Below are 101368 nucleotides of genomic sequence, written 5' to 3'. Positions count from 1 at the left end.
CTTCTTAAATTTTCTAACCTACCTGCCCAGTTAAGGGATCTGACATTCCACGCTCCGATCCATTGAACGCCAGTTTCCTGTATCTTGATATCGAAGTCCTCCTGAGTAGTCCCCGCTCGGAGATCCGAAGGGGGGACTATTATACCTCCGGAATATTTTACCCAAGAGGATGCCATCATCATTTAACCATACAGTAAAGCTGGATGTCGTCGAGAAACATTACAGCTGTAGTTTCCTCTTGTTTTCAGCCGTTCGCAGTACCAGCACAGCAATGCCGTTTTGGTTAGTGTTACAAGGCCAGACCAGTCAGTCATCCAGACTGTGGCTTCTGCAACTACTGAAAAGGCTGCTGCCCCTCTTCAGGGACTGCACGTTTGTCTGGCCTCTCAACAGATAGCCCTCCGTTGTGGTTGCACGTACAGTACGGCTCTCTATGTCGCTGAGGCACGCAAGCCTGCCCACCAACGGCAAGGTCCATGGTTCATGCGTGGACCATTTCTTATAATTGTTAAATTTACGTCACCATGAACTGTTGGCACACATAAATATTTTAAGTACAAAATGTCATCAGAAAATTATTTAACGTAATAAAAAAGTTACATAGTACTTCACACACATTACTCACATAGAATGCAAAGAACTTGAACCTCCAGTACAGCGCACTTTACATATACGGAAAATATAGTGTCAATAAGAGAACATTATAATGCAAAATATTACAAAAATTTAGATCGACCATAAACAAATAGTGTTATAGTAATTTTCAAACTTCACAGAATTTGTTCTGAAAATCTCCCAGAACAAGCACCCCTTGAAGAAAGGATATTTCGCAGACATGGCGTTGCCACTTCCCGGGGGATGTTTCCCGAAAGAAATTTTCACTCTGCACCGGACTGTGCGCTGATATGAAACTTCCTGGCAAATCAAAACTGTGTGTAAGATCTTTACCTTTCGGAGGCGAGTGCTATACCAACTGAGCACCACCTACGACCCGTCCTCAGAGATTCACTTCCTCAAGTACCTCGCCCCCTAGCTTCCAAACGTCACAGAGCACTTGCCCGCTACAGGAAAAAGTCTCGAGTTCGAGTTTCCGTCCGGCACACAGTTTTAATCTGCCAGGAAGATTCACAGTTTTTTGTTACTCCACTTCGTGTTGGGTGCCACGAAACTCGTTCGCATCTCTCCCACAGGCTCAGCTCGCGACGCCGACCTCCCGGCGTTCACATGGTCGGGGTTGCCGGTCGAGGGAGACCTCTTTCTCAGTACGTGGCCAACCAGAGAGTGGAAATTGTGGGCTGAGCAAACATCGCCACGCTCCGTCGGTTACTGGCTTCCGATCAGTGGGACGCGGGGCTCTGCTGCACTCCCGTCCTACCGTCGGGGTCTCTGATCGTAGCGGCCACCTTCCGAGCAAATGCTCGATTCTCCAGGTGTTCCGATTCGACCCCTTTAGCAGGAATAGAAATCTGTCTGATGTCTCTGATTATCATTTCCGAAAACGTTACTCTTCCACCTGCTGACGCACTGATCCACTCCCGACGTGCTGCAAACTACACTCCTGGAAATGGAAAAAAGAACACATTGACACCGGTGTGTCAGACCCACCATACTTGCTCCGGACACTGCGAGAGGGCTGTACAAGCAATGATCACACGCACGGCACAGCGGACACACCAGGAACCGCGGTGTTGGCCGTCGAATGGCGCTAGCTGCGCAGCATTTGTGCACCGCCGCCGTCAGTGTCAGCCAGTTTGCCGTGGCATACGTAGCTCCATCGCAGTCTTTAACACTGGTAGCATGCCGCGACAGCGTGGACGTGAACCGTATGTGCAGTTGACGGACTTTGAGCGAGGGCGTATAGTGGGCATGCGGGAGGCCGGGTGGACGTACCGCCGAATTGCTCAACACGTGGGGCGTGAGGTCTCCACAGTACATCGATGTTGTCGCCAGTGGTCGGCGAAAGGTGCACGTTCCCGTCGACCTGGGACCGGACCGCAGCGACGCACGGATGCACGCCAAGACCGTAGGATCCTACGCAGTGCCGTAGGGGCCCGCACCGCCACTTCCCAGCAAATTAGGGACACTGTTGCTCCTGGGGTATCGGCGAGGACCATTCGCAACCGTCTCCATGAAGCTGGGCTACGGTCCCGCACACCGTTAGGCCGTCTTCCGCTCACGTCCCAACATCGTGCAGCCCGCCTCCAGTGGTGTCGCGACAGGCGTGAATGGAGGGACGAATGGAGACGTGTCGTCTTCAGCGATGAGAGTCGCTTCTGCCTTGGTGCCAATGATGGTCGTATGCGTGTTTGGCGCCGTGCAGGTGAGCGCCACAATCAGGACTGCGTACTACCGAGGCACACAGGGCCAACACCCGGCATCATGGTGTGGGGAGCGATCTCCTACACTGGCCGTACACCTCTGGTGATCGTCGAGGGGACACTGAATACTGCACGGTACATCCAAACCGTCATCGAACCCATCGTTCTACCATTCCTAGACCGGCAAGGGAACTTGCTGTTCCAACAGGACAATGCACGTCCGCATGTATCCCGTGCCACCCAACGTGCTCTACAAGGTGTAAGTCAACTACTCTCGCCAGCAAGATCTCCGGATCTGTCCCCCATTGAGCATGTTTGGGACTGCATGAGGCGTCGTCTCACGCGGTCTGCACATCCAGCACGAACGCTGGTCCAACTGAGGCGCCAGGTGGAAATGGCATGGCAAGCCGTTCCACAGGACTACATCCAGCATCTCTACGATCGTCTCCATTGGAGAATAGCAGCGTGCATTGCTGCGAAAGGTGCATATACACTGTACTAGTGCCGACATTGTGCATGCTCTGTTGCCTGTGTCTATGTGCCTGTGGTTCTGTCAGTGTGATCATGTGATGTATCTGACCCCAGGAATGTGTCAATAAAGTTTCCCCTTCCTGGGGCAATGAATTCACGGTGTTCTTATTTTAATTTCCAGTAGTGTATCCTTGGCAGGTTAAGTCACTGAAACCTGGGGCGTGTGTAAAGAGTACGCTTTGTACTGGTGCAGGGTAAAAATATGGAAACACGAAAAACACTTTACCACGTGTAAAGGAAACCGAGTGACGTTCAAAAGAGCTTCCAGTCGGCTCGGAATGAATGAATACAGTTCCTGAACCGTTTTCATGGGAATCGTGTACTGTTACTTCTGAAATATAGTGCCAAAAGGCCACAAAGGCTGAGTAATATTGAAGAATGGTAGGCGGGGTACTCACGGGGGATGTGACAATTCACCGTCGTACTCACAAAATCACGGTGAGAGTCGTGTGAACTACGGGCGTTTCGTCTTCGAACGGAGCATCACTGTCGGGGAGCTAATATTCTGCCATGCTATCGACCTGACCGTCACATTGTCCTTGGCAGCAATGCAAACTTGCAGAGTGACCGTGGGGCCCGAGGAGTACCACGATGTGGCTGCCCAAATCATCAGTGAAACCCTGCCATTTTTCACTCTAGGGTTAAAGGTCAGCCAGAAGCCGCAAACCATTTCCGACCAAATGACTCTTTTATGTTGCTCTGTAATGACTTCGGTACGATGTTTCCTACTTACGACCTTTTGCAGCACCGATGAGTGGTCTTGGAATTCCAGCATGCACTGCGGTTCCCTGCTTACAGAGCTTCCGTCGCGTTATTTCGGTGCTGTTGTCGTTATTAGTTCTGCAGTGACCTTCGTAGCCGTCGTCCTCTTATTTTTCGTCACAGCTCTCTTCAACGATCATCCGTCACGATCAATTAAAACACACCTTCACCCTGTTGTAGCTTAGTGGATGACGTTTTTCCGCTTTCCCAATATGCGGTAATAACCTTCGATACATTGTCTCATGAAACATCAGACATTCTACAGTCTTCACAACGGAAGTACCCTCCGTACGAACACCAACAATTTATCCACTTGCGAATGGACTTAGCTCTGACGCAATGCACTAAGAACTGCACAGAACACTGTGTCCCGACCACGACTTCCACTTACAACGTACTGAGCACAGTGCACAGTACACAACAAAGCAACCTGCAGGCTTGGCTAGGATCCGTATTTGCACTACTGGTCCTTAAAATTGCTACACCACGAAGATGACGTGCCGCAGACGCGAAATTTAACCGACAGGAAGAAGATGCTGTGGTATGCAAATGATTAGCATTTCAGAGGATTCACACAAGGTTGGCACCGGTGGCGACACCTACAACGCGCTCACACGAGGAAAGTTTCCAACCGATTTCTCAAACAAAATGGCTCTGAGCACTATGGGACTTAACATCTATGGTCATCAGTCCCCTAGAACTTAGAACTACTTAAACCTAACTAACCTAACGACATCACACAACACCCAGCCATCACGAGGCAGAGAAAATCCCTGACCCCGCCGGGAATCGAACCCGGGAACCCGGGCGTGGGAAGCGAGAACGCTACCTCACGACCACGAGTTGCGGGCCGATTTCTCATACACAAACAGCAGTTGACCGGCGTTGCCTGGTGAAACGTTGTTCTGATGCCTCGTGTTACGAGGATAAATGCGTGCCATCACGTTTCCAACTTCGTTAAAGGCCGGAGCTTAGCCTATCGCGATTGCGGTTTATCGTATCGTGTCATTGCTGCTCTCGGTGGGCAAGATCCAATGACTGTTAGCGGAATATGGACTCGGTGGGTTCATGAGGGTAATACGGAACGCCGTGCTGGATCCCAACGGCCTCGTATCACTAGAGCCAAGATGACAGGCATCTTATCCGCATGGCTGTAACTGATCGTACAGCTACGTTTCGATCCCTGAGTCAACAGATGGGGACGTTTGCAATACAACAACCATCTGCACCTACAGTTCGACGACGTTTGCAGCAGCATGGACCATTAGCTCGGAGACCATGGCTGCAGTTACCCCTGACGATGCATCACAGACAGGAGCGCCTGCGATTGTGTACTCAACGATGAACCTGGGTGCACGAATGCCCAAACGTCATTTTTTCGGATGAATCCAGGTTCTGTTTACATCGTCATGATGGTCGCATCCATGTTTGGCGACATAGCCGTGAATGTACATTGGAAGCGTGTATCCATCATCGCCATACTGGCGTGTCACCCAGCGTGATGGTATGGGGTGCCATTGGTTACACTTCTCGGTAACCTCTGGTTCGCATTGACGGCACTTTGAACAGTGGAAGTTACATTTCAGACGTGTTCCGCCCCGTGACTCTACCCTTCATTCGATCCCTGAGAAACCCTACATTTCAGAAGAATACTGAACGACCGCATGTTCTGTACGAGCCTTCCTGGATACAGAAAATTTTCGGCTGCTCCCCTGGCCAGCACATTCTACACATCTCTCACCAATTGAAAACAGCTGATCAATTTTGGCCGAGCAACTGCCTCGTCGCAATACGCCACTCACTACTCTTGACGAATTGTGGTATCGTGTTGAAGCTGCATGGGCAGCTGTACCTGTATACATGATCCAAGTTCTGTTCGACTGAATGCCCAGGCGTGTTAAGGTTGTTATTACGGACGGAGGTGGTTATTCTGGGTACTGATTTCTCAGGATCTATTCACCCAAATTGCGTGAAAATGTCAGTTCTAGTATAATATATTGCTCCAATGAATACCCGTTTATCATCTGGTGTAGCAATTTTAATAGGCCGTAGTGTACGTTTGATCAAGCATTTCTGGAAATAGTTCCACATTATTCGAATCACTATCCGTATTTTGTAATGGAATGGCATTTTTATATTTTTTTTTATAAACATTACTTCCTTCTGAAATTTTCGCATGTTTTCTGTGATGCGTTTCTAATTTGTTTGAGGTACAGCATGCTTGAAGTAATCTCTTTTCACATTTCTCTGAGAAGCATTGTTAACAGTAATTTTGTTATACTTAGTGGAAAAGCAGGTGATGCACTATGACGGTTTAAGGGACTACGGCCTTAACGTAACATTAGGCATGTTTGTAAACAGTAAATTCAATTATTGAATGATGTGTGCATGTTTTATACTCTGCTATATAGTAAAAACGTTTATGAAAGAATGATAAATGGCATGTAACAGTTTAAGCATCCGCATAAATTAACTCCTTCGTTCACAGTTATGGGAAGAGAGTCTTAAATTATTTTCCGTGTTAAGGTCTAAACAATTCCTACAATCAAATCTTTATCTAATTAGCAGTATATTAGCGCTCTGCCTGCATACTTCAACACAACATCACTTCTAGGATGCATATTAAGTTATGAAATGCATTCGCAACTGGTGAAAACGGTACCACAACAGCTACACAGTTTCAGGAATCTTACGGAAACTTCTACCGCACGAGTACTTGAACCAGGATTTCCCACTTGTCTCCAATGGTCACCTTAAAAACTCCGGTTATCTGAGCACACTTCTATAACCGACCAAAATCTCCATATGTACTAGTGTCTGCATTCCATATTACTTGCACTATTATGTGATTTCTGCACAAAGCAAGAATTATGTACTCTTCCAGTCAGGCTGCAATGGCTTTGCCATGAAACATGTTACTACAGTATCTGTATTTGACAGTGCCCTTGTATTTCGGTGTAATTTACCTTCGGACATGTAGCCTTGTATGAAGCAGACACTGCTGACGATCAGAATTCATGAAATGTATTCCCATGCATGCATGTCCGAAGGAACATTTCGTCGACTTATACATACTGTTTCAAATATTGACACTGCCCTAATGTATTTCATGCAGAGGCCAAGGCAGCCTGACGAGAAACATAAATAACACCCTCCCTGTGCGAGTATCGCATGATTTTAGGAGCGCTATGGAAGCAGACACAGTGATTTCAAATGGATTCCGTTTTTTTAGATTTCCAAAACACTTTTGACACAGTAAAAAACAAGAGACTTGTTATGCTTGCATGTTTACGGAATTTCATCCCAGTTATGCGACTGGATACGTGATTTCCTGTCAGAGAGATCATAGTTCGTAGTAATTAACAGAAAGTCATCGAGTAAAACAGCAGTGATTTCTGGAGTTCCGCGAGGTAGTGTTATAAGCCCTTCGCTGTTCCCAATGTATATAAACGATTTAGGTGGCAATCTGAGAAGCGGTCTTAGGTTGTTTGGAGATGTTGCTGTCGTTTATTGTCTAATAAAGTCATCAGACGATCAAAACAAATTACAGAACGATTTAGAAAATATATTTGAATGATGCAAAAACTGGCAATTGATACTAAATAATGAAAAGTGTTAGTCATCCACGTGGGTGCCAAAAAGTAATCCGTTAAATTTCGCTTGCACGATAAATCAATCAAATATAGAGGCCATAAATTAAACTAAATACCTAAGAATTGCAATTAGGAACAACTTAAATTGGAAATAACACATAGAAAATGTAATGTGGAAGGCAAACCTAAACCAGTGTTTTATGTAGCAGATCTACTAAAGAGACTGCTTACTCTACGTTTGTATGTCCTCTTTTGGAGTACTGCTGAGCGATGTGGGATCCCTACTAGACAGCATTAAAAGAGTATACAGAGAAAGTTCAAAGAAGGGCAGCACGTTTTGTATTATCGCAGAATACATCTACATCTACATCTACATCTACATGACTACTCTGCAATTCACATTTAAGTGCTTGGCAGAGGGTTCATCGAACCACAATCATACTATCTCTCTACTATTCCACTCCCGAACAGCGAGCGGGAAAAACGAACACCTAAACCTTTCTGTTCGAGCTCTGATTTCTCTTATTTTATTTTGATGATCATTCCTACCTATGTAGGTTGGGCTCAACAAAATATTTTCGCATTCGGAAGAGAAAGTTGGTGACTGAAATTTCGTAAAAAGGTCTCGCCGCGACGAAAAACGTCTATGCTGTAATGACTTCCATCCCAACTCGTGTATCATATCTGCCACACTCTCTCCCCTATAACGCGATAATACAAAACGAGCTGCCCTTCTTTGCACCCTCTCGATGTCCTCCGTCAATCCCACCTGCTAAGGATCCCACACCGCGCAGCAATATTCTAACAGAGGACGAACGAGTGTAGTGTAAGCTGTCTCTTTAGTGGACTTGTTGCATCTTCTAAGTGTCCTGCCAATGAAACGCAACCTTTGGCTCGCCTTCCCGACAATATAATCTATGTGGTCCTTCCAACTGAATTTGTTTGTAATTTTAACACCCAGGTACTTAGTTGAATTGACAGCCTTGAGAATTGTACTATTTATCGAGTAATCGAATTCCAACGGATTTCTTTTGGAACTCATGAGGATCATCTCACACTTTTCGTTATTTAGCGTCAACTGCCACCTGACACACCATACAGCAATCTTTTCTAAATCGCTTTGCAGCTGATACTGGTCTTCGGATGACCTTACTAGACGGTAAATTACAGCATCATCTGCGAACAACCTAAGAGAACTGCTCAGATTGTCACCCAGGTCAGTTATATAGATCAGGAACAGTAGAGGTCCCAGGACGCTTCCCTGGGGAACACCTGATATCACTTCAGTTTTACTCGATGATTTGCCGTCTATTACTACGAACTGCGACCATCCTGACAGGAAATCACGAATCCAGTCGCACAACTGAGACGATACCTCATAGCTCCGCAGCTTGATTAGAAGTCGCTTGTGAGGAACGGTGTCAAAAGCTTTCCGGAAATCTAGAAATACGGAATCAACTTGAGATCCCCTGTCGATAGCGGCCATTACTTCGTGCGAATAAAGAGCTAGCTGCGTTGCACAAGAGCGATGTTTTCTGAAGCCATGCTGATTACATGTCAATAGAACGTTCCCTTCGAGGTGATTCATAATGTTTGAATACAGTATATGATCCAAAACCCTACTGCAAACCGACGTCAATGATATAGGTCTGTAGTTAAATGGATTACTCCTACTACCCTTCTTGAACACTGGTGCGACCTGCGCAATTTTCCAATCTGTAGGTACAGATCTATCGGTGAGCGAGCGGTTGTATATGAGTGCTAAGTAGGGAGCTATAGTATCAGCGTAATCTGAAAGGAACCTAATCGGTATACAATCTGGACCTGAAGACTTGCCCATATCAAGCAATTTGAGTTGCTTCGCAACCCCTAAGGTATCTACTTCTAAGAAACTCATGCTAGCAGATGTTCGTGTTTCAAATTCTGGAATATTCCATTCGTCTTCCCTGGTGAAGGAATTTCGGAAAACTGCGTTCAATAACTCCGCTTTAGCGGCGCAGTCGTCGATAACAGTACCATCGGCACTGCGCAGCGAAGGTATTGACTGCGTCTTGCCGCTTGTGTACTTTACATACGACCAGAATTTCTTCGGATTTTCTACCAAATTTCGAGACAATGTTTCGTTGTGGAACCTATTAAAGGCATCTCGCATCGAAGTAAGTGCCAAATTTCGCGCGTCTGTAAATTTTAGCCCATCTTCAGGATTTCTCGTTCTTCTGAACTTCGCATGCTTTTTCCGTTGCCTCTGCAACAGCGTTCGGACTTTTTGTGTACCACGGGGGATCCGTTCCTTCTCTTACCAATTTATGAGGTATGAATATCTCAATTGCTTTGAATTTGAGCCACATCTCGTCTACATTCGCATAGTCAGTTCGGAAGGAATGGAGATTGTCTCTTAGGAGGGCTTCTGGTGACCTTTATCCGTTTTTTTTTTTAAATAAAATTATTTTGCGTTTGTTTCTGATGAATTTGGAAGAAATGGTATTGAGCCTAGCTACAATGACCTTGTGATCACTAATCCCTGTATCAGTCATGATGCTCTCTATCAGCTCTGGATTGTTTGTGGTCAAGAGGTCAAGTGTGTTTTCGCAACCGTTTACAATTCGAGTGGGTTCGTGGACTAACTGCTCTAAATAATTTTCGGAGAATGAATTTAGGACAATCTCGGAAGACGTTTTGTGCCTACCACCGGTTTTGAACAAGTATTTTTGCCAACATACCGAGGGTAGGTTGAAGTCCCCACCAACTATAACCGTATGAGTGGGGTATTTATTTGTTACGAGACTCAAACTTTCTCTGAACTGTTCCGCAACTGTATCATCGGAGTCTGGGGGTCGGTAGAAGGAGCCAATTATTAACTTAATTCGGCTGTTAAGTATAACCTCCACCCACACCAATTCGCACAGAGTATCTACTTCGACTTCACTACAAGATAAACCACTACTGACAGACACCAACACTCCACCACCAATTCTGCCTAATCTATCTTTCCTGAACACCGTCTGAGACTTCGTAAAAATTTCTACAGAACTTATTTCAGCCTTTAGGCAGCTTTCTGTACCTATAACGATATCAGCTTCTGTGCTTTCTATTAGCGCTTGAAGCTCAGGGACTTTTCCAGCGCAACTACAACAGTTTACAACTATAATTCCGACTGTTCCTTGATCCAAGCACGTCCTGTAATTGCCAAGCACCCTTTGACATTGCAGCCCATCCCGCACTTTCCCGAGGCCTTCTAACCTAAAAAACCGCCCAGTCCACGCCACACAGCCTCCGCTACCCGTGTAGCCGCCAGCTGAGTGTAGTGAACTCCTGACCTATTCAGCGGAACCCGAAACCCCACCACCCTATGGCGCAAGTCAAGGAATCTGCAGCCAATACGGTCGCAAAACCGTCTGAGCCTCTGATTCAGACCCTCCACCCGGCTCTGCACCAAAGGTCCGCAGTCGGTTCTGTCAACGATGCTGCAGATGGTGAGCTCTACCTTCATCTCGTAAGCAAGACCGGCAGCCTTCACCAAATCAGATAGCCGCTGGAATCCAGAGAGAATTTCCTCAGATCCAAAGCGACACACGTCATTAGTGCCGACATGTGCCACCACCTGCAGCTGGCTGCACCCTGTGCTCTTCATGGCATCCAGAAGGACCCTTTCCACATCAGGAATGACTCCTCCCGGAATGCACACGGAGTGCACAATGGATTTCTTCCCCTCCTTAGCCGCCGTATCCCTAAGGGGCCCCATTACGCGCCTAACATTGGAGCTCCCAACTACCAGTAAGCCCACCCTCTGCGAATGCCCGGACCTTGAAGGCTGGGAATGATCCTCTGAAACAGGGCAGGCAGCTGCATCTGGCTCAGCCAGAGACAGTGCCTGAAACCGGTTTGTCAGACGCACCGGGGAGGCTTTCTGGTCAGCTTCCGGGGACGCCTTTCGCTGCCTGCCACGCCTTGGAACGACCTCCCAATTAACCACAGGCGAGGGCTCAGCCCCACTGCGGGCAGCAACCGGGGCAACCACAGCGGCAGACCGATCTGGGGACAGACGGGATGAGGTTGACATCCCCGTGATACCCGAGTCCGGCTCCCCACAGTGGTGCCCATTGGCAACAGCCTCAAGCTGCGCGACCGAAGTCAGTGCCGATTGCAGCTGTGAGCGAAGGGATGCCAAGTCAGCCCTCATCCGAACACAGCAATCGCAGTCCCTGTCCATTCTAATCGATGTTTAACAACAGTTACTGAAACACGAGTCGGTGCCTAGATAACGCAAGCGGAACACGCAAAGAATGTATCAACTAACCTGTACAAATGCCTAACGACTGCGCTACAATCTGCTGAATTTACGATTACAGTAACTAAAACTCGAAATTGCACCTCCTATACGAAACTCACACGCAATTTAAATAAGAATCTACGAAGTAAACACTAAAGCGCGATGCTACAACTGTCAAATACTATAATACGCCCGAAATATATGAATTAAACAATGCAAGTACCCAAAAACACGCAAAGAAATTAATTAAACTATGGGAGAGACTGTCTATGAAATGTTACAGGATTTGGGGGGGGGGGGGGGGGACATCCACTAAAACAAAGCCGTTTTTCATTTCGGCGGAAACTTCACCCGAAATTTCAATCACCAACTTTCTTCTCCGAATGCGAAAATATTTAGTTGACGTTGAACTACACTGGGAGAAACGATCACCATAATAAAATAATGGAAGTCAGAATTCGCATGGAAAGATATAGGTATTCGTTCTTTCCACGCGCTGTACCAGACTGGAATATAGAGAACTGTGAAGGTGGTTCGATGAGCCCTCAGCCAGATACTTACGTGTGAATTGCAGATTATCCATGTAGGAGTAGATGTGGTACACCTTAAGATTTGGGTCTGTCCTTGAAGCGTGCGCATATAGCTGAAGTGATGAAGGGGACTACGCGAGACGAGAGGGAAGTGAGGGTTCCAGAGTAGGTGTATCTCAATTTTTTCTTTTTTACGTTCCCAGTAAATTGTATAGCTGTCGTGATACTGGATTTGCTATTTGAAAATACATTTCACAGATTGCAGTTATTGTTTAATACAGAATCTGGGACCCCAGACGAAAGTTACTGTGTGCTTTCCTAATAAGACAGTTATCACTTCTGATATTTCGTTATTGCCTATTGAATATGTAAAGAAGCGAATTGAGCAAAAGTATTTTTAGCTTCCGCATCAGATTCAGGGTCTATATACGAAACAATGGCGCTGATCATTAACAATCGAGGATTATTAAAGAACATATGGATTATGTAACTCACAAGCTAGTGCATATTGGTGTGTCGCACCCAGTGTGTGCTTTGATTAAGATACCTGTAGCCGCCAGTACCTTGTCAGTTATTTCTGTTATAGTTATGTTAATCAAATTGATAGAGAATGCAGTTTGTAATTCAATCCAAAAGAATTTAAATAAATGAAATGACACAATATCTACATCTACATCTACATAGATACTTAACACTGTGGAAAGCGACCGCCTTGTCAGTACCGGGCAGCTGGCCTGCCGTAACAGGGTAAGCCAGCCGACCGTGTGGAACATTCTCCATGACAATTCTTACTGCCCTCATCGCTTACAGCCCGTGAAAGGCTTACTAATGACAAAATTTTCACATCGGGAGCAGTTTTGTCAGCCCGAAATGTGTGTCCCGGGATAATTGGTGACAGAAATGTCTTCCTTCCTCGTCACCTAACAGTTCCGAAACATCACTGTTTCTTGCGCGTGAATCTGCCTCCCCTGATGGAGTGAGTGCCATTAATGATTCGAAGGGTTATGTGGTTGCTACACGATGGTGCTCCAGTTCACTTCGCCATTAACGTCTGGAAGCATCTCTGTCGCGTCGTCGCTGGGCTATCGATCGGACGAGGGGATTCAGTTGGATGGCTTGATCGTTCACCGGATCTCAATCCGTGCGATTTCTCGTCCTTGGGCCATGTCAAAGTATCATGTATGCAGAGTCCATTCATGAGGTGGAATCACTGGAGTAGCGTATTCATACTGCCTTTGACACAGTTCGAATGCAGTATGGTCAATGTTAACGTGCGAGACTTAACATAGAACGGAGGGTACACGCATGCATTGAGACACATCGAAACCATTTTCAACACATACTGTATTTGTGGCGCGTATCAGACCGCTGTCTCCGTAACAACGTATGATTCAGTATATTGACTGTAGCATGTAAAACGTGCAGTCCCGGACGTGAATTAAATATATTTTCACGTTTCGTATCCTCTCATTCATCAATCGCTGGAGGTTGTACATGGCGGAAACAACCATCCTTCGTACACAAAATACTGAAATATCATTTAACTGCATTTTATTTGCTCGATTAGAGCAGGGTGCTGTATTTCTTAATATTTTTGGTCAATTACTACTTTGTATGTTGAATGAACCTTTGTTCGAAACCTGTTGTTGCCGAGAATGCTTGAGCTGTTTTGTTGCACAGGAGAAGAAGTTTTGTTTGGATGCCTTTACTCCATTAGACACATTCAGACTTAAAATCCCGTAAAAGAAGTAGCATTCGCCGAACTTCTGAAAGCAACGAACGCTGAGGAGACGGAAGTCATGGGATAGATATATACTCATACAGTATACGGATGGTGGTAATGTCGGGTACACAAGATATAAGAGGTCAGTGAATTGGTGTAGCTATTTATACTCAGGTGATTCTTGTGAAAATGTTTCCGACGCAATTATGACCGAAGGACGGATATTAACAAACTCGGAGCAGTCAATGTTATTTGGACATTCCATTTTATTTAAAATCTTTAGAGAATTCGGTATTCCGAAATCCGCAGTGTCTAGAGTGTGCAGTGAATACCAAATTTCAGGCATTACCTCTCAGCACGGACAACGCAGCGGTCGTCGCTCATCAGCTAAGGACCGAGTGCATCTGCGTCTGCGAAGGGCTGTCAGTGCTAACAGACAAGCAGCACTACGTGTAATAACCGTATCTGTTATGACACTGTGCAAAAAATATAGCGTTAATGGGTTAGGGGCTTTGCTAAAGGTAGGACATCACACGCAGGACCTCTCCTGGACTTCGGACCGTATAGGTTGCATCCTAGAGGACTGGAAAACCGTGGTGTAGTCAGACGAGCCCCGATTTCTGTTGGTAAAAGTTGAGGGTAGGGTTTGATGGTGGCACAGACGCCACCAAGCCATGGACCCCAGTTAGCGACAAGGCACTGAACATGTACTCGTATGTGATGGCTCCATATTGATGTGACCTTTGTTTATTTGGAATGAACTGTCCAGCTAGTTAGAGACCATTTGCCGCCATTCATGTATTTCATATTCCCACACGTACACCCAGTTTTTAAGGATCTCAATGCACCATATCACTGGTCCACAATTGGTAGAGATTGGCTTGAAGAAGATTTAGGACAGTTAGAGCGATTGACTTGGTCTCCAAGATCACACGAAACGAAGCCCGTCGACGTATACGGAACATAATCGAGAGGTCAGTTCTTGCACAAAATCTAGCGCTGACAACAGTTTCACTGTTATGGACTGCTATAGAGGCAACACGGCTCAATATACAATATTTCACAGTCTTGTTCGTCGTATGCGACATCGAGTTTCTGCACTACACAGGGAAAAAGGAGTTCCGACATTATATTAGGAGGTATCCTTTGACTTTGGTCACCTCATTGTTGTCAATGGTAGCATTATACGTGTCGTTATGTGAGAGGACTGAGGTTTATCTTCATTTACTATCAGCACTGTTAGAATTTAGTCTATTGTCATACTGGGCGTCGTGTGACTACAAGCACCTTATGTATGCCTGCAATTTATGCAGTAGAAGAGTGTCACAGCTCCCTTGCACTGAACTGTTCCCGTAGGAAAGATAACCACATGTCGTTTTGGCATCTAAGGCCTTTAACATTGTTTTGTGTGTTGTACGTCTTGGTGTTTAAATATTAAGGACCTTTTACTGCATTAAGAATAGTTTCATAGAAACAAATATAACTGCGATAAGGAATTTAATGAGTCATAATTACGTTTTTACTCGGTAGTAAACCACTGAATATCATATTACTCTGCCAAAGAACTTTGAAAATACTCGTGAACAAATGTCTAAATCTAGTCAGAGGGAGTCTGGTTCAACTTGTATGTACTGGTGTTGGGAAGTAAGACAAGTTTCAGATAAATACGTTGGAAATTGTCATAAAACTTTTATTTTCATAACGTACATCGCATAATTGTTAGTGTAGGCAGAAAAGAAGACATTGTATTTGTATGGAATTACCAGATACATTATAGTTACGTGGTTGGTGTTGTAAGTGGGAGTTAGGGGTCAGAAAAGTGATGTTGGAAGCGATGTTTAGTTGAGAATATGAGCGACAGTGTGGTTGAGGGTAGGACTGAGATCTTGTCGTTGCATTGCATCTATTGAATAAATGCCCACTGGAGTAATGTGTGTCAAGGAAATACGATTGACTTGCCGGCCATCTGTATTATGCTGTACGTGTGAGATGACTGCCTATTCTCCATTCCGTGTACGATTGCTGCAGAGAGGAGGGAAGATGGCAAGTCGTCTCAATACGGCTGCCAACTATTTCGTATTTGCTTAACACTTGCTACTCCAGCGCTCACGAATCCCCCACATGCATTGCAACAGTAGGGCCTCCGTCACACTCCCAGATACACCCTTTCTCAGATTCTCACCTAAACATCACTTCCAACTTCAAGCTTCCTCAATCTTAACTCTCACATTGATTAACAGCTTCATCACCACCTTCAACGAACGTCCTCCAGGCTGACGACATAGATAGGGCTAGTACCGTCATCTGCCTCTGTGGTAGTTTCTTTGTCGGCAACTGTAGGATTACCAGTCGTAGGAGTATCAGCTGCAGGAGTACCAGCTGCAGGAGTACCAGCTGAAGGAGTACCAGCATCAGGAGTACCATTACCAGGTTTACGATTCTCAGAATTACCTTTTTGAAGAGCACTTTGAGCTCTATAAGGTTCCACGTCTAATCCAATGACGGTATTTCTGTCCTTTTCATTGCACGGACCCGTGTGCAAGATGAAGAGATTCACTGCAAGTAATATTGCGAGTTAATAGTGTATTATACTGGTGTCTGATTGATGTGGATGCAATTAATATTTCATACACCCAGATATGAAAATTTATGTAACAAATTTGAGTTATAAATTCAGATTTTCAATTTAAGAACGTTCTTTTACTAAGACGAACACTATCATGCAAGATCTTGCAACACTGAGAAAGACAAATGTGAATGATATGAATTTTTCGTAGTCCAATCAGTTTCGTGTAACAGTACCCAATCTAGAAGGAAGCCTGCGACGTGGGAGCGCTGGGAGAGGGGGAAGCAGTGCCTCCCTTCCCCAGTCTTCCCATCGCCCCACGGCTGTCAGCAGTGATCGGTGGTAATGGCCTTCCAGATGATGTGAGCCCAGTAGTAGATTTAGTTGCCAGTTTTGTCGTGTGGTGTTTCGCTGTTTGCATTCAGTTAGTGTATGAATAAAATGGCAGTGGATAGTGCACACGTATCAGCAGGAATACATCATTTGTAGTGATAACTAGTAATGTAGTATATTAGTAACCATACATGTCGTATCTTATTCACTTAAACCTCCTTAGTTTCTCGATTATGAGGAAATGTGTTCCCAGCTTCTTTATTTCACAGGTCTTCATGCACTTTTTCCATTTATAGCATTAGTCATCCGATCCCTACAGTATTTTTTTTAACCTTGACAATACGATTTGTTTTCTCCGAATAAAGACGCATATCACGTAACCAGAATTAATAACCTACTTTCCGAACAGCTAGCAATTTCATGGCAACACAAAAGAAGAATATAAGACATATGATACTGGAAACATTAATGTTTTCAAAATGAGTGATTTTTTAACCTATGTATTCTGCGCGTATGTAGACATTGACGGTAGAGTTTTTAGCTTGGAACACACCAATGTGATCTAGACCACAACGCTCAACTGACTAGTTGGCGCAGTCCCATCACCCACCTTCTCACAATCAGCGGCAAGCGGCAGGCAGTATGGGAAACTGCACAAAACTAAACGATCACTCAATCTGAGGAGTCAGAATCGAATGTAGCAGTACAGTAATTTATACATTATAATAGTTGCTGCAACGAAAAAGTTGCTGACCATATAGATCGCACTCGTCTTCTATGCCCTAGATATCAGTCCAAGGAACAAGACAGCGATTAACGTTATTGACTTCAACGTATGGATCTCCCAGAAGAATGTGGTCTTTGCAGTTATAAAGTGCGTCCATGTCCTAAGGCCTCAGAGTTTCTCCCTCAGGAGTGGGAGCAGGTAGAGCCCGCATTTTGGCTACGATCAGGGCAGCAGTATGCGGGCAACAAAACACTAGCAGCGGAGGTGAGAGTTAAGAGCGTCTTTGATAACGGATGTGCTGACATATTAATTACAACAACAGCGATTAAGCAATCGATTTGTCTACTTGCGGGATGTGACACTATTTGAAAATTATCAGCATCGTAACAAGATTTGTGCGAAAGGTGTCGTGAATGTTAAGAAAGTGCATTCGGGGGTCCGAGATTTCAACGAAGTGCGATCCTCTTTTAACAACTACCCAAAACAAAAATGGCCACGCACCGGCCGGACCGACAGAACGGTCACACAAGTCGACACACATGTCTGGGGGGATCTCTGACTGAATGTGGAAGACATCGTCGCAGTAGCGTCCACCCACACAGTCCTAGCTGATGACCTGGCAACGCAGCAAGTGTTCACTGCTGGGGTGGCGGAAGCCTGACAGACGACCTCAACGCCGTACACGTGGCAGCTTCTTACATGATGTTGGCGCTTTGTCCGTCTTTGCTAGCCAATCGTTAACAAAATTTTACTAGCTTTGGCACTCAGGCAGTTCAAATCCGTTGGCTGCATTCGTTTCTTAATGGCAACGACTGTGATCTTCAACCAAAAAACGTCAGTTAAAGTATTTACCACTAGTGTGTTCCACTACAGATCGGGAAAATATTGAAGAATAACAGTCCAACCAACACCAGTCAAGTAGATAGGTAGCGGGTGAGTGGGTGATGTTAGTTCGTTGATGACGTCATCGATGACATCAAGACATTCTCCCTCATCTCTCTTACAATGGTCAATTGCCCTATGTATAAAACTGCGGGCTATTGAAATTTTTTCGGGAAACTCAAAAATTGGTGGTGTTTACTCCTACTCCTTTGTTCGTGGGATTGCTGTGCTAAGAATAAATTGGCAAAAATTCAAGCTGGATATTGAACAAGGCGACCACGCCATACTTGCTTTGTGATGTCAGAAAGCAAGAACTAGAACACTGGACCTGTCTCTAAGGCAACATAATGTGAGACATAGTATACTGGTGCAGACTTAGTGAGAATGCAAGACGGATGCCATGGAATACAAGATGACGACCAGTGTGTACTGTTACTGCTCTATGAAATCAGAAACCAAGATAAGATATCTAGGATAACGGTGCAACCTTAAGTGTGAAATCAGAATCAATGCCCTTGCATACTGGCGCAGGTGTACTATGATGTCAAACTGTGACTTGCCTGTGAGATCTGTGGGGTATGTATAGCAGACAGGTCACTGTGTAATTCCATCCTTCCTGACTTAAGTCAATCACATTCCCCTTGCTTTGAACATTTGTTTGTCTTTGGTAATCTCTTAATGTCATCCATCATCGTAAGCCTAAACTGTATATTTTGTACTGTATAGTAGGAACAATTGTATCTCTATTTAACAACACGTCAGAGGACGGAAAGAGTCTTCTGACACGAGACCGGTCTGGAAGCTGTCTGCATACACAGTCCACCGCAGAAAAATGGGGTCGGCTACCAAACAGCCACCGTACCACGTCATGTAGAAAGAGACTTCTGTGATGTACGTAAGACGTATTGGCAAACCACGCCACTTTATGACCCTGCAGCTTGGCTGGTGGTGTACCACAAGCCACACGCATCACACGCGAGGTGCATACGTAAAGTGGAGTAGCGAAGTTCCAGTTTTCAGTGCCAGTATGCTGTTGAGACAGCACTATAGTCACACCCCATGTGACTCAAGTTAAAATGGCAGGAAACTAGAAAAGTGTAGGAAGCTCACGTATACTGTAACGCAAGTGACAGGGAGTCACCTAGGTTGAACAGAACCTGTAAGTCTCACATATAGGTTCTGCTGGAAATTTAAAAGTCAAAAGAGCAAATTCGTTCTCCTGATAGTGGACACTTGTGCATTGATTCTGAACTCAAGATAAAAATAGGTTCACGTACTAAACTTGTAAAATTCACTACAAAAATCTGTGTATAGAATGGATGGTAGTTATTCAACGGGCGCTAATATAACCAGCAACTCCAAAACTATTTTCAACTCATCGTTCTTACATGCAGCAGACATGTAGCATCAACATTTGAGAATTTAACCACTTAAATTTATTTACAAGTCGAATCACAGATTTGAAAAAAAAAAAACGTGACACATAGATATCGTGTAGTATTACTAGTAGTGGAAATAGTAGTAGAAGGTTCAAATCATAGGTGTCATTGCAATTTCTGATTGCATTAGGTTTCCAAGTAGTTGTAGTAGTGGATTCATAACCAAGGATTCTCAGCCAGCTGTACCACAGCGACCCTCACATTCTTTTAATTGCTGACTGTATAATTTTTTAAAAAACTAAGGCTGATTTTCGCTGTATGCACATCTTCGTGTGATAGAAATTTTATATTCACGTAGGTTAAATGTTCCTATACGTGTCACCAGTGCATTTTTCATCACCCAAATTATCAGTATTATACAGTAAAGTGCCAAAGAAACGGGTATAGATATGGGCGTACAAATACAGACCTGTCAGCACCGACATTGGACTTTTGGTGATTGGCAACATGTTGCGTGGTCGGGCGAGTGTCAATTCATGGACCCTACGTTTTAGCAGGGGGCTGTTCAAGCTGGCGGAGGCTTTGTAGTGGTGTGGGGCGTGTGCAATTGGACTGACTCCAGATGCGTCTAGGTAAGACTGTGACAAGCGACACGTAAGCATCCTGTCTGATCACCTGAGTCCATTCATGTCCACTGCGCATTCCCACTGACTTGGGCAGTTCAAGCAGGACCATGCGATAGTCTGTTGTTGCTGTTGTTGTTGTCTTCAGTCTACAGACTGGTCTGATGCAGTTCTCCATGCTACTCTATCCTGCGCAAGCTTCTTCAGCTATAAGTAACTGTTGCAACCTACATCCATCTGAATGTGCTTAGTGTATTCATATCTTTGTCTCCATCTACAATATTACCCTCCACTGTGGGCACCATTGTTATATTAGTGATTCCTCAGGGTATGTACTACCAACCGATCCATTCTTCTAGATATGTTGTGCCACAAATTCCTCTTCTCCCCAATTCTGTTCATTACCTCATCACTAGTTACGTGTTCTACCCATCTAATCTTCAGAATTCTTCTGCAGAGCCACATTTCTAATGCTTACATTCTCTTCTTGTATGAACTATTTATCGTCCATGTTTCACTTCCATACATGGCTACACTCGAATAAAACTTTCTCGGTTTTCCAGCCGCGTCAATTCGAATAAAATCCTCGAGTTTTCGATGGCCATCTCCGCCATCGTCGTCAGGAGTTAACTGATTACCGGGGCTGCTACGGTTTCTCGCTTATGTAGGCATGATGACATCATCAGCAGCCAATCAGATCGACCCAAAGTGGCGCGCGCGCCTAAGTCGACCCGGGCAGCGAGCGGAGCTATTTCCCGTGGCAGCACCGGTGACGTCACGTGGCGCCAGGGTCAGGCGCCACGTCTGAAACCGCCGCTCCCGCGTCGCGAATCTGTCGTTGCTTTCTTTCGATGTCCAACGCCGGCCCCCATGCTGACTGTGTATCCCTGTTCTCTGTTGAAATTGTTGTTGTTTAAGTGAATCTTCGCCGCTTCCTTTATAACCGACTCCAAATATGTAGAAGCATCAGCCAACACTTCTGTATTTTTCGAACTGTATTTTATGTCCGTTTCCTAGGCAATTCTCCGCTATGGCCGACTTGTTAAGCTCCCTTTGCTTTATATGGTGCTTGTGCTCAGTACAACGCTTCGCAACCGTGCCAACTGTTTGTCCGATATACATGCTGCCACATTCACAGGGTACACCATACACACCGGACACTCGAAGAGCAATGTCGTCTTTAACAGGGCAGAACATACACTCCTGGAAATGGAAAAAAGAACACATTGACACCGGTGTGTCAGACCCACCATACTTGCTCCGGACACTGCGAGAGGGCTGTACAAGCAATGATCACACGCACGGCACAGCGGACACACCAGGAACCGCGGTGTTGGCCGTCGAATGGCGCTAGCTGCGCAGCATTTGTGCACCGCCGCCGTCAGTGTCAGCCAGTTTGCCGTGGCATACGGAGCTCCATCGCAGTCTTTAACACTGGTAGCATGCCGCGACAGCGTGGACGTGAACCGTATGTGCAGTTGACGGACTTTGAGCGAGGGCGTATAGTGGGCATGCGGGAGGCCGGGTGGACGTACCGCCGAATTGCTCAACACGTGGGGCGTGAGGTCTCCATAGTATATCGATGTTGTCGCCAGTGGTCGGCGGAAGGTACACGTGCCCGTCGACCTGGGATCGGACCGCAGCGACGCACGGATGCACGCCAAGACCGTAGGATCCTACGCAGTGCCGTAGGGGACCGCACCGCCACTTCCCAGCAAATTAGGGACACGGTTGCTCCTGGGGTATCAGCGAGGACATCTACATCTACATCTACATCTACATGACTACTCTGCAATTCACATTTAAGTGCTTGGCAGAGGGTTCATCTAACCACAATCATACTATCTCTCTACTATTCCACACCCGAACAGCGAGCGGGAAAAACGAACACCTAAACCTTTCTGTTCGAGCTCTGATTTCTCTTATTTTATTTTGATGATCATTCCTACCTATGTAGGTTGGGCTCAACATAATATTTTCGCATTCGGAAGAGAAAGTTGGTGACTGAAATTTCGTAAAAAGGTCTCGCCGCGACGAAAAACGTCTATGCTGTAATGACTTCCATCCCACCTCGTGTATCATATCTGCCACACTCTCTCCCCTATAACGCGATAATACAAAACGAGCTGCCCTTCTTTGCACCCTCTCGATGTCCTCCGTCAATCCCACCTGGTAAGGATCCCACACCGCGCAGCAATATTCTAACAGAGGACGAACGAGTGTAGTGTAAGCTGTCTCTTTAATGGACTTGTTTCATCTTCTAAGTGTCCTGCCAATGAAACGCAACCTTTGGCTCGCCTTCCCGACAATATTATCTATGTGGTCCTTCCAACTGAAGTTGTTCGTAATTTTAACACCCAGGTACTTAGTTGAATTGACAGCCTTGAGAATTGTACTATTTATCGAGTAATCGAATTCCAACGGATTTCTTTTGGAACTCATGTGGATCATCTCACACTTTTCGTTATTTAGCGTCAACTGCCACCTGACACACCATACAGCAATCTTTTCTAAGTCGCTTTGCAACTGATACTGGTCTTCGGATGACCTTACTAGACGGTAAATTACAGCATCATCTGCGAACAGTCTAAGAGAACTGCTAAGATTGTCACCCAGGTCATTTATATAGATCAGGAACAGTAGAGGTCCCAGGACGCTTCCCTGGGGAACACCTGATATCGCCTTTCGCAACCGTCTCCATGAAGCTGGGCTACGGTCCCACACACCGTTAGGCAGTCTTCCGCTCACGCCCCAACATCGTGCAGCCCGCCTCCAGTGGTGTCGCGACAGGCGTGAATGGAGGGACGAATGGAGACGTGTCGTCTTCAGCGATGAGAGTCGCTTCTGCCTTGGTGCCAATGATGGTCGTATGCGTGTTTGGCGCCGTGCAGGTGAGCGCCACAATCAGGACTGCATACGACCGAGGCAGACAGGGCCAACACCCGGCATCATGGTGTGGGGAGCGATCTCCTACACTGGCCGTACACCTCTGGTGATCGTCGAGGGGACACTGAATAGTGCACGGTACATCCAAACCGTCATCGAACCCATCGTTCTACCATTCCTAGACCGGCAAGGGAACTTGCTGTTCCAACAGGACAATGCACGTCCGCGTGTATCTCGTGCCACCCAACGTGCTCTAGAAGGTGTAAGTCAACTACCCTGGCCAGCAAGATCTCCTAATCTGTCCCCCATTGAGCATGTTTGGGACTGGATGAAGCGTCGTCTCACGCGGTCTGCACGTCCAGCACGAACGCTGGTCCAACTGAGGCGCCAGGTGGAAATGGCATGGCAAGCCGTTCCACAGGACTACATCCAGCATCTCTACGATCGTCTCCATGGGAGAATAGCAGCCTGCATTGCTGCGAAAGGTGGATATACACTGTACTAGTGCCGACATTGTGCATGCTCTGTTGCCTGTGTCTATGTGCCTGTGGTTCTGTCAGTGTGATCATGTGATGTATCTGACCCCAGGAATGTGTCAATAAAGTTTCCCCTTCCTGGGACAATGAATTCACGGTGTTCTTATTTCAATTTCCAGGAGTGTATTTAGTATCTTGGGGGCGGGCCAGAACACTGGTCTTAGCCCATGTTTCTGCAGCAGACGTCCTAACTTACTGCTAGTTGCTCCACAGTAAGGCAGGAATACAGTCCGTTTGGCATCCTCTACTGAGTCACCAGGTGTCCTTCGTCGGGGGCCCTTGAAAGTGTTTGCGATGTCTCTTTTGCTGTATCCATTTTCCCCGAAAACACGTTTCAGGTTCCGCAATTCAGACTGTAGTTGGTCGTCGTCAGAGATAATCTTCGCACTATGAACCAGCGTGTTCATGACAGCTTTCTTGTGTACAGGGTGGTGGAAACTATTGGCGTTCAAGTAACGATCAGTGTGTGTAGATTTCCGGTACACTGAATGACCAAGCTGGCCTCCTGCCTTGGGATCACCAATGTCTCCAGCAGTCGCAAATTTCTTCATGGAGGACTTTGAGGAGCAGGCTGTGCAAACTCCAACACTACGGCCACCTTAATTTCTATGATAAGTTTGTGACACCTTCCTGATATGGCCTCATGGGGATGATACACAACAGCAGTTCGTCGATCATGTGAATGGCGTCCATCCCAACATTAAATTTACTGTCGAGATGGGGTAACAGTATTCCTATGATGTCGGTGGGGTGACCATATTTCTATGATGTCCCCCTATGGGTACTAAGGTGCACGGTTAAAACCATTATGTCTTCGATGAAGTCAGAATCCGGTGTGGTTGATATGATGATATGGTCACAATCAAAAATAGATGTTCCAGTTCTCATGGGACTGTGATCGTCAACACCCAACACAAATCCACAGCGTTGAGACCTACTAGATACCAAGTGGGTCCAATATTGTGCCCTGCTCTCAATAGTGAAAGGCAAATTTATCATGAACTGTTATCGGAGGTGTACCACCTCCAGGCAGGAAAAACTAAATCCCACACTCTGCTGTCAGTATTAAACCATTCCCAGCTCCAAATATTTATCAGGCATTATGTGAATATGCACATGTGCGTGTTTTTCGTGATTGTTTATTTCTCCCTCACTTCGGCAGATCTCTGATATATCTGATGCAATGCCCGATACATCTCAGCAGCAGCAGCAGTTTGTAACAAGCCAGCCTGAAGTCACACTCCTCGATGTGGATCCAAAACACATTGCAGTGGAAATCAAGCAAGCATGCGAACTATAGCCCTCTGTTGCACGACTAAGTGGTCACACAGACCGTCTCCATGGTACATCAAAAAAAGTTTAGGATCACCCCAGTTCCCAGAACTCCTGAATATAGACTTAGACTGTGGATATTGTATCACACTCACAGTCCTTTTGACTGTTCAGATATGTCAATAAACCCGCCCAAATATGTAAACAACGTTGCATGAGCAGCGCCTATTAGACGGACGGGGTCCCACAGCCGATCAGTTCCCGTCATTCCACCAGGAAGGACGTACTCGGCTCGTGTTGCCTGTAAATCAACCATGCCTAGACGGTCGGTACCGCGGTTCGATCGCGTCGGCATCGTTAGTCTCAACAAGGGAAGTGTCCAGGAGTCTCGGAGCGAACCAGAGTGATGTTGTTCGGACGTGGAGGAAATACACAGACACAGGAACTGCTGATGACATGCCTCGGATCAACCCGCCCAAGGGATGACCGCTGCCTACGGATTATGTCTCGGAGAATCAATGACAGTAACGCCACCATCTTGAATAATGCTTTCCGTGCAGCCGCAGGACGTCGTGTTTAGACATAAACTGTGTGCAATAGGCTGCATGATGCGCAACTTCGCTCCTGACGTTCGTGGCGAGATCCATTTTGGCAACCACGGCACCGTGCAGCGTAGTACAGATGTGCCCAACAACATGCCAAACGGACCGCTGAGGACTGGAATGTCTCATATGCCTTCAATCAGGCAATCGTCGGGGCCGGTCAGGCTGAATGCCTTAGACACACAGTCAAGCGAGTGCACCAAGGTGGAGGTTCCCTGCTGTTTCGGAGTGGTATTATGTGGGCCCGAGTACACCGCTGGTGGTCATGGAAGGCGCCGTAACGGCTGTACGATACGTGAGTGCCATCCTCCGGCCGATACTGCAACCATATCGGCAGCATATTGGCGAGGCATTCATCTTCATGGACGACAATTCGCGCCCCGTCATGCACATCTTGTGAATTACTTCCTTCAGGATGACTACATCGCTCGATTAGAGTGGCCAGCATGTTCTCCAGACTTGAATCCTATCGAACACGCCTGGGATAGATTGAAAAGGGCTGTTTATGGACGACGTGATAAGAATCTCAGTAAATTAGCTTACTATGCCTACTTTCATTCACTGCTTTCGTATGGCATCATATTCTGGGGTAATTCATCGTTGAGTAGAAAAGTATTCATTGCACAAAAACGTGTAATCAGAATAATTGCTGGAGCCCACCCACGGTCATCCTGCAGACATCTATTTAAGGATCTAGGGATCCTCACAGTAACCTCACAGTATATATATTCCCTTATGAAATTTGTTGATAATAATCCAACCCAATTCAAAAGTAATAGCAGTGTGCATACCTATAACACCAGGAGAAAGGATGATCTTCACTATGCAGGGTTAAATCTGACTTTGGCACAGAAAGGGGTAAATTATGCTGCCACAAAAGTCTTTGGGCACCTACCAAACAGCATCAAAAGCCTGACAGATAGCCAACTAACATTTAAAAATAAATTAAAAGAATTTCTAGATGACAACTCCTTCTACTCATTGGCTGAATTTTTAGATATAAAGTAAGTAAAAAAAAAAAAAAAATTAATCATTAGTGTCATACAATATTTTGTGTAATGTAATTTCTTGTACAGACATCTTTTATTAACCTGACACGTTCCACATCATTACGAAGTGTCGTATTCATGATCTATGGAACAAGTATTAATCTAATCTAATCTAATCTAATCTAATCTAATCTAATCTAATCAACCCCTCTGAGATATCTACGCCGAATCGCCGTTGAGAAGTGGGACAATATGGACCAACAGTCCCAACAGTGGGTAGTATACTACGACGAATACAGGAATTCACGAATGCAAGGGACGTGCTACTGGGTATTAGAGGTACCGGTGTGTACAAAAATCTGGAGCACCTCCTCTGAAAGTCTCGATGTATGGTGGTACAACTTGCAATGTGCGGTTTTCATGAGCAATAAATAGGTCGGAAATGATGTTTATCTTGATCTCTACTATAATTTTCTGTCCTGTTTCCGGACTTATCGGAACCGAGATTATGGAAAACTTTTTTTGATGTGTGTATCAGAGCAGGTCATTTAACTGTTTCCAGACTGTAAATTTCCAGCCTCCGCCTCCGTAGCTTAGCGGTAGCGTTGATCCCTACCACGCTGGCGGCCCGGGTTCGATTCCTGGCAAAGAGGTGGGTGTTGTGTCTATTTCATCATCATTTCATCGTCATTGACTCGCAAGTCGCCGAAGTGGCGTCAACTAAAAAGGACTTGCAATACGGCGGCCGAACTCCCCCGACTCGCGCCTCCCGGCCAACAATGTCATACGATCATTTCATTTCATTTCATTGTATCGAAAATAAATACCAATCACTTATCTGTCACCATTACATAGCGCACTTGATGCACCTTCATAAATGCGTTGTGCATGCGCTGGGAACGCTAAGTCCTGCAACAGCGCCTGTACAACTCATCTATGAAATTGGTGTTATTCAGTCCAACGTACAATTTCAATGCGAGTGACAGTGAAATAATAGTTGGATCTATCTTCTCAGATAATAAGTTAAACGTAACGGTGATTTTGGGAAATCAACGATTTAGTTACATGGAAGTGATGTTTCCAGATTATGAGTGGTATTAATTATGGCAGAATTCAATGCAAATATCTGGTACGCTCAAGTCTCAAACTCCTGCAGATTAGTAGATTGTCATACAGTGCGCATGGGAAATTTTCCAAGAAGAATGTAAATATACAACAAGACAATAGTTGATTCATTTGTCAGCACATGCTGTGTGCTAGTTCAGAGAAAGGCGTATGAGTGCCCATGTATGTATATTTTGCAAGTGCCTGGCATGAGCTTACAGAGCTTGCATCTCAGGAGCACTTTAGAGTAAACTTATGGTACGAATTTTGATGCATAATGTGCTTCAGTATGCAGTATGTACGATGCACAAACATCAACGCTACCTCAATTGGCTACAGAATTACATGCTTGTTAATGTATATTTCTGTATCCTAGTATGGTAAAAAAAATTTTTAACATTTGAAAGTAAATTACTATTTCTCTCTGTAGATTGTGTTTCATTTCATTAAAAAAAATATTTAAAGCGTTCACTGAAACGTAAAGGGGAAAGAAAAATGTCGCACTTGGAGGTCTTCATGTCATTCCTCATGCCATTTCAAGACAAAAGTGCCTGTAACAAAACCTAGTCCTACCAACAGGCTCAACAGAAGTACCATTTGAGAAACGGGCCTCTGGCAAAACTGTACTGCGTGCAATGTGGCTACGAACAGGTGACATGAACTATACACTTCGGCAGAGCTGTCCTATTAGCTCAGTAAGACGAGGCAATGTTTTGGGGAACGGTAACTAAACTCACCGGTGTTCAAATCTCGTTTGTGACAAACTTTTTCAGTTAAAGCACAAAATGGTACCCAACTGATACCTCCACAATGACACAACTAGCATATTTATTTCTGCTACTGTTACCTTTATTTAAACTTGAAGATATAACATGAACTTCTTAGACCTGTAAACGACCACTTAGTTTCATCCACAACACAAATGCAGCCAATAGAAAATAACAGTGGATACAATAACAGCGTCTGTATCCACTGAGGTACAAAATACAGAATAAGTAGGCTAGACTAGATTGCACATTACACTATGCACAACGATTCGAGCGCGGAACGAGCGGTCTAAGGTGCTGCATTCATGGACTGTGCGGCTGGTCCCGGCGGAGGTTCGAGTCTTCCCTCGGACATGGGTGTGTATGTTTATCCATATGATAATTTAGATTAAGTAGGGTGTAAGCTTAGGGACTGATGACCTTAACAGTTAAGTCCCATAAGATTTCACACACATTTGAACATTTTTTGAACAACGATTCGATTCTGTACGTTTGACGTCCAGGTTTATTTCCACAGATCTGGTACGTGCACGTACGAGCAACATTCACTTTGGAGAAGATGATCAAGGCAACCACCTTGCATTTGTAAATAGTTTGCCTCTCTTTGGATCATAGTTTGCTGGACCCTACGCAGACCTGCATCAGCCATTGTCGATGAAGCATGCACGGGAGCTATTAGGTGTTTCATCCATATGTGGAGTACTGTAAACTTGTTCCTTTAAGTGTCCGGAGAACATGGAAGATAGAACAATGAACCTCCGTAACCAATCCATTTCCCTGGTATTTAAATTGTTACGGTCGTTCATTCCAAAGTGTGGTGGTGTGCAGTCATGATGAAACCACAGTTGCTGTCGAACCCCAAGTGGAACTTTTCTAGTGCGTCAATCAAAGTATTACAAAGAAACGGACTATACAGAAGTGCATTAAATTTATCTGGCAACAGGTAAGGGCCTAAAACCACTCCTCCCACAATTCCAGCCAACAGTTTTATGCCAAAGCGTATCTCAAAGCCAGGTTCGCCGGTGACATGTAGATTGTGTTCCAACCAATAACGGCTGTCGTGGAGGCTGGAAACATCTCCACGAGCGATGCTGGATTCATCATTCTACATAACGTTATTTAGAAAATGTTCGTTATCTTTCACTTGGTGCAATAGCCAGTCACAAAATTATACTGGTCAAATGCGGACTTCTGGCCGATAATATTGTTTAATTTGTAACAATGTGGAAGCAGTTCTTCATAGTGCTACACTTCAACCACCAGTCTTTCAGATATCTGGAAGTGCTTCACAATATCACTAGACATGGCCAAGGATGTTGGGGAAATGTTTCGAGATTCGCGTTCTCTTTTAGCGAAGTACGTCTAGGCGTCGGACGACCTCTGTCCATTTCTTCGTGACGAAGATTATCTTCTTACCGATGGCATTGCTCCACGTGACCAAAAACATTCTTATCGGGACGGCGCCTTCGAGGGTGCTGTGCAGCGTACAGGCGAGAGGCAGCAGTATGGCTTCGGATGCTACCTGCACCAAGATTATCTACGTCTACATCTACGTGATTACTCTGCTATTCACAATAAAGTGCCTGGCAGAGCGTTCAATGAACCACCTTGATGCTGTCTCTCTACCGTTCCACTCTCGCACGACACGCGGGAAAAACGAGCACTTAAATTTTTCGATGCGAGCCCCGATTTCTCTTATTTTATAGTGATGATCATTTCTGTCTATGTATATGGGTGCCAACAGAATGTTTTCGCAGTCGGAGGAGAAAACTGGTGATTCAAATGTCATGAAAAGATCCTGTCGCAACGAAAAACGCCTTTGTTTTAATGGTTGCCGCTCCAATTCACGTATCATGTCTGTGACACTATCTCCCCTATTTCGCGATAATACAAAACGAGCTGCCCTTCTTTGTACTTTTTCGATGTCATCCGTCAGTCCCACCTGATGCTTATCCCACACCGCACAGCAGTACTCCAGAACAGCGCGTACGAGCGCAGTGTAAGCAGTCTCTTTGGTAGACCTATTGCACCTTCTAAGTGTTCTGCCAATGAATCGCAGTCTTTGGTTTGCTCTACTCATAATATTATCAACGTGATCGTTCCAATTTAGGTTATTTGTAATTGTAATGCCTAAGTATTTAGTTGAATTTACAGCCCTCAGATTTGTGTGACTTATTTCGTAATCGAAATTTAGCTGATTTATTTTAGTACTCATGTGAATAACTTCGAACTTTTCTTTATTCAGGGTGAATTGCCACCTTTCGCACCATACAGATATCTATCTAAATCATTTTGCAAGTCGTTTTGTTCATCTGATGACTTTACAAGACGGAAAATGACAGCATCATCTGCAAACAATCTAATACGGCTACTCAAATTGCCTGCTATCTCGTTAATATAGATCAGGAACAGTGGAGGGCCTATGACACTTCCTTTGGGGACGCCGGATATTACTTCTGTTTCACTCGATGACTTTCCGTCTGTTACCACGAACTGTGACTTTTCTGACAGGAAATCATGAATCCAGTGGCACAACTGAGGCGATACACCGTAGGCACGCAGTTTGATTAGAAGACGCTTTGAGGAACGGTGTCGAAAGCGTTCTGGAAATCTAAAAATATAGAATCAATTTGACATCCCCTGTCGATAGCACTTATTATTTCATGAGTATGAAGAGTTAGCTGTGTTTCACAAGAACGATATTTTCTGAATCCATGCTGACTACGTGTAAATAAATCGTTGTCTTCCAGGTACTCCATAATTTTCGAATGTTCTAGAACGCTGGTGGAAATCGACGTTAGTGATATAGGTCTGTAATTCAGCGGATTACTCCTACTTCCCTTTGTGGGTATTGGTGTGACTTGAGCAATGTTCTAGTCTTTAGGTAAGTATCGTTCTGTGAGCGAGAGGTTGTACATACTTGCTAAATATGGAGCTATTTTATCAGTATACTCTGAGACGAACCTGACTGGTATACAATCTGGACCGTAGGCCTTGCCTTTATTAAGTGATTTAAGCTGCTGTGTTACACCGAGGACATCTACTTCGACGTTTCACATCTTGGCAGTTGTTCTTGATTGGAATTCAGGAATATTTACTTCATCTTCTTTGGTGAAGGAGTTTCGGAAAACCGTGTTTAATAACTCTGCTTGAGTGGCACTGTCATCAGTGACTTCACCGTTGTTATCACGCAGTGAAGGCATTGATTGTGTACTCACATATTCATCATTCGTATGCTTCATTGGGAAGCACCCGACATGAACTTAACAGGATCAGTTACGGTTGTGCACTGTGCAGCTACTATACCCATGCACGCAGTTTAATGGACCGCACTGTCGTGCGACAGGCTATTATCATGGAACAAAATAGTGTCCTGCTCTTAAACGACGAGACCTACGGAACGAGTGTGTAAAATATGACAGTGAACCTGAAGAGGATTCGAACTACAGCTCAACGGTGTATGTCGGGTTTGAGGTTCTAGCAATCTATTTGGTGAGCTACGATGGCTGGTAAGCCAGCACTGAGTAACGTACATTCCGACGCACTGCACAATGTGATAGCGTTGCCATCTCCTCGATTGCAACCTTTTTCAAAATGCACTCAATCTGGTTTTGCCAGATAAACTTACGTCTTGAATCTGAATACGCCGACCTCCAAGTGCGGCATTTTTTCTGTCTCCCTGTATGGTTAATATCACTGAAATCAAGTGACAACGTAGTTCTTTAAATGTCGAGAAATCGAGATGAGGAGCGTTGAAGACATTTCTCACAGGGAGGAAATCGAAACGTTTACCAATGGGCAGAAGCATGGAGATGAACTGTAGCTGAAGATACATACATTTCTAGGAGAACAGTTCGCTATATGAGGGGCTCACAACTTTACACTCAGCTATTGCAATGTAGTAGAAACTCGGAATATTTTATATGGGATGATACTGAACAGTTCACGCATTCAACTTCAGAGAGAGGCGCATTGTGGGTGGGGTATCGCGCCTTCCAGAGCACAAGTACTCTACGTTATCTTCTGCGCTGCACCCTATACAGTTCGGGTATTGTATCCAGAGACCTGCACCGCACATTGAATAATCCTTGTAGTAGGTCGTAGTATCTCGGCTATTGCGTCCGTCTACAGCTCCGCATCACACGAGGTACACTGTCATGGTGGTTCTTGTGAAGGGAGTCGTCTCCCTCCCTCTGCCCCTCCCTCCCTCCCTCCCAAGAAGGTGCATTGTTCACCTGCGCATACATTCATTTTTGAGCTACTTCATTGCATGTACATTCTGTCTCTTCTAATAATGAACTTCTGTGTGTCTCTTCTAGTGGGGACAACAGTCCTACTTACCCAGGAGCACAGGAAATCCCTGCTAGGGACATTGTTGTTGTTGTTGTCTTCAGTCCTGAGACTGGTTTGATGCACCTCTCCATACTACCCTATCCTGTGCAAGCTTCTTCATCTCCCAGTACCTACTGCAACCTACATCCTTCTGAATCTGCTTAGTGTATTCATCTCTTGGTCTCCCTCTACGATTTTTGCCCTCCAATACTAAATTGGTGATCCCTTGATGCCTCAGAACATGTCCTACCTACCGATCCCTTCTTCTGGTCAAGTTGTGCCACAAACGTCTCTTCTCCCCAATCCTATTCAATACTTCCTCATTAGTTATGTGATCTACCCATCTAATCTTCAGCATTCTTCTGTAGCACCACATTTCTAAAGCTTCTATTCTCTTCTTGTCCAAACTATTTATCGTCCATGTTTCACTTCCATACATGGCTACACTCCATACAAATACTTTCAGAAATGACATCCTGACACTTAAATCTATACTCGATGTTAACAAATATCTCTTCTTCAGAAACGCTTTCCTTGCCATTGCCAGTCTACATTTTATATCCTCTCTACTTCGACCATAATCAGTTATTTCGCTCCCCAAATAGCAAAACTCCTTTACTACTTTAAGACTCTCATTTCCTAATCTAATTCCCTCAGCATCACCCTACTTAATTCGACTACATTCCATTATTCTCGTTTTGCTTTTGTTGATGTTCATCTTATATCCTCCTTTCAAGACACTGTCCATTCCGTTCAACTGCTCTTCGAAGTCCTTTGCTGTCTCTGAGAGAATTACAATGTCATCGGCGAAGCTCAAAGTTTTTATTTCTTCTCCATGGATTTTAATACCTACTCCGAATTTTTCTTTTGTTTCCTTTACTGCTTGCTCAATATACAGATCGAATAACCTTTCGCTCCCTGTATTTTACCCCTGCCACCTTTAGACATAGGGTCATTGAACTTTGTCATTTGGGAGAGGAGGGAGGAAATCCCATAATGTCATAAACGACGTCATCAATGACTTCACTGGTGGCGTAAGGGCACCCAAATTGGCACTGCCTGCCTACCCAAACAGACCTCCTGTATTGGCAGCCTGTGACTGTCGAGCGCTGTGGGGGATGGGGTGGTTGTAAAAATGATGTGAAATGAGGTACGTAAGTAACAAGTGAGTTCCAGAGTGCTACCAGCACTTCCACTAGCACAATGACTGTGCGTAGGGTGATGCAGGGAATGGGTTACAGTGGTGTAGCAGCTCATCGGTAGCGACAGATCCCAGTAGTCAACACCAAACAACACTAGAGGAGTAATTTTTCATGTTTTCCTTCACATCTTCAGGTGTTGGGGATGCTGTCATATATCAGCTTCGTTCATGCACGATTCATCGACAACATGGTCATTTATCGTCATGAGGTGCTACCTGAGACTGCTCGTCGAGTGGAACAGGTCCAGTACGGTCTTCTCCACCATCATCGGATCCACGAGTTCCGTCCCCAACCTACTATCAGTAGTAGAGTCCTTTAGCTGTCCGTCTTTGATGTGCCAGGCTGAAGGAGGAAATGGAGTGTGCTAAGTTCTCTCAGTTTCATGCTAAGATGTCGAGATGAACACGTAGTAAATTTTTCGCCAGGATGATGCCTCGCATTAATCCCAGTGTGGCGAACAATGTGAGACGTTGGATGAGCGTTACAATTTTAAGAGAGCGTATTCGTGATTTGCGCCATAGGCTAGATGCGGTGGCCAGAGAGCTTCTACAGCTTCACTTGTGTATGGCATTTGTCTCAACTGGTGAGGAGGGGTCTTGGCCTCTAGCTGAGTGTGCCAAGACGAATGCCTCGCCGTCACACATCTACGGCTGCCTCTAAACGGCTACTCAGCAAATCACAGTTAAGTGTCTGGCAGAGGATCCATCGAACCGCCTTCAAGGCAATTCTCCAGTATTCCACTCTCTAACAGCGCGAAGGAAAAACGAATTCCTGTACCTTTCTTTGCGAGCTGTGATTTTCCTTATTTTATAATGATGTTCGGTTCTCCCCCCTATGTAGGTCCTATCAAATTTTGACATTCGGAGGAGAAAGTTAAAGATTGAAATTTCGTGACAAGGTCTCTCCGCAAACAAAACCGCCTTTGTTTTACTAATTTACATTCAAATCCAGCATCACATCCTTGATCTCCCATACTTCGTGATCATACAAGACTTGCTGCCTGTCTTCGAACTTCCTCGATGTACTCTGTTAATCATACCTGGTAAGGATCCCACACCGCGCAGCAATACTCCAAAAAGGACGGACAAGCGTAGTGTAGTCACTCTACTTAATAGATTTCTTGCAACTTCTAAGCATTTTGCCGATAAAACGCAGTCTTTAGTTCCCCTTCCCCACAACATTTTCTAAGTGCTATTTCCAATTTAAGTTATTTGTAATTGTAATCACTACGTACTTAGTTGTATTACCGGCCTTTAGATTTCATTGATTTATCATGTAACCCAAATTTTACAGGTTCCCTTTAGTACTCATATAGACGACTTCACACTTTACATCACTGGAAATCTTTGAATAAGGCCGGTTGCTGCAGCCGAGCGGTTCTAGGCGCTTCAGTCCAGAGCCCCGCTGCTGCTACGGCCGCAGGTTCGAATCCTGCCTCAGGCATGGATGTGTGTGATGTCCTTAGGTTAGTTAGGTTTAAGTAGTTCTAAGTCTAGGGGACTGATGACCTCAGATGTTTAGTCTCATAGTGCTTAGAGCTATTTGAACCATTTGAATTTTGAATACGGAATTAATTAGAAATCCCTTGTGGATAGCACTCATCACTTCGTGTGAGTAAAGAACGATGTCTTCTAAATGCTTGTTGGCTATGTTTCAATAGATCGTTGTCTTTCAGAAAATTCATAATGTTTGAACACAAGTTACATTCTAAAATCCTGTTGCATATCAACATTATTGATGTAGGCCTATAATTTAGTTGTTTACTCCTGCAGCTTTTCTTGAATATTTGTGTGACCTGTGAAACTTCGCAGCGTTTGGCTACGGATCTTTCGCCGAGCGAGCGGTTGTGTTTGATTGTTAAATATGGGGCTATTGCATCAGCATGCGCTGAGATTGACCAACCTGGTATAGAATCTGTACTGCAGGACTTGCTTTTATTAAAAGATTTAAGTTGCTTCGCTACTCAGAGGATCTCAATTTCTAAGCTATCCATGTTGACAGTTCTTCTTGATTCGAACTCTAGATTATTTACTTTGTCTTCTTTGGTGAAGGAATTTAGGAAATCTGTGTTTAGTAACTATCCTTGAGCAATACTGTCATCGGTAGTATTTCCATTGCTATTATGCAGAGAAGGCATTGTTTGAGTCTTGCCGCTTGCTTACTTTACACACACCTAACCACATTCTCTTTGGAATATCTGCCTGGTTTCGAGACAATGATGCGACATTTGTCTGCATAAGCAAAATTCGCAGGGAATAGCAGAGACTCACATTGTGATTAACGTTAGCGAAAAGCATTTTAATGACACCAATTTGAAGGTGCTCAGAAAGGCTCCTACCTTCGCAACAACTCCTAGAAATGTGCTCACTACACGTTTTATCAATGCAGTGCAGGAGGCAGCCAACACACATCCACATTACATGGGGCAGAAGAAATTCGCCGTGCTACCTTTGGGGCCATCATGAAGACATAGTCTCCAAAATTAAAACTGTCATATGCTGAGAGGCTACACTCAAGAAACTCCAGGCTGGAGTGTAGTTGCCAGCAGACAAGAAGAATTCCACAGTCGTTTTCAGCAGACTGAATATGATGAAGTGCGTCAGCTTCTGAAGGACCTTGAATATTAATGTTTGGAGTTTAACCATCTGGACAAAGTGCACAAGAAGAGCACAACACCCTTGAAGGAAACCCATATTCCCGACAAGGTCAACAGACGGCTATGATAGTTAGTGGCACCTCCACCTAGACTATATGGGCTGCTGATAGTACACAAAGGAGGGGTGCCACTGCGCCCAGCTGATAGCAGCACTGACACCTCAGCAGCCAAGAACTTGAGGACTTCGCTGTCCCCATATATGGGGAAGTATTTCACAGCATCTGGAACTTGGAAGACTTATGCAATGTCCCAAGCAACTACGTATTATAGAATATGATATAACAGTTAGTTTTAACATGGTATCCCAGTTCACCAGGTTGCACTGCTGGACTCGTTTGAGACTGGCTGGAGACTAATTTGATGATGCTCTGTTGGGCTGACCTCGCCTTATTTTCTGTACGGGGGCCAAGATTTTAAGCATACAGAAGGTGTATGCATGCGCTCTCGGTCTCCAGAGGTTTCGAATTTCTTCATGAAGAAATTTGAAAAGGCGGGATTAAGAGTGTGTAGACACAAACCCAGATGCTTCTTCAGGTATGTGGATGATAGGTTTGTGATCTGCCCTCATGGTAGGTAGAGGCTAAATGGATTTTTGGAATATCTTAACTCGTGGCATCCAAATTTTAAGTTCACCATGGAACTGGAAAAGAATGGGTAGTTTTCATTTCTGGATGCACTTGCCACAAGGAGAACAGATGGTTCGTTTCGCTATAATGTGTGTCTCAGACCTACATACACTGATTTATACCTGCAAACTAGCAGAGAGGAGTGTTCTGAAGACATTAGTTTACAGGGTACACGCCTTGTTGCGCCCAGATAGTTTGCAACAGAAAGAGATATTCTATTATCAGTACTCTGCAAGAAGGGGTACACGGCCAAAGAGATTCAGAAGGCCCCTTCAACCATCCACACAATCTAGAAGAAAGGGCAAGAAAAGGAAAAAAGCAGTTGCATTGCTGTCTTGTGTGCGATCTATTTGTGCCAAAATCAACAGATTTCTCAGGAAGGTTGACATCTAGTGTGTGTTCTGTCCACGTACCAAAATAAGAGGTGTATTACCAACTCCTGGTTTTTGTATGTCAGATCGCTTCCTCTTTTCCTAGATTTTCTGCCAGAAGTAAAGCCGTGAGTACCGGGCGTGAGTCGTGCTTCGGTACCTCAGATGGTAGCGCACTTGCCCGCGAAAGGCAAAGGTCCCGAGTTCGAGTCTCGGTCGGGCACACAATTTTAATCTGCCAGGAAGTTTCATATCAGCGCACACTCCGCTCCAGAGTGAAAATCTCATTCTGGAAACATCCCCCAGGCTGTGGCTAAGCCATGTCTCCGCAATATCCTTTCTTTCAGGAGTGCTAGATCTGCAAGGTTCACAGGAGAGCTACTGTAAAGTTTGGAAGGTAGGAGACGAGGTACTGGCAGAAGTAAAGCAGTGAGTACCGGGCGTGAGTCGTGCTTCGGTAGCTCAGATGGTAGAGCACTTGCCCGCGAAAGGCAAAAGGTCCCGAGTTCGAGTCTCGGTCGGGCACTCAGTTTTAATCTGCCAGCAAGTTTCATGCCATACATTGGTCAAAAAACTAGGTCATTGGACATTCATTGCATGTACTCTCTTGGAATAAAGGCTCTGGCACAGGCCCCCAAATACAGGAATGGCGTTGTAAGAGAGAAAAAGGCGACGGAAAATCTCTTGAACCGGGACACTACGAACCAACTCAGTAGAGCCCCTGACCCTACACTGGATCTGCTGAAAATACAAAGGGGGCAGCTGCAGCACTCCACTAAATGAAGAACTGAGGTTGTGGACATGGGGACCGCATCTGAGGGAGAGCAGCAGGTGCACCAGACTGTAGCTGATCTTCTCAGGACGCTACTCTTGGCAGGGGTAATCAGAGGGAATACGTAGAACCGCACCGCAGGCAAAGAGGGGTACCAGCGGACAGAACGGTGGGCTGGGCCGAGGACGAAAAACGGGCACTCGGCCTGGTACAATGGGCAAAAGTCGCTTCTCTGCTTCTCCGATAACACTCCTGTGTTGCTGTTTTACATGTATCAGTGATTGGCACCCATCCTTCTTGATAGGTGGTGCTGTGTATTTCTACTCGACTTGATTTGGTTGCAGTTTCTGTTTAGAGATTTTGATCTACTCTTTCAGCAGAGCTCACCATAGGTTGCTCTTAAGAACAGCGTTATTGTTTGCCTTCAGATGACGGTTGTCGTTATTATCTCAATAAGTCTGGCCACCTGATTCCTTATCGACAATGAAGCCTTTGCCCCAGGATGCGAATAGTTTTATTGTGGGACCGTGCACAGTTCTCGTAGAGTTCTATTGCTGTATCATGGATGCGTACCTGTAGATATTGTGGAGTTTCTGGGTCGGATAGTCCCTTGGAAGATGGAGAGTTGCCCGGTGGGATCTGTTCTGTTTGCGGCATTACCCCATACGACCGCTGCATTCTCAAGTAATGGATGAACCAGGCATTTATAGACGATGGTGCCCAGGTTAGGGGATAGTAACCTGTTTGGGTTAAGGACTGGATACCTTTCTCTCAGCCGTACTATTCCTTCGCACAGAATTTCTGTAACGTGCTGCTGCCACATTAAACGTCTGTCTGGTGTAACGCCTAGGTATTTGACTGTTTGCCTCCATGGAACTGGACTGCCACGCAATGGGGAAGGCCTAAGAACGTTTCTAGCGGGAGCGGACGTCTGAGCGATCACCTGGAATCGTAACGGGCGTAACGGACAGAAAACAGAATGACAGAGCGTGGGCCGACGCACCAAAATAGGGAACATCTAAAGACGCTGGATGCAGTAGCGGACTGCATATAGAACACACACAGTACCGACCAAGGAGGACGAAGACAGTAGGTATAAATACTGGACCCGTTCCGCTCGACAGTATCAGGTAGCCGCTGATAAGGGGCTGTCGAATAGTCGTGCAAGTACGACGCCGACATCCGGCAGAATACCAGACAGCTCAAGGCTTCAACACTTGGACTGTTGTACATAGTGACGCCATCGGATAGTGGGTGCCAAGATAGTACTGTTTTGAAGTATCCGAGTTTAGCAAATGTGTAGAGGATGCTACCTTCTATCATATGTAGCGACTACAGTGAAGAAATCGAGGAGGTGGTGTTATCGTATGGAGATGTTTCCGTGGTGAGCGTATGGTCCCCTTATAGTGCTTATTTGAACGTAAATGTGAAAGGATACGAACACTTCATTGTGTATTGTATACAATACACAACAATTATATCATCATGGGAATGGGCCCTGTCATAAAGCAGAGTCTGTGAAGCAGTCGTTTGTGCAGCTTAACTTCCTTACAGAGAGAACCAACCAGACAGTAGTGTGTGCTAGGACGCTAACTCCTGATTCTAGGAGACGTGTCATCCTGTACTGGTTTCGCCTGGCGGATTAACGAGAAGCGTGATGTACCCACCAGCCTGGCTGTGGTTTTGTGGCGGCTTTCCATATCCGACTAAGTGAAGAGTGTACTGCTACCCACGACCCGATTCAGTTACGCGATTTACAAAGATTCCGTAAATTTTCGCACACTTTTACAAGGGAAAACACTAGACACAGGCAGATGGGCTACTCAAATTCTGTCCTAAGGGACTGGGAGAGGAGAAGAGGACCACGTGTGGTGACAGAATGGACATCCGGACATTCTTTACCCTTAAGTTACAAAATCCAATAATTAACACGAGGAACGCGTGAAAACTCGCGACGGAGGTAAAAAAAAAAAAAAAAACAATGAAAACGTTCCTACCCACAGTCCTGACCTGAAACTAATGGAACATCTTTGTCATGAGCTAGATCGTGGACCTGGCCCCACATCCCAGCGTACCACTCCGTTAAATGCAACAGTTGCCTCTCTAGGATGGGCTGACATACCTCAAAAAACATTCAGATGAGTCACGAAATGTGTCCACAGCAGAGTTCAAGCTGGCATAAACGAGAGAGAGAACACGCACCACACCACCCTGATGTTCACTGATAGATGTCTCAATACTTTCACTCATACATTGTTCACACTCTGTTAAGATTACTCATTGTATCGTTTCGTGTATTCTTTGTTAAAGAACTGTACTATATTCAGTTTGATCTCTTTAATGCGATCACACGCATCACGTCCGTAATAATTCCCCTTGATCCCACGGATACCACACTGCTAACTCATATAATGCCTATCGCCCCTAGGCCACAGAGAACCATCACCAGAGGGAAGTGTACACTGACCTGTGCTAAGGTGAGCAGCTCGCATACAACGTGATAGCAGCATGAAAGAGGCTTTCTTCTCAACTGCAGTGATAAGGTGTGAGACATGGATGGCGCGTTTCATGAATGATATGTAGTGTAGTAATTGTAGTGGAAACACACAGAACCACAACCACTTTGGTTAGTGGCCAGTGCTGAAGAAAATGCTGTGGTCGTAGTTTGGTATGGTCATTGTGTCCCATAGTTCTCATATGTGGGAGCTACCAATAAGTTTTGAACAACAAGTTCTTTCTAGCACTGAGAGAGAAACGTTTGGGAAAAGCAGCACATATACTCCTACACAAAGCTTCAGTTTGAAACGTTTGTGTGGCTGTCGAAGTACTGGTGCAATCGAAGAAAACAGCGATGTAGTGGAATCCTGTGTCAAAGTCGTCCAAAATTTCGGCATTATTTTCAGGTACGAATATGGAAGTACAAAACTGGCCATTAAAATGGCTACACTACGAGGATGACGTGCTACAGACGCGAAATTTAACCGACAAATAGAAGATGCTGTGATATGCAAACGATCAGCTTTCCAGAGCACTCACAGAAGGTTGGCGGCGGTGGCGACACCTACAACGTGCTGACGTGAGAAAAGTTTCCAACCCATTTCTTATACACAAACAGCAGTTGACCGGCGTTGCCTGGTGAATCATTGTTGAGATGTCCCGTGTTACGAGGAGAAATGCGTACCACCACGTTTCCGACTTTGATAAAGGTCGGATTGTAGCCTATCGCGATTGCAGCTTATCGTATCGCGACATTGCTGCTCGCGTTAGTCGAAATCCAATGACTGTTAGCAGAATATGGAGTCGGTGTGTTCAGGAGGGTAATACGGAACGCCGGGCTGGATCCCAAAGGCCTCGTATAACTAGCAGTCGAGATGACAGGCATCTTTTCCGCATGGCTGTAACGAATCGTGTAGGCACGTCTTGATCCCTGAGTCAACAGATGGGGGCGTTTGCAAGACAACAAGCATCTGCACGAACAGTTCGACGACGTTTGCAGCAGCATGGACTATCAGCTCGGAGACTATGGCTGCGGTTACCATTGACGCTGCATCACAGACAGGAGCGCCTGCGATTGTGTACTCAACGACGAACCTGGGTGCACGAATGGCAAAACGTCATTTTTCCGGATGAATCCAGATTCTGTGTACAGCATCATGATGATCGCATCCGTGTTTGCGGACATCGCGGTGAACGCACATTAGAGGCGTGTATTTATCATCGCCTTACTGGCGTATTACACAGCGTGATGGTATGGGGTGCCAATGGTTACACGTCTCGGTCACCTCTTGTTCGCATTGACGGCACTTTGAACAGTGGACATTACATTTCAGATGTGTTACGACCCGTGGCTCCACCCTTCATTCGATCCCTGCGAAACGCTATATTTCAGCAAGACAATGCACGACCGCATGTTGCAGGTCCTGTATGGGCCTTTCTGGATATAGAAAGTATTCGACTGCTGCCCTTGCCAGCATATTCTCCATATCTCTCACCAATTGAAAACGTGTGGTCAATGGTGGCCGAGCAAGTGGCTCATTACAATACGCCAGTCACTACTCTTGATGAACTGTGGTATCGTGTTGAAGCTGCATGGTCAGCTGTACTTGTACACGCCATCCAAGCTCTGTTTGACTCAATGCCCAGGCGTATCAAGGCCGTTATTACGGCCAGAGTTGGTTGTTCTGGGTACTGATTTCTCAGGATCTATGCAGAGAAAAAGGCGGGAAAATGCAATCACATGTCAGTTCCAGTATAATATATTTGTGCAATGAATACCCGTTTATCATCTGCATTTCTTCTTGGTGTAGCAATTTTAATGGCCAGTAATATATTTACTCTATACCCGAGAACGGTAATTGAACGACTCACAAAAACGAATCTGACTACGATGTCTGTTAACTGCTTACCGCCTCCAGGTCTTTGCAGAACAGTTCCATTAGAACCTAGTGTTGGAGAGCGTAGACTCCTCAGTGACGAGCACTTCGTCCTATAGCGTGAACACAGTACAACACTGGACACGTCTCCAGAATGAGACGAACTTTCTTCGCTATCGCTGGACGCAGTGTATTTCGCGGACGCGACGAAGCAGAAGGGCTCCAGACATTCGTACACATCGGAGCGGAACTCACGTTAAAGTTCGACCCACGAGGTCCCCGGCGCTCAGAAATCCAATCAAGAAAACGCTTCTGTACTGCACGGTCACTGCACACCGATTGGTTGTTGTTTTTTTTCTGACCCCGCTTTAGTTCGCACCAGAAGTTTTCAGAATTTTACCTCTCGATAAGTAAGCGCGAAGGAAGATATCTGACGCAGTTAACTTGAGCCGGTAACGAGCACCTGCAATCCGTTCACATCTTTGAGGCACGGCTGCCACGAGGATCCCTCCCACCTCGGAGAGCGGAGCTCGGAAACAGCGGGGCAGCGCAGGTTTGTGTGACAGGTGTGTCAGTTCCGCGAGCTGCACTGTGACGTTAGTGCGAGCGCAATGGCGATGGGCCCCTCAGCGGTGACAGGGCGGTGGCATTTGGGGTCAGCACGCGAATCCTCCCAGGTGCACGGAGGGAGTGTCCCCGCAGAGCAGGCTGGCGGAAACGCCGTCTGTGGATTGTCTGTGATAACGAATGGCTGGGCTACAGGCTGTGAGCTGATCCAAATGATGCCACCTGATAAAACGTTGATCATAGAGGGTAACAAAATAAAGCATTCCCGAGCTGCACTGTTCAAAGTTCACTGAGGTGCTCAGTGGACTCGACACATCGGCACAGTTGGAGCGCGGAGATGACGCAAAGTGCCCGTACTCACGAGAGTACAATGTAATTGCGCTAATGTGTGTCCCACAACTCAGACAGACGAGCCAGACGACGTGGAGGGAGACGTCTGGAGCTCGACGGCAAAGGACGTGTCATCTAGACTCGATGGCCGACGCGGCAGAGACAGAGCGAGGCGAACACATCCCCAGGAGCTGCAGCTGACAAATAGCCCGTTGTGTGTGAGGTGTTTCCATAGCTCCAATGGAGGCGATGTGCGAATAAGGCAGCTCATTATTTACCTGGAGTCTAAAGCCGGCGTCGGTTGGGGCGTCGTTCTGACGCAGCATGGACATCTGGCGTTTGTGATGGGGGTGACCCAGGCGCCTGTAGAGGCCATAGTCTCGGCACCTTTGCCGGCCGGCTGGGTAAGTGTGTGGTGCGGCTGCAGTGCGATAACGGTTGGCAGCGACACGTCTTCCTCGTTGGTGGCCCCTGGTGCGGGTTCTGTGGTGAAGGGAGCTTTGTCTGTTGCCAAGTCTCCTTCAGGGTCGAAGAAGGGAATGGCGGCAGGATTGGTCAGGCTTCGGGCCGACTTGACTCAGTCACCTTCTTCAACTTACTGTTGTACTCAATATCGATCTCTCTCACCACGGCCAATAACAATGTGTGGCGCCGAGTAGGGCTGTCAAAGACAAACCGTGTCCTGCATACAGTGCCGTAGGTTGACATGTGTGAACACTTCGCCAGTGTCGTGCCATGTCGACATGTGGGGGCACAGACGTTCTGTAAGTGGAGAAGCCGATGCATCGTGGGGTAGTGTTAGCTCCTTCAAAAAATCACCAGGAACGGCGGTGAAGCGCTAATGTCTTCTCTCATACTCACAGCCCGAGCTTTACCACCACCAGTACTTCCATCAAGTTGGCTTCGTGGCAAGTTAGCAAGACTTTCAGTAAACAATTGAGTCATTTGACCGTGCCATTAGACACCAGGTGGTAGCTAGTAGTTCTGTGTAACTGCAGGTCACATAGTTGAGCGATGCTTGCGAATTGAGCACAATCAAACTGGCAGCCGTGATCCATTGCGACGTGACAGAGGCAGCCAAAGTGCACCATCCATGTGTCGACGAAGGCGGCGGCGATGGTTACAGCAGTGTCGTCTTCTATAGGGCATTGCCTCCAGCCAGAATGTGGAGAGGTTTATCATCGTCAACAGATAACGCTTTCCTTGGGAGAGGAGATGAGACGGCCCATTAATCCCACTTGGACATGTGCAGACCAGCGTATCACTTCGGGAATGGCAATGGCGAGTGAAGGGAGTGCCTCCCTGCTTTGGCTAAGTGTCATGAAGTGCACGTGCGTGATCATTGATGGCAGTCTTTCGGTAGTCGTGGCCAGAGGAAACGGGCAGGCCTGACGGACAGAGAGATGTTGATACAGGTTTGTGACAGTCCACGACTGTGTTAGTCGGAAGCACTTCACTAAGAGAAAGGGACGGTGTGTGCCTATTGAAACATCGCATAAAATTTTGTGGACAGAGCTAGGAATTGGCGTTGGCTCTAGTTGTAGGACAACGAAAGTGCTGTGGCGGACGCTGCCCAGTTGTATGTCACTCTCTCGTTCTTGGGTGACAACCTCAAAGTTTACAGTATGAGACACATCGGGCACAAACGCTGGAGAAGCAGACAGCGATTACGTTAATTCCAGAAATATGGCGGATGTCTCTCAAGAACTACAACAAGAACTCCAACTGGCAGAATTGGCATGGTATTCACTTGGTGTTGTTGTTTCAAGACGCGTAGGTAACGGCCTTTGGTCGGTGAAAATGACGAACAGATAGGCTTCTACAGATAGGCGAAAGTATTCCACTGCCTCGAACACTATAAGAAACTAACAGTCGTAAGCACTCCGGCCTCATTGTGACTCTGATAGCTTCCGCAAGAAGAAATTCGGTGGTTGCCATCTACTGCCAAAGGATTCTTGAAGCACAGCGCCGATGGCCCTCTGGGGTGGCGTACACAACGGCAGGTACAGCATCTGCACAGCGTGAATTAGAAGTGTCGCTTCAGTAAGGCTACGCTTGGACTCGGTAAAACTTTTCTCCATTGCTTCCGTCCGGATCGCGGGTGCCCTCACCTTCGAGACAGCGCCGAGTAGCGCGGCAGTCGGTGGTTCCAGTACCATGGAGGCATTGTGCAGATAGCGCCCACGGAAATTTATCAGGACAAGATAGGGGCGTAAGTCTTTGTGCTTCTTTAGGCTTCTTAAAGATCGAGTGACGTACGTCCTGTAGACGTGATTTAATACCCTAGAAACTCAGTTTCAGTGATCCCAAATATACTTTTTGAGGGGATAATCAGGAGCCGAAAATTCGTAGTTAGGTGGCGGCGGTGGACTTAGGGTTATTTCGGATAAAATATTATATCATAGAGATATACAGAACACCACGATAAATTTTGTAAGCGCCATCAAGGATACGCTACTTTATCTGGGCAGCATTCCACAGGCCGAACGTCATGTACAAGCTTTCGACGCTTTTCCGTGTTTTGAAAGTCTTTGGGCACCACAGGAATATATGTAAACACCTTCACGTGGTCAGTTTTGGTAAACTGAGCCCGCCAAGGCATAGCTAAAATCCTGCAGATGGAATTTGGGAAAAAGTGCAAGGCAGAAGACCGTGGGCTGCACAGTGGTCGAACAATGCCCTGTCACAACACGGCCTCGAACTCAGCCCTCGCTGCAGCGAGTGTCTTGGGTGTGAGCCGATGCGAACGGCACGAGGTGGGTGGGCAGAGCACAGTCACGATATAGTGGAATGTCGAACGTCGACGTCCTTCGGTGCATCAGGCAGCGAATATTTTTATGAACCGTTTGCCGCAGTTTTGTATGTGTGTGTTAAATTCCCGATGTATGCAAATATATTTTATCCGCACAATATATGTTTCTGTGTGAGATAGAGAGAGACAGAAAGAGAGAGAGAGAGGGAGGGAGAGTTTTTCTTTACCTGATCCTGCTGGTCCCAATTTACAGTGAAAAGAAGGAAATCATCGACTGAAATGTAAATACTGTAAATTCGAGGAAATCATTAACAACTGTAAATACTGTCTACAGATTGATCAGAAAAAATGTGTACATTAAATAATGACGAAAACAATCAGAATGCAAATGTAAATGTCGTACACAAATCTACACAAATGAATAGGAAACATAGTATTTAAGTTCTTCTAATTGTAGTGTAAATAAATGCATATGACAATAAGAAGAAGAAAATATCTTTGCAAATAAAACCATTGTATACGCTGTACCTGTAAGTAATAAAGAAGTACTTGTAAAATATGTCAAGAAAACAATTGTGAAAACGTTAACTCTACAAATTATTGTATATAAGAGTAAACGGCTTTTTATTAAAAAAAATTGTGGGATGTATTATCAAAAACTGTTGTAAATAAAGACAAAATTGTTAAGAAAAATTTTTATCAATAAACTATAAGTTATTTTTTACACTAGTGTTACTATTTACATAACGTTTGACTACACAGTACAACTGATTAGTCTAATGTAATAATTGGACCAGAAATAAAGAGAAATTATCGTTGATAATTTGCTATTGTTTATGACAAACCCATACCTTCTTAACGCTCAGACATCGAATGAAAAGGCCAACCTACAGCTGAGCTAGTTGTAAAGCTTGATAAGGAGAAGAAGGACGGAAAGCTCAAAATTTATTGGTGCATTGAGTTTTATTGCCATCTCACCCCCTGAGATGTGTTCTCCATTTTTATGTCACCTGACGACTACACGGTTACGTCATGACCTCGATTATAGCTCATGCAATTATCTGGCGGTTTTCAATGGGTGACCTTGATAAATTCCTGATGTTTCTCTGGGAAAGAGTGAGTGAAGGCACCAAAGAGCCCATGTGTGTAACGTGACACGAGATGTGCAACATGACAGTGTATGTGATGAGTTCGTCATCTGGACTGCAACTGTGGTAGCTATCCTACTGCTTATCTGCTGTATTGTATCAAATCTCCAGACGGTATTGATGACACGGCTACGGGCTACCTAGATCCTGAAACTTTTCTCCACATCTGTAGATGTGTTTTGGAAAAAGTGCTGACTAGACATCGAAAGTGATTCTACTACTAACAACACGGTGAAAAAGGACTCTCCTGACACATCACATGGTTGTAATGAACGTTCTGTGCGTTGTACTCTAATGGGGAAAGACTATGTAGAGCACATGAAGTGTTAAAATAATCATCTCAACTTCTCTCTATTTTTCATTAATCGCATCGGAATTTTTTGCACACATGAGATTCAGCTCTACTCTGCAAATCACAGTGAAATGGAAGGCAGAGAGTGCTTCCATCAAAACATTTTCTTCCCATTCCAATCGCCTTTCGCTAAATTTACATTAGTCTTCTTCTTCTTCTTCACGTCTTGTATTAGGCAAATTGCCTGTTATGATTCCTATACTGTGTACAGTCTTCCTGGATTTTTACTTACAATGCAATATTAATTGAGAGACTTTACTGGAAACCTTTCTCCATCCATACAGTCTACATGTTCTGTCCTCTTTCTGCTGTTTTCTTTTATTTTCTCGTTTAGATAACATTCCTAAATCTTTCCTTGTATTCTCACTCATTTTTTGATCTCCCTTGCACATTCTTTTACTTTTGTTAGAAATTTCATTTCTTTAGCCTGTGTTCTACTTTCTTGGCATCTTGTTGCTGCACACGCCTCACTTCCATAACTAAGATTTGGTTATGCATTTACAGTCTTATGCAGTATAAAATCAGGGAGAAAAAGTACATGAGAAAGATGTAGATAAAATACAAGAATAATTAATCTCAAAACGAGTGCTAATCACATTAGCACGAGAATTACGTTAAGAATAATGGGCAGAATCTTCTCCCATTCAATACATTATTGTTTAATAAATTTTAAAATATGTTGGAAACTAACTGTAACTGGCTGAAAAAGTGACGTGGACAATTTTTAAACATTTCATAATCGTGCAAGTATCGTTACGTATTATTCTTTCGCATCTGTTCTTGCTATACACAGATTGCTTTTCTTCCTCATTGCCAGTAATCCTATCACTGTTACCGCCACTGGTGTCAGATGCAGCAGATACCTCTGTTTCTGCTGTTCTCGGTTGTGGTTGCAGGTGGCGACATACAGTGTTGCTGAGCAGAAGCTGAGTGAACAGGGAGATGGACGCGCGAACAGCGCCGAGGCTGCAGCGTAAAACGTACGCCAATACCCAGGCATGTATGGGTACGTAAAATTGCTTGCATTCAGAAGTAACCATACTTCTTCTGCTGCAAAACGTCCATCCCTTTATGGAGTGAGGCGGAAAGACTAATATACCGTTATGGTGAGCGAAGTTCGCATGTGCGCAATGAAGACCACAGTGGAAGAAATACCACACAGGCGGTGACACATTTGCTAGCATGACCACTCTGAGGAGGAAGTTGTTTCACTAACTACAGTCAACAGGGGAACAGTAGTGTCGTCTATGTGAGTTATCTATTACCAGTACTAGAGTCGACATATTGTCTACGTTAAAACCATTATCATAATTAGTTAGTTACTCGACAATTGTATTTTAATAGATTGCCAGAAAACTGATTGTCAGAAGAATGAAACATGTATTTTACTCCTTCGTCTTGCTATAAATATATTTCATACACTTCTATATTATGTATTGCGTTATTCCAACTTCTTCTCCAATAAACAAGCATTCTAATTTTTATGATGATACTAGCAATTACATACCGTTGTTCTCCGGCACCCACATATTTATGGATGTTCTGCATGTTAAAAAAATATTCGTAATTTTTGAATGGTTGTTGGTTGCAAATGAGTTCACTAATTAGCCATATTCATTCAGTATAGGTTGACTACCCATACTACCTCCTTAATGGGTTTACTCCCTCATGAGCAGTTAGGTCACCAGCCACAATAATAAAATCGCTTTTGCATGTATTGTCTAATACTGTTAGCACACTTTTCGGATTCTTCTCGTTTGTTTCTTCATGGGGTATATACGGATACTGCATTTAATTGTTCTCTCTCTACTTTTAGTCTTAGCATTGAAATTCTTTAATTTATAACAATGAAATTTCCTATTTTACTTTCCCATTTCTTCTCATGTGATATTGGCAACCCTGCTGCAGCTCCTTCATCCCATACTACACCACTAGAAATATTGTATATTTATCACCAGCTTGTGCCTTGTACTTTATTTATTATTTTTATAATATTAGCAACAGAGATATCTTTCCTAGGCAGATCCTCATCCAGTTAATCATCTTCGCCTTTTATGCCTCTCACATTCTGCATCCTTAAATTTAATATATTTTCTGTTAGAAATCATTTGTCCTATGTGAGTGCCTTTGTAGTCATCTTAATATCCATGCAGCTGTTTCTCTGAGGTTTATAATGTGTGTGGTTTGTATCATCTGGAAGGGACGCTAGCCTTTTCGGCAACCGCCACCGTCGAGGGGCATTTCTATCATTGTTATCCCAGTGGCTAGGTGTCTCTCCTACATTACTTCTGTACTACCTGTAGAAATAGGGTTGCTTGATCCACCAGTTCAGCTGCTCCAGTGGTCTCCATGTCCACATTCGCTGCCATTGAAATCTGGCAAAGGTCATCCCAAGGTAACATCACTTGGGACAGATGAACCAAGGTTCTTAACAAGGTGGTACTCAAGAGACAAGGTAGTGATTACATATATCCTCGTAGAAAGACAAAATATCCCAAAAGACAGTAAATTGGGAAAACCATGTTTTTATACTGGAGGATAATAGAAGAAATGATAAACTGCGAAAACCACATTTTTATGTTCCAGGACAATGTACTTTATAAGCTTGCCATTAGATATCATTCTCCCAGAAGAACAGATGTTGGTTGATCCATGAAGAGATAGAAGGAAAACAGATTGGAATAGGTTAAAAGCCTAACACAGGAAGAGGAATTTGAGACAGTCCTGTTATGTCCTTCACTGGGTTTTGTGTGATCTGCTGAAGCCGCCAAACAGTTAATTATCACTATTATATGTCCGTGTGCTTAATGGATGAAAGGCCATCGGTGTTTCTGCTGTGGTTTTGAGGGTATTTCAACCAAGTGCAGCTGTTCTGAGATGGAATAGATTATGATTGATACTTTTTCTATTATTATAAACAACAATGGTAGTGATATAGAAACTGATATCTATTTTCTATTAACACACAAATTCTGAGGTAGTGGCTACCTTCAGCTTACATATTTGAATACGGTTATACCTTTTATTGGTAGCTGATTTTAAGTACTTCGTCACATTCAATGACGATGGTTAACATTCACAACAATCCACATTGCAATACATGGTTGTTTCTGGCCGACGCAGTTGGTGCAAAACATGTAACTCGTCGCTTGCCACTTATGGTTTTATGTCACTCACGAATCGGTATTGATGAGGCTCAACCCCACAACGATAAGGGGACGCCCTCATTTGTCAAATCCCAGTGATTTTACAATTTACTCCCCACTCAGCATATCCGCCATTGACACCGAATTCAGCTCGACCACCATTCTTGCCCGTCTACCCAGTGCTACTTTTCACTTGACACTAATCTCACTGCCTCCTGCAACACTCGATCATCGACTCCAGTCTGCTATCGACCTGGGTGTCAGATACTAATACCTATGTTCGTGGGATCATGGATCCCTTACATCCCCGCCCCAAAAATCTTCTCTGTAGCCACAGGCGAAAAGAATAATAGGAAAAAATTATCTCACAGCATGTAAATGAAGATGAGGAACATTAGATTCTAGTTTACATACTGAAAGTTAGAACGTATCATAAATAATACCTATTGACTCTGGTAGCAAACTGCCCCTACAGAAATATCATACAACATCCATCTATCTTAATTAATGTAGCATGGTAAATATTTTTACAAACTTTGTGTTACATTCAATTACCAAAAATCTTCACCATCAGAGGTTTCTATGGACCATTAACTACATTTTTGTTACTGGTTAATCCTTAATAACTTCCTACAGCAAAGACAGGAAAAAACTAGTCCTGTGGCAGCTACCCCTTTGGTATGTCATCCTTTCTGAGGGGTCTCTGCCGTGAATAATACTATCACTCTAACTTATAGTTCACTTGGTCAACACACACGAGAGTTAAGGAAGAAATTCACAATGTATTCATCGGAGTCTATAACACAAGTGAAATTGAATATGAGAACAAAATATAGCAGATACCTTGACTTATGAAATTATTTTACAATTCCTCATACCTCTACAGATTGATTCAATAATCTTAAATGCTCCAACGCTGCACTAAATATTTCTTACACAATTATTTGCATCGCTATAAATAATGTGGTCACCCAACGAAAAATTTATAAATTACAGTTCACTTCATTTAGACAAACATTTATACTGTCAATTTTATCACTACATGCTCAGATGAGAGGTTTAATATTTCCTGTTATATTGACATTAACCGAAATCCATTATATGGATATTTATTATTCATTACACAGAATTCAGCTTCTAAAACTCGACCAAGTATAACAATAATTGACTCTGATAGCTAATTGGACTCATGAATTACTCATTACTCATTTGTACAATGTTTTTAATCTGTTGGTGTTGATGTATTCCTGTTTTTTTTTTTTTTTTTTTTGAATTCTCCATTCCAATGCAGTTTTGATGTCCTTGACATCTCTCTCAGCTTTTCCAATTATCTCTGCCTGGAAATAGTTTATCTCCTCTCGGAGACCATCTACCTTCACCTACAGCTTGTAATCTCTCTCCTTAAGAGTTATTCTCTTCTGTTCCTGGAATTCCTACAGTCCTTTTCTTAAGTTTTGTAGGTTTTCTCGGGACATCTGTGTTTTACTTTTCTTGATTTCTTTGTTCTCTTTCTTGATTTCTTAATCTCCTTTCTTGATTTCATCATTTCCTTTGGAGATCTCTTCTATACGCTTGTTGATTGTTTCATTTTCTTTCTGAGATTTCGTCGTTTCCTTTGGATATCTCTTCTATATGGTTGCTGATTTTTTGGAGCATCTTGAATATTATTGACTGCATTCTCTATCTTTTAGTCTCAGTTCCTTTCTAAATAGTTTTACCAGTGTTTCAGGGTAACTGGTTGATGACCCTATGAGCTGTCCTCTGACATTCCACTACTACCAATTCCTGACTCATCCTTATCCTCCTCCCCTATCTCCATTTTTCTAACTACCTCCTCCATAACGTTTTCTTTCTGTTCAGGATCCATTCCCAACTATTCACTATGCTCAGACAAGAAAAATAACATAACCTGCTATTAAACCAACCACTAACTAATTAGCTAATAATTAAATAATACCTCACTGTATTAGGTTAACCCAGATTGGCAAAACAGACTTCCCCATTGAACACCATAAATTACGGAAGCCTACCCAGTGATTCAACATCAATGACCGCATTTATATACGAACTCTCAAAGTAATATTCACACAACAACTTAGAAGACATATAAACATGTAATTTACTACAAATAATGCAAATGAGAGATTATTCTCTGCTGTACATTATGAAAACACACGCATACTAGCATACCATGCTTCAGAGCTAATTCGTAAAAAAATTGATAAAAAAAATTTATATTTTCTGCAATTGAGAATTTTGTTTTGAAGTTGCTTTCATGCTCTGAAAAAACTGCAGTATTAATTAGTATTGCACCAGAAAATTGTCCTCACTCATCTCTCAAGGCTCGTTGAAGTCATGATGTTTGGAGATTTGAAATCGTGCTACTAGCCTTGTTGGCATTGGCCCCTCCAGCATGGCGGATATCAGGCGATGCGTTGCTGTAGCTGAGTGTGGTGCTGTGTGCATAGCGAAGTCTACGGCGAATCGCTCTGACGCAGGCTCGTTGTTCGGCGGTTGTCGACGAGATGGAGCTACTCTCACGTATTTCGGTGATCGGCAGGTAGGTGGCGCAGGCGTCGTATGCTTCGGATTTCGCCGCTAGATGTCGAACTCCAAATTGTCGTTGTTTCTACATCAGACACTTGGTTCTGCTGTAGACACTGGTCAGTGTGGTACAGCGCCGCTATCGAAATCCTTGAGGTTGCGGCGTGTGGAACTGCTTCACTGCTTCAAATGCTTTGGCTAGCAGCTCATAGAGTCTGGGTTACGTCATCCAACAATTACGCCACATTCAACAATCGCAAAGGTACAAATAGTTTATAGGTCCACATCAAATTGAGAGATTTACACCGTTCAAAAGATAATTTCAGATACAAAGTCACTTGGAAACATGCTCCTGATACTAACGGAATTTTGACTGGATCCTCGCGATTATGTACGAATTCGCTTTTCCTTAGAGTAGCAATTTTACAGTAATTCAAGCGGGTTTTCGTGTCCATACTTCAATACATTATTTACTGACACTGCTTTTGTCACTTAAACTCGTAAAAACACATTTTTTACTGTACCTCAGTTACTTTTGCACTGTATTGTCTAAATAGGTGATTCGTTCCCACTATTTCTAATTTCACTATCAATACGTTATATTGCACTGTTTCTATTTGAAATACACTAATTTAAGTCACGGTAACGACAATACCGAATTATTCTTGCACTAAAATTCGTCCGAGAATTGCTTTCCACTGAAACCAAAAATGGTGCTTAATAAACCATTGTTCGGATCCGAAGATTGCAACTGTTCTTGGCACGGGAGGCAGGATGAAACACCCCCGTTATGTCTTTTATTGGATTTTGTCTGATTTACCGAAGCCGCTAAACAGTTAATTATCATGATTATATGACCATGTGATTAATGGATGAAAGGCCATCGGTGTTTCTGCTGTGACTGCGTGGGTATTTCAATCGGGTGCGACTGTTCTGAGATGGAATAGTCTATTATTATACACCACAAAGGTAGCGATATACAAACTGATATGTATTTTCTATTAACACACAAATTCTGAGGCAGTGGTTACCTTCGCCTTACATGTTTAATTAAGTACTGATTTTAAGTACTTCGTCACACACAATGATGATGGTTAACATTCACAACAATCCTCACTGCAATCTATGGTTGTTGCTGGCCGATGCGGTTGACGCGAAACACGTAACTCGGCACTTTCACCTTTGGTTTTATATCACTCGCGAATCGGTATTGATGCGGCACGGCGATACGGAGACGCTCTCATTTGTGACATCCCGGTGAATTTACAATTTATTTCTCACTCGGCACTTCCGCCATTGACTCCGTATTCAGCTCGACCACCATTCTTGCCCGTCTACCCAGTACTAGTTTTCACTGGACACTAATCTCACTGCCTCCTGTAGCGCTCGACCATTGACTCCTGTCTGCTATCGACCTGGGTGTCGGATACTAACATCTCATAGTCTGTAGCATGGTTTGCCTGTGTACGATGCTCGGCCACAACTTACTTATCAGGTTTTAGCTGGCAGTTGTAGTGTCTATGTTCTGTACAAAGTTCTTGAAGTGCACGTAAAGTGCTTCCAAAATGTGACAAACCGTATAAGCAGGGAATATTAATTATGCCTGCTTTCAGTATATTGGCTTCACCATACGCAGAGTCAACAATGGTGACTGTGTTTTATGCTGGCAGAAAAATAGCCTATGTCTAATTTTTAGAAAGTGCATGACCTATTTAGGAGAAATTCCCCACGAAAAGCTGGAAGGTCATGGAACCAAATCCTCCCTTTTTAGGCTCCTGAGTTTGAACACTTACCTTCGTTTTAAATTCCAGAGCCTTGCGGAACTTCCAAAGGAAAAGTATACATCTCCGTCTCAGGCCGATATGAAGATTTACATATACAAAGAAAATTTCTTTATCTAGCAGTCAGGATGAACAGGCTTAGATGGTGGGGTCATGTTACACGCATGGGAGAAGCAAGGTTACCCAAGAGACTCATGGTGTCAGCAGTAGAGGGTAGGAGGAGTCGGGGCAGACCAAGGAGAAGGTACCTGGATTCGGTTAAGAATGATTTTGAAGTAATAGGTTTAACATCAGAAGAGGCACCAGTGTTAATACTGAATAGGGGATCATGGAGGAATTTTATAAGGGGGCTATGCTCCAGACTGAACGCTGAAAGGCATAATCAGTCTTAAATTGATGATGATGATGATGATTTTTTTGTTTTGTTTTTGAGAATGGGAGTATGCAGACTAGCACTCCATTGCCAAAATGATTGACTCGTAATTCCTGATTTGCAGCGGCAAGAGTATTACTACAAGGACGCTAACGTTAGTCGCACTTGGACATCGGACTTCGTGTCCGCCTGCTCAGCTGGGTGGTAATGTGCTCGCCTCCCATGCAGCCGGGTCCGGGTTCGATTCCCGGCCGGGTTGGAGCTTTTCTCCACTTGCCCACTGGGTGTTGTGTTGTCCTCATGATCATTTCATCCTCATCACCACCGCGCAAGGCGCCCAATGTGGCGTCGACTGAAATAAGACTTGCCCTTGGCACTCGGCCGAACATGCCTGGATGGGGCATCCCGGCCAACGATGCCATTCTCCCATTTCAATCGGACTTCATAATGAAATAATAACTGCAGGCTCTCAGAAAGTTTTCTACTGTTAATGGCGTTCGGCTAGACATGCAGAAAATGGCTGCGGATTGTTCGTTGGCAAGCCGCTATTCTGGAAAGTATTAAAAGTACTTAGGAACCTGAATATCTGGTCTGTCATCTGTGAAAATGGTCGTAACAAGTCTTATAATAATAACACGTACACCACTCCCACTTAACGAATTGCTGTTATCTAATAATCTCACATTCTTAGGCAAACAATGGCCTAGGAAGGACTAAGTAGTCAAAGAGAAGAAGATAGCAAGAGAAAGAGAGAGAGAGAGAGTTTGTTAAAGACAAGTGATGAACAGTTTTAAAAGTTCGGAGACAATATTTCTGATTTTTATCGCAAATTACTGGTATATATTTGCCGTCTCTGGCCATGTGCATAAAATATTATATAATTACAGATATTAAATTCTAATGGACGAAGAATTTGAGAAATTTCTTTTCATCACGAGACCTCTCTACAATACTGTTATCGATATAATTTCAAAAGATGATAGGAATGTAAACCGTGGAAATCCGCATTTTGTGTACACCCTGCAAGATACGGTACTGAATGTGAACGACAACCTAGAAGAGACGAGCAGACGATTAAGGTGCAAGGAGAATGCTCACCTGGATATGCGTGCGCGGCAGCGCATTGGTAGGCGCACATATTGATGTAGGTGTAGAGGTTGCTGGCGCAGACGGGCTCGTACGTGTCGTCGCACATGCAGAGAGTGCCGTGGCTGCGCGGTCGCAGTCTGGCCCCTGGCCGCGCTGCTACCCCGCAGCACGCGGCGGCCGCCAGCAGGAGGACGCGGGCTGACAGCGGCGGCATGCTGGCTGCTGCTGCAACAGGCCGCCGGGACGTCGCTGGCGTTAACAGAGGACTGCGTGCGAAGGGAGTTGCCGGACAGCCTGCGTGTACAGGCCGGGTCGCGCAAAACCTCCCGTATATCAGAGCAAACCTATCCCAACATAAGTGAATCAGCACTCGCAAACAACTTGTGGTGCTCATTAACGTTCGCTTGCACCAGCGAACAAGCGTTTACACCGGAGTTAACGGAAGACACCTAGAGACCACGGACGTAACATTTCAGTCCTAGGATCGCAGTGGCATTGCTCTCTTTTGGCACTAATAAAAGCCACACAAGCTACACCCGATACAGCTCTAGTCAGATCCGCGTTAAACTGGCTAAATAGGCTAAAAGGTGCAGGACCAGCAGAATTTAGACCTGGATGTCTGAAACTATACGTAAGTGCGAAACGCCTGGTGGTAGCGAACATCGCAATGAATTGCAGCCCGAGCCGTCCTTAGCAACAATGCAAAATTTTGAACACAGGGGAACTCGGGGCGGAACGGAACAGCTGGGGATAATGGGAAATTGCTCTTTTCTAGACTGGACAGTGTTGCACCCTGTTGCATGGGCATTTAACTATTTCTCCGAATGGAAGGGTAGGTGAGGGCAGCCATTCTGATATAGTTTGAAGTGAGAGATCTAAGTTACTGCTTGCGTTGATCTAACGTTTGGTGGCTTTCAACGCCAGGTAAGCTGTTAATTGTTAATTGTATACTCTAAAATGACACATTCCCCTTAACGTGCATAGCATTTGTTAGACTTTAGTTTTTTAATTCGTTTAAATACGTCAGTTATTACACTCTATAGAAGTTGTTAACCCCAAAAGTGCGCTTGGGGCGGAACGGGACGGGGCAGAATGGGATAGTGTCCCGTTCTGCCCCGTCATGTTTTTATGCAATTACAAAGCAAAACCCAGCCTGGATGTTCATGGATGCCAGACTCTCCCAACCAGCTACGTTCTCCGAACAACTCAGCTTTCCAGACATCGCCCGAAGCTGTCATTCCAATCCCATTAATCTGTCAAAATACACGGCGGACTACAAGACGAAAAGGAAAAACCGTCATATTAACAGATTCTCCTCATCTGAAGGAACTGCAGAATGCTGTCGCGCGTAAAGTATACCTACAGAATGGGGGAGAGTGCACAAGTATAAACAATGTCAGGACAGAGACGTCAGGTGCAATTCAAGTCAACGCAAAAATATCAAACTGTACACCCTGAAAAAACAGAGGACATCAAAGACCTTAAGAAAAATAAAAGGAAAAAGATGACGGACAAGAGAGAATCAGAGAGAGAGGATGCTGAGTGTCTCTACTGTGGAGACTTCTACTCCGTTTCTAATTAGGACTGGGTCTCATGCCAGAGTGGGCACACAATTCCTGTGCTGGCATAGACAGTGAAAATGAAGAGGAAATACTGATTTGTGACTGTTGTCGAAAGGACTAGTAGTTAGTGGTTTGGTGGCTATTAAGCATTGTACATTTTTCAAAATGACATTGATGTATTTTCTTATTTTGAAGGATGACATTTTAATTGTGTAAATTACACATTCCTTAGTCTGAATTGCCTGTTATACAACATTTTGTCGTAGTTTAATACGATATTCGTAATTCAAATTCAAGGTTTATGCAACAATTTAACAAAAAATGCCTTTATCCCATTCTGCCCCGTGGGTGGGACGGAACGGGAAATATGCGAGACTTGCTTTGGAAAACTGTAAAAAATGAAAAGTTTATTGTTTTAAATAATTTTAGAATAAGGTACATTAGGTTACTCTACAAGGTGTTTTTTATCACTTGAAGAAGTGTTTCCTTGAGTTCCTTTTATTTTATAGAAATTGTGAAACATTAAGAAAGCCCTGGAGTCTGCTATTTTGAAGCCTACAGTTTTTTGGCGGTACGTTGATGACACCTTTGTAGTGTGGCCTCATGGCGAGGACAAACTGCAGGACTTCTTAAACCATCTGAATTCCATCCATGGACAAACTCAGTTTACAATGGAAGTGGAAAAGGTGGGATGTCTTCCATTTTTGGATGTCTTGGTACGGCGCAAAGAAGATGGCACTTTGGGTCATGCAGTATATCGGAAACCGACCCATACGGACTTATATTTACATGCAAATAGCTGTCACCATCCTTCGCAGACGAGTAGTGCTCTAAGAACTTTGGTACACCGAGCACACGTCATTTCTGATGAAAGTAGTTTAAAAGACGAACTTTTACATCTGATGAGAGTTTTTGAGGACAACGGGTGTTCTCCACAACAGATACGTAAGGCATTACAAATGGAACCTAAGGTGTCCGTAAGGAATGCAGAAGATGACGAGGAAACATTTAAATCCATGGCTTTCCTGTCGTATGTGGGAAGCCTTTCATCCAAAATAGGAAGGATCCTCACTAAACATAAAGTAAAAGTGATTTTTCGGCCACCGGCGAAGACGGCTGCACTCCTGGGTTCCGTTAAAGATGACTTACTACTCCGCAAGCCTGGAGTTTACAAGATACCATGTGAATGTGGCCTTTCATATATCGGACAAACGAATCGTACAGTCCAAGAGAGGTGTATGGAACATCGCAGGTACACTCGGCTCTTACAACCCAGTAAATCGGCTGTGGCAGAGCATTGTATTGATTCTGGTCACTCTATGGTATATGAAAATGTCGAAATTCTGACTTCTGTTTCATCTTTCTGGGACTCCGTAGTAAAAGAGGCCATTGAAATCCGCTTGACGAAGAATTTAATTAATAGAGACAGCGGTTTCACATTAGATAAATCATGGAATCCGGCACTTTCAATATTGAACTTACAAAGACGTCGCTACAGTTCAGCTCCCAGTAATACATCGACCCCCCAGCATGGATCGAATGCGCAGCCACAGACGTAACTCATGCATATTGTACGTCTTTGCCGCCGATTAACATCACTGGCGCCTTGTTTATCTGTGCCCGCTTGCGCAGTGGCGCGGTCCGCGAGTTTAAAATGTTGGAGCGAGCGCTGGAGCGTCAGTCGTACCGCTTTCTCTGAAGATGGCTGAAAGGTATACAGCCGAAATATTAGAAGAAGAAGCAGAATTCATGCGGCTTCATTCCCGAAACTTAATGGAGCATTACGTATCCCGTTCCACCCCGATTTCCCCTATATCAGTTGATGATATTGGCTGATTCCTCATTAAAATAGGAAGGAAGAGGGGAATTTAGAAGCAAAACGCTAATAACTGACTGAAGAAGGGCTAACATTTGCACTCAGGTTATTTGTTACTGGGAATATTTACGTTGAAAGTTACACATTTGAGTAACTACATTATCTTAGATAGTTCTCCAAATTTGCAGTGACGTATGCTGATCCTTCTAGGATATGATTAAGGCACCAATGTGGAAGATAATGCCAGTGAATTAACATTATTGAAACGGGAATACACGTACAACTTGTTAGATAAGCTACTTGATACAATCATCGGTAAAGTATGTTGGTATGTTGCAGGGCACATAGCGTGATGGCGGAAAAGCTATTTTTGTTGAGTTGGTCATTACATTAAAAATCTCTTCACCGTGTGTGGACTCCCGGCCATCAGTGACATGCTGTCATTTCACTTCATTTCCACAGTCTCTCTGACGTCCCAAGTAGGATCACTGCGTGCTTTCGAAGTTCTCGACCAAGCATATTTCTTTCCTTCCACATTTCTACGGTGTACCTCTTCGATGCCAGAGGAACGTCTGGTATATTCATGCCTGTGTCATCAAAACTATATTCTCTTCTAGTCCAGTCGTATTTTTTGCTTGCATAAAGGAGGTACAATATTTTATTTTTTTGTATTACTCATAAGCTGAACCTGAGTTTTCTACTTCAAAAACACCTGCGTCAACTTTTGTGGCCAAAAAATAAGAGATTTTGGCAATTTTTCCACGATTTCGCCTATTACTCGAAAACTATCAGTCCTACTATTACAACAATGAAAGAACATTAGATTTTGCGTCAAATGACCTACTTAAATGTCAAAATCGGTGCAGCCGACACACCATCATCAGTTGTCAAAATTTCTGTCATTTATATCAGATGGTTATATGTCGGCACCAACGCCTATAAGTCAAATATGGCTACACCAAATGAAAAATATTAAGTTATCGATGTTGCAAAACATGAAATTTGAAGTCGCAAAGTCATCAAGGTTCTCAGTTTCAGGCATGAACACTTAATAAGTGTTCATAAATTTTAGAGCCAAAGTAATTGCATTTCTTTCTTCAAGTGGAAATTATTAAATGAGATGAAATTTCCAGTGGTAAGATGTGTCTCTAATGATCACATGCGTTCCTTTTGTATATACCTCCCCAATTATCTTCAGTTATGTGTACTTTCGTTTATTTTTATCCACGCCTTAACTGGTAACAGTAGGTTGTTATAATCAAAATCATATACATAGTGATAGCCAGTATGTATTTACGTATGACTAGAATAGAAATTTGACAAATGAACAAATAAAAGTGCCTGACTATATTTGAGAAAATACACACATAAAAAAAAGTTATGCATCACCCCTGTTCCCAGAACTCCAGAAGATAGACGTTGACTGTGGAACAGTCCCGTTGACTGCTCGAAGATGTCATTAAACCCAGCCAAAGATGTAAACAACCATGCGTGAGCAGCGCGTATTACACAGAAGGGGTCCAACAGTTGATCAGTTCTAGTCATTCCACCAGGAAGGAGCTACACGGCTCGTGTTGTCTGTCGTTCAACAATTCCTAGAGGGTCAATATCACGGTTCGATCACGTCCGCATTGTTACTTTGTGCCAGAAAGGGCTGTCAACAAGGGAGGTGTCCAGGCGTCTCGGAATGAGCCAAAGCGATCTTGTTCGGACATGGAGGAGATACAGAGAGACTGGAACTGTCGATGACATGCCTCGCTCAGGTCATCCAAGGGCTACTACTGCAGTGGATGACCGATACCTACGGATTATGGCTTGGAGAAACCCTGACAGCAAGACCACCATGTTGAGTATACCTTTTCGTTCATTCACAGGACATTGTATTACGACTCAAACAGTGCGCAGGAGGCTGCATTATGCGTAACTTCACTCCCGACGTTCATGGCGAACTCCACCTTTGCAACCATGCCTCCATGCAGCGCGCTACATGTGAGCCCAACAACATGCCGAATGGACCGCTCAGGTTTGGCACCACGTTCTCTTCACCGATGAGTTTCACGTATGCCTTCAATCAGGTAATCGTCGGAGACCTTTTTGGAATCAAGTCGGTCAGGCTGAACGCCTTAGACACACTGTCAAGCGAGTGCACCAAGGTGGAGGTTCCCTGCTGTTTGGGAGTGGTATTATGTGGGCCCAACGTACACCGCTGGTGGTCATGGAAGGCGCCGTAACGGCTGTACGATACGTGAATGCCATAGTCCGTCAGATAGCGCAACCATATCGGTAGCCTATTGGCGAGGTATTCGTCTTCATGGATGTCAATTCGTGCCCACATCATGCACATCTAGTGAACGACTTCTTTCAGGATAACTACGTCGCTCTACTGGAGTAGCCAGTATGTTCTCCAGATATGAACGCTATGGAACATGCCTGGGATACACTGAAGTCGCTCCACTGGAGTAGCCAGTCTGTTCTCCAGATATGAACCCTATAGAACATGCCTGGAATACACTGAAAAGGGCTGTTTATGGAAGACGTGACCCACCAACCTCTCTGGGGGAACTACGCCAAATCGCAGTTGAGAACAGGTAGAATCTGGATCAACAGTGCCTTAATGAACTTGTGGATAGTATGCCACGCCGAATACAGGAATGCATCAATGCAAGCGGACGTGCTGATCGGTATTAAAGTTATTGGTGTGTAAAGGAATCTGGACCATCACTGATGAAGGTCTCGCTGTATCGTGGTACAACAAGCAATGTATAGTTTCGTGACCAATAAAAAGGGCATATATGGTGTTTATGTTGCTCTCCATTCCAATTTTCTGTACACGTTCCGAAACTCTCGGAGCCGAGGTGATGCAAATACTTTTTTTTTATGTGTGTGCGATTTATGTATCAGAAATTCATATTTTATCAAGGTAGTTTGGAAGACTACACCAGTTCCCCGTCCAGAATCCGATCCTTAACATACATTGCGGCACCTTCACCATCTTCCTCGTCCTGGAACCTATCTTTGATATCCTCGTGGAGCTCAATTCCTGGGGCGTTCTCCCAAGACAAGCCACATTAGTGATTGCACGTTTAAGAGCAACTCAGTCCAGGATTTGCGACATCGGCATGTTCCTGTAAATCTTGTTTTGTATGAGCAGGAAAGCATCTTCATTAGCGTGTGTGATTCCGCATCTTTCATCATCGTCACTGGAAACAGGCCTGATAAATTTTTCTTCCAGCCCCACTGGCGTGGAGCAATTTTCTTCCTCAGCCAAGATTGCACTTGGCTTTAGAATTGCAATGAGTGTCACCTTCCTTGCGTCCGATGTTGGCGGTCTCCTTTCATTTTGAAAGATTTCCTCAGGGCAGACTTGACAGGAAGTTCGTACCTGAGCGCGCAGAAAGTCGAGCAGTAGGAATTCCCATAGTGTGCTAACAGCAGCTGTTCTCCTGCCTGTGCTACTACGTTTTGGGAGACTGGATATGTAACAAACTCTGCAGCTTCCAATTTGAGGTGTGGCTATTGCTCCATAAGGTTTACTAGTTTCCCTTTCTCTTGGCCAAAAAAGATAGATGTGGTATCACATCCTGTGAAGGCATGATTGAAAGAGCAAATGTAGGATCGAAATTGAAAGAATTTTTGGAGTACCTCGCTCCTGCTGGTTTCCCTCTTCCCAGGTTATGGAAGCACAAGTTGTTAGACTTGCTTGTTCGATCCGTCAAGATCCTTCAGTATCCTCGCTCACGACTGCCGCACTAGCAGGCTCAGCAACTTGGGAAATACCTGTTTCTGCAGTTAATAATACGCATCTTCTTCTGCCTGTTGCACCTGAATACCTCCATCCTCAAATTTCCGAATGAGCGTCAAAATAAAGAGGTTGTTGTTGCTCTCATTGGCGAGAAACTTCTCCTGTGCGACTGCAGCATTTGTATCTTCATTGAAAATGATATCTGATAAAGAATATGGTGTCTGTAATTTTGGATCCGTAGTGCTTTCGCAAATAAGTATATTTCATAGAGATGTTTCTAGACTTGTCTTTAATGTGCCAAACAACCTTATGGAGCAGGTGACCACCATCCACCACAAAGCTTTTTATTTTTAACACTTCGTTCTGCTGCAGAGGTGTGAATGCATCATAGAGAGGTGATTTTTGTGCCCTTATTGCGACATGGGGTACGGAGAAAGTTCAAATGAGGAACTTAACTTCAAGTTTTCATCAGATTGCTTGATAGCACATAGTCTGAAACAATGTTAATGGGTTTATGGTAAGAATATTTCCCTCTGGAGAGCCATAGTGCAGGAAGCAAGTCTGACAACTTTGAAGTCCCGTTGAAATGAGTCTTAATGTTGTAACCTATAATTCTGGTGATCCCCCACTTTCTTCTACTAATGCATGATGACAATTTACCTATACATCACCATTTACTACATTGTTTATTGACATAAGCATATAATATTTGGGAAGAGGAGGATGTTTTAACAGCCAGTCAATCAATCAGTTTGTCACTGACTGCTGCATTTTGACCTCTGATTGAAGCTCTTAAATGTTCCTGATGATGTATCACAGAATTCATCAAGTTTTTGACAAACATCCTGTAAAGAAGGAATCCTTGAAAGTCCACTTCTTGAGCACAGAATCAGAAAATCCACGGCCGTAAGTCAAACTGCCTTTCGCCCACATTGTCTTCATTAAAGTTGCTCTGCTCACATATTAGATCATATCCCAAACCAAAATTTATCACTTCTCTTTATGGCGATTTAACCTTCAGTTGTAAATTTGTGGAATCCAGTAGATCCATTCCGTCTTCCAATGTGAACCTCTCTTGTAAGTAAAGATGAGCACTTTTAGTGTACAGGAAAAGATCAGCAGCATGAAAGTATGCTAGCATTTTCTTAACGGTCCTTAAGTGCAGGTTCCAGTTTACAGTACGCTCGGTCTCAATAAACTGTTTTGTGAGTATACCCATGAGTAAATATTGCACCCACAATTTAGCTGTCCATCCTCGGTGTAAGGGTAGCGTCTTTGATTAGTAATCAAAACGTCTTCGATCCAGGGTTCGAATCCCGCCGCTGCTTGAGTTTCGATTAATAATCAACACTGTACCCCGACGACTTCCGGCATAAGAAGTCACCCTCATTCTGCCTACGGCCTATTCACGTTGGTGTGTAGAATGTATGAGTCTGGCGACATACCATCCGACTTTCGGAAAAGCATCTTCCACACAATACTGAAGACGGCTAGAACTGACAAGTGCGAGAATTATCGCACAATTAGCTTAACAGCTCATGTATCCAAGTTGCTTACAAGAATGATATACACAAGAGTGGAAAAGAAAATTGAAGATGCGCTAGATGACTATCAGTTTGGCTTTAGGAAAGGTAAATGCACAAGAGAGGCAATTCTGGCGATATGGACGTTGCGGTTAATAATGGAAGCAAGACTAAATAAAAATTAAGACACGGTAATAGGATTTCTCAACCTGGGAAATGTGTTCGGCAATGTAAAATGGTGCAAGATGTTCTAAATTCTCGGAAAAGTAGGGGTAACCTATGAGGAGAGACGGTTCATATACAATATGTACAACAGCCAAGAGGGATTAATAAAAGTCGACGACCAAGAACCAAGTGCTTGTATTAAAACGGATGCAAGACAATGTTGTAGCCTTTCGCCCATACTGTATAATCCGTAGATCGAGGAAGCAATGATTAAAATAAAAGAAAGATCAGGGGTTGAATGAAAATTCAAGGTGAATGGATATCAATGATACGATTCGCCGATGACATTGTTATCCTGAGTGAAAGTGAAGAGGAATTACATGAACTTGCTGAACGGAATGAACAGACAAACGAGTACAGAGTATGGATTGGGAGCAAATCGAAGAAAGACGAATGAGAAGTAGTAAAAATGAGAACAGCGAGAAACTTAACATCAGGATTGATGGTCACGAAGTAGATGAAGTTAAGGAATTCTGCTACCTAGGCAGCAAAGTAATCAATGACGGACGGAGCACAGAGAACATCAAAAGCAGACTAGCAATGGCAAAAAGGGAACTCCTGGCCAAGAGAAGTCTAGTAATATGAAATATCGGCCTCAATTTGAGGAAGAAATTTCTGAGATTGAGCATCTGGAGTAAAGCATTGTGTGGTAATGAAACGTGGACTGTGGAAAAACCACAACAGAGGATAATCGAAGCATTTAAGGGGTGGTGCTACAGACGAATGTTGAAAATTAGGTCGACTGATAAGGTAAAGAATTAGGAGGTTCTGCGCAGAATCGGAGAGGAAAGGAATATGTGGAAAGCACTGATAAGGAGAAGGGCCAGGATGATATCTGTTAAGACATCAGGGAATGAGTTCCATGGTACTACAGAAAGCAGTAGAGGGCAAAAACTGTATAGGAAGACAGAGATTGTAATACATTCATCAAATAATTGAGGACGTAAGTTGCAAGTGCTACTCTGAGATGAAGAGGTTAGCACACAAGAGGAATTCATGGCTCGAGCCGCATCAAAGCAGTCACAAGACTGTTGACAAAAATGTGTTTGTTTCCTGTTCCTTCAATGCAGAAAACCACATTTTCAAACTTGGTTATCATATTTATGCAATTTTCGTTTTCATGACGTTTGATTACTGTTTGTCTGTTATAGGGAAGCAACAATTACTCAGTTATTTCCATTTTCTCTTCCTTGAACCTAGTCTCCTGAGAGATGTAATATGACAATACCAAGTGAACCAGCGTATGCGCTCTTACTGCTTGAGCGTACACATGCACACTCAAAACGTTATTCAAACAGGTTTCAGCAAATATTGTGGACACTAAGACTCTCTAGCCACCTCCTGCCGTTATTATACCTATGCACACCAAGAAGAATCGAAGGTGAAACCCACGTAATAAAACAAAGACATGGTCTTCATCACTGCCTTCGCTTCTTACAACGTCCGTCGCAATCAGATAACAGTTGCTGATCGGAAGTGACAAAACACTACCTTTGACCTTGTTTTATGCATTTCTTCAATACTGTTAGAAGAGATGTGTACATTGTGTCTTACAAAATTGGATGATAATTTAAGAGTGGGAGGTCCATTATTTTTCAATGAACCGACTGTCGGTGATTTATGGCTTCTTCATGAATCCATTCTAAACTGGCATGGCAGTGAAGTTCTTCCACTTTCATAAAGCCACAGAATCTCAGAGAGATATACCTTGCAGCACTCAGGATCGTCGAAACTGAGGTGCTTCATAATAATTTCAGCCAACATCATTCGCTTTTTGATAGATGATAAATGAGGTACACAAACTGTAGACAAGAATTCCGAAGTTGATCATCTTCTTTCCCGATCAATGTTCTTGTCAAACTCCGTAGCTGTGTAGGGAGTGACTGCGAAGATTCCTTTCACTGAACGGAAAGTATTCAACCGATAAACCGTGCAGATGTGAAAATCGGTGTTATCGAAGATAAACTGCTTGAATCCATCCATGGTTATGTTAGGATGCTAGGTTGGTGCAATCGAGGACATCCAGAGTTGGGAAGCTTCCACATCTGCAGCTGCAAATACAATTGCACTAAGAGCGTCGACCTCAAGCCATGATCCGAATGTTTTGTATATGAACGTACTGCACCCAGTCAGTAGTGAAGACAGATATAACCGTGGCCTTACTGCAGACATCACTGCATGTGACAAAGCGGCACACTTTTTTCCGTTTATATAGAGATCCTCGTTTGGTTGTCAAAACCAACGACTCAACCAAAGTGACCAATGATTCAGGGATCACTGATTGGACATCTGACAAAAAATCACCAGGTGAGGAGTATTACGAAGTATCCTAGTCTTGTATACGGATGTCCTCACAAAGAACATCTTCAGCAGCGCGTACGTTTCTCCGACGCTCCTCTATTGGATCTAATTGTTTGCTGTAGTAGAAACTATGAGACTGTACTTTTGAAACTCACTACTGTGCCTTTCTGCAACCCCAATAACAGCTCTTAAGTTTCATCTCTCTATGGACAACGTTATGCTTTGCACATGGAAGACTGCTAAGTTTCTCCCAGATAGCATCAAGTTCCTCGCCACAATGTAATCAGTGTTCATTAAAATCCAATACCTTCTTGTATGATCAAATATTCGACGCTGGCGGTGCAGGTTCTTTTGTCAACGACGATAAAATTGTTTTACGGTATTGTACTTCTTTTGACAAGCACTGCGCACTTCAGTTTCAGCCATACCAATAAATAACTTACGATGTGCTACGATTTTCTTGTGCTTACTGAATTTTGGTAGCGTTTCCACTCCTATCTGGTTCACTTTAATCACACCACCATCAACTAAATTGCCGTTGCATTTGAAACACACCTCCCTCGGATCTGGAGCAATCGTTTTAAAGTCATTGACCGTACAACAAAAGTAATCTCGAAGGAGGAGACGAGAATTTTTCAAGAGACAAGGAGCTGTGAGAGCTTCCCTCACAGAACAGAAAAAGACCAGGTACTATTAACAATGGAAACAATAACAAAGGAACGGAGGTGATGACAGTTTCGGCTGTTTACGACATGTCAATCGAAAATTTCATTGAATAGCTTTGACTTACAGGAAAAAAAAGTGTAATTAGTTTGGCTTTCAAGTGTATGAACGCTTAATTGTGCCCAAGACTGAGAAACGAGATGCTTGTTTTCTAACATGAAATTTCATTCTATACAGCTCTGATAATTTGTCATTTTTCATTTGAAGTAGCCATTTTCGAGTTACAGGAAATGGAGCTGACTTTTTAGCCAGTATAGTAAAAATGACCGAACTTCGATGGCTGACTGCGTTCCAACAGCTGCACCAATTTTTACAGTTAAGTGGGTCATTCGAGTAAAAATTTAATGCTGTTTCGTTTTGGTAACATTGAATTTACAGTAGCATATATGGTTTCCGATTAAAAGCCGACAATCAGAAAAAAGTGCCACAAAATTCGTGCCACAAGAAGTTGTTTAGAGAGTTTCTAGAGTCGAAAAACTGGATTCTACCCACTCCCAACCAGACAAAAAAATAAAAATCTCTTACCTCACTTTTTGCAAGCAAATGGTCTCTTAAGTGACGCCCGTTACTGGAGTATTCTGATCACTCCCTCGCTGACCCAACTCTTGTCAACAACCATAGTAGTTCAAAAACGAGAAAGCTGATCAAAGTTCTTCAGCTACTAGCTCCAGAGTGAAAAACATACGAACATCTTGTGACGGTTAGCTGAAAGACGAATGCCCAGTGAAATGCGAGCTAGCAACAGTTAATGAGGTCCGAACGCAAATGGATACGGCTCGTTCGCTTGTCTGCGGTTTACTTCAGACAGAATTATTGTTAACTGCTGCTCGTTCGCTTGTGTTCGTGCCGCTGTAAACGATGTGCAACATCCCATTCATTTCATGGGCGGTTCAAGATACTGTGTTTAACGATAACTATTGCAGAAACGAAAGGTAAGGAAACGTTTAAGATCTTTTTAAAATACATTTTCATGGCATTTGAAATATTTTGGAAAGGTGAGGACAATGCTATATTACTTGTTAATGATCACGTTGAAATATTTTGTATGATGATCTCAGATGTATTCTGAAATTGAAATGTAATGCTCCTGGATTCAGTTACTATGTTTTGACACTCTTTTTTATTAGTTACATTACTTGGCACTGATGTCTGTCGCTGAAGCAATTTTGCTGAATCACTATGTTTATTTTGGGTTTTGTTACAATTTCCTTGTTTTAACTCACATTGTTATGTTCCAGACTGTTTTTAATGTTGATGGATCCTATATATCAAGTGACAATTTATGTTCTATGTTGTGTGGAAGAAAATTTAACATTATATTTTTTGCAAATTTTTGTTCGAATGCTTTCTCTTACAATACCATTGTTTACTTTTTCACAATTTATATGTTATTGTTATCCTACCATATTAAATATGTATTTGGCATTTAGTTATATTTTATATTTTTGAAGACACTTGACCCATAAAAGTGGGAAACCTACTACTACAAAAAACAGAAAAAACTGCAACTAATGCTGTATGTGGTAGTGAAGTAGGTACCTGTAACGATGGGAGGATTCAAGTACAACTAATTTAGTGGATAAAATACTGATATAAGACTGACAAATAAAAGTCAGAAATGTATATCTTGCTTCACATGTTAAGCAAATAAAGGTGCTATGATTATGTTAAATAAATTTCAGGATGTTGCTATGAGAACAGTTACCTGTAGAAGCCTCAGTGGTTTGGTTACCGTCAAGAGAAGGAATGTAATATCTGCCTTGATGAGAACCATCAAAATTCACACACAGTGATTCTTCACTGTTGCTACTAATAAAACTGCCACTGTCAGTATTGGTATCTTCAACTGTTCCCATTAGTTTCCTGAGGCATAACACAGCGGATCCTACTACGTCACAACGCACCGAATACCGAGTCACTACTACTCAAGTGTTACACATTCTAATATTATGGCCATAGTTTTAGGTGATGTTCAGAGTAGATGTGGTTGATGATCAGGTGCAGAATATAGAATAACTGTTTCACATTGTCTGTGTTAGACTGATAAAGCTGTATATTTCGTTGTTTCAGTTGTGCTGTGTTGCTGTGTTTGCTTCTGTTTGCTGTGAGATGATGGATAGGGGTTGCACAACATCAGAGTATTAGACAAAGAGTGTTTCCGACCGGAAGGGGATTAATTCTCTGTTAAACCCAGTAGCTCAGTTGAAAACAGATAACTCAGGAATGTGTACAGAGCTAGTTGCTATGAGGGAAGATAGGGATTGGTCTGGTTTGTCCTCTCCTTCATTGGACTGAGCCTCCGCAAGTTTCATTGACAGTTTTCTGGTAAACCAATGGAGGATTTTCATTTATAGGTTACCTGATGACCACTCCAATGCTGGAGTTCTAGATGAACAAGCGATTATTCTAGATGATTAAGTTCTCCTTAAGTGGAGATCGGGGCAGGCTGTCCAAAGGGACACGATGGCCAGTTAGTATAATTTCACTAACGATTCTTTAGAAAAAGCAACCAAGGAGTTTGGTGGCAACAATACTGTTTCCTTTCTGCAAATGCTTCAGTGCAGTTGGACTGACGAGCGAGAAAGGACACGCATTTTATACCCTTTCGATTGTGAAAGTAAACTTTGCTTGATGAAGATAATTTGTGGCGCACTCTAAAGAAAGGCTTTTATTAAATAAGTCAATCAATTGTTAAAGTCCACAAACTGAGGATTATTTCGATACTCTACATGGAGATATACGTTTATGAAAGTTTTCGTAAACGGCCTAAAATAATTCCAATTAAACAATGGGACAAAATTGGCCACTTAAATAGTTGGGCCTTAGTCCTCATGGACAACCTACCCCGCTCTATTTCTAAGTAGATACTCTTATTAACTTTAATAGGTCCAATGCAATCAGTGCCTAGATCATGTCCAATGCAATTTGTGCGTAAGTTTATTGTGTTCTACACTTAATATAAAATGGTAATAAATATGTGCTGCAGTTTTTTTTCTTCGAAAATACATAACTTGTTTTGAAATGAAGGAAATTAAAATGTGTACACTCTACTTACTGCTGGTAAATCACTTACCTCTGAAATGACAGAAATAAGAAGACTTCAGGCTGCGAATTCGTGCCCACTGCCACTAATATTATTATTAATAATATTATTATTAATGATAGTAAGACTAATAATAATATTGTGTAGCGCGTAAATCAGTGTAGTAGCTATTATACACGAGGTGCGTCAGAAAAGGTTCGGCAAATGGTCGCAAAAATAAAGGCAACAAGAATTACTAATCTTCCCAGCAATCATCATTAGCTACAAAACACTTCTGACGTCAGTTGTAAAGGTATTGGAAACTGTCAGAAAATTCTTCTTGTGGCTTTGCTCAAAGAACTGAGGTAACGCGTCGCTCGATATTCGGAACGTCTAAGTGCTCAACTTTCTCACTGAGTCCAAGGTCACTGTTCTTCAACTCCCTCATTCTTCTCCATGTCCGGCGCTGGCAGACTCCATTTTGCTTCCCGGTCTTAAATTATACCTGAGAGGCTTGACTCTAGCAGATCTGACGCGTGATCACGGTGCTTAGATAGGTTACACAAGCAGCGTTAGCAGACTTTCCAACAGCCTTACAACATATGTCAGAAATGTTTTGTAGCTAATAGCGAGTAAAGATATTTTGCGTGTAACCCATGTTTCCTTTATTGTCTTAAGCCATTTACTTGACTTTTCAGACCCACCATCTAGCTACTGACGTGCTGTACCACTGTTAATCCGTTTATTTATTGCAAAGTGAATAATGAAGCAATTTCTAGTGACCCAGTGAAGGTATTTGCAAGAGATACTGAGAATATTTGCTGTATATGTCTCAATTTCACTATCATGGTGCCATGGTAATAAAAACAAAGAATATACATAGGTGAGTATGTGCAGTTCATCATAACTTCCATTATTTTGTGCATCATGAATGCAAGTATTTGAAAAAAAATGTAATATCTGACAAAATATGTAGTGAGTACTACAATCGTAGTGATAATAATAACGATATTTTAACATATTTTAGTTTCTTGACCGAAACACAGTCGAACGCTTTTGCTTTTAACCCTTGGAAGAATCACAAGCTGGGAACCACTTTTCGATCTGAAAGGGTCAGGTTCTGCCTGCAGTCATAAGCGAGATGCCATCAGAGCTGCTTTACGTACAAAAGAACAGCATCTGAGGAGAACAGAGAGAATAGATGCGGAGAAGTTATGGTAATTCGAGGACCTATTTGCTGATGTTGAGAATGAGAGGGATGTTTACTTACAATAAGTTGTGACAAAATATAGTCCGAAAATGCACACCAGCACATCTCTTTCTTTGTCTGCGGTAGCGTATGAGGGAAGGATGGCTTAGCCATGTGATGTAGTCAAATCGTAAATCGGGACGAACAAAGGGCCGATTCAGAACTTCGCAAGAACATTGAAGGAGTTATGGAAACACGCGCAAATAGTCAACACGAACTTCTTCGAGTCCCAAGACAAGATAAATTATTACATCAAGTAAGACTGTGGATTATGCTTACAAACGTCTATACGTTGAAACGTTAACATCCTTTTCATGGTGACAAGATGAATTCATTTCGACAAGAAGAAACACACACGAGTAAGTTATGGTATTGCTAGTAGTCTAATAATGTAGTAACCTAATCTTTTATTTAAGGGTCCATCACCTAATGGAGGAGTGCTGCGCGGTTTTGACCATTATGGGGGTCGTTTCAAACTGATTTTGGTTGCTAAGTAATGATATACTCGAAAAACAGACCTTGCCCATTAATCAAGGTCGTGAAAAGATAGCACAAAGTAAAATTATATTTTGTCATTAAGAAAAAATCGAGAGTCACTATCTTTGACGTACACATCCATTCACGTTTAGTCTCAACACAAGTCAAAGAAAACATAAAAATATGGTCACACGCTTTTGGACAAATCAGCGCATACTGTCATTCACTGCAGTTCATTGGCGAGCATAAAACAGTAATATCGGCAGTCTGAATTTATGACCAATTTTGTAAAACACTTGGTCACTAGTCAGTACAGTTCGACTTGCAGTGGGTCAACCCACGACAGCTGGGACACCCTCCGACCGATACAATATCCCTTCTCCCGCCATGCATTACGTCCACTTACTCACTGCCAGCTGCATCTCATCTACATCTACATGGATACCCTTCAAATCACGTTTAAGTGTCTGGCAGAGGGTTCATCAAATCACCTTCAAATTCTCTATTATTCAAGTCTCATACAGCTAGCGAAAAAGAACGAACACCTATATCTTTCCGTAGGAGCTCAGATTTCCCTAATTTTACCATCATGATCGTTTCTTCCCATGTAGGTTGGCGTCAACAAAATATTTTCGCATTCGAAGAAGAAAGTTGCTGATTGGAATTTCACGAGAACATACCGCCGCTACGAAAAACGCCTTTGTTTTAATGATGTCCACCCCAAACCTTCTATCATTTCAGTGACACTCTTTACCCTGTTTCGCGATTATACAAAACGTGTTGCCCTTCTTTGAGCTTTTTTGATGTAAACAACAAAAGGGAGCGTAAATCCCTAATTCCTCGCCATAAAAGACTGTTTTGAGCCACCGGCGAAAAAGAGTATGGAAATAGATGTTGAGGTTTACAAAAGATGATGAAGAACTTTAAACTGAAGAATTGACTATAAAATTTCGATTTATCATAGCTAAATTTCCTGCTGACTACGATAGTGAATCGCTTCTAGAAATGAATCATTCAAAAATTCAACATATCTTAGTGAAAAATGGTAAATACTTTCAAAACTTGAGGTTGACATGCAATTACTAAAACTCCTTCCTATCAACAGTTTGCATGGCCATCAAAACATATCACAGTTGGTGGTTTCCTTTTTCACAACACAGCACAGAAACCAAATCACTCATTTATTTCAGCTAACCCTTTGTTTGCTTTCCTTTCTGCCAGACTTTTGCTCTCCATACCATCGCCAATATTTCAGCTGACCTTAGTCATCGGGCATGAAAGATAGATATGACGTACCACAAATTAATAATTATTCCATTACCATCTCTGTCAAGCTCTTAATATCGGATTCCATTACCATCTCTGTCAAGCTCTTAATATCTAATATGAGGAAGAGGACGTAATTATAATACACCACACAATAAAATTAATTGACAGTTGTCTGCTTTTATCAGATAAGCCCAAAATGTAAATGCTAACTTAACGGTATACAAGTGTGTTACATCAATACATGCCGTTAGAACAAACATGGTTGCTGAGATACAAACTTTAAAAGACATGGCCATAATACTCTGCCATAGGCTATTTATTGGCATTAAAAGGCATTGTAATTTCCAGTAGTGATGACACACTACTTTCTTGTTCAGAAAACATAAGGTTCAAAATTTCAAACACTAGTACCTATTCATGATTAATTTGACAGTACCAAAACTGTGCTTCTGAAGCTGAATGCAAATACTATCACTATTACCTTTGACAGCTAACTCAGTCATCTCCATTATTACTTTTGATAGCTAACCAGACCATAAAACCATTATTAACTTGGTTTCAGGATTAACGCATTACTGCCATCATTTTCATCACACACACTCACACAAGTGTGTGTGTGTGTGTGTGTGTGTGTGTGTGTGTGTGTGTGTGTGTATGTGTTTGTGTGTGTGAGTGAGAGAGTGATTGTGTGTGTGACAGGTTGCCTGAAACTAAATGACAGTAGTCAAATATGAGCTCTAAAAATAATCCATATTCTACATAACGTTCAGCTAATACAAATTTACGATTATGCACACCTCTCTCAAAAAAGAATCACCTCACATATGTATTACTTCAACATTCATTAATCCACTTACTAACCTCAATAATTATATAGAAATCCCCCCATGCTCCTTAACTTGTCCACGCCTCATTAGTCTCATCACACAAATTATTCTCATATGTCACATTATTCATCAAAACAAGTGACTCCTCATGTACATGTCATTTCAATGTCTTCCTAATTATCACAATCACCAATTGTTATATCACACCATTTATTAACAGTTCATCTCACTTTTCATGACTTGTGAAACAAATGTACCAGATTACTTAGAACTCTTTACTGATTCTAATTAGCTTCACTCAAAATGTAAATGGATGTTACCTTCCAGATGTGCCATTCATCTACGTTCTTTGAACGTAGATAGTAGACAGTTACATAAAAAGTGTTTTTGCTTATATCCCAGTTATAAGTTTTAATATGACTCAGATTATTATGAAAGAATGTATCACAAATTTAACTACACTTTTCAATTCAAATACCTTGATAACCACCGCTTAATATACTTAATAACTTCTACAGTTTTCTTAATCTAGGGATGTGGAAGATGCTTGGGCACTGAAACTAGAAACAGAAATAATGTATCACGCAGATGTGAGTCTACCTGTTTGCCAGCTGGTATACCAGCAAAAGAAGGGCTGGTTCCCTGAAATTTCTTTGATTTTGCTCTGTCTTGTGGGTTACCCCTAGATGTGTAAGAGATTAGGGATGTCGTAAATCTCCAAGTGAAGCATCCTGATAATTCTTTGACCAGCATCTGTTTGGAAATTTCCATTCAAACTGATTGTATTTATTGACTTCTTCTTTCTACGTAACTACCCAGATGAATGCATTGCCTTCCATTCTGCCAGTTACAAATAGGTCTTTGATTCCATTCTTAAAACGTGCTGTACAAATTACGTTCAGCCACTTAATAAATATCATTGGGAGCAGCGCCACCAACAGTTTATTCTTCTGCCCACTATTAGGCTGGATGTACCTACTATCATTATTCATTACTTCAAAGTCATTATCTTCCCACACTATCACCATTAGTTTTCCTTTCAAGTCCTTCTGGTTTTTTTTTCTCTTGTTCTCCTACACTTTTTACAAACTTGTAGGTTTCTTGCTTGATGTGCTGATCAGTATCAGGCTCCTACAATGCTGTTTCTGCCTTCAAATTCACATCTAGTTCAGTGTAGTCAGCTTTAGTTCTACAGTATTAATGTTGCATTCTTTCGGCGTCTCTGACATGTCTTTAAACTGATGTTCATGACATGTTTCAGTTTCTTGGGTTGTGTCTTATATTTTATTATTAGCGTCAGTAACAACATTCTATGTTCCTTCTGTTACCTCAACTGTCATGGTGCCGGCCGGTGTGGCTGAGCGGTTTTAGGCGCTTCAGTATTGAACCGCGCGACCGCTACGGTCGCAGATTCGAATCCTGCCTCGGGCATGGATGTGTGTGATGTCCTTAGGTTAGTTAGGTTTAAGTAGCTCTAAGTTCTAGGGGACTGATGACCTCAGATGTTAAGTCCCATAGTGCTCAGAGCCATTTGAACCCTTTTTAATTTTCGGAGACTGCGTTTATCACAATTTCAGATGATGTTTTAGGTGCATCTCCGCGCTTAAACGCGTATTTTCGCCAACATGTCGACGGTAAACGAAAGTCACCAAAAACAATGTAATTGTATGAGTTGGTTACGTGTTTTAAATCAAACTCAAGTTATCTTAGAAAATTTCAGTAATTATATTATCTGCGTTGAAAGTTTGGTAAAAGAATCCAATTATTATTTTATTCCGGTTGCTAAGTATGACCTCTGCCCATACTAACTCGCAGGAAGTATCTGCTTCAATTTCCCAGAAGACCAAATACTTTTAACAGCAACAAACGCACCATCACCAGCTGTGTTTATTCTGTCCTTTCGGAACACTATTAGGGTCTTCGAAAATATTTCGCCTGAACTTATTTCCGGCTTTAGATAGCTTTAGTGCCTATAACGATTGGAGCATCAGTTCATTCTATTAGCGCTTGGAGCACTGGTACTTTACCAACACAGTTACTACAGTTTACAACTGTTAAACCGATGGTTGCTGTATCTAGATTCTTCCTGTTTTCGGCCTGCACCCTTTCAGACTGAAGTCCTTTTTGTGTTTTTCCGAGTCACTTTAACATAAACAACCACTCAGTCCACACCACACATCCCCTGCTACCCTTGTAGCCGCCTCCTGCTCATAGTGTCTCCTATTTAATGGAACCATAAATCCAACCACCCTATGGCGTAAGTAGAGGTATCTGCAGCCTACACGCTCGCAGGACCCTCTGAGTCTCTGATTCCTACCCTGTGCTAAAGGTCCACAAATGGTCATTTCGACTATACTGCAAATGGTGAACACTGCTTTCATCACGCAAGTAAGACTGGCAGCCTTTACTAGTTCTATTAGTCGCTTGAAACCGGAGAGAATCTCATCTTATTCAAAGTGACACACTTCATTTGTACCGATGTGAGCCTCCACCCGCAGTTGGCAGCACCCTGTGCCCTTCACGGCATCGGGAAAGGAACTTTTCCACATCTGGAATGAGAACACCCGGTACGCACACAGAATGCACATTGGCTTTCTTCCCCTCCTTGGTAGCCATGCTCCTAAGGGGCCCCATAACGCCCCTAACATTGAAGCGCCCAACTACCAGTAATCCCACCCTCTGTGGTTGGTCGGATATTGCAGGCTGAGAGGTTCCGTCTGATCCAGGACTATATAATTCGCTTCTGAATCGGAACTTGGTATATGTAACAAAATCGGTTTACTCTCAGCCCGAAACGAAAATGCGAGAGCTGCCTATTTAATATTAAATTAAGATGCAGAAACTCAAGTAACTAAATCACCAAAGCACATGGAGGAAACTATAGAATTCGTTCCCGGGTAGGAACACGTAAAAGTCACAAGATCGGTTACTTCCATGTTGCCGCTCGTGTCCCGGTATGCTGCTGCTGACTCACTTCAGTGCAGATCCTGGTGCGGCTTTGTTTACGTTGTGCCGGTCGCGCCGCGTATTTTGGTTCTTTGCTTTGCGCTGCGGGGCAGTTTCGCTGCTGTGCTGACGTCGTTGCTTTCCGGAGATTCGCTCCGCGATGCAACAGTGGTCTTGGGAGGTGTTTAAAGTCCGCTCGTCGGCCACCCGGTGGAGCTGTAGCAGCTAGTAGCTTGCAAGTCAACCGCCACGCTGCTGCTGTATTAATTTGTAGTTACACCACTATACGTCATGATCGGTGTTTGGTGTTCCCACTGCCGCTACCTGAAGTCTCTACTACCGGAAGACGCGGTGTAATTCGTCTCCGATGTCCAAATTCCTTGCATGCATTGGTCTATAGTGATGTATGGTCACTCTACCATCAACGTTTCAGCCCAGTTTCCCTCTTTGCCATCGAGCGAGGTGGCGCAGTGGTTGACACACTGGACACACATTCGGGACGACAGTTCATGTCGGCGTCCGGCCTTTCTCATTTAGGTTTTCCGTGATTTCCCCAAATTGCTTCAGGATGATGCTGGGATGTTTTCTTTGAAAATGGAACCGACTACCTCGCTGTTTAGTCCCACCACTTATCAACCAACCAACCAACTTTCCTTGTCTGTGTGGTGCCACTCAACGATTACACCGACGTTGCTGGAACTAGCTTGTACATTACACTTTATGGGACCAAGTAAGATCAATCTATTTTAACCTTCAGAGGCAATTTCGGAAACGAAATCACCAAAAAAAACTTATGTAATAATTTCTTGACGAATTATCGGCCTGTTTAGACACGGTGCAGGGAATAACAACTGAATATCGATGTAGGCAAGTGTAACGTGCTACGGCTATATAGAAAGAAAGATCCTTTTTTCATTTAGCTACAGTATAGCAGGTCAGCAACTGGAAGCAGTTAATTTCATAAATTATATGTGAGCGGGCATTAGGGGTGATTTAAAATGCAATGACCATATAAAATTAATCGTCGATAAAACAATACCAGACTGAGATCAATTGGAAGAATCCTAAGGAAATGCAGTCCGAAAACAAAGGAAGTAGGGTACAGTACACTTGTTCGCCCACTGCTTGAATACTGCTCACAGGTGTGGGATCCGTGCCAGATAGGGTTGACAGAAGAAATAGAGAAGATCCAACGGAGAGCAGCGCGCTTCGTTACAGGATCATTTAGTAATCGCGTAAGCGTTACGGAGACGATAAACCCCAATGGAAGACTGTGCAAGAGAGACGCTAAATAGCTCGGTACGGGCTTTTGTTGAAGTTTAGAGAACATACTTTCACCGAGCAGTCATGCAGTATATTGCTCCCTCCTACGTATATCTCGCGAAGAGACCATGAGGATAAAATCAAAGAGATTAGAGTCCACACAGAGGCATACTGACAATCTTTCTTTCCACGAACAATACGAGACTGGAATAGAAGGGAGAACCGAAAGAGCTACTCAAGGTATCTTCCACCACACACCGTCAGGTGGCTTGTGGAAAATGAATGTAGATGTAGATGTCATGTCGAGAGGTGTTTTCTTCAGCATATGAATTTCACGATTTCTCACGATGATTTTAAAGCCCAGACTTTCAGACACTGTCTAACACTTTTTCTGCTGTTTTATTTGCTGCAAACCTGGATCGCTACATGTTGCATATTATTGCACTATACGCTCCAAACTGAATCGTCTCTTCCCGATCTTCTTCTCGTTCAAAATGAAGTTGTATCGCAGTGTCCACAGTTTGATATTCGTTAATATTCTAACCAAAGACTAGGTCCTAGGCATGATAGCAAAGATGAAATATTACTCTCATGGTGGCAAGATGGAAAACCGCTGATTAAGTTATGTTAATGTTAGCGACTGTATGATATAGCAGCCTAAATTGTTCTTTAAGTGACTGTGAATCGGTTTTTACCGCTACTGGAGATGTTTAAATGGGATTCTGGCTGTTCAGTAATACTGTATCACAAAAATAGAGGTTGTGCAGTAATCAAGTTCACGAAATGTTTGCATAAAATAAATTTATATATCAGCGATCCATTGGCCTGCGTGTTGCTCTCAGACCCGTAATATTGGCACTTCGATCTTTGATCACTTTTAGCAAAAACACAAGGCAGCGCCATTCGGTTTCCTGGCGGTCAACCTACGGCGGTGGTTCAAAATGGTTCAAATGGCTCTGACCACTATGGGACTCAACTGCTGTGGTCATCAGTCCCCTAGAACTTAGAACTACTTAAACCTAACTAACCTAAGGACATCACACACATCCATGCCCGAGGCAGGATTCGAACCTGGGACCGTAGCAGTCGCACGGTTCCGGACTGCGCGCCTAGAACCGCGAGACCACCGCGGCCGGCTACGGCGGTGGTATACGCCCTCAGCCGTTACGATATTCATCCTCCCATTATGCAGTCAGAGCAATTTTCTAACTGTTCCACTGCATCTCACAACAGTAATTTAGCGTTTGACTATCAATTCTTGGTCTATCCTGGATCTGTGCGGGTAAAAAACGCTTATCTTTGATCAAGGGCAAATGATCTATTAAAATCTTGTATGGTAAAACGAAAAAGTTTACCATGCAATACCATGGGCCGTACATGGTAACTGAGAGGAGGTTACGAGTGGATGTGAAATTACAGCTACCACCATGGACACGTGTAATTCGCCTGGGGCGAATTCACCCGTTTCAGGGCATTGCAGATGCTTTGGCGCTGATTTTGGTACCGATCACTAAAGATACGGAGATGAAGAAGAGAAAATGCGAGGAGCATGACGAACGTACCACGTGCGACACGCCTTATGTATTATGGGCACAGATGTAAAAGAGGAGACTACCACGATCTTTTGAGCGTGTTTTATATGTAGGAATTTTTGTTATGATCCTGGCTGGGTAGGTTTCTCTTTTCGTGGAGAGGAAAGATTGTTATCTGTGGCATGTCGTTAATATAGTTCACGCTTGTGGTATTACATTGTTAAAACTGGGGAAAGATTGCAGGTGTTGCGTCTTTTGAAATGGGACAGGAGAATTATTACAGATTCCTTTACCCAGGAAGTGATAACATCAAAGATGGCCGTGAGAAGTATTGCAGTCCTAGCAGTACTGAATATCGTCAGATGGAAATAAGTAAGGGAATTAGAAAACCACCAGTTGGAAGTTGGGGTATTCTTCTCCAGACAGTCACGAGTGGACATTAAAGATGATGTATGATGGATAAGGAGGAAGGAATGAAGTACCAAGGTTAGAGGAAACGTTTTCGAAATTGCATATTAGGAGAAGGAGTGTTCGACGAGGATCGAACTATATCAGGTGATATGTATGTCATGAGAATGGTTGCGTCAACAGTTAAAGCAAGGAGTATGCTGGAGTCACGTAAGTCAAAACGAGGGTATTCGGGACAACGAAAGCCAACGACTTCCGAAAACGAATTAGTACTCTTGGGCAAACGAGTAAAGTAGAGCACAGTAACAAAGCTATAGGAGAATGGCACACCACACAACTTGTAAACCTGGAACAGTGCATACTAAATAGCAAGCACAAGCTTTGGGAGATTATGTAAAAGTTGGCAAGGTGAGTAAAAACGGCTGTTGGCTTAATGTAGGGGATCCGGTAGAATTTCCTAGACACAGGGTTGGCCATAGCGAGATTCTTTCTGTTATTAGGTGAGAGCATAAGGAGTGCACGAGTAGAGGTGATGGGGTTGCATGAAACCGCACATCATGCTCTGCTTGTAGAGCTGACTGCTACACTTCTACCTTCCGAGCAGTTTCCGGAGGTCTTGCAGAAAGTGCAGAAAGAGCTACCACACAAGTGGGAACCCAGTTCATTACCGCCCTCAGTGAGCAGCCACTGTTGCTATTTTACCACCTTGTAGCAGTAGCAATGATCACGTACCAAGGATGTTTGTAAGTTCCACTTAGATTCAATATAGCAAATATCCGCTCACGACACAAATTTTACTCCATTCTCCCGTTACGAGTGATATGGGAGGCTCTGGGAAAGTATGTGCAGACGAGAACTAGGGAGATCTCGAATTTTTCTGTGGTGTTCAGCCGGCTGGTGTCCCTGGAAAGCGTGAATATGGCAAGAATTCCGCTTAGCGAAATACCATGACTGTTTGACAGCGCCGCCCGACTGAATAGCCGAGACTTCCGAACGCCGGGAGAACCAAAAATAACATAACTAGGGAGGCGTTGATTCCGTATGATGGGGGACGGAATATGTCGATGTCAGCAGAAGAGCTCTATCGCTGGGAAAGGGGCGGGAAACGGCGTGCCCGATGCAAGTAGTCCAGGCTAACTCGAACGTATGTGCGGTCCGTTACTTTTAAGCAAGGGAGGGGGAAATGGTTGCAGTACCATTAGAATTGCGTGGTAGTGAAATGTTGATTAATGGTACAAAAAGAGCAAACGCGGGTCAACTTCTCGTTTTCCATCTACAAGTACAGGGAGAACCGGGATCGTTGTACTGGTCAAACTTCCCACTGGAAGCACTCTGACCAAGAACCTAACCTACCTCAACAATATCCTGGGACACGGCCTAATCCATTCCTTGGACAAACATATAGCTACACAGGAGGCATGCGTTCCCGCAGAGCAACTGCTTCAACTCGCGCAGCATAGCCAGGCAAACAACGCCGCACGGTCGTAACCGTAAGTGTGGCAACATCAGGCACCTTGGTCGCTCTCACATTGCTCTCTTCAGTTTTCATCTTCAGCGGAGAACCCTCCAACCCGCAGGACCCTCCAGTACAACTACCGGCGAAATGGATTTAGCGAAGCTAGTAAGGATTAACTAAGTAAAACTAGGTATAGACACTGTTTCGTTAGGTTTAAGAAATTTGTGAGTGAACCACCTCATTAGTAAGTAGTTATTAAGAGATAAGACGAGAGTGAAGAATCCGGTAATATTACTTTGCTAGTTTTAAATTGTCATTCAGTGCAATTAATGGTCAAGTGTAAAAAGTAGAAAAACCGCTGCGAAAATGTGCTGTACTTTATTATCAGTTTGTAGAATGGACGTTAAGTCTTTACAGGATTACACAAGCCAAGATCTGGAGACTGCTTTTACTGGAGAGGGCAGGTGAGTAACCACCACTACTTCTTGATGCTGTGGAATAAAACAACGTCGCAGTCGTGGCTACTGCAAGCCCAAAGCCGACCATCCACATCCCGCTAGATACAGCTACGCTTATGGCAATGTTCTTCTATTATTATTTATTACACTCTCTGACGCGCTTATTCACACTCGGTTAGTGGTTCCCATCATAAGGAAACATCATCTTTAGATCTAAATATAAAACGAAATGAAACATTAATGAACAATTATTTCTTTAGATGACTTACGAAGAAAAACACTTGGAATTAATGGTGTTAAAATTGACCTGCACATTGAGAGTACATACATTCACAGTGTTTACATAAAATAGTACCTTGTTAATCACGAGAAGCGCAAAGTCAAAATTCTTGAAAAACAAAAGGTAGTCAATGTTGTACAAATAATGGGCACAGCACAAAATTAGCTTTTGAGGATATTCCATGGTATCAAGCACGATACTGAACCCATTATGCACAATTCTAATCTTACCACATGAATGATGTATAAGAGAGGGAGGAAGGTGTTCGGAGGGTCGTGGTTTAATTTCTCGTATCTATCCGTCGCCGTTAGTGTGCATGCTGCAAATTAAAATTCACCTACCTCAGAACGGCGTCTGCTCAATGTTCCTTCATTCGACAATGTAGATACTTAGAAGATGTTGTAAAACAAGCGTTGATAAAAGAAACACCACCTAATATCTACAATTACTAAGGCCGCGCAACACTAGTTATGAAAGAAATTTCTGTAGAAATACTGTCATACAATTTTATCGGACAGTAAGAAAATGGATTGGCTTTTGGAAAATAATGTCCGAAATTTCCACAGAATAATGTTTATTTTCTCCTTGATAACCTAAGAAAATGTACTATTCAGTCCACATTTAAACTATTGGCTGTTTCCTTCCAGTTATTACATTTGATCCTTCTTGTGGATTTCTAAATAAGAAACTGCTCCCCAAAAATGCTCAGTAGTTGAATACTGAAACATGCCACGTGGATTCTATGAAGGACAATTTTCCACACGCGAATATCTGTCCAACATATTTAGTCAAAACGTCTTAAATTTCACCAAGTAGTCTTCAACAACAACTGCTATCGTCTTAGCTGAACCAATAACTCAAACATTAAATAATTCTTCATGTTACACATTATTTTTACTGGCACTAGTAAAATGACCGTCCGTGTTCAAAGCTAGCGAGCGACCTCCTTCTTCCAGCCTCACTCCCAGTATATCTATCAGGTAACGAGTGGTAACCCTCTCGATAATGATTTGTTGACCATAATGACTGCGGTCGCGTGGTTCCAGACTGTAGCGCCTAGAACCGCTCGGTCGCAACGGCCGGCTTAAGAAGGATACTGTAAGTTCAAATCACCATCTCGCCATGTAGGATTCCCGTTTTTTCCCTGTGTTGCTTGAGGCAAAGGCCGCGATGCTTCCTACCACGCTGAAGAGCCAAAGAAACTAGTACTCCTGCCTAATATAGCGTCGGGCACCGCGAGCAAGCAGATGTGCCGGAAGACAACGTTAATGGAATCGACTAATGTCTGAGGTAGTGCTGGAGGGAATTGATACCATGAAGTGGTAGGAGTACGAGGAGTGGAGATCTGTTCTCAACAGTGTGTGGCAAGCATCCCAGATATACTCAATAATTTTCACGTCTGGGACGTTTTTTGGCCAGTGGAGGTGTTTAAACTTGTATAATGTTCCTGGAGCCAGTCCGTAGCAATTCTGGACCTAGGGGGTGTCGTATTATCCCGCTGGATTTACCTAAGTCCGTTGGAATGCACAATGGACATGAACAAAAGCAGATTATCAGACGGTATGCTCACGTACGTGTTACCTGTCGGAGTGGTATCCAGGCGTATTCGGGGTCCCATATCACTCCAACGGCACACGCCCCACACCCCCACACCATTACAGAGCCTCCACCAGCTTGAACATTCCCCTGCTGACATGCAGGGTCCACGATTCATGAGGTTGTCTCCATACCCGTGTACGTCCATCCGCTCGATACAATTTGAAACGAGACTCGTCCGACCAGGCAACATGTTTCCAGTTATCAAGAGTCTAATGTTGTTTTTTATGAGCCCAAGCTAGGCATAAAGCTTTGTGTCATCCAACCATCAAGCGCACACGAGTGGGCCTTCTGCTCCGAAAGCCAATATCAATGATGATTCGTTGAATGGTACGCACGCTGACACTTGTTCGGGACCCAGCATTCAAATCTGCACCAATATGCGGAAGGGTTGCACTTCTGTTCATAAATGCCTCTGAGCACCATGGGACTGAACATCTGAGGTCTTCAGTCCCCTAGAACTTAGAACTACTTAAATCAACTAAAATAAGGACATGGCACACAACCACTCCCGAGGCAGGATTGGAACTTGCGATCGTAGCGGTCGCGCGGTTCCAGACTGAAGCGCCTAGAACCGCTCGGCCACACCGGCCGGCTGCACTTCTGTCACGTTGAACCATTCTCTTCAGTCGCAGTTGGTCCCTTTCTTGCAGAATCTTTTCCAGCGACAGCGATGTCGGAGGTCTGATATTTTATCGGTCTCCTGATATTCACGGTCCACTCGTGAAATGGTAGTACGGGTAAATCCAAACTTCATCGTAACCTCGGAGATGGCGTGACCCCTTCACTAGTGCACCTGCTACAAAACCACTCCGGTCGCGGTAGCCGAGCGGTTCTAGGAGCTTCAGTCCGGAACTGCGCGACTTCTACGGTCACAAGTTCGAATCCTGCCTCAGGCATGGATGTGTATGATGTCCTTAGGTTAGTTAGTATCAATTACTTCTTAGTTGTAGGGGACTGATGACCTCAGATGTAAAGTCCCATTTTTGAAGCATTTCATAAAACCTTCTTCAAACTCACTTAACCCTTGATTACCTGCCATTGTAGCATTAGTAACCAGTCTAAAGCATCAGTAACCAATCTAACAACTGCGGCTGGCTGTTGTGGCCGTGCGGTTCTAGGCGTTACATTCTGGAGCCGAACGACCACCACGGTCGCTGGTTCGAATCCTGCCTCGGTCATGGATGTGTGTGACGTCCTTAGGTTAGTTAGGTTTAATTACTTCCAAGTTCTAGGCGACTGATGACCTCAGAAGTTAAGTCGCATAGTGCTCAGAGCCATTTGAACAATTTTAACAACTGCGCCAGACGCTTGTTGTCCTATACAGGCTCTGCCGAACGCAGTGCCGTATTCTGGCTGTTTACATCTCTTTGTGTTTGAACACCCATGCATATACCAGTTTCTTTGGCGCTTCAGGGTATAAAGCCACAGCCGGCGACATGTCACATCCTAGTCGGATTAGTACTGATAGTATCTAAATGCCTGCATAAATGATTTACATTTTGTTTTTAAACTGTCACGCCACATAATTCCCAATATCCTTCTAAAAGAGATCCACGGATCAACAAAATTACTACTACTTCTCCTACCACTACTACTCCTACCACTACTAATATTACTACTACTACTTCCGTATTTCAGTCATCTCTCTTCAGACTGCTCCGCTGCTGGCTGCCACGTATTCTGCTCCTGTGCCAACGTCTTCATCTCAGGGTAGCCCTTGCACCCAATGTCCTGATCTGTTCCTTGGACATGTTTCAAACTTCGTCGTTCCGTACACTTTTCACCCTCTCCGGCTCCCTCATATACCGTGGTGGTTATTTGTTAATGACTCGTTACATGTCCTTCTATCCTGTCCCTTCTCCTTGTCAATGATTACCATATGTTTCTCCTTCAGCAGATTATTCAGAAAACATCATTTTTATGTTGCAACAACAGAAACAACTACTATTAATGCTGTTACCAGTGCTGCTAGTTCTGTTTCAATATCACGTGGTGCTCCGTAAACGTATATCCCTGTTGGGAACGTGTAATATGCGACAAAACTACACCACAGCTGTCTCAATGAAGAATACGACCTCTCCTAGAAAAACTACAGTAGATAGAAAAATCAGGATAAGACGTCAGTGCATGCCAGGCGAGTCAGAGACCATGTCCTGCAGAAGAGCTGTTCGAGCCGGCACCTGTGTTCCCCCACTACTGCGCGCTCGGTCAGTCCACAAACCTTTGTTCCAGCTGTGTAGAGGTGGCGCGGAACGCAGCTGGGCGAAGCAGTTACCGGCGAGAGCTGTGCGGCTGATCTGGCACCAGGAGACCAGTCAGTTCTGTCTGTATATAACGTTATCAATTCGCCGAAACTCGTAATTTTTACTTCGCTGGCATAGTGGTAGTTAAAACGCGTTGCTTCATTACGCCAGAGTCCTTTGATCAGCTCAAGTACAGTAGATAAAAACTTGAATGTCCGAATTTAAAAAAATGTTATAGCGAAATATAAAGCGGAATACATTTCGTCCAAGAGTAAAAAGGTTCCCATTGAACGACGTCATTCCTAACTAAGCACCGTGAAAGTCTTAAGGGACGTCCAGTGCTGAAGAATTCCCCAGTGTTGTATATACGGGATTATTTATTCACCACTGCGGTTCCCAAAGCCGAAAGCGTGAATCTAAAAGAAATACAGCAAAATGATTCGCATCATTGAACAGAATTAGTTCCGGTTCACAATACACGCCTCGGCGTAGTTGCACTGCGGGACAGGAGTGTCAGAACACTCAGATAAACACCGACTCTGTGTTGCTGCACAAGAGTAGTTTTCACCTGCAGACATGCGAAAATGTTGCAATGTGTCTGAATACCTAATGGACCAAACTGCCAAGGTCATCGGTCCCTAGACTTACACAACTACTTCAACTAATTTAAAGTAACTTACGCTAAGAACAACACATACACCCCTGTCCGAGGGAGGACTCCAACCTCCGACGGGAGGGGCCGCACAATCCGTGATATGGCGCCTTAAACCGCGCAACCACTCCGCGTGGCTACAGATATGCAACGCAACAAATAGATGTCTAGCTCTTTGAGTCCAAACAACGTAAGAATATTAATTTTAAAACTGTAAAAAAAATTAATATTTTTCACACAGTTGACCTTTATAATCATGTAACCCAACGAACGCAAGAAGAAATACTCAAAAAGTACACATTGAATCGTTTGAAAGTTGTGATTTCACTTCGGAAACCTGGGACGTAGGTTTTTCAGCCTCTTACCATTTCATGAGTTGTACTTGAAAGTACTTCCCCCCATGAACCATGGACCTTGCCGTTGGTGGGGAGGCTTGCGTGCCTCAGCGATACAGATGGCCGTACCGTAGGTGCAACCACAACGGAGGGGTATCTGTTGAGAGGCCAGACAAACGTGTGGTTCCTGAAGAGGCAGCAGCAGCCTTTTCAGTAGTTGCAGGGGCAACAGTCTGGATGATTGACTGATCTGGCCTTGCAACATTAACCAAAACGGCCTTGCTGTGCTGGTACTGCGAACGGCTGAAAGCAAGGGGAAACTACAGCCGTAATTTTTCCCGAGGACATGCAGCTTTACTGTATGATTAAATGATGATGGCATCCTCTTGGGTAAAATATTCCGGAGGTAAAATAGTCCCCCATTCGGATCTCCGGGCGGGGATTACTCAGGAGGATGTCGTTATCAGGAGAAAGAAAACTGGCGTTCTACGGATCGGAGTGTGGAATGTCAGATCCCTTAATCGGGCAGGTAGGTTAGAAAATTTAAAAAGGGAAATGGATAGGTTAAAGTTAGATATAGAGGGAATTAGTGAAGTTCGGTGGCAGGAGGAACAAGACTTCTGGTCAGGTGACTACAGGGTTATAAACACAAAATCAAATAGGGGTAATGCAGGAGTAGGTTTAATAATGAATAGGAAAATAGGAATGCGGGTAAGCTACTACAAACAGCATAGTGAACGCATTATTGTGGCCAAGATAGATACGAAGCCCACACCTACTACAGTAGTACAAGTTTATATGCCAACTAGCTCTGCAGATGATGAAGAAATTGAAGAAATGTACGATGAAATAAAAGAAATTATTCAGATAGTGAAGGGAGACGAAAATTTAATAGTAATGGGTGACTGGAATTCGAGTGTAGGAAAAGGGAGAGAAGGAAACATAGTAGGTGAATATGGATTGGGGCTAAGAAATGAAAGAGGAAGCCGCCTAGTAGAATTTTGCACAGAGCACAACTTAATCATAGCTAACACTTGGTTTAAGAATCATGAAAGAAGGTTGTATACGTGGAAGAACCCTGGAGATACTAAAAGGTATCAGATAGATTATATAATGGTAAGACAGAGATTTAGGAACCAGGTTTTAAGTTGTAAGACATTTCCAGGGGCAGATGTGGACTCTGACCACAATCTATTGGTTATGACCTGTAGATTAAAACTGAAGAAACTGCAAAAATGTGAGAAATTAAGGAGATGGGACCTGGATAAACTGAAAGAACCAGAGGTTGTACAGAGTTTCAGAGAGAGCATAAGGGAACAATTGACAGGAATAGGGGAAAGAAATACAGTAGAAGAAGAATGGGTAGCTCTGAGGGATGTAGTAGGGAAGGCAGCAGAGGATAAAGTAGGTACAAAGACGAGGGCTGCTAGAAATCCTTGGGTAACAGAAGAAATATTGAATTTAATTGATGAAAGGAGAAAATATAAAAATTCAGTAAATGAAGCAGGCAAAAAGGAATACAAACGTCTCAAAAATGAGATCGACAGGAAGTGCAAAATGGCTAAACAGGGATGGCTAGAGGACAAATGTAAGGATGTAGAAGCTTATCTCACTAGGGGTAAGATAGATACTGCCAACAGGAAAATTAAAGAGACCTTTGGAGAGAAGAGAACCACGTGTATGAATATCAAGAGCTCAGATGGCAGCCCAGTTCTAAGCAAAGAAGGGAAGGCAGAAACGTGGAAGGAGTATATAGAAGGTTTATACAAGGGCGATGTACTTGAGGACAATATTATGGAAATAGAAGAGGATGTAGATGAAGACGAAATGGGAGATACGATACTGCGTGAAGAGTTTGACAGAGCACTGAAAGACCTGAGTCGAAACAAGGCCACCGGAGTAGACAACATTCCATTAGAACTACTGACGGTCTTGGGACATCCAGTCCTGACAAAACTCTACCAGCTGGTGAGCAAGATGTATGAGACCGGCGAAATACCCTCAGACTTCAAGAAGAATATAATAATTCCAATCCCAAAGAAAGCAGGTGCTGACAGATGTGAAAATTACCGAACTATCAGTTTAATAAGCCACGGCTGCAAAATACTAACGCGAATTCTTTACAGACGAATGGAAAAACTGGTAGATGCAGACCTCGGGGAGGATCAGTTTGGATTCCGTCGAAATGTTGGAACACGTGAGGCAATACTGACCTTACGACTTATCTTAGAAGAAAGATTAAGAAAAGGCAAACCTACGTTTCTAGCATTTGTAGACTTAGAGAAAGCTTTTGACAATGTTGACTGGAATACTCTTTTTCAAATTCTAAAGGTGGCAGGGGTAAAATACAGGGAGCGAAAGGCTATTTATAATTTGTACAGAAACCAGATGGCAGTAATAAGAGTCGAGGGGCATGAAAGGGAAGCAGTGGTTGGGAAAGGAGTGAGACAGGGTTGTAGCCTCTCCCCGATGTTATTCAATCTGTATATTGAGCAAGCAGTAAAGTAAACAAAAGAAAAATTTGGAGTAGGTATTAAAATTCATGGAGACGAAGTAAAAACTTTGAGGTTCGCCGATGACATTGTAATTCTGTCAGAGACGGCAAAGGACTTGGAAGAGCAGTTGAACGGAATGGACAGTGCCTTGAAAGGAGGATATAAGATGAACATTAACAAAAGCAAAACGAGGATAATGGAATGTAGTCAAATTAAATCGGGTGATGCTGAGGGAATTAGATTAGGAAATGAGACACTTAAAGTAGTAAAGGAGTTTTGCTATTTAGGAAGTAAAATAACTGATGATGGTCGAAGTAGAGAGGATATAAAATGTAGACTGGCAATGGCAAGGAAAGCGCTTCTGAAGAAGAGAAATTTGTTAACATCGAATATAGATTTATGTATCAGGAAGTCGTTTCTGAAAGTATTTGTTTGGAGTGTAGCCATGTATGGAAGTGAAACATGGACGATAACTAGTTTGGACAAGAAGAGAATAGAAGCTTTCGAAATGTGGTGCTACAGAAGAATACTGAAGATAAGGTGGATAGATCACGTAACTAATGAGGAGGTATTGAATAGGATTGGGGAGAAGAGAAGTTTGTGGCACAACTTGACTAGAAGAAGGGATCGATTGGTAGGACATGTTTTGAGGCATCAAGGGATCACAAATTTAGCATTGGAGGGCAGCGTGGAGGGTAAAAATCGTAGAGGGAGACCGAGAGATGAGTACACTAAGCAGATTCAGAAGGATGTAGGTTGCAGTAGGTACTGGGAGATGAAGCAGCTTGCACAGGATAGAGTAGCATGGAGAGCTGCATCAAACCAGTCTCAGGACTGAAGACAACCCCATATGTTGAAACTTCCATGAACTCATAATACCTAAAATAAACATAATACTTTAAAAAAACAAGCAAAATTGGCCTAAAATTTAATAAATTTGTATCAAGAGTACATACTGCTTCACTGCTTTCATTCCGAAGCCCCTGATGACCGCTCTATTACAAAATAAAATTTATGCTACAACGTTTTCATATGTACTTACTTTCACTGCAGATGATCTCCTCAATGTGATCATTATAAGAAAAATGCGCATATCGCTTTATCTCCGCTCCGACTATCTGTTTGAACGCTGTAAGTGATTACAATACAGTATGTTTGTGGATATACGTCAGTGCACCACCTTCGAAAACTTTAATTATTCCACAGTGTCTACAATCAATAATGACGTATCAGGTCGTAACGAAGATACGAATATTACTTTCGATATGTGCACACATAAATCTGACAAAATCCCTCCAGTGCACAAACAAGCAACAACCATGTGCAGCATAAAGTAAATTACCGAAGTAATGCGAAATTGTCCTCCGGAGCTTCTAGGAAAGTCACGACAGGCTCCGACCTCTCATGTAGTGTGGCTTCTCTCCACAGCAGGAAGCATCTGACTGCTTTCAACAACTGACAATATCTCAGACTCAGAGTAAGTGTGTGCACGCAACAGCAGAATCAGTAGCCATCTTTCCAAACGTCCCACTTTCATTATCCCACCCTCACTTTTAAGAATTTAGTGGGGTGATTCTTGGGTAACATTCAGGCAAGATGCAAACGCAAAATTCTTACATGACATGAAATAAGGGAGATAGCGTCAGATTTCTTAACAAAACTGGTAAAATGCATAAACATAAGATTATGTAAGTCATGTAGAATGGGAATAAGCTGTAGAATGTAGGGAAAATAATACACAAGTATCATCTTGGCACTTATATCTACATTACATTGATAGGACTTCATTTGATAGGATAAGAAAATGTTATTTATAATTCTTCAAGAGTATAAAAATCTCTTTCAATTGCGTAGGCACAGGTCTTACACAGAACTGCAAATAGTGCAAAGATAGAAAATAAATATACAGGCACCATTGCACAGTTAGGAACTCATATCTGCATGTAATTGGCAGTAGTTCATTTGTAAATATAAAAAAATGTTATTTACAGGCCTTCAAGAGAGTAAAAATCATCTGGCAATAGAAAACCAAGTAATGAAACACCTGTCTTAGGTTCAGCAGACTCAAGGTCAACTCCCACTCTGTCCGCTGACAACCAAACTGAAAAGTTAAGGTATACAGGTGAGGATACGCAAGTTTAAAGTGTAAGAAGACTCAGTGACTGGCTACATATATTATGTCCACTGGTAACCTCACCAACATGTTAATAAATTAATTTGAGGACACCCAAGTGTAAGGTGTAAGCAGACTCATGGTTTAGATACATACATTATGCACACTGACAACCACACCAAAATGTTAATATGGTCAGAATTGGAAACAGACTCAGGCGCTAGCTACATGCATTATGTCCACTGATTACTGCACCAAAATGTTTAAGTGGCCATTCCTTTTCATATTTGGATAAAGATACTGTGCAAAGTCAATACTGATAGTATAAGGTGCAACTATAGCTTGTTCAATATCAAAAATTTCATGATAAAATCATAAAAGCATTGAAGCTGAATCTCTTTGGAAATACAGGTTCTAGTAATTGATGTGCACATCCAAAAGTCGCATATGTGACACAATAATAGAAACGAATTATAGTGAATAAATGAATAACAGTAAGTAATCTATATTATGTGAAAAAACTTATACGCTCAGTGCTTAGTAAATGACTCAAACAATATGTGGCCATATAAGTGTGGGTATGTTACTTGTAGTACAATTGTAAATATGAACTCCATGCCAGCACACAGTGGCAAACTTGTTGTATACGAATGCATTTTCTGTTGGTAAATTAATACACTGCACCATGAAGTACATGTTTTGATCCAGAAATGTGTGACATCTAACATCATATTATGATGTAAAGATTGGTCCAATGACATTAGTGGTGACATATATAAAACAAGTTACAGTTAATCATAGATTCTAGAGTTGATATATACATAGTAATTACATGTTATTATGATTCCATACAAATAGAAAATTAGCATTGCACGAAGATGTATGCACCTACACAGTAGGAATTACAGTTAAACAATCAAAATGTGTAGTTCATGTAACCAAATTTCTGTGGTAGATATATAAAAAAGTGACCATATATGCAATTCCACCTTATATACTATAAGGGACATAAGCTCAAGTTAACACAGTCAATTCAGTTTTCGTGAACATTTTCTCACACATTTAACCACTAAGTTTGGGGAAAGAGAATTACATGTAAACCCTTATAATTAAAGAACACTTTTTTAATTTAGTAATACTTAGATAATGATCATCGAATAGAAAATAGCAAGTAACATCACTAAGTCAATATTATCAGATGTGAAATGTCCACTTATTTCTGTGTGGAGTCATAATGTATGGTCATATGTAGTTAATCACAACAGCAAAATAAAAACATATCTCAGAAAATAAATAATAATACCTTATACTAAGATACCACACAAAAGAGATTTATCCTGAAACTGTTCAGTAGTAGCAGAAAGAATGACAAGAGGAAAAAATCATTCACTTAGAATCATTAACTTAACGTACTAGAATCAGCGCTGCATCACTACTGTAGCAGAACCTACAGTTTCATTGATCGCCATTAGAGAAATTCTGATGTAAAATTGTTTAAACAGAAAAACACTAAAGTGCTAATGTAATTTATTTTACACACTTATTTATAACATGCATAAAAATGAAGCAGATCAGCTTGCATCAAGTTGTAGAGATACTACAGGCTGAAAAGAGAAAAGTACTCAAACTGCATAAGACAATTATATACAAGTTATGGATCAATGTTTTTAATACAAGTGGGTGCTTTTGAAATGTCTGGTTATCCCTAACAAATCACTGCAACATTCGCATTGTTAGAATGTCACTTGTTCACTACGTATGTCACACTCCAATCTCAAAATATTGTTTAATTCTCAGATATTTTATTATTTCTGCAATAGAGAAAAATTCAACAATGATCATGTCACAAAAAAAATCGGTAAATGTAATCGGTAATAAAAAGAGAAACAAAACTGTTCACATAGAATTTCTTTCCACATCTACAACATCACAAAGCTAAAAAGGTCATCTCACGTGTACATTATGTAATTCAGCAGCAAAGGAAAAAAATCTTTGTAAAACCATTCCTGCTCATTACTTGACACATACATCCACATATGCACTCTTATTTCCAAATAATGAAAAGAAAATGTGTCTTCTGCAACCGCTAGTGTTTCACCCAAGTAAAAGTTTTGTATTTTCTGGAGTTTGCAAATTATGCATCAGGTGTGACTGGTATGCCAAACTGTAATTCGTCTTCTTTACACAATCGATAGCTTTTACACCTCACTATACATCTCGTCTGTAGTACCAAAACTTCACTAATACTGTCATCAGAAATACTGTCATGACAAAATAAATGTCTCTTGAAATAACACCATGACTTTACCTACGAACAAAGTGTGAACAAACACAATCTCAATATATCTAGTATAGATGTGGGTTGCTTCGTGTAAAGAATATACATTCCTTACCTTGTCTTATTCCCTAAATAGCTCCAAAAAGAGAAATGATTCCTCGCTAATACATATATATTGCCTCATGTGTCTTCCTGAGAACAACATATTTGATTGACCTCCAGCATATTCTCCTATAAATCATAACCCACATCACTTAAAATATCATAAGTGCACCATAATATATCAAAGTTGCATCTTAATAAACCATAGTAGCATTTTAAGCCTCACATGGCAGTCCTTAAGCAGAATTCATCATATTCCATATCTATATCGCACTGTATTTTCTAGATTCATCATGTGTATGCATACAACTCTGAAATTATCACTCTTCAAGACACTTCCTAAATAGCAGAACAAGCATCAGTCAGAAATGTTCTTAGTTAAATTACTGTCCATCAGATATATCTTTCTCAATTTAGAACGACCCATACACCATCTCTTATCTAAAATAAAGTCAATAGTTATCTACATCGCTAAAATTCAGTACCTACTTCACAAAATGTGGACCTAAATGAAATGTCAATTCCTTCACTTTCCTCAAAAATTACATCTCGTAAAGGTAGAGCAAGAATCCACAAGTCCCAAAACTTCATTACATTTGCAAACTGTCTTCCTGTAAAAGTAAATGATTATCTTAGAACCTAAAACCCAACTGTGCTCTGCTGTAGCAAGACCTCAAAAGAATGACAGATACTTCACCAGTAAACTCAAAATAATACCAGCTAAACACAAACTGCTCATAGACGGCTTACAATTCTATATTGTCGTAATGTAAACATAGATGAAAAAATTGTATACCTTCACTGTATTATCATCTCGCAAGACAATGCTTAGCAAAATGAAAGTACTTTTCTTCAGATAACACAAATCTTAGATCATTAAAAAACCCTACTACGTAGATTAACAGTAAAAGATACATTGACGCACATACAGATTAGTTCAAGACTATGAAACAGTTCCGACAGTTACTGTAAGAAAATGCACTGCAACAACTGAGGCAACTATGCTCGCCATTGCATACTTTTACCAAAGAACAGTGTACTCCCTAGGCTGCTATTCTTTATATGTAAGTTTGATAAGATGATTAAGTCCTCATTATTTATGTTTGCATATAGTTTCAAGTTCCACAGTATTTCCATGTGCGAGAAGAACCTACATACACAAAGAAAAACCTGCTATTTAAAGACTTTCCGTTACGAGATAAACGATGCGATCTAAGCAACACTTTCTAGCCCACCTGTACGCTCTTGATGTTCACTCATGGGTTCTGTAGCTGCTTCTTTTCCTCTGTGGCTTTTTTGACGTTTCCCAATGTTCCAATAATTACTTCTCGATGTTGTGTAGGGAATCTATTAATTGTTTTATACGATCTGGTGGTGGTTTATTCTTCGACACAAGAAGTGTAGGTAATGTTGTAGAATCATTCGGTAGTTCGTTAATGATATTTTGAAAATGCTACAACTGTAAATCCCAGCTTCTGTGTTGTCGATAGCAACATAATCAGCAAGGCTTACCTAAGTCTTTCATAATGTGTTCCGAAGGTTACAAGATGGCACAAAACGTGATATAAATATTGGTTTCATTTTCCTACATCTAATAATTTTTAGCCATGTATTAGAATGAAATCGTGGGGCATAAACAGAAACTGCTTTGTCATCATTCCCTATTTCTTTCAGAAAATTCTTTATGATTTGCTATAGAAACATATTTTGCAGTTGCGTTTTGTAATGGTGTGAATGACACAAATTTAGAGACAAGTATCAAGAGCCACGAAAATAAATGAATGAACGAGTTTAGATCCCATAATGGGGATGAAAATATCAACAGCAGCTAATTCTCCAACTATCACGGGAATGATTGAAAATAGTGGAGTTCTATGCGTAGAGGTAGGTAGTTTTGCATTCTGGCACAGTTTGTATTTTGACAATACAGCACGAATCCACTTTTCCATATTGTTGAGGTAACATGTATCCCATAATTTCTGAAAACTTTTCTTAACACCAGAGTGTCCGTAACTGAGATGTGAGTATCAAATGAGTTTGATCATTACTGTCAAGTTCAAGTTCTTGCAAAAGAGCTTGGAAACTTCCGAATCATCCTTACAATGTCCTGCCAAAACTATGTGGGGTAATTGGTAATTTAGTCAAACAAAGGCGGATTAATTCCTACAGACTGTACAGATATATTAAACATGTTCATATGTATCATGTTTTCAAAGTACCACACAGGAGTTGAGAAACTCGATTCTTCATAATACAGCACTATGATAATGTTAGCTTTCAAGTGATATTGAATTGTTTCAGACCACGAAGCGGACAAAAATCTGTTGTGGTTGCAGCTATGGTACGGCTATCTGTATCACTGAGTCACGCAAGCCTTCCCACCAAAGGCAAGATCCATGGTTCATGGCGGGGGGTGGGAGGGGGGAAGATGTTTAATGGGAATCTTAAGTTGGTGGATGGAATGTATGTTAAACATAATGATCATTATCATAGAGAAACTAATTTGATGGACCAATAATTTATGATACAAATCATCCTATAAAAATTCTAATTTATGATACAATTCAAAATTTATAAATAAATGTAACTGATGAAAACGATAATTAGATTGACTTTAATTATGCCTAGGTAACAATATTTTTAGAAATGAATTAATAATATTTTTCCCTATTAAATCATAAACTAAATTGAAAGTTATCAATTTTATTCATTTCCTGTTAATAAGAAAAAATTATTTAAATCTTCCTAGCAATGAAACTGAAATTAATATTAATATTGGAGATGGTTGGATTCAACCCAATTTTTCACATCATTATAACTTTTGATGTTATTCACAAACATGGAACCATTTTTCTGAATACAGAGGTAATCCATACATTAAACTAATTGATAAATATGTTTTAAAATTGTTTGATGTTATCACAATTAAATGAAGATAATAATACTTTAACCAGAATCAACCATTAAGTTATTTCTTCTTCAGCTCTTATTCCAGTAACTTCTTCCCTCTCAAATGAGTATAATAGGAAGGACATGATCTTAACAATGGAAAAATTAAAACTAAACTAGGTGAATTTACTTATCCCTTAGAATTATTTCAAGGGTTTTTTAATTGTTAGGAAGATATTATGTTTGAACGTGATTTAACAGTGAGTTTTACTTGGAGTACAAGAAAAGATCAAGAAGATTCAAGTCTTCTTTGGCCAACAGAAAATGATAAATCTACACTACGGAAAGATGGTAAAATTGTTATCGAAAGTATAGAAATACATGTTCCTGTTATTAAATATGAACCAAAAGGTGCACTTGAATTAGAAATGAACATACTAAAAATCCAAATATTTCAATTTTTTCTTCAAACACCATACAATTGAATTTCCTAGGTTACAGGAAAAAACATTTTAAACTAGATGCTACTGTATTGTTGTTGCGGTCTTCAGACCAGACACTTGTTTGATGCAACTCTCCATGCTACTCTATCCTGTGCAAGATTCTTCATCTCTGAGTAACTACTGCAACCTACATCATCATGAATCTGCTTAGTGTATTCATCTCTGGACTTCCATGACGAATTTTACCCTCCACACTTCCCTCCGATACTATATTGGTGATCCCTTGACGCCTGACATTGTGTCCTGCCAACCGATCCTTTCTTTAGGTCAGGATGTGCCACAAATTCCTCTTCTCCCCAATTTTATCTAGCACCTCCTCATTAGTTACATGATCTACCCAAAAATCTTTATCATTCTTCTGTAGCACCACATTTCGAAAGCTTCTATTTCTCTTGTCTAAATTATTTATCGTCGATGTTTCGCTTCCATACATGGTCACACTCCATACAAATACTTTCAGAAAAGACTTCCTAACACTTATATTTATACTCGATGTAAGCAAATGTCTCTTCTTCAGAAATGCTTTCCTTGTCAGAGCCAGTCTATATTTTATATCCTCTCTACTTCGATCATCATCAGTTATTTTGCTCCCCAGATAGGAAATCTCATCTACTACTCTAAATGTCTCATCTGGTAATCTAATTCTCTCAGCATCACCTGATTTAATTTTACTGCATTCGATTATTCTCCTTTTGCTTTTGTTGATGTTCATCTTATATCTCCTTTCAAGACGCTGTCCATTCTGTTCAACTGCTCTCCCATATTTCTTTCCTGTCTCTGCCAGAATTACAGTGTCATTAGCAAACCTCAGATTTTTTGTTTCTTCTCCATGGATTTTAAATCCTACTCCAAATTTTTCTTTTGTTTCCTTTATTGCTTGTTCAATACACAGATTCAGTAACATCAGGTATAGGCTAAAACCTTGTGTCATCGCCTTTTGAATCACTGCTTCCTTTTTGTGCCCCTCGACTCTTATAACTGCCATCTGGTTTCTGTACAAATTGTAAATAGCCTTTCGCTCCCTGTATTTTACCCCTGTAACCTTCAGAATTTGAGAAGAGTATGCCAGTCAACATTGTCAAAAGCTTTCTCTAACTCTAAAATTGTAGAAACGTAGGTTTGCCTTTCCAAACATATCTTCTAAGATAAGTCGTAAGGTCAATATTGCCTCGCATTTTCCAACATTTCTGCGGAATACAAACTGATCTTCCCCAGTGTAGGATTCTACCAGTTTTCTAATTTGTCTGTGAAGAATTCGTGTTAGTATTTTGCAGCCATGACTTATTAAATTCACATTTCGATAATTTTAACATCTGTCGACGTCTGCTTTTTTGGGATTGGAATTATTATATTCTTCTTGAAATATGAGGGTATTTCATCTGTCTCACACATCTTGCTCAACAGATGGCATAGTTTAGTCGTGGCTGGTTCCACAAAGGCTATCAGTAGTTCTAATGGGAAGTTGTCTCCTGCCGAGGCTATTTAATGTTTTAGGTCTTTCAGTGCTCTGTCAAATCCTTCAATCAGTATCATATCTCCCATTTCATCTTCGTCCACATCCCCTTCCCTTTCGATAAGATTGTCCTGAGATATATTGGCTTTGCATTGACCCTCTATATGCTCCTTCTACCTTATTGCCTTCCTTCTTTGCTTAGGACTGGTTTTCCAAATGCCCTTTTGATATTCATACAGATGGTTCTCTTTGCTTCAAAGGTCTCTTTAATTCTTCTGTACGCACTATCTATCTTACCCCTAGCGATATATGCCTCTACATCGTTTAATTTGTTCTATAGCCACCGTTGCTTAGCCATTTTGCACATCCTGCCTTTCTCATCTTAGAGACGTTCGTATTCCTTTTCGCTTGCTTCATTTACTGAATTTTATTATTTCCCCTTTTCAGCAATTACATTCAGTATCCCACCTGTTACGCAAAGGATTTCTACTAGCCCTTGTCTTTTTACCCACTTCATTCTCTGCTGCCTTCACTATTTCATCCCTCAAAGCTACCCATTCTTCTTCTAATGTATTTCTTTCCCTTGTTCTTGTCAATCCTTTCCTAATATTCTGTCTGGAACTTTCTGCAACCTCTGGTTCTTTCAGTTTATCGAGGTCCCAAATCCTTAAAGTTCTACGTATTTGGAGTTTCTCCAATTTTTATTTACAGGTCATAAACAATAAATTGTAGTCAGAGTCCACATCTGCCCCTGGAAACCTGTTACAATTTAAAACCTTGTTTATAAATCTCTACCTTACCACTACATAATCTATGCGAA

General features: G+C 42.7%; 1 protein-coding gene across 1 annotated transcript; it reads right to left on the bottom strand.

Moving 5' to 3' along the window:
* Window positions 1-15401: 15401 nt before the first annotated feature.
* LOC126336456 (uncharacterized) lies at window positions 15402-87772 on the bottom strand. The gene is made up of 3 exons (XM_050000165.1): window positions 87707-87772; window positions 56817-57032; window positions 15402-16283 (listed from the first exon to the last, which is right to left on the bottom strand). Exons 2-3 carry the CDS (start codon window positions 57019-57021, stop codon window positions 15982-15984), a joined length of 507 nt encoding a protein of 168 aa, XP_049856122.1. The 5' UTR covers window positions 57022-57032; window positions 87707-87772; the 3' UTR covers window positions 15402-15981.
* Window positions 87773-101368: the final 13596 nt, after the last annotated feature.

The sequence above is a fragment of the Schistocerca gregaria genome, chromosome 2 (genome assembly GCF_023897955.1).
Source record: "Schistocerca gregaria isolate iqSchGreg1 chromosome 2, iqSchGreg1.2, whole genome shotgun sequence".
NCBI classification, from domain to species: domain Eukaryota; kingdom Metazoa; phylum Arthropoda; class Insecta; order Orthoptera; family Acrididae; genus Schistocerca; species Schistocerca gregaria.
The sequence above is the reverse complement of the archived record's forward strand: the minus strand, read 5'-3'. Positions and strand labels throughout refer to the sequence as shown.

Coding starts and splice junctions, on each gene's coding strand:
- LOC126336456 (XM_050000165.1), bottom strand. CDS start 57,021: ATGCCGCCGCTGTCAGCCCGCGTCCTCCTGCTGGCGGCCGCCGCGTGC. Junction 16,284..56,816: donor TGCCGCGCACGCATATCCAG/GTGAGCATTCTC, acceptor TATTACTTGCAG/TGAATCTCTTCATCTTGCAC.